At 39.0% G+C, this 144,179-nt stretch overlaps 3 protein-coding genes and 1 long non-coding RNA gene across 7 annotated transcripts; 3 read left to right on the forward strand and 1 right to left on the reverse strand.

Moving 5' to 3' along the window:
- Positions 1-14,649: 14,649 nt before the first annotated feature.
- On the reverse strand, positions 14,650-16,761 carry LOC134298461 (uncharacterized). The gene is made up of 2 exons (XR_010005558.1): positions 16,661-16,761; positions 14,650-15,010 (listed from the first exon to the last, which is right to left on the reverse strand). It is a non-coding gene; the product is annotated as an uncharacterized LOC134298461 (long non-coding RNA).
- Positions 16,762-16,869: 108 nt separating this feature from the next.
- On the forward strand, positions 16,870-79,553 carry itch (itchy E3 ubiquitin protein ligase). Of its 3 annotated transcripts, none has more exons than XM_008110004.3 (24): positions 16,870-16,980; positions 51,111-51,203; positions 51,599-51,740; positions 52,980-53,104; positions 56,665-56,802; positions 59,634-59,676; positions 63,237-63,406; positions 64,179-64,404; positions 65,229-65,324; positions 66,250-66,424; positions 67,418-67,478; positions 68,068-68,152; positions 69,087-69,215; positions 69,686-69,758; positions 70,354-70,425; positions 70,930-71,018; positions 71,596-71,755; positions 72,433-72,566; positions 73,601-73,741; positions 74,285-74,405; positions 75,919-76,023; positions 77,132-77,228; positions 78,011-78,083; positions 79,299-79,553. In XM_008110004.3, the coding sequence occupies exons 2-24, from the start codon at positions 51,134-51,136 to the stop codon at positions 79,396-79,398; spliced, it is 2,625 nt and encodes an 874-aa protein (XP_008108211.2). In that variant the 5' UTR covers positions 16,870-16,980; positions 51,111-51,133; the 3' UTR covers positions 79,399-79,553. The 3 variants fall into 3 exon arrangements, with proteins under 3 accessions (XP_008108211.2, XP_008108212.2, XP_008108213.1); XM_008110005.3 differs by having other exon boundaries at positions 64,206-64,404; XM_008110006.2 differs by lacking the exons at positions 16,870-16,980; positions 51,599-51,740 and having other exon boundaries at positions 51,112-51,203.
- Positions 79,554-90,396: 10,843 nt separating this feature from the next.
- dynlrb1 (dynein light chain roadblock-type 1) lies at positions 90,397-97,761 on the forward strand. 2 transcript variants are annotated; one of them, XM_003220492.4, is made up of 5 exons: positions 90,481-90,549; positions 93,096-93,164; positions 95,669-95,744; positions 96,079-96,246; positions 97,345-97,761. In XM_003220492.4, exons 1-5 carry the CDS (start codon positions 90,547-90,549, stop codon positions 97,386-97,388), a joined length of 360 nt encoding a protein of 119 aa, XP_003220540.1. In that variant the 5' UTR covers positions 90,481-90,546; the 3' UTR covers positions 97,389-97,761. The 2 variants fall into 2 exon arrangements, with proteins under 2 accessions (XP_016848904.1, XP_003220540.1); XM_016993415.2 differs by lacking the exon at positions 93,096-93,164 and having other exon boundaries at positions 90,397-90,549.
- A 4,494-nt stretch (positions 97,762-102,255) lies between these two features.
- On the forward strand, positions 102,256-139,996 carry map1lc3a (microtubule associated protein 1 light chain 3 alpha). The gene is made up of 4 exons (XM_008110007.3): positions 102,256-102,576; positions 125,363-125,418; positions 138,130-138,236; positions 138,776-139,996. The coding sequence occupies exons 1-4, from the start codon at positions 102,537-102,539 to the stop codon at positions 138,936-138,938; spliced, it is 366 nt and encodes a 121-aa protein (XP_008108214.1). The 5' UTR covers positions 102,256-102,536; the 3' UTR covers positions 138,939-139,996.
- The last annotated feature ends 4,183 nt before the right edge of the window (positions 139,997-144,179 follow it).

Consider the following 144,179-nt stretch of genomic DNA (forward strand, 5'->3'; position numbering starts at 1 on the left):
ACTTCAACTCCCACAATTCCCAACAGCCTCAGGCCCCTTTCTTTTCACCCTCAGCTGCTTAAGCAGCTGAGGGTGAAAAGAAAGGGGCCTGAGGCTGTTGGGAATTGTGGGAGTTGAAGTCCAAAACACCTGGAGGACCAAACTTTGCCCAAGCCTGGTATAGATGCAGTGGAGGTTCTGGGTTTTAGGCTGCCACTTTTGGACTCTCACTTGCTGAGGTGTTCCTGCCAGTATCTCTGTAGATCTTAGGAAGCTGCTTTTTGATTTAAGGCATTGATATGCTAGCTGATATCCGAACAGAGGATGGGCCGGAGATGTCACTGCCTTGGTCCTTTCATTGCTGGTTGCTACGCTACTTCCCAACGAATATAAGGTGGCACACTACTTGCTAAACAGTATAATTTCTCCAACAGTGTAGGGTGTAGACATCCTGTGATAATGTGGCATGTCTCATTATTATGTATTAAATCTACAGTGTAGATGCAGCTCTAGTGTACTCACCATTATAAATCTAAATGTCCATGTCACAAAGTATAATGTCATTGTCTTAGTGGTAGCATTCGTTTATCATTTTCGTGTATGAGCAATTCATTCTTTGCTACCGTTAGAAATAAATGGATTTCTATGAGGGGGAAATACCAACTTGCCTATTTTGGAAAGGCATGACCCTTTTACAGATCATCTGGAAAACCAGAATCTCCATAACCTTTTGGAGAAATATGGCACCCACAACCATTTGAAAATCATAACCTTTTGTATGAGTATGGCCTTCCAGGAAGGAGCCAAAAACTTGTTTGAGTAAAATCTTCTCTTCAGTGGTATATATCCACATGTACTTATGCAAGGCAATTTTGGCTTACAGTTGTTAGACTGATAACCTAGTTGTCTCTGATCTGTTAGGAACAGAGATTATGCCAATGCACAAAATATAGCGGAGTTTCAGAAGTGTTTCTTTATCAGTGCCCAAAACATCTACTCTCTCATAAAATACCTTGTTTCTATATCATGCTCTCAAGAGACAAAAAATAAAGTAGACTTTGTTAAAAGTAATGTATATGGTTTACTCACAACCTTCATGTATACAGCATACAGGTACATAACTTGTCAATCCAGTTTCAGGTGGATTTGAAGTAGTTTCTCTGTGTAGATAACACAGGGCATCTTTCTTATAATCAAGAGCAATATGAATTTACTCTTAACAGTCCAAAGTTTATAAGGTATCTGATGGAGTCTGAGCTCTAATGGAGTCCGAAGCATCTCATGGCTAAAGCATTTCTGTGTCTCAGCTCAGAGTAGTCCCAGATGTGATCATGTAGTCTGCTGCCCCTCCCACAACCTCAAGAAACATAAAGGGACATATAATCAAAAATGGCCTTGAAACTTAATGTTTAATTCAATGACCTGCATAAGGCACCAGATCCTGCCTGACCTTGAAGCTAAACAGGGGCATCCCTAGTTAGTACTTGGATGGGAGACAAACCCTTTGAAATTCTTGAGAACATCATAAGTCAACAGGCAACTTGAAGACTAGAACACGCACACAGTCTTCAATGATCAAGGTCTCCAGATAAAGTTAAAAGTTCCAGCCTCCAGCTAAAGTTAAACCCATGGTAGTAAAAAAAGATTTTTTTCCTTTTGAAGTTTTCATTTACTGATCCAGTACTTTGCCCTTGAAATGCAACAACCCATATCCTGTGGTAGTTATTTAACTTTGTGGAAAGAAAAATTCACAAGGTACTGCAATCGATATTCAGCAGAAGCAATTTTTGACTGGTATGGCAGAAATAGAAGGGTATTTTTGGATAAGCATTAACTCTTCTAGCAAGGCATTATGCAGACTTAGCTACACTTTACCTAAACCTGAACTACATGCTCTGATGCTACAGTATTACAATGCCCTAACATCTAGTTTGGACAGTAAATTGTACAATTATAAAATATACGTAGCTTTTTATGCTAAATGTTAGAAGTTGCCTTTATTATCTGATGCAAACCTAGTGCAGTTACCTCTTCCTGCAGTGAGTAAACAAAGCAGTACATCTAGCTTCAGCATTTGTCTGCACTGCATATGGGCAACAAATTTGGGGAGATTGTAGTGTCACACTTTGTATCATGCATGGGTATATTGCAAAGTTGGGAGGAGTGTCTGCTATTCATATTATCCCACATTGTTCCAGTTCTGCCTATTTTCTTAATACAGACAATCTATGATTAAAGAACAAATGGAACAGCGACATATAGTGCCTCCTGACTGCTTGTTGAAAGAGGCTTTTGTCTGAAAGTTCCAATAGTTCATTTGTAAACTTAAGCGCATGCTTGGCAATTCCCCTTCCTGTGCTGACTATACAGCAACTTCTCTCAGGCATTTTCAATGGAGAAGGATTGTGAAAAGTATAGTCCAAGATATCTGGAGGGCCAGAGATTCAACGTTTGCAAATTGTCTCATATCGCTGCATCTTTGGGCTTTTGTGGCCATCCACTGTTGTCATGTGGATATATTTGTGTGATGGGAACGCCGTGGATGTAGCGTATCTGGATTTCAGTAAGGCCTTTGACAAGGTCCCCCATGACCTTCTGGCAAACAAACAAGTCAAATGTGGCTAGGCAAAACTACGGTTAGGTGGATCTGTAATTGGTTATGTGAACGAACCCAAAGGGTGCTCACCAATGCTTCCTCTTCATCCTGGAAAGATGTAACAAGTGGAGTGCCACAGGGTTCCGGCTTGGACCCGGTTCTATTTAACATCTTTATTAATGACTTAGATGAAGGGTTAGAAGGCATGATCATCAAGTTTGCAGACGACACCAAATTGGGAGGAATAGCCAATATTCCAAAAGACAGGAGCAGAATTCAAAACATTTTTAACAGATTAGAGAGATGGGCTGAAACTAACAAAATGAAGTTCAACAGAGATAAATGCAAGATACTCCAGAAAAATGAAATGCAAACATGCAGATTGAGGGATGCCTGGCTTGAGAGCCATACGTGTGAAAAAAATCTTGGAGTCCTAATGGACAACACGTTAAACATGAGCCAGCAATGTCATGTGGCAGCTAACAAAGCCAATGGGAATGTGGCCTGCATAAATAGGAATATAGTGTCCAGGGAAGTCATGCTACCCCTCTACTCTGCCTTGGTCAGACCACACCTGGAATACTGTGTCCAATTCTGAACACCACAATTGAAGGAAGATGTTGACAAGCAGAAATGTGTCCAGAGAAGGGCAATTAAAATGATCAAGGATCTGGAGAACAAGCCCTATGAGGAGCAGCTTAAAGAACTGGGCATGTTTAGCCTGTAGAGGGAAGGCTGAGGGGAGACATGATAGCCATGTATAAATATGTGAGGAGGAAGTCATTTGTTTTCTGCTGCCCTGGAGACTAGGACACGGGACAACGGCTTCAAATTACAGGAAAGGAGATTCCACCTGGACATTAGGAAGAACTTCCTCACTGTGAGATCTGTTCACCACTGGAACTCTTTACCCTGGACTGTAGTGGAGGCTCATTCTTGGGAGGCTTTTAAGCAAAGGCTGAATGGCCATCTATTGGGGTTCTTTGAATGTGGTTTTCCTACCTTTTGGCAGGGGGTTAGACTGGATGGACCACGAGGTCTCTTCCAACTCTATGATTCTATGATTCTAAGTTTGCTAGACAGCCTTACAGCATCATTCTTGCTCCATATTCCACAATCAGCTACAAACAGTACTTATGGGCCTCAGGCAGCTTTACCTATTCATAATTCTCAATATTATAGCAGGCGGGCAGCAGAAGTTTTGACTTAAATCATTTATCCTCTGAAAATCCTTCTCTCATTATAACCTTCCTCTACCCAAAATAATTATGTGGTGGGATATGTAGCCCTCCGGTTGTTTTTGGAATGCAGTCCCCACTAGCTCAGCCCAGGCTAACCAGTGGCAAAGGAGCTTCAGTCACGATAATATCTGGAGGGCTACAAGCTGTTCTACCCTGTTCTGCACCTTTGAGGAATCTCACAGCTCCAGGTCTTGGTATGGCATCCACTTGGCATATGCTTCCATGTGCAACATGATGCTTTTGTCTGCTCAGCTAGAGCTTTTCTTTAATCTTGCACTTCTCAGTAATTCTGTAGCATCCCTCATGACCCTATATGCTTCTGCCATGCATTTTAAATATAAAGTTATATTCTACATATCTGTTATTATTCTCCTTTAGCCAGTGACTAGAGATTTTATGAAATGAAAACTCTAGGTAACCCCATGTCTACTGACAGATATGTGCAGAATTTCAGTCTAGATCACTAGTCCATTTAAACCATGTACTTATCTTCTAAAACAATCATTATCTAAAGCACTTAAGTATGGTAATGTATGGTGTGCTTATACTGGCTATCTCCTTTCTCCTTATATGAGCTTTCCTGGAGAATGATGAAAGGAGTTAAGTTGAAAGAACAAATTATCTTTTCTTACTCCCCAAATAACCCATGAGAAAGATTTTTCAGGGTTGTAGTATTCCCATTCAATATATCATTGCCATGCTATCCTGGTAATTTCATATATTCCTAAGGTGTTTTTATCATGCTGGTACCCTTCCACTACAATGGGCTACATCTGTCCCTGTCCCACCCAACATCTCTCATTGGAAATGGTGATGGTCATCAGGGGTCTTACACTATAATATAACTCTAGTGTATTATATTTGGAAAGGTTTCCTTAAAAAGAGATCCAAATATTTGTTTAAGCTAGTTGTCACTTAGTTGACAACATTCAGGCTATTCATGGCCGACCAAGGGCAAGATGGATGGATTATATCCTTCAAGTGTCTGGCGCGGGCTGGTCCATGAGGTCACGAAGAGTCGGAAGTGACTGAACGAATAAACAACAACAAAAATATGTATGGGTCTGTACATGCCATTCTGATCTGTATTCTATGGCTATGGACCAGACACAAATGTTCATCTTAAGCTTTTGGCGATGGAGACTTCACGTCTTTAGCATCAAGGAACCTATCCACTGCTGATACACTTTTTCAGTACTTCGCTAAATAAAGAAATCTGGAAATACTTTAAAAAATTACTTAAAATATTGTGCACTTTTGTTCACATCCAGTGAATGGTGGACATTTTCCCCATTTTCCTAAAAATTGACTGTCCAGCAGAGGGCAGAAATGCCCTACCTACTGTGATTTGCAGATACAGTAGAGTCTCACTTATCCAACACTCGCTTATCCAACGTTCTGGATTATCCAATGCATTTTTGTAGTCAATGTTTTCAATATATCGTGATATTTTGGTGCTAAATTCCTAAATACAGTAATTACTACATAGCATTACTGCGCATTGAACTACTTTTTCTGCCAAATTTGTTGTCTAACATGATGTTTTGGTGCTTCATTTGTAAAATCATAACCTAATTTGATGTTTAATAGGCTTTTCCTTAATGCCTCCTTATTATCCAACATATTTGCTTATCCAACATTCTGCTGGCCTGTTTATGTTGGATAAGTGAGAGACTACTGTATCTGGAAAGAGAATCTGTCTCCCAGCTGGATAAGTGTGACTATCTTGCTCACTTGAAAAAAAAGCTAATTAGCAGTCGTAACAGTTTTACTTTTCTGTAGGAATTTATCAAAGTATAGGTTTGATAGTTGTTCATAGTTTTTAAAAAATGTTTTAGAGCAAATTGCACTTTTGACATTCATAATTTTTGAATATGTGACATCAGCAACTTGGGATCCCCAATGAGGAAAAACAGGAAATGTTGCCAATACAATTAGATTTGTGCTGTTTGTACATCAGCAGAAGACTATCTTAATGTTTGATACAAACACTTGTGACCTGGCTCAGATCCCATACACTCTCAGATTATTATTTTATATTGGTTTGTAAACATCATTGTTATTATTATATAACCATTCTGAAGGACATTGATACAAAAATAGTTGTATCAGAGATGAGGAGGCTAACTTTTAAAAGTAATTATTTATGTAACTTGGTACAATATATGCATGAACACATGCACACAATTAGATACTTGTTACCATTAACTCTTTGTAACCAAAATTGTGCTATTTCTCATTAATTTCATTACTTTAAAAAAAGGAACGTGGCTCTTGCTTTGCACACCCTGGGATATTTTCCTTCAGCTTCAGTTTGGGGGTTTTATCCAGGAAATAATAATAATCATTCTGGTTGTTTCAATGCTGTGGCATGCTTTTCCTCACTTCCAACTAAGAATTCAACTGAAAGTTTTTATAATATGTTTGGATCAGGAACACGGAAAATGCTTTTATTCTCCCCAAAGCCTACATAGACAACATAAGAGAACTCTTCTCTCCCACATGAAAGAAAGAAAAATTATCTAAATGGAGTTGGACCTCCTTCTAGCAGAAGGAATCTATGAGGAATCGGTTCCAGCTGACTTTTTTTTTTCAAACTTCACTGCATCTACAGTTCCTGAATTGTCTCTAGATCTGTGACTCCAGATCAGTCACAGTTTGTAATCCAGAATGTGCACATTAAGGAGCAGCTATGGGAACAGATAAGAAAGTATATGTATGTATGTATATATGCATGCATGCATGCATGCATGCATGTATGTATATGCTGTCAGGGTGGATTTTAAAAACATCAGCTCCGCAGCACCCTGATTTATTGGTGATCCTTTGACTCTCACCAATTCATCCTTGGTCAGACTGCTTGCCCATCCGGAGAAGCAGTACCGACAAACGACACTTCAGTCGCAAATCAGCTGAATGCAGTGGTTCTAAGGCTTTATTCCAAATATGTACAAAGATATTTACAAGATACAAAGTCTATCGCTCTTTGCAGACATGCTTTCTCCTTGCTGTTCAGCAAAGCACACACACACTACTGATAAGAGTACATTCCACAGCAGAAAATTATGAACGTCCTGTCAGACCGGAAGTCGTGACCTATTGGCTGCAGCAGGCTCTCATTCAAACTGGCCTGCTGTTAATAGTTAAGATGCTGGAACACATGTCTGGTATACACAGTTGCAAACAGTAAAAACACTTGTTTCATCATTTCATCCTTACACCCAAATAAACCAACATATGCACCTCTTTCTGGTTCTATGGGACCAATTCTGTATCCACAGATTCAAGTATCCATAGCTTGAAAATATTCTTGAATATATTCCCCATAGCAAACCTTGGTTTTGCCAATTATATAAGGGAAACCATTTTACATCATCATTGCACGTAATGGGATTTTAGCATCCACGGATTTTGGTCTTCATGGAGATTGGGGGGGGGGGGGTGGTTTCCATGAAACAAATCCCAGTGAATATCAGGGGAGCACCATATTGTAAGCACAATCATGGTTCAAGTCTAAAAAGTGTTTTATATTAATGCAACAAGTTATATGTTTAATTTAATCCATGTAATTTGTTCCAAAAGTTTCATGTATCCCATGAGTTACTCCTGCAGGACTTGGTAACAGGGTTTTCTGGTACATAAACTGATCAGCAGTATTACAACTTTGGGTGTAAACTTTAGTAAAATGCATAATATGAATTCAGCTATAAGAGCCCAGGCCCTTCTCTTCTTCAGTTCTTTCTGAACTCAAACAATATGAACAACCACTTTCTTAGGGTCTCCCCACCCACTGGATCAGACCAAAAATTAATAGGAGTTACATGTGTATGACACTGCTTAAACACACTTAAGTCCATGGAGGAATGTTCAGACAATTTATATAGTTCCTAACATGTAGAAAACATGCATATTTGGAGAAAAAAACAAAGAAACCAAACATAGACCAGATGTGGAAATGGTGAGGGGAGGAAGTGAATTTTATAGATGTTCACATCCTTACCTGGCAAATGAAATTGTGATGGCCTATTAATAAATCATTTCAAAGTGATGTCATTTCCTTTTCTAGACACCTCAAAATACCTTGCCAGCTTTCCAATTATGCACTGAAGATCAGGTCGAGGTTGTCACGTGTACAACTATCAGACAGAACTAACTAGCCATGTTTTCGATTCATCATACTTGTTTTTCAGGAAATGCTAATAGCTGCCAGCCTTCACAAAAGACTTTTGTTTCTATTGTATATCGGAAAGTCTGTCCATTTATTTTTCCTCCATTGGCTCACTGAGAGTGAGTAGGAGTAGACAAAGTGGAATTTAAAACATGATTGTTAATTAACATCTGCCTCCTCTTTTGTGTGCCATGACATTTTCAGTGTCCAAAAGGAGGCAAGTATATTTCGGATTATGTTGTCAAAGACTTTCATGGCCGGGATCACCAGGTTATTGTGTGTTTTCGGGGCTGTATGGCCATGTTCCAGTATTTAAAAACTCCAAAATCAGAACAGTAAATAAGGAGCAACACTCTGAAAACAGGATTCCAGACATGAATCAATCAGGGGCAGCTAATGACTGAACAAAGGATTCCCCCAGGCCAGGAGGTAAAGCTGGGAAGGCCATTTAATGCTAATCAAGGTGATTAATTACAACATTCACACTGGCCTCCAACAGACAAGAGTTCTTTCCCCCACCCAGGATCTTCCACAGATATATAAACCTTCCTTGCTTAGTTTCTCCATATACCTCACAACCTCTGAGGATGCCTGCCATAGATGTGGGCGACATGTCAGGAGATAATACTTCTGGAACATGGTCATACTGCCCCAAAAACACACAACAACCATTTTTGGGATTAAGAAAAATAAGAAGCACAAGGAGGGCTTGATGTGTTGGAAGACTATGTTCTCCTACATGAATACCCCCATAATCGGAAGTCTTCTGAGGTTCCGTTCTGTTCCCAGGAACAGGACTAGTAAGTTCCCCTTACTATCTTTTCACACTTAAGTCAATTTTATTTTGACAGGCCTTTGAGAATTGTCATAGGACATACAGATAGTTTATACTGTTTTATGTCTCTTAAGAGAGCCAGCTTGGTGTAGTGGCATAAGTACTGGACTAGGACTGTGAGAGACCAGGGTTTAGATCCCCATTTGGTCATGGAAACCCACTGGTGAACCTGGGCAAATCACACTTTTTCAGCTTCAGAGGAAGGCAAGGTCCCTTCTGAAAAAAATTCTGCTATGAAAACCCAATGGTAAGTTTGCCATAAGCCATAAATGACTTGGAAAAATACAACAATACCAGACTCTGATTCTCTCAGGTTTAGAGGAAGGCAAAGGCAAACACTCTCTGAACAAATCTTGTCAAGAATAACCCCATGGTAAGTTCATCTTACGGTTGACAAGTCAGAAATAACTTGAAGGCACACAATAACAAAATGTGCTGGGTGTTATTTGATGTCTTTTCATTGCTTTTTTAAAAAACTTTTTTATAGTTTACTTGTAAATGTGTGTGCTGGTAGTTTCTAATTGTATTTGTTTCAATAGTTGGAAGGCACCTTGAATCTCAAACTGGAATATAAAGAACTCTAACAGTCGTCTTCATCAGCACTTCCATGTCTATTACTGCAGTTAATTTATCTGTCCGTCCGTCTCTCCCCCCCCCCCCCCCTCTCTATATATATTGTACACACACACACACACCTCTCCCGAAGGGGACTCAAAACAGTATTGAAACTGTTTTGTAATTTATTGTTGCAATAAATCTTAGAGTAAGATCATTTTTTTTAATAGTCAGTGAGATTGCCATGAGAAACAAATTTACCTGCATTATATCATTGTCTGTGTGAAGGTATTATTTGAGTCCCCAGGTTCAAAGCAGTTATTCAGCTAGCTCAAGCTCCTTGTAGCTGGTTCTTCACCAAGTGCCCAGGGAGCATTAAATTTGCAAGATCTTGCTATACAAAAAGGAAACAGGAAATCATTTTAAAAGGACAGGTTAAAATCTAAGTACAGTCACAAATACAATGACTACTCCTACTCCAGATCAATGCAGTGATATAATTATGTCTGAAATTATGGGAGGCCTACGTCTACCTGTTCCGTAACTCGTAAATAATCTGATATTATAAATCTTCACTGTTGTTGCTACAAAGGCATTCATAAGTACGAGTCCTGTCAAGGTGCAACATGAAACATTTTATTAGACTTGGGTGCTTCCAGATAAGGTTGTTATTAAAGAAAGAGGTTAAAGAACAATGTAAGTGAATGTAAGTGGTGTTGTGGTGTTTTAACTGAAAAGTTTTAATAGCATGTTATTGCATTTTATTGTTTTACTGAAGGAGTAAATAGTTTTAACAGTATAACAGAGTTGAATTTTATTTTAATATTCCTTTTTTGTATGTATTTCATTGTATCAATCTTTTTTAAATGATGGGAACTTTGAATCTAATTTTTGGGGGATGGTGGAGCAGGATAATAGTAAAATTATGATGGCGATGAAATCATTGTGCCCCATTCGTAAGATTTCACACCATGATGTCATCTGGAAATATTATATCAATTCATGTTTGAGGCAGGAAAATCACAGGATAAAACACTTCCAGAAGCAAAAATAATCTATTATGGGCAAGAGATCGTAGATTGCCTTTTGATTGGCAATAGGGGAAGCCGTCCATTGATGCATCTGCACTGTAGAATTAATGTAGTTAATGCACCACTTTAACTGCCATGGCTCAATGCTGTGGAATGGGGGACACGGAAAGAGCCTCCTCAAAGACTGAGTAAATAGAGTCGGGTGTCCCCTGGGCAACGTTTCTTGTAAACTGCTAATCTTTCCAACTCAAAAGTCTTGCTTTATATGCAATGCTTTTGACACAAAATAATGCTGTGAAATCACAGGAGCTATCATTTGGGGAGGCACCAGTACTCTTTGGAAGAGAAGACTAAATACTGTGTAAACTGGGATGTCAAACTCATTTTCACTGAGGGCCACTCAGCTTTATGGTTGCCTTCAAAGGGCAGTTGAATCCATGGATGGAGTATCCATGGATATAGAGGGCCAGCTATAATTTTTTTACATAGTGATCTTTAGTTTTTACCCAATTTTCATCTCCATATGGCAACTCTCATCACTACTATTGATTATCCACCATGCGGACTGGGGATAATAGGAATTGCAATCTAACAGCACTTGTGGTTCTGAGGTTGGAGAAAGGCTAAAGGAAATTTTAAAGTCTGGCACTATATCCACAAGCCTAGTACCCAACGTCAAACCCCACTATCCTGACTAAACAGAACTGCAGTCTTTCAGATGTTACTATATTACAACTCCCATCAGCGCTGTCATCATGTCTAATGATGAGGAATGCAGTAGGTGTAGTCCAGCATCTGGAGCGCCACTTAAAATGACATAGCGTGCCAGATTTGGCCCACAGGCCTTGAGTTTGACACATGTGCTGTAAACCTACAACTCCCAGGATTCCATTGCATTAAGCCATGGCAGTTAAAGTGGTATTGAACTGTATTTATTCTACGGTGTAGATGCACCCTGTGTTACACTCTAGTATAATGTGCTCATTTATCTTCATGTTAAATTAAAATGTCATAATAGGCAATCACTCATGGCTGAGTATGACTGTCATCCAAAAGTAGAATCTTAGTGGTGGGTCCGTACTGATTATATAAACTGGAAGCAATATCTATACATGTTAAGACTGCTTTCCCCAGAATATACCATGTACTTATGATAATTGAGACAACGTTATGTAATTCTTTGGAGCTTTGAATTAGTTAATTTAGTCTGTACCCATCATAATTTAGTGCCTTAAACCAATTAGTAAGCACGAACAACTGGGTGGGCTTTAATAAGTTTTATAGTCCTGTTTTTAAGGTAAAGGTAAAGGTTTTCCCCTGACGTTAAGTCCAGTCATGACCGACTCTGGGGGTTGGTGCTCATCTCCATTTCTAAGCCGAAGAGCCGGCGTTGTCCGTAGACACCTCCAAGGTCATGTGGCCGGCATGACTGCATGGAGCGCTGTTACCTTCCCGCCGGAGCGGTACCTATTGATCTACTCACATTGGCATGTTTTCCAACTGCTAGGTTGGCAGGAGCTGGAGCTAACAGCGGCCGCTCACACCGCTCCCGGGGTTTGAACCTGGGACCTTTCAGTCTGCAAGTTCAGCAGCTCAGCGCTTTAACACACTTTGCCACCGGGGCCACTCAAAATCTGCTATTTTAAACATATTTACCATTTAATCCTACTTGAAGCTTTGGGTTATTTTGGGTTCTTCAAAATAAACATCTGAACAAACATGGTTGGGTTTAAGTTTTTAGTTGCTTAATCACTTGAACATCATTATGGAGAATAGAAATATAAATGATTAAAACAAAATTTTAGTAATTTTAGTAATATTACACAAGTCTAAAGTCTGCTTGTAAGCATCTTACTAAATTAGAGAGAAAACACAGCGGGGAGCATGAGTTAAAAGTTACTTCTGGCAATCCTTGCAAGCATAGTAGAAGAACCAAAGCTATAGAACATTAATTCCACACCATATACGTGCCCTTGGAAGAACAACACTTGTAGGACTTTTTCAAAGGAGAAGTAAACAGTTGCTGAGAGCAGTGTGGTGTTATTTAGTACTGTTGCCAGTTATCAAAACTTGTCTGTATTTGACACATTAGTATTTTGGGACATGGTGACCTGTTGTTATCTTTCAGAGCCAGACTGTACTTCTATAATTACACAACACGGAGCACTGATCTTGCCCTCCTACCACATCACCTTTCCAGTAACTTCATTTAACTCTGCAAATATACTCTTCCCCATTTTCACAGATCTCACATATATTGTATTTACATTAATAGCAAGCTTTTAAACATGAACCACATCTTCCTCCTTTCTACTCTTCCAGTAAATATATATCTAAACAACAAGCTTAGACCATTTATTGCTCTGTCCTATTTAAATATCCATTTAGTACTGCTATAATGTAGATATCCTGCTCTAATCATGCAAATTGAAACGGTGCACCTGTCACCCGAATTTCTTAAAAGGTGTAGCTTTAGAAACACGGTCATCAAAATAACTAGACTTTTCCTGCACCCAGAGTGAAAAATGGAAAAGATAGAAAAATACAGAGAACTGGAGCTCCAGTGGTGCCACCAAAATGGAGGAACCCCGAGCAGTGACAGTACATTAGCTTTTATAGTTGCACAGTGCTATGCCACCTTTTTGAGGCTTCACTCAACCAAACAATTTCACATCATGATCCATGTCCCCATCCTGCGGCCTCTCATTGTCCAGTTATTATCAGTAGGAACCCTTCATCCAAACCCACCATGTACAAGACGAGTGCTGACGCCAATAGGCAGGGAAGTGTCCGGCAAGCCTTCGGCTTATCAAGGCTATCTGTATCCAGCAGGGTGAGTAGCGGGGTGCTCACACAACTATTCAAAAAACAGTGGGGCAATGTATTGTATAGAATATCTTTCATAAAAATGTATTCAAATATAAGTGTTGTTCATTTCTGTTGCGACACAAATGAGGTTAGGAATCTATTTATTATTATTATTATTATTATTATTATTATTATCTTTCTCTCACCCTGGACCTTCCACAGATATATAAACTTTTCTTGCTTAGTTTCCAATATACCTCACAACCTCTGAGGATGCCTGCCATAGAGGTGGGCAAAACGTCAGGAGAGAATGCTTCTGGAACATGGCCATACAGCCTGGAAAATTCACAGCAACCCAGTGATTCCGGCCATGAAAGACTTCAACAACACTATAATAACAAAACTTTATAACCCACAGTGTCTCCCCAAAGGGACTCATAGGTTGAAGCAATGATTTGATAGGTATTATTATTAGTATTCACTTTATGTATATCTCGCCTTTCTACCCATAGGGACTCATGGTGGATTGGTAATTTACTACACAAGTGAGAAAACCTAACTAACTTGTGACAGGCAGTTCCCAAGTTACAAACATCCAATTTACATATGACTCAATGGTTAAGAAAGGGGATGAGACAACAGGAAGTGAGAGAAATCTACCCCTAGGAAGGGAAATTCACTCCTGGAAGATTTATTATGGAGAAAAAGGGTCTCCACTGAAGCTTCATCACCAATCCGTATTTCCACAACATGCCAGATTTTTCAAAATCCATTATCACAGAGACAGAAAGTGAGGTGAAATCTTCTGAACAGGGGCAAAGAGAGCAAAATAAACACTACAGGAGTATTAATCCTTCCCTATGCTATCCATATATAGAGAGAGAGTTATAATTAAAATGTACATGTTCTGACTTACATACAAATTCAACCTAAGAATAAAACCTGGGGTCTGACTATATATGGTTTAGAGTAAAGTTAAATAGCTAAGAGTAGAGACATTACATGGCAATGAAGGTCTGAATAGTTAAAACAATGGTATTCCCCATAGTAACCTATGGATGTGAGAAGTAGACCATAAGGAAGGCTGAGCGAAGGAAGAGAGACGCCTTTGAACCGTGGTGTTGGAGGAAAATCCTGAGAGTGCCTTGGACCGCAAGAAGATCCAACCAGTCCATACTCCAGGAAATAATGCCCAGCTGCTCACTGGAGGGAAGGATATTACAGGCAAAGATGAAGTACTTTGGCCATGTAATGAGAAGACGGAAAAGCTTGGAGAAGATAATGACGGAAGGAAAATGAATCAGGAAGCTGAAAATGTTAAATAACCTCTGTGTTTCTGTCTGTATGTTGTATGTCTATGGCATTGAATGTTTGCCATGTATAGGTATAGGTAAAGGTTTCTATACAAACAAACGATAGTCTATGTACAAAGAAAATGTGTCCAAATGACATATATTGTTACAGTTCCCCGTACAAAGCTCAATTTGGCCGTACCCGACAAAATTAAAAGGAGCAACAGCTCTAACATAAAAGTTATTCAAGTCTGGTATTGGTTCCAATGTATATAGGCTTCAGGGATACAGTCAATGAAAATATCTTCCAAACAGATGATTGGTCGTGTTGCTGTATACTGGAATGAAGAAAATAATGATGGAGCACCGCTCTCAAAAAAGTCTTCGAAAGTAAAGTCCAAATAAAGTCCCAAGTCTACAGGGGTCCTGGGTATTTTTGACCCTGTTTCAGGGAGAAAATCCCCTTCTTCAGGAGTTGTTAAACTCAGCAACAATGAATTTCTATCTAAAACAAAACATAGAGTAACAAGTATTTTACCAGCAGTATTAACAGAAGTAAAGGTAACCCATATAACAGTATTATACTTACATAGTGCCTAATGCTTTCACTGAGTGACTCTGCTTGTGGTGATTTCAACTGCAAGTGATTCTGGAAGTTCATTCAAAGGTTTTTAAAGAGTACTTGAGGTTTAAAGGAAACAGCTAAAATTAAGTGATTCATTAAGTCCCTGAGGGGAAAAGGTTTTAAACTTAAAGATCCAGTACATTTCCCTTTGGGATCATAGTTTTTCCAAGTCCATGAAAGGTTTTTGAGAGATGCATTCCAGAGCACAAAATTTAAATGAGGTAGATCTTTAAGTTTAAAACCTTTTCCCCTCAGGGACATTTTCTTTGTACATAGACTATCGTTTGTTTGTATAGATACTTTACAAGTATTCTGGGACTTTGTATAGTAAAGGTAAAGGTTTCCCCTGACGTTAAATCCATGTCTGACTCTGGGGGTTGGTGCTCATCTCCGTTTCTAAGCCGAAGAGCCGACGTTGTCCTTAGACACCTCCAAGGTCATGTGGCCGGCATGACTGCATGGAGCGCCGTTACCTTCCCACCGGAGCGGTACCTATTGATCTACTCACATTGGCATGTTTTCGAACTGCTAGGTTGGCAGAAGCTGGAGCTAACATTGGCCGCTCCCGCCGCTCCCGGGGTTTGAACCTGGGACCTTTCGGTCTGCAAGATCAGTAGCTCAGCACTTTAACACACTTCGCCACCGGGGCTCCATGTATATGTGCATTGTAATCCACCCTATGTCCCCTTTGGGGTGAGAAGGGTGGAATATTAATACTGTAAATAAATAAATAAATAAAAAAGAAGAGGGGCCGACGAAGGGCAAGATGGGTGGATGGTATCCTTGAAGTGACTGGCTTGTCCTTGAAGGAACTGGGGGTGGCAACATCCGACAGGAAGCTCTGGAGTGGGCTGGTTCATGATGTCACGAAGAGTTGGAAGCGACTTAATGAATAAACAACAGCTAGTGCATAGCCACTTAGGGTCTTCCAAATGCTGCTAAACTCTCTTTCCTATCAACTTTTGCCAATTGACTTCTCTGCCAAAGCTTCAGGGAGGTTTCAAATTATTTTAAGATTCGTTTTATTATGAAGTCTCCAAAATTGAGTGTGTTTCTTGTAAAAGCAGTCATGCAGTATACCTAGAGGACATATTTTTGGTGCTTGGTGTAAACAACCTGAACGGAATTTTCACAAAATAAGTTCCTTAGGCCATTTTAGCGTGTATCTATCTACACCAGGCATGGGCAAAGCGGCTGAGGGGGAAAAGGAAGGGGCCTGAGGCTGTCAGGAATGGTGGGAGTTGAAATCCAAAACACCTGGAGACAAGGCCCAATTTTGCCCATGCCCAATCTACACTGTAAAATTAATACAGTTTGATCCCACTTTAAGTGTCCGGTTCAATAATATGGCATTTTGGGAGTTGTGATTTGCATGAGGCAGCAGTATTCTTTGGCAGAGGAAGCTAAAGGCTTTGTACCACAACTACTCCCATAGCACTGAGCCATGGCGATTCAATCGGTGTCAAAGTGCATTAAATCTACAGTGTAGAAATGATAGCAAGAACCAAAACTATTTATATGCTTGCGAACCTGAAAGCTGCGGCATAACAGCTGGGCAAAAGGTCAAAACTCTTCCTTCTGCGTCAACAGAAGCACAGGAAAACCCACAAGTCGAATCAGGCTCACCCAAATCAGCTGGTTTAGTTTTTCTCTCTCTCTTTCCGCAGTAGCCAATCAGAGAGAGCGTGAGCCTTCCCGAGGCCTGATGGGGCGTGTAGTCCTGTGCCCGCCCTCCTCCTTTCGCTTCTCCTGCGCATGCGCCCGCGCTGCCCGACTTTGGAGAGTCGCCGCCTCAGGTTGGACTTGGACTGGCTGCCATCTTAGGCGAGGAGCCGTCGCCTCTCGGGCTGGTAAGGAGGAAGTGCGCCTCGGGGCCGGAGGGGCAGCCGCGGAGGGGACGGTCTGGCGCGGTTGTGGGCCTGGTGGGAATGGGGCCTTTGGCGTGGACATCTTGATGGCTGTCCAAGAGAAGGAGGAGGAGGAAGCCCGAGGGAGTAGGCCTGGAGGCAGAGGGTCAGGGATGGGAAGAGCTAGGGCGCCTGTTGAAGAAGAAAGACCCGAAACCCTTGGCGCTCGTCGCTCTCCCCCAAAAGCACTGAGCCCCCTTCCACACAGCTGAACAATATCCCGCATTATCTGCTTTGAACTTGAATATATGGCAGTGTGGACTCAGATAACCCAGTTCAAATCAGATATTGTGGGATTTTCTGCCTTGATATTCTGGGTGCGTGAAAGGGCCCTAAGCCCCGCAGCTTTCTGGATTCTATTCTGAAGCATATCATTGCTTGGATGAGAGGCCCAATTTCTTTAATTGCTCCATTCTGCCTTCCCTCCATAATAGGCGATTGTTGTCCAGAGATATTATATATTATAATAGTAATGATGATGATTTTCATTTGTTTCCCGCCTCTCCTCACAGCTTATACTATAGTTAAAATACATAGCTGCTTTGAGTACCCTGTATTGAGAGAAAGGTAGGATGATAATGAAACGAATAATAATAACAGTAATGGTAATGATAAAATACATAGCTACTTTGAGTACCCTGTATTGAGAGATAGGTAGGATGATAATAATAATGAAGCTAATAATAATAATGACAACAGCAATGGTAATGATAAAATGCATAAAATACATAGCTGCTTTGAGTACCCTGTATTGAGAGAAAAGCAGGATAAGAATAAAGCCAATAATAACAACAGTAACGGTAATGATAAAATGCATAAAATACATAGCTGCTTTGAGTACCCTGTACTGAGAGAAAGGTAGAATAATAATAAAGCAAATAATAACAGTAATGGTAATAATAAAATGCATAAAATACATAGCTGCTTTGAGTACCCTGTGTTGAGAGAAAGGTAGGATAATAATAAAGCAAATAGTAACAACAGTAATGGCAATGATATCAATAGTAATAATAATCATAATAGTTGTATTTGTTACCTGCCTCTCCTCATGTCTCGAAGGCAGAGTACAGCATAGTTAAAATACATAACTACCCTCAGCCCCTGTATTTAGAGAAAGATGGGATAACAATAAAGCAAATAATAATTATGATAATTGTAGCAATGATAACACATTTTATTAGTTACCTGCCTCTCCTGAAGGCTCAAGGCAGAGTACAACATAGTTAAAACACATTAAATACACAGTTGCCTTGTATTGGGAGAAAGGTGGGATAAAAAATAAAACAAATAAATATACTGTAATAGTAGTAGCGATAGTAAGAATAATAGACTTCATTTGTTACCCGCCTCTCCTCATGGCTGAAGGCAAGATACTACATAGTTAAAATACATAGTAGCCCTAAGTCCCTGTATCATGAAAAAGGCAGGATTCTAGAAAATTGAATAAATATAATAATAGTAATAGTGGTGGTGGTGGTGATGATAATGATGATGATGATGATAATAATAATAATAATAATACACTATTTGTTACCTGGCTCTCCTCATAGCTCAAGCCAGGTACAATATAGTTAGGATATATAGGTGCCTTGAGTTCCTATATATGGAGGAAGGTGGGATAAAAATAAAGCAACTAAAGTAGATCAATTGTATATAGGCTATTAAAATGCATATGGTAAAAGATCTAGATATTAAAACACATTAAAATTATGCTTGGCAATAAGACATACATTGAAATTCATAGTCAAAATTGACTGGATCGATTTATTAGATCATTCATTGGTACACTTTAGAGACCCTAAGGTTCCCACATTCAGGACATTAAAGGGTGGGTACAGCATCTAATCCTTGTGTGGGTGGCTCTGTATAAAATACTAAATGTGGTTGTCGTTTGACAAAGGATGTGATTTTGGGGATCCCAGGCTTTTTATTTCACTTGCCAGTAGGTCTTTAGGTATCATTTTCTGTTCCTCTTCTGCTCTTTAATCTGCCACCTCTTCAGGATTTATTGGTATCAAAATATCTTCCTTATTCTTATTCCCTGTGGTTTGCGTGTGTCCCTGTCATCTAGTGGCCATATCAAAGCAGCACTAGCTACTACTTACTGGGAAATCCCGCCCATCTTTGGAAAGAAGCCAGTGGATAAATTGGTAGGTTTGTCTGAAGGGAAAACCCTGGATCAAATGCTCACCTAGCTGTGACACTTTGTGGGTGTTCTGTGAATATATGGAATGCCGTGGAGTTCTATTAAACTGTGACTCGGCTTGGCACATTGCCCTGTTTATTTACAAACAATCTCCCCTTGACATTGTTGTTATGTTTATCCTTTCAAGGAACCTACTATATCACTCTACTTTCTGCATGAACAGTGAACTGGTTTTTGCTGGGTGCACTCTTGTGTCCTTCCTGTCATCTCACAGGTTTATTGTGACGCTCTAGCGACTAAATAGCCTAAAGGCTATTTGTCTGATCTTGGAAGCTATGTGGGGTCAGCTCTGATGAATACTCAGATGGGAGACTGCCAATAAATACCAGGGGCTGTAGGCTATATTTCAGAGGAGGGAACTGGCAAAACCACCTCTTGAGTATTCCTTACCTAAGAAACCCCTATAGAATTCAGGGGGTTGCTATGAGTCAACAGGCAATTTGAGGGCACATATATACACACAAAATGCTGCTTTGAGCTCTTAAGAGTACAAGAGAGTGAAAAATATAGTCCAGTGCATTGTAATATTGTTACACTGACATTAAGGCTTCACTGCTGTTGTTTTGTTTGAAGGAAAAAGGTAGAATTTCCTTTTGGTTTAGGTACAGTTTGGATAGTTTGTACTCCTTCTTTTACAAGATTGGGAATTGTTTGGAGAGAATTCAAGCATTTTGTAAATGATTTCAATGTGAGGTTTTTCAGAGTTCTTATACTAATAGTAATAATCTCAAAGAACAAATGAGTCATAAAAGAAATAAATGTGAATGTGTTGTTTGAAATGAAAGCAGGGAAAAAGTCTTAATGGCAACCAAAGCAATTCCAACAATGCTTGTTCAGATGTTAGCTCGACTGATCTGGTGTTTTGTAGTTGGGAGAGCGAAGAGCTTGGTGGAAATCTGCCCTGCCATAACCCTTAAAGGGCATTGAGGAACAACGTTTCTGTGGGTTTGTGGTGGTTTACAGTGCCACAAGGCTAAATAACTTCCCACAGTTGTCCACCCCTGCTCTATCTGATTGGAATCAAATGTGCCAGTGTCTCAAGTCATTTCCAACTTATGATGCCTCTAAGGCAAACTTGTTATTAGATTTTCTTAGCTGGATTTATTCAGAGCAGGGCTGTCCTTGTCTTTCTGTGAGGCTGAGAGAGTGCGATTTGCCCAAAGTCACTCAGTTGGTTCCCATGGCCAAGCAGGGGTTTGAACCTTAGAGTTTTGGTCCAATGCTAAATCATTAAACTCTTATTTACCCTGTTTCCCCGAAAATAAGACATCCCCTGAAAATAAGACCCAGTAGAGGCTTTACTGAACTGCTAAATATAAGGCCTCCCCCAAAAGTAAGACGTAGCAAAGTTTTTATTTGGAAGCATACCTGCCAAACAGAACACCAGAGCATGCAGGATCGGTAAATGTATGTGCCATAGATTGTTGTACATTTAAATAATGGTAGTAACAAGAAATTCTTCATAGGATTCACAGTTTGTCTGGCTATGCTGGTTTGTGATGACAACTACTGTACAATATATAATACATGTTCATTTTTTTGGTTTAACAATAAATGTGAATTCTTCTTCATGGAAAAATATGACATCCCCCGAAAATAAGACGTAGCGCATCTTTGGGAGAAAAAATTAATATAAGACAATGTCTTATTTTCAGGGAAACATGGTAATTACTTTTTGTATTTGTGGAGTGATGGGTAGACCTCTTTTTGTTTTTTTAAAAATAGATTTGTTTGTGGAATTATAGGTCAGTAATATACCATACCAAATTATTTTGAAATGTTTTACATGGTGTTTTTTTTTTTTAAGTTTGGCTTGATTTATTTAGGAAAAATATTTCTGTGCTATTCTTCTTTAACAGCATTCCACAAAGTGCAAAATTTGTAGTGACCAATCATAAACTGGAAATTTGTGGGGGGGGGGGGGGAGGAGAAATGTTTTACATGTATGATGACAATTTGGATATTCTTCCCCTCCCTGATGATTTTGACAAACTAGCACTTTGGCCCAGGTTTTTCTAGATTTTTTTCAAGATTTTATCTTTTGTCCTTGAATGTGATTTTTATAATTTGTCTTTATTGTTATTTGATCTGTTTTTTTGCTTTGTTTTATTGTTGTGGACTGAGCTTGGCCCCATGTAAGCCGCCCCGAGTCCCTTCAGGGAGATGGATCAGGGTATAAAAATATTATTATTATTATTATTATTATTATTATTATTATTATGATGCTCGTAGTACAATATGTTTTAAAAATGTATTTTATGTCATTTGATTTTCAACCATGTCTTATGCAGCTAATATTTCCTTTATTTGCTGTGGATGTGGAATGCTGTGGATGTAGCCTACCTGGATTTCAGTAAGGCCTTCGACAAAGTCCCCCATGACCTTCTGGCAAACAAACTAGTAAAATGTGGGCTAGACAAAACTACGGTTAGGTGGATCTGTAATTGGCTAAGCGAACGACCCCAAAGGGTGCTCACCAATGCGTCGTCTTCAACATGGAAAGAAGTGACAAGTGGAGTGCCGCAGGGCTCCGTCCTGGGCCCGGTTCTGTTCAACATCTTTATTAACGACTTAGACGAAGGGTTAGAAGGCACGATCATCAAGTTTGCAGACGACACAAAACTGGGAGGGATAGCTAACACTCCAGAAGACAGGAGCAGAATTCAAAACGATCTTGACAGACTAGAGAGATGGGCCGAAACTAACAAAATGAAGTTCAACAGCAAGATGCAAGATACTTCACTTCGGCAGAAAAAATGGAAATCAAAGATACAGAATGGGGGACGCCTGGCTTGACAGCAGTGTGTGCGAAAAAGACCTTGGAGTCCTTGTGGACAACAAGTTAAACATGAGCCAACAATGTGATGCGGCTGCTAAAAAAGCCAATGGGATTTTGGCCTGCATCAATAGGGGAATAGCGTCTAGATCCAGGGAAGTTATGCTCCCCCTCTATTCTGCCTTGGTCAGACCACACCTGGAATACTGTGTCCAATTTTGGGCACCACAGTTGAAGGGAGATGTTGACAAGCTGGAAAGCGTCCAGAGGAGGGTGACTAAAATGATTAAGGGTCTGGAGAACAAGCCCTATGAGGAGCGGCTTAAAGAGCTGGGCATGTTTAGCCTGCAGAAGAGAAGGCTGAGAGGAGACATGATAGCCATGTACAAATACGTGAAGGGAAGTCATAGGGAGGAGGGAGCAAGCTTGTTTTCTGCTGCCCTGCAGACTAGGACATGGAACAATGGCTTCAAACTACAGGAAAGGAGATTCCACCTGAACATCAGGAAGAACTTCCTCACTGTGAGAGCTGTTCGACAGTGGAACTCTCTCCCCGGGGCCGTGGTAGAGGCTCCTTCTTTGGAGGCTTTTAAGCAGAGGCTGGATGGCCATCTGTCGGGGGTGCTTTGAATGCGATTTCCTGCTTCTTAGCAGGGGGTTGGACTGGATGGCCCATGTGGTCTCTTCCAACTCTATGATTCTATGATTCTATGATTTTTTGAAATCTGTTGCTTATGGAGATTGCTAAACTGTAAAGTTGCAGGTCCATGAATACCAGGCAATACGTCCTATTGACTACACAAAAGAAATATACAGAAGTGTTTAATTTCTAGCAGTTGTTCTGGAAAGGGTTTCTATTGTTTAGATATCTTGGGCTAATAGTTTATTGAGAGTTGTCAAAAATTAATGAGAAAAATATTGATATTACTTTCAATTGTATCCACTTAGAAAATGTATTCATAATTCATACTATGCCTTGTTCATTTATATGCAAGGATGTATGCAAATGCCCTTAAGCTACAAATTTAAACTTTGAGGTGCACAAAAGTTCACTTCTGGCTTTTAAAAATGGATATTTTTTTAAAAAATTAATCAGCGCTTGGGAGCTAGCTTGTTTAAAGGGGTAATTGAAGCTCTGGGAGGATTTTATTTCCTTTCTTTTGCCAGATAGTATAGTCTTGGAAGTGTGGAAGAAGTCAAGGGCTGCAATAAATAAAAAAAAAATGTGTGAGTTGACATGGCCCCAGGACCACTCCTGATCTGAAGGAAACATTTAAAGCTGTTGTAATTATTAGATCTCAAGCAAATGGACTTGTAGTTTGATGTTACAGTAGAGTCTCGTTTATCCAACATAAATGGGTCGGCAGAATGTTGGATAAGCAAAAATGTTGGATTATAAGGAGGGATTAAGGAAAAGCCTATTAAACATCAAATTACATTATGATTTTACAAGTTAAGCCCCATACAACATGTTTTACAACAAATTGACAGAAAAAGCAGTTCAGTACATGGTAACGTTATGTAGTAATTACTGTATTTACGAATTTAGCACCAAAACATCGCAATTTATTGGAAATATTGACTACAAAAATATTGACTACTAAAAGGCAGACTGTGTTGTAAAATACAGAATGTTGGATAAGTGAAGGTTGGATAAGTGAAACTCTACTATACTAAGAAGTCAATCCAATGAAGTCAGCCATGACTCGCTTATTATTTTGTGTATAAGATTTGAAACCTTATAGCAGTTCTTTTTGGAGTCTAATGTAGAGGACCAACATGTCACACACCCCGTGTGTCAGGGATGGTACATGTTTATGCCTGTTCACTACATTTGTTTCCTTTTTTCATGGAAACTGCAGTGATTGACAGCTGATGGGTCCTAGACCAGCACCAGTCCAAGGACCCCTCATTTGGAATAGTAGTGCTTTATCTACAATCCTATGTGTAGTTGCTAGACATTTCAGACAAGCCTACTCCTTGGTCAGTTGCACATGGGAAGGTAGAATCATAGAATCATAGAGTTGGGCCATCTAGTCCAACCCCCTATTATGAATGAAAAGCACAAAGTCTCCCTGACAGATGGCCATCCAGCCTCTGTTTAAGAGCTTCCAAGGAAATAGCTTCCACCTTGTCTTGATTTTTCAAGATTAGGAAGGAATTGAGAGTTACTGCCCATAGTATGATACCGTTAAGACAACTTGGAAATATACTGTCCTTCATAATTGTGTTGAGGATATTGTGAGTTAACTTGCCAGTATGTAAATAGGACTATAAGAAAGGTTTTGATGACTTTTTTTTAAAGCTTAGGGGCTTAAAAAGCCTTGTATTCTGAACAGTATGGACAAAGTCGTGGACTGATAGTTCAAGCTGCTAACTCAATTCTGAGAAACAACACTATGAGACATATGTTTTTTTGTTTTGTTTTTTTAGCTTTGCATGGTCATTATTTTTTATTTTGTAAAGAAACAACACATTGAAAGTGATGGAACAATATATTGATAGGAAAGTGAGGGAGGTGAAAGGGTTCTGAAAGCAGGTGAAGAGAGAAAAATGGAGGGGGGGGGGAAGAAAGAAAAGAAGAGTAAGAAGAAGAAAAAAGAATTTAAAAAATTCATATACCTCACAACCTCTGAGGATGCCTGCCATAGATGTGGGCGAAACGTCAGGAGAGAATGCTTCTGGAACATGGCCACACAGCCTGAAAGACATACAACAACCCTGTGATCCTGGCCATGAAAGCCTTCGACAACACATTTAAAAAATTGGTTGACTTCCCATCTTGACCTCGGAGTTTTCTCTTTCGTTGATTACATATTGGTACTTTCCCTTAGTCTCTTTTGCTTAAACCGTTTTATATTGTAGATAAGTCTATCGTGAAGTCCATTCTTCTTTTTATCAAGAATTTTATGAAGTTTGTCCAGTCTGTTTTATTTTTACCCTCTCTTATTTTTTGTGTTAGCTTATCCATTTGTATCATGTCCAAGATTCTGATTAACCATTCCTCGGGAATAGGAAGTTTTTTCCCTTTCCAGACTTTCGCTATGAATTAGTCTCCTGTATGCTGCATGTTGATTTTAATGATTGATTTTTATTGATGCTGATGTTTTTATTGGGATAATTGTGTTATTGCTCTGTTACTGCTATTTGATTGTTGTGTCGGGCAAGGCCCCATGTAAGCCGCCCCGAGTCCCTTCGGTGAGATGGGGCGGGGTATAAAAATAAAGTTATTATTATTATTATTATTATTATTATTATTATTGTTAGTCTGGCCGCTGTGCTTATGTAGATAAATATTCTGTCCTCATTTTTTTAAAATTTTGAATTTGTAAAACTTAGTAAATACATTTCAGGTTCTAATTTAAATTTGATTCCTATGATTTCATGTGTTATTTGTTGTACTGTCTTCCAAAATTCTTTTAATTTCTCGCAGGTCCACCATTGATGATAAAATGTCCCAATTTTTTCCCACATTTCCAACATATATTATATTTTTTTTATTAAATTTTGATAATTTTTCTGGGGTGTAATACTATCTGTATTGCATCTTGTACCAGTTTTCTTTAATATCTGTTGCAGCTGTATATATTAGTTTCTCTTTCCAAATTTTTTCCCATTGTTCCAAATTCAAACTATGGCCTATGTCTTTTGCCCATTTTATCATACATTCTTTTATGTACTCCTCTTCTGTTGCCCATTCTAGTAGTTGCTGGTATAATATTTTTATTAACTTTTGGTCTTTTTTCATTATAATTTCCCATGTTCCCCATTCTTGATTGAATCCCTTTTTAGCATTTTCTTTAAAGCTTATTTGTAATTGATAATATTGGTACCATGAAATTTGTTTATTTGTTTGTGTAATTTCTGTATGAGTTTTTATTTTGTACTCATCAATCTTTTTAAATATTTGTTGGTATGTTAACCAATTCTCTCTACTAAAATCTCTGTTATGTTTAGCTTCTATGGGGGAAATCCAGAGGGGGGTTTTTACTATAAAATCTATCTTTGTATTTTTCCCATACTTTAATTAGAGAAACTCTTATGAAGTGATTACTAATGTTTTTTTCTGTTTTTCTTTTATCATACCAGATATAATTGTGCCATCCAGATCTAAGATCATGGCCTTCTAAATTTAATAATCTACTGTTTTTCAAAGTTGTCCAATCTTTTAACCAGATTAAGCTGCATGCTTCATAGTAGCATTTTAAGTCTGGTAAACCCATTCCTCCTCGTGTTGTGTCGTCTCTTAATAAATTTGAATTGATTCTGGCTTTTTTTATTTTTCCATAAAAATTTATATCTTTGGTCCATATTTTAAATACATGATTAGTTCTGATGATTGGTAGGGCTTGAAATAAGTATAATAATTTTGGTAGGACCATCATTTTTATAATTGCGATTCTACCCCTTAAGGAAATATTTGGGAATTTCCATTTTTCTAGATCTGTTTGTATTTTTTCCATGTTGTTTTGTAGTTATTTTTTAGTAATTTTGAATTATTTGCCGTGAATTGTATTCCTAAATATTTAATACTTTTAACTATTGTAAGTCCCGATATCTTTTGTAATTTCTCATTTTTCTTTTTGTCCATGTTTTTGGTTATTATCTTAGTTTTCTCTTTATTTAATTTAAAACCAGCCAAGTTTCCAAAACTTTCAATTTTTTCGATCCAGCAATTTAGGTTTTTAAGTGGATTTTCAATTATACAGACCACGTCATCTGCATACGCTCTAATTTTATGACAATTGGTTTTTATTTTTAACCCCTCCAGAGTTTTGTCCTCTTTTATTTCTTTTATTAGGGTTTCCATTATGATTATAAATAGTAGAGGAAACAGGGGGCAGCCTTGTCTTGTGCCTCTTTTTATATTAATTGTTGATTTGCTTTCTTTACCATTTAATATAATTGTTGCCTCTTGGTTGGAATAAATTGCTTTTATTGCATTTTGAAAGTTTTGTCCTATGTCCAATTCTTGAAGTAATATGAATAAGTGTTCCCAATTTATTTTATCGAACGCTTTTTCAGCGTCAGTAAATAATAGGGCCAGAGACATATGTTTTGAAGTGTTTTTAATTTTTATACTTCTGTGTTTGAGAATTTTACCACGTGATTATCTTATAAATGGGTGTAAGATCCAAAGACAGAAAAAATTCCTTTGTCCAAAATCAAGCCAGGCTTATTCTGGCATGGGGATAGGGAAGAGGGAGTAGTTGCTTTTCTATAACCTTGGACCTTTTTTCCCCTTGTTTTATTTTTTAATGTAACATAGAATCATAGAATCATAGAATAGTAGAGTTGGAAGAGACCTCATGGGCCATCTAGTCCAACCCCCTGCCAAGAAGTAGGAAAACAATTTTTCCTCTATTGGTTGTGATGGGAGAGAAATTACGTACACCAATTCTGTGTCTGACCATATGTTTCCTCAACTCTGAGAGAGCATCAGAAGAATGGGAAGGGTGTGGATCCTCTGAATCCATACTCATGAACCTGACATACCCATGGAATACTCCTTTTTTCCTCTACTGATGCTGGAGTAGCAAATGCCATTGTTTCTGAAGCAGCTGGCAGGATGTGCCACAGAAGGAGGGGAACATCCCTCTATGGCACCAAAATGCCTTCCGGTAGTCATAGGCTTGCAGCCAAAGACACTTGACAGGTATTCAGAGACCTTGTTGATTAGGCAGCATGCTGTTTCTTGAGATGTTTGATTTCAGTATGTTTTAATTGGCTGGAATCCTGCTGAGGCTTTACATTCATGTAGCTGACCTGTGCAGTTGGGTTGAACATTTTAACATTTTACATGAGGATATCTTTGACACCTTCCTGTACAAGTCTCTAACCAAGTTGTGAAATAGCTCGCCATGCTCCTGGAATTATGTGAAGGTACAGTCCCCCAAATCAAGCTTTCCTGTTTCTCTTCAGCATCTAGAGAAGTTATACTGGTGCACATTGATAGGGTATCAAGCATTTTGCATGTTTTAGCGAAAGCATAATTTCATTGAAGATTATACCTGTTAGAATGTAGAGAAGAACATACATTAACTTGCTAAGCATGCAAAGTGGCATTTTTGTTTCTTGTTTCTCGTAATGTATATTTACTATATATTACATATAGTTTTAATCTACAGTAGAGTCTCGCTTATCCAAGCCCCACTTATCCAAGGTTCTGGATTATCCAAGCCATTTTTGTAGTCAATGTTTTCAATATATTATGATATTTTGGTGCTAAATTCGTAAATACAGTAATTGCGACATAACATTACTGCGTATTGAATTATTTTTTCTGTCAAATTTGTTGTATAACATGATGTTTTGGTGCTTAATTTGTAAAATCATAACCTAATTTGATGTTTAATAGGCTTTTCCTTAATCCCTCCTTATTATCCAAGATATTCGCTTATCCAAGCTTCTGCCGGCCCGTTTAGCTTGGATAAGTGAGACTCTACTGTATATATACGTGTGTGTGTATTTTTCAAGACAGATTTTAAAATGAGGATTGTCTTCCCCCTATCTGTGTGGCAGCTAATGGCTTGTCAAAAGACCTGATTAGTTTTGATGTGTTATTGTATATGGTTATTTAAGGCTTCCTCACCACATCCTTCTGTGCCAGGGCTCAGCCGCACATCCTGGGAAGCCCTTGGAGTCTATCACTCCCACCCACCCCAGGCTCACTCCTTCGTCAGGCTGAGGCTGGTGAACTCACCATTCTTGCGCCTTTCCCAGGTGGCCTCATTCACGAGGGGGAGATTTTGAAGGCCTCATGAAAAAGGCCAATAGGGAACATTGCAAGACTGGTGAGAGCCTCAGCCTCACAGAGAGGAAGCGAGCTTCGGCCAGATGGAGGGCTGTGTCTTCCCAAATGGCCTGATTCACGCTGCCTACCCCTCCCCCCCCTCGACACGCTATTCCTGTTCCATCGGGCACATTCAATGTCAAATCCGTCTTTTGTCATGTGCACCTTCAACATAGAGGCGCTCTTATATGATAGTGCATTATACTCAAATATGGTACTTTATTGAAATACATACAAATCGTAATGTTTTCTTCAAAGGTAGAAGAACATTAACTCAACCTTCCAAAGATTCCAGGAAGGCCATATCATTGAAATAATTGTCTGGTTGGGAAAGAAATCTTTCTCTAGTTTGTAAGATCACTTGAGTATCCTCTGCAATGGCAGAGTTATTAACATGTAATAGGAACGTTAGTAGAACTCTAGTCCAAAGGTCTATTCTAGCCTTTGTCTATCAAATCTTTTAGTAGGGCATAAAAGCAATGGCATTGTCCACCAACTGATTCGAGGCATAGTGTTTCTGAAACTTGATGTTTTATTCACCCATCACAGCTAGTGTATTTGTTTAGATATAACACCTGTGAATTTGTCAGTGTCTTTTTAAAACCTTATAACTTACCGCCCATTATTTGACTTTTTGCTAACAAATTCTTCTTTAAGTTCATGTCTTTCATGAAGAAGTACAGTACTTCGTTTTAACTGTCTTTGGTCAACTGCCAGTCAATTTCATAGTAATAGAGTTTGTGTTATTCCCCTATAGATATGACCTGCCAAATTCACCAGATAAAGTTTAGTGGGAAACGGAAACATTTTATGGATCCAAGACTCGGTATTTATAGCATTTCTATGCTATAGTAAAGGTAAAGGTTTCCCCCTGACATTAAGTCTAATCATGTCCAACTCTGGAGGTTGGTCTGTAGACACCTCCAAGGTCATGTGGCCAGCACGACTGCATGGAGCTCTGTTACCTTTCTGCCAGAGATCTACTGATCTACACACATTTGCATGTTTTTGAACTGCAGAAGCTGGGGCTAACAGCAGGAGTTCACCCACTCCCCACATTCAAACCGCTGACCTTTTGATCAGCAAGTTCAGCAACTCAGCAGTTTAACCTGTTGTGCTACCAGGAGCTCCATTCTATGCTAAAAGCACTACAAAATCTATCATAAATCTTGTGTTTTGCATTAAATTCCAAAGCATTAACATTCCATACATAATTCACTACAGTGGTTCATTGTGCAGAGGGGAAGAAACAATTTGATAGAGTACATACTTCATAATATATAAATCACCATATAAGTTCCTAGAATCACCAATTACCGTATATACTTGAATATAGGCCGAGTTTTTCAGCCCATTTTTTGGGCTGAAAAATCCTCCCTCGGCTTATATTTGAATCAAGCCTAGTAGGGGAGCCTGGAGGTGAGGCTCCGAAGCTGGCTGGCCATGGAGGAAAGAGGACAAGTGGTGGAGAAGGCAAAGGCTCCTATGGTGCCCCAGCCGCTGCTCCTCCTCTCCCTCCAGTTGAAAATGGCAGGAATTGGGGAAAAGGAGAGAAACGATGCAGGCAGCACTGCTGCTGTTCTACCCAATCCTCCCCCTGTCCCTCCAGCTGAGAATGGGGAAAGAATTGGGGGAAAGAAGGAGAGAAACACTAAGGAGCAAGGCAGGGAGGGACAAAGCAACTCAGAAAACTTTTTACTTTGTGCCCTGCATGCTGCTCCTTCCTGTTGCCTTAAAGGGATAGGCACTCCAAACAGGAGGAGAATAACTGCCCCCCCCCCCCGCACCACCTCAATCAACAGAGGCTTAGTGCTTCCTTGCCAAAGAGGGTCTGTACTATACTGTACTACAACTCCCAGTATTGAAGAAAAACACCAAAGCCTCAGTTCTATTTAAAGTAAATAATTTCTAGCCCTTGAAAAGGCTCTATCAAATATCATCTGGTGGATGGAACAGCATAGGATTTTATTAAAAAAATAATTGCTGAGTCCAAACCCTCATCACCAGATACGTATGTCTAGAAAAACATAAGTTTTACAAAGGCTTTAACTTTAACTGCCAAAGACACATGGTACATCACTTCAATTACCATGGCTCTATGCTATGGAATCCCAGGATTTGTAGTTTTACAAGGTCTTTAGCTTTCACTGCCAAAGACAAATGGTACATCAGTACAACTGCCATGGCTCTATGCTATGGAATCCCAGGATTTATAGTTTTACAGGGTCTTTAGCTTTCACTGCCAAAGAATGATGGTACTATATCAAACTGAGCTAAGGTTTTTACACTTTTACATTGAAAGGGAACTGATATGACATTACCTCTGTTGGGTTTTTTGATAATTGTTTAATGCAACTGTTTATTTTAACTTATTATACAATGTTTAGTGTTGCCTCTTGTTTACATTTTTATGGTTTTTTGTTTATACAAGCATTGAATGTCTGTTACTATGTTGGAAGCTGGCCTGAGTCCCCATGGGAAGATAGGGCAGGGTACAAATGAAGTTTTATTGCTATTATTATTATTATTATTATTATTATTATTATTATTATTATTAAAGAGTTATTGTTGATACCATATTGTTTTTGTTTTCCCTACTTTTCCACTTACAGAGCTAGTTTACTGTTTGTTTGTTTTTTTGAAATACAATAAATATTTAAAAACATTTAATCTACTGATGCATCAGTTAATGTAATTTTATTGGAATCTATTTTTATTTTGAAATTTACCAGTAGCTGCTGCATTTCCCATCCTCGGCTTATACTCGAGTCCATAAGTTTTCCCAGTTTTTGTGGTAAAATTAGGTGCCTCGGCTTATATTCGAGTATATACGGTAGATGTTTTTAATTCAAAAGAAATTGAAAGATTTCTACCTATAACCTGAGTAACCTGGTTAGATAAATTACTTAGAATTGCAGTTCCTGTTGTTGGTATCATTTATTCATATAGTAACATCAAATGTACATGGCATTTTACAGTAAAACAAAGAAACAATGTGTCCTACCAGAGACATACAGTGTAAAACATATGTGTGCACACATGCCCACGCAGAGAAAAGGAACAATAGCAAATCCTAAAACTATACAATATACATACAAACAAATCGACCAGATAAAATCCAAATATAAAACACAAACTATACAAGACTACAAAACTGCATCAAACGAAAATTGATGGGCCCTTACACACTGCCCTTTATTCCAGAATCTGATCCCAGATTAACTGCTTTAAATTGGAATATATAAATCCCTATTGCCAGATAACCTGAGATTAACAGATAATCTGGGATCAGATTCTGGGATGAATGGGCAGTATGGAAGGGCCCCACGAATCAAACAGAGTTTATTACATCTCATAATGCAGACTTTTGTAGGTATGTATTAAAATTAAGAGCATTGATTGGACCATGTATTTCATTGCCCTTTGAGGAATCGAGATTTGCAGCCAATTACAGGAATTTTAGTGATTACTCTGTGAACCCTAACCCAGGAGCCCCGGTGGCGAAGTGTGTTAAAGCACTGAGCTGCTGAACTTGCAGACCGAAAGGTTGCAGGTTCAAATCCTGGGAGCGGATTGAGCGCCCGCTGTTAGCTCCAGTTCTGCCAACCTAGCAGTTTGAAATCATGCAAATGTGAGTAGATCAATAGGCACCACTCCGGCGGGAAAGTGACGGCGCTCCATGCAGACATGCTGGCCACATGAACTTGGAGGTGTCTACGGACAACACCGGCTCTTCGGCTTAGAAATGGAGATGAGCACCGACCCCCAGAGTCAGACATGACTGGACTTAACGTCAGGGGAAAACCTTTATTACCTACCCTGTGAATGTAGTGGTTTGTGTAACACTGATCTGCACCACTGTAGTTCTGACAACGTCAGGTTGTAGTTTGGGAAAAATACATAAAACATCTATACAGACCTGCATTTCAATTGTATAACTCTGTATTTGCAAGAGATCATTGTTGGTTAAGCATGATGTACTGTTATTATCCTGTAAGTGATTTATATCTAGAATATGCTCAGCTGTTGAAACCCACTGGATGACCTTGGGCAAGCTATACTTTCTCAGCCCCAGGTGAGGGCAAAATTCCCTTTGAATAAATTTTACCAAGAAACCCCCATGATAGATTTGCCTTAGGATTGCCATTAGTCATGAACAAATTGAAGGCACATAATTGCAACAATACAATGTCTGACAATTCTCAGCATGTAAGTTTAAAAATACATACATGGAAGATTACAGAACTAGAAAAAATAAGGCATGTGAAAATATTGATGGAACATAGGAGTAATCTCTATTTTTGTTATTGCTCTCTTTTTCTTTCTGTTATTTCTTAGGCTCTCCATCATGACAAATGTTGTTGTTATTTTATTTCTTACTTGCCTTTCCTCACTGCCCAAAAATGTTTGCCATGGCCTGGAGGGGGCAAATCTGAGCTTTGTCACCTCAAAGATACAAATGCTTTATTTTTAGTTTGGGTTTTGGAGAGCCCTTCATCTTTTTAGCAGCAAAATGAGGTGCAAAATAAATTGTTGTGTGTCTTCAGGTCATTTCTGACTTATGGCAGCCCTTAGGCTAAGCAATCACCAGGATTTTCTTGGCAAATTTGTTCAGAGGGAGTTTGCCTTTGCCTTCCTCTGAGGTTGAAGAGGTGTGATTTGCTCTATATATAGAGTAGCAAGCATTTATGAATGGAGGTCAGTTAGCTTTCTTCCATATAGTGTTATCCCACGTTGAAAATGTTAAGAGGAGTGCAGGAATGAGCTTGAATAAACTTTGCCAAAGAATGTACTGTACTTTGTTGGAGGCCAACATACTGGCCAGTATTGGTTTGTTAGCAGAGTGAAGCAGATCTGTCCTTGCCTTATTCCTTGTCTCTGAAGTTAATTTGCCATGGCAGGGAAGGAGGGCAAATTGGCTCAGAGTACTGTTATGAAACATGAACCTTCAGGATAATACCTACTGGTTGAAATTTATTTAACTTATTTTGTAATAAAAATTATTATTCTGCTCTAATACATAAAACCCAGCTCTTGTAAAGATTTTAGAATCAAACTTTTCTTTGTGTTTGTTTCATTGAAGTTTGCAAGTTTTCAATATGGTTGTTAAAAGAAAGAAAATCTCAACATTTTGTTAAAGTTGTTATTATCAAATCTGAAAGATGATAATTGTATAATTGTAGCTGTATATGCATGCAGTGTTTTACTTGAGGTAATTAACATATATTATCAGTTGATCATTGAGGCATACATAGCACAGGAGGGGAGTAGAATAGGTTGCCACCCTCCCCTAATGGAAACTCATAGACAAAATGGTGTTTTGATAGAAGTCTTAAATCTAGTTTTTTGAATGTGGCATTAGACTATGGTTCTCAAGCATGAGTTCCCAGATGATGTTGGATTTCAGTTCCCTGAACCATTCACCAGTCATTCTAATGATGGGTGTTCTAGTTCATAAGTATTGAAAATTGAAAATTACTGTGGTAAAACAAGGAATACATTTTCAGAACTTCAAAACAGTGGCTCCATAATAATGGAACTTTGAGACAGAAATTCACTGTTCCATGTTAGGACAATCCCTGTAGGGACTTAACCCGTGAAACAAGTGAAGTATTACAGATTGCAGCCTCCTCCTACTAGATGATTATCTCTACATTTTACAATAACTGAATAATAGAGTGGAAATTTGAAATCTACATTTATGGGCTAGAGGAATTATAGTATTTGATTTTTTAAAGCATGAAATAATTCGTTGTTCAGGTTAATTATAGTTAGAACATTTTTTAGGTAAATTTGCAGTTAGATAGAAAGCAAACTAGTAACCTAGCATGCTGGCGGTGTATCCAGTCTATTGATTACAGCTCTATATTACTAGATACAGGGTTTACATTCTGATGGTAGCAGGACAGTTGAGAACAGCTGCTGTTTGTACACCAGCAATAGTGGTTATCTGTCCTAATTCTTTCCTGGTGTTCATGGATAGATGACAGCACATTTGTTGGCTGCAGAGTATGTGTGTAGGCAGATAATTGCTAAAAGCGCTTATAAGAAAAAAAAATCTTGCAGTGAAAAGCACTTACAAGAAAAAAACCTAACTTGTTAATGTTGCTACAAGTACAACTTTTTTGTTTTTAAGATAATATCAGAAATCAGAAGCATTCAGAAAAGTTATATATTTTGAAGCGGGTGAAATTTCTAAAGCAAAAGCTTTGAAGACATGCTATGATTATGTCTATATTTTTATTTATTTAGTTTATTTTTTCACACCCCTCTCCTGGTATAGGGGCTCTGTCTTCATAAATACCCTGTTTCCCCTAAAATAAGACAGTGTCTTATATTAATTTTTGCTCCCAAAGATGTACTAGGTCTTATTTTCAAGGGATGTCTTATTTTTTCATGAAGAATTCACATTTATTGTTGGACAAAAAAAGAAAACATTTATTATATACTGTACAAAGTTATCATCACAAAACAGCATAACCATATATCTGTTTTGAAGTGGATGATATGAGTCTAAACTGTCATAGAAAACAGGTTTCTGAATCCAGATTATCTGTTTTGAAGTGGGTGATAAACTGTCACAAAATCCAGGTTTTTGAATCCAGATTATCTGATTTGAAGCAGAGGATGATATTTGCTTTGAAGTGGATGATATGAGTCTAAACCAAGGATCCCCTAACTTTTTTAACCGGGGGCCAGTTCAGTGTCCCTCAGACCATTGGAGGGCTGGACTATAGTTTAAAAAAAAAAAACTATGAACAAATTCCTAGGCACACTGCACATATCTTATGAGCCTGCTTTTGGCTAATGAGATGCTCAATGTCTGGTTCCATATTTGTTCCCCCAGGCAGGAAGCAGTCAGGCCTTGAAGCTGCAAGGCTATTCAATGCTAATCAAGGTGGCTAACAAACATTCACACTTGCCCCCAACAGGCAAGAGTTCTTTCTCCTACACTGGACATTATTCCACAGATATATAAACCCCACTTGCCTAGTTTCCAACAGACCTCACAGCCTCTGAGGATGCCTGCCATAGATGTGGATGAAATGTCAGGAGAGAATGCTTCTGGAACATAGCCATACAGCCCGGAAAACTTACAGCAACCCAGTGATTCCAGGCATGAAAGCCTTCAAAAACAATACTTGTCTGTTACTGAAGCAGCGGGCCAGGGAGGGACTTTAGGACCCAGCTCGCCCTTTCCCTCTCCTTCCATCTTCTACCAAAGCAGTGGGCAGGGGAGGGACTTTAGGAGCCCGGCTTACTCCTGTTTTTCTTCTCTTTTCTTCTCTTCCAAATTGGCAACAGAGGCAGCAATGCTTTGGAAGAAAAGAAGGAAGGAGAGGAAAGAAGCAGCAGCAGAAGCAATAGCAGCAGCCACTCAGCAGGGAGCACGTCTCTGTTGCCGCTGCCATTTTCCCTGTCTGGTGCTGGAAGCGCCCGGATGGAAGAGCGGCAGGCAAGCAAGCAAGCAAGAAGGAGCCCACCCCGCCTTCCTCGATGACGGCGCCTCCGCCAAGGAAGGCGCGATGGGCCCCTTCTTGCTTGCTTGCCTGCCTGCCATTCGTACATCCGGGCGCTTCCAACGCCAGATGGGGCAGATGGCAGCGGCAATGGGGACGCGCTCCCTGCCGAGTGGATGAAAACTTGGGAGAAATCCAGCAAGGGCGAGTTGAGTGTGCGGGGCTGGGCCTCCCAGGGAGCTGGGGAGGGAGGGAGGGAAGGGGCCGGATGGTCGGTCTGTCTCCACCTTTGAGCCCCTCGGTGGCCGGCCTTAGCTAGAGGGTGCAAGCGAGAGGAAAGGGAAGGGGGGAGGGCTCCTTCCTCAGCGGCGGCTCCCTCCTGCTAGGTCTTACTTTAGGAAGAGGTCTTATATCTGGCCAGTCATCAAAATCTCTACTAGATCTTATTTTATGGGGATGTCCTATTTTCGGGGAAACACGGTGGCTCACATCATTCAATGAAGGATTTGACCCTCCTGAAAATGGCATGAAATGCCAGTAATGATTGTAGTCATTATCACTCAGAATTTGTCGAGAGAAGTCGACATGTTTCCAGGCTTGTAAGCTTATGGTCATTATGGACCTACATACCATGAAACGGACTTACAATTGAAAGCTATGTTAACTACAGCATTTGTTTATACAACCCAAAGAGCTTCAGCCAAAGTGCTAACTGGAGCTAGCCACAGAGAGCTTGCGACTTTTTTCTTGCAGCAACTCCATTTGTTGCCTGTCCCATTTCCAGGTACAAATCAAAGTTTTGGTTTTGACCTACAAAGTGATATAAAGTTCGGGTTCAGGTTATTTGAAGGGCTATCTCTCCCTTTATAGAGAGGCACCTTGGGCCTGCTTCATGGGAAAAAGGAGAGGGGCCTCCTGGTGGTTGCTCCCAAACTTTGGCCATGAAGTCCCCATCATTGTTCTGCTTCCACTAACAGATAAAAACCAGACTTTTGCAAACTTACGAAGGTAAATCTGTTAATGGTATGTGGTGCTGGTTTGAAGATTTTAGAATGGCTTGAGTGCATTTAAAAATTTTTCATGTTTAACTTAATTACAAACTGATTATTCTTTTTAATGTTATAGTCATGCTTTTATTCTGATTCCCCCTGGCTCATATTGTTTTTAATATGTTGTTAGCTTCCAACAATTAGCCACCCAGCATTTGTAACAGCAGCAACAACAACAACAAGCGCAACCTCAGGGGCTGTCCAGTCCTACCCCATTCTGCCATGCAGTGGGGTTTGTAAGGCCTTGCAGGTGAGCTTCATATCGGGGGGGGGGGGGGGAGGCACAATTATTTACAATATTACTGTACCACGGAGCACAATTTGAGAACCGCTGGCTTAGAAAACAGACTAATAGAGTTGGAAGGGACTCAAGAGCCATCTAGTTTATTGTTCATCAAATAGGAATACACAACTAAAGCATTTCCAAGAGATGGCCAGCCAATTTCTGTTTATAGACCTTAAGTGAAAGAGAGTTTCTGAGGCCATTCTGAGGCCTCTGAGGCCATTCATTCCACTGTTAAACAGGTAATGTTGCTTGGAAGGTATTCCTGAAGTTTACATAGAATCTCTTTTCTTGTAATTTGAGACCCTTTGTGAATGCCCTGGTTTCTGGAGCAACAGGTAACAGGTTTGCTCTATGCTCTACATGACATCTCCATAGATATTTAAATATTACTATCATATTTATCTTCTTCCCCCCAATGTGCCCAACTCACTTACCCTGTTTCCCCTAAAATAAGACATCCCCAGAAAATAAGACCTAGTAGAGGTTTTGCTGAATTGCTAAATATAAGGCCTCCCCCGAAAGTAAGACCTAGCAAAGGTTTTGTTTGGAAGCATGCCTGCCGAACAGAACACCAGAGCATGCAGGATCGGTAAATGTACATACCATAAAGTATTGTACATGGAAATATTGGTAGTAACAAGAAATTATTGATAGGATTCACAGTTTGTCTGGTTATGCTGGTTTATGATGACAACTACTGTACAATATATAATAAACATTCATTTTTTTGTTCAACAAAAAATGTGAATTCTTCTTGGAAAAATAAGACATCCCCTGAATATAAGACCTAGAGCATCTTTGGGAGCAAAAATTAATATAAGACACTGTCTTATTTTCGGGGAAACACGGTAACTGTTCCACATAGGTGTCAGACCTCTGTCAGCTGGGCACCAAGAACCATACACGGAGGCCAGTCTCTATCTAATATCTTTATTAAGGAAATATATAAAAGCAATAAAAACAAGTGAAGAATATAGTTCAGAAGCAGACCTTTCAAATGAGGTCAAATTTAGTCCAAAAATGATTGTCCAATAAATGATATTAGAGTTCAAAGTTTTTAATCCACTTGACCGAAACACACACTTTTGCCAAGCAATAGTGTGGGGAAATGTCAGAGTCTTAGAAGTCCAATGAAGCTTGACAACAAGGCTGGAAATAAACTTGGTTCTTGACTAGGTCCGTGACTAGAAACAAGGTAATCCGTGGATCCTGGAACAAGGTCCGTGGTCGAAAGCAAGGCGATGCATAAACTTGAATACGTGATCCGGGAGGCAAGGAACTGGGGTTACGAAGTCCACACACGATCTCACTCCTGAAGCTGATCTGTTGACTCCGCAAAGAATCTCCCGCGCCAAACACCTATATTGGGTCTCGTTTTCCCACCAACAATCTCTTTCCCTAGAGAACGAGAAGCGAAACCCAACTCTGTCCAGATGCATGACTCCTTAGAATTTCCCAAGGGAAGCAGGCCTAATCAGCCTGTTGTTTGGCAGCGATCCGTAAACTCCTCCGATTTGCTTCTCTAACTCCTCTGTCTCTAGAGTAAGATTCCTTCCTGGGAAACGGAGGGGAGTAATGCCCAAGGCCTGTTTTACTGAATTCTTGAGGGCAAACATCAACATCCGGCAGGTGAAGGGACTCCGGCTCTTGTTGAACCGGCAAAAACCCCATGTTTTCGTCTTCATCTGCCACGATAGTACTAGGAACAGGACTACAAGGCCCATGAGGCATCACAATAGGTCTTGGTTTCCAAACTTTTACCACCTTAGTCGCCCTTCTTGTGATATGCTCCAGATTGTCAGTATACTTATGTTTTCCCCATGAGTTGTGATTCCCAGAATAGTACACATTATTCCAGGCATGGTTGGATCAAAGCAAACTATAATGGAACTGTTACGTAGAGTGGGTTATTCTTTTGGGTTACTTCCTTGCTGGTATTTCTTCTGCCCATGTGTGATGCCTCATGGGTTTTGTAGTCCTGTGCCTAGTGTCACCGTGACAGATGAGGATGAAAACATGGGGTTTTCACAGCCAGAGGCAGAGTCTTTCCAGATGCCTGAGGTTCTTGTCCAAGAACCAATTAAAACTGACCTTGATCAACGCTCACCTCCCTTCGCTAGAAAGCAATCCTTCTCGGCAGATAGGGGAGTGAGAGAGAAAATTCGGAGGAGTGCCCGAATTGCTGCCAAGCAAGAGACTGATTAGCCATGTTTCCCCTGGGAAAATCCAGTGAGTCTCACACCTGCAGGTTGGGTTTCGTTCCCTGTTCTCTAGGGAAAGAGAACGCTGGACGGCCGTTTGGCGGGAAATGAGACCCAGATAAAAGTATCGGGCTCTGTTGATTCTTTGCGGAGACAACAGCTCAGCTTCGGGAGTGAATTCCATGTTTCCAGCCTAGTGTGGACTTCGCTAAGTCCGCAATCCAGTTTCCTTGCCTCGCCTGTTCAAGTCTCCAAGAATTGCCTTGCTTTGTCCTTAGCCACGGATTTTGTTCTTAGAATCAAGTTTTTAGACTACCGTGCCTCGTTTTGAACCACGGACCTTGTTTCCTAGATTCAAGCCTTGTTCCCAGCTTCCTTGTGGATTTAACCTTGTGCCTTGAAAGACTTTGGACAATTCCCCTCACTATTGCCTGGCAATAGTGCGTGTTTCGGTATTGGATTTTATCTTTGAACTCTAATATCATTTATTGGACAAACTATTCCTGGACTATTTTAGACCTCATTTGAAAGGTCTGTTTCTGGACTATATTCTCTACTTGCTTTTATCCTTCTTATATATTTCCTTAATAAAGATATTAGATAGTTTTATTGGCCTCCGTGTCTGGTTCTTGGTGCTCCGCTGCCTTGGTGTGTGACACCATGATGGGTTCTCAAATTCCACTGCAGAACTCCTGTTGTCTTTGGCTTGTTGACAAAGCTTTTATTTGTATGTAACAACTCTTTTTTGTTTCACAGGAAGCCCTACCCACTTAGACCATGTGCTTAAGAAAAGTACCCCAGAAGTACAGTAATATTGTAAATAATATTGTGTACAAAATTAAAGCCAATTGTGTGGTTTGCACTGGTTACACAGAGATACTAATTAGCTTTAATTTTATTAAACAGAGCAATCTTAATAGATTTCAAGGGGCCTCTCCTGACTTGCTTCTGATGTACCATGGAGTACCTCCATTTGGCCCTTATCAGAATCAGGTTCCCTGACATCTGGAAGGATATTTGTGAGGTTGGAGATCCCCTCTGAATTGGGACTCTGCCTTTCTGCCATTTAAATAGGGAGATAGCTTGCAGATACCTGTCCAGTATTGTAGCCCAGCCTCTATCTGAGCTGTTAGGTGAGCCTGAGGTTGGGCCTGTTCAGCCTGTGATTGTCCCTGCACCTGACTTGTCAGAGGACTTTGAGTTTGGGCCTGAGATTCCTGTTCCTATGCAGCCAAAGTTTGTCCCAGCGACATAATGGTTTCAAGCAGACAGCTTGAACAGCATTCCTCAAAGGAGTCAAGGTTGGACCATATTGTGCCAGATGGACATTCTAGTTTGGATTCTGGAAGTGATGACTAATGAGCTTGACAGAAGAAAAGTGATAACTCAGCAGAGGAGAGAAAGGGAGTGTTTCAGACGCAGTAAACCATTGCTATTGAAACAGAATAATGAGCAGGCTTCTCACAGGAAGAGACCTTGAGTTTCCCTCAAGGAGGGCTGCTTTCTCTGAGAAATTCAGAGGTTCAGACTCCTTTGAGGAATGCGATAACTTTGCTCATCAAGAGAGAGAGATCTCTGCTTCGTGCTCCATATTCCCTCAAATTTCATGTTGATTCCTGCAGCTTTGTACCTTGATTCTTGTTCCGGTCTTGTCCTTGCTTCTGAGGATTTTGGTGTATCCAGTTGATGTTCCAGTAATTGTGCAGTTTGGATCTCTGCTCCAGCCAAGACCCTTGCCTTGTGTTCCAGCATTGACCTTGTACCTTGGACTAACCTTGGAGTGTTGACTCCTGTGTTCCAGTTTGATCTCCTATGTTCCAGTTTGGCTCTGTACCTTCGATTAATCCTTGATATCTTGCTTGGAATAATCTTGATACTTTTATGGGGACTAACTTTGATATCCTGTTTGGGCTGTGTTCTTTGCATGACTTTTATAGACTCTTGCTTCAAGATTTTCCAGTACTTTGTTCTTATGGATTTAAACCCATTTTATTGACTTTGAACTTTGATTTGCTATTGCCTGCATATAGTCTTCAATAAACAGCTTGCTTGCTTATATTCTGAGGCTCCAGTGTGGTTTTGAGGTGCCTTCGCAGCCTAGAGATACAACATCCAGAAACTACCAATTTGTGTACTGTATAGCAGCCCTGAGAACTTGATAATAATACATACTTTAGCTCTCTGCCTAAATTGTGAGAGCCAATGTAGTACAGGATAGTAGTTTGAGCATTGGACTATGACTTTAGAGATCAAGGTTCAGACCTCTGCTCAGCCATACAAACCCACTGGATGATCTTAGGCAAATCACACTCGCTCATCCTTAGAGGAGACCAAAGGCAAACCCACTTTGAATAAATCTTTTCAAGAAAACCTCATGATAGATTCATCTTAAGATTTCCATAAGTCAGGAGCAACTAGAATACAACAATATACAATATACAACAATAATACAACAATATACAACAATAACAATTAAAATACATTATCAGCTTTCCACTTTAGAAAAAACAGTAACTCGTCCATATTACATGCATATTATGTTTAGGCTACCAAAATAACAATGGCTTTAAATTAGCAAAAGTTGTTTCTTGACTTCTTGTTATGTAATAAGAACACTGGTGTTAGTGTACTGTAGTTGTGAGTGTTGGATTTGAACTCTAATATACCAGTCAGGGACCAGAAAAATAACAAAGTAGAAATTGTTGTATCCACGTGAAGCCCTTTTGAACAATATTGCACAGGGCTCCATCTGTAGGTAAGAAATTGCAGAATTTGATCCTACTTAAGCTGGTGTATAACTGATTATGGCAAGATGGGAATGTAAATAAACATTTAAGATTCCTGAATCCTCCCACTTTTGAAATGCAAATAATATCATAACTTCAGTGTATAATTGAGGATAGTGGAAATTTGTTTTCCTTCATTACAACTAGAAAGTGAACTTTTAAAACAAGATTATGTTGTTCAAGTTATGATGATGGGGGAAAATGTAGTTATACTTGCACCCTTGGATTTTCCAGTAATATTCAGTTTACTCAAAAAATGTCACATCTCTGAAAATACCTGCTTTAAAAATGAAAGAAAAAGTCAACAAGAGTATTGCAGCAACCCAGGTAATGCAACACCTTAATTGTTAACTTGGGCCCATTCTTGCTGCTAGGAGATTAGCACAGTTTACAGATTTCCAAAATTATTTACTTTTATAGAACTTTTCAGGAAGGGCCTCACTTTCCTAATCAGTTAGTGCTTTATTGGGTTTAATTATTTCATTTGGTGTCAATCCTATGCATGATTTTTAAAGTAAATACAGTCATTCTCAGTTTAAAACAGACAGGATTACATAGTTAATGTCTTGCTGATACAGTTATGCTTCATTCCTATCCAGTCAAGTACAAATATTTTTTGTAACAGAACTGTTTGCTCTTATAATGTTATCATTGGCATACTCGTACGAGAAATTTTACTTTCAGGTTGTGAGCATAGGTTTCTCCAATACATATTTAACCATTGGAAAGTGAAGCACATCATTTTAGATTCCTCAAAAAAAAAAACCCTATGTATTTCAGGATAGTACATTTCACACCCTTTCTATCTCTCTCGCTGTTTTTTTAAATGTCTCCAAATTCCGTGACCCCGGAATACGTTCAGTCTTCATTGGGCTTTTGAGGGTTTCCCAAAGGCTTTTTGTTTGTTTGTTTTTTTTTTTGTTTTTTGGGGGTTTTTTTTGCTTTCTGTAAAACATGAGGTCTGTCAACAATTCTCATGCCTCTTGTTTTTAGAGCCAATTTTTGGTTACATAACATTGAGAACTCAGGACATGAAATTGTGATTTAATAAACAGAAACCCATAAAACTGCAGTTTGAAAAGTTAGAATTCTACAATTCTACAAGAGTTGAGAGTGAGATCAGAAAACAAGATTACACGATTTTGTTAGAAATTGGACACTTGTCACTGAATATGTGATACAACAAGTAGTATTTGAATTCCATTTTTGTGGTAAATCTAATTTTGGAAGAAAGATGACATATTAAATAAACAAATAAATAAAAATGAGAAAGTACTAGGAATAAATGTCCGTAACAGCAAAATTTTATTTGGTTATTCTGTTGGAATTATGAAAAGTAGAGTTTTGTTCTATGCTTTGGGTCAGTAGCAGGTACGTGCTGTAGGATTGGTGTTAACAGCTTTCTCTACTAAGTCCAGCATCAAGCCTAGCTGACATAAACTGCTGAACTAACCATAACCTATGTTAGTGTCACGACCCAGGCTACAGAGCACCAATAACCATACGCAGAGACCAGATTCTATCTAATATCTTTATTAAGGAAATATATAAAGTTAATAAAAGCAAATGTAAAAGTTAGTCCAGAAGCAGACCTTTCAGGAAAGGTCAAAATTAGTCCAAGGAAACAATGTCCAATATGAAATATTAAGGTCCAAAGTTGTAATCCAATAACCGAAACACTCACTTTGCCAGGCAAAGTGAGGGGAGATGACAAGGTCCTTTAGTCCATGAACTTGAGCAAGGCTAGGAAATAACTTGATACTTGAAACAAGGCTTGAATCGTGGAACAAGGTAACGAGGAACAAGAACAAGGTCCGTGGAATAACTTGGTAAAATCCGTGAAACAAGGCAAGGTTTAGTCCTGGGAAACAAGGCAAGGTCCGTAGGTAAACAAAGGCTGGGAAACAGGAGCGAAGGCTGGAAACAAGGACAAGGCTTGAGCAGGAACGAGGCTTGAAACGGAGCGCGCTGTCCAGACACAACTCGCTCCGGAGGCTGACGAATTGACTCCGCAAAGTTACTCCGCGGGTAAAACACCTATATAGAGTCTAACTTTCCCGCCGAGAGCAGTTCTCTGGGAACCAGAAACGAAAGCTAATCTCTGAGACCAGATGTTTGACTCCTTAAAGATTCTCATGGAAAGCAGGCTTAATTGGCTGAATTCTTAGCAATTATTCTAGCACTCCTGCGCGAGGCCGCTTCCAAACCTCTCTGTTGTTTACAAAACTCATGGCGAGAAAACACAGGAGAAGTAGCCTCAGTGTTTGTTTGACATACTTCTGGAACATAACCCTCTTGCAGGTGCAAGGTTCCCAGATCTGGCTGGGAAGAATCTGTCTGGGAAGAATCCAGTTCTGACTGGGAAGGTAAAAAACCCAAGTTTTCTTCTTCATCAGGCATCACAATGTCATGAGCAGGACTACAAGGCCCATGGGTCATCACAGTTAGTAATGAATAACAGACCCCCATTAATTTAATTCCTCTAGTTGTGACAAATGTTTGATTTACGTTTCTTACCAAATAGTACCTCAAACACACATGCATATATAACCTAAGCAAAGGACATTGAGGCAATGAACTACCTCTTCAGACCCCTTTCCCCATGAGTTTAAAGCCGCCACCCCCAGGCTGTTTGTGCTAATTGTTTACCTCTTCATTATTTGGAATGTTAATGAACACTGCATTACAGCACAGTAATCCAGGCAAGATTTCTTTTTAGGGAAGACATTTCTGTGAATGTACAGTCCAAGCTAGTAGCTAGCAAAAGTTTGTAAGATGTAGAGTCAGCTCTCAATTTTTGCAGGAGTTAAGGGCAGGATGCTGCTGAAAGTAAGAAAACCATGAATATAGGCCCACTAGGGTTTTTTTTTTTTTTTTTTTAAAAAACAAACCCAGAGAAAATGCTATTTTAGACATATTTAGGTCCTTCCATGTGATTCTGGAGCGTGAATCATACTGGAGGATCTTAAAATGCCTAAATAATTTTTGGCCACATAATAGGGCAGCAGTGTTGATATTAATTGTAGTTTAATGTCATCTATATTATTTATATATTAACTATATTTATACCTTGCCTTTTCCCCATGGGGACTTGAGGTAGCTAACAGTCCCACACTTTAGTCAAAGTTTAAAAAGTACAAAGTTTAAAAAGTTAAACAATTAAATAGTACAGTGTTGGATCCTAAACTGTGATTAATTGCAACAACGGCCAGTTAAAACTAGTTAAATTGATTTTTAAAAGTCTTGAAGTTGATATATTTCAACACACCATAGGTAACATTGAGCACAGTTTGTCCAGTTTTGCATATTATGGCAAGTTGTGAATATTAAAAGCAGGGAAACTTTTCTACTCCCCACAGATTTACCAAAATAATGTCTGAGAGGGTGCCCAAAGTTTATTGGGACTTGTTCCTGTAACACTAAATCATACTTTAGCATCAAATATGTGCTAGGCCTTTGTGCACTTCTGTAGCTACAAACTTGCTATCTTATTTTTTTACCAGAAAATATGAATAATATGTATATTAATCTGACATCTGCTAGTTTAACTGTAATAGGTAAAAACAATGGTTGTAAAAAAAAGTTATCTGCTTTGAGTAACAGAATATCTTTAAAAAAAAACCTACAAGATACCAAAATAAATATACACACACAAACAAATTAAGTATAAACAAGAGGGAAATTGGGTAATAATAAAGAGAGGCAAATTAAAAATCTAACAAAGAAAACGGTGAAGATTAGACCCAAGGATTCAGGAACACAGGAAGAAGACAGGAGCAGAAAAGTTAAGAGACAGATGAAGGAAAGGGATTAGAACCTCACAGAAGAGTCCCGGGAAGTCAACAACAAATAAAATCAGACTTTCTCACTACTTTTACTTCTACTCTATTTTCTATTTTCATCAGCTTGGTGCACACCCTACTTTCTCGCTTTTGTCCTCCCTTCTTCCCTCCCCTACTACCCGTCCCCCCCTCAATTATCCCCTCTCTTTTTTGCTCCTCTCCTATAATCTTTCATGATTTTAAATTCTTATTGTTTATTTTATCTACTGTAAAACTTCAATAAATATTTTTTTAAAGTTATCTGCTTTAAAATGTTGCACTAGATATATTCTTACCTACCAGTAAGACAGAATTGCTGAAAGACCAGGTATATAAATGACAAGTAAACATTTTAGTGTATGCTACCTGAACTTTTTGCAAGTAGAGGCAACTATAGAAAGGAGGCATGTATCAGTCGTAGAAAGGTTTGTATAATATACAATCCTGAATTCTTGGTTTGCGTTAATTTCAAACTATAATTTGTTGGAATAAAGTTTTTTAATTGACCTCCAGATCCTGATTGGCTAGGGGACCAATAAGCTACAGGTTGACAAGGTGTAGCACTGCCAGGAAGTTTCTAGATACCATAGGTATTATCATTTGTAGGAGGAGCTGGCAGCATACACAAATGCACTTAGAACCAATATATTTGAATTTTCTCCAACTGGAACTTGTTGTCTGGCCACTTTCTTTTTCAATTCCTCCCTATCCTTTGGACTTCAGTATAAAATGAAACCTATATATTAAACATCAAAGGAAGTTTGGAAAGTGCCAGACAGTCTCCAGATGAGATCACATTTGTGTTAACGAATAGAGGCTTTCATCTCCCTATGACCCAGTTTGCTGCTGCAGAATTCTGGGAAATGTAGTTTAGGGCAGGGCCTTAGGAATTTTCAACAAGAGAAGCCCATGGTTTCCCAAAATTACATTTCTCAGAATTATGCAGGAGCAAACTAGGCGGTGGAGACATGAAAGCCTCCGTTCTGTATCGCTAATGTGATTGTCGTCCTCCATCTCTATCTTTAAAGAGAATACCCGATGTGTATTCTAATTTACATAGCACAGTACATTTAAAAATAGTTTAACATCCTTTAATCTGTTGTGCTTACCTATTTGGCTAGAAAACTATTGTTTAACTTCAACTTAATCTCTCAATTTAAGACTGATAATTTGTTTTCCATGGCTATTGCATTCAAGGAAGATGAAACCACAAGATTTGAATGCCATTTTTCATTTTTGAAAAGTAATTTCTGTTTTTTACAAGTTTTATTTCTTTCTGCTGAAAATTATATAAGACTAGTGTTCTCAGATTATAAACAGATATTGACATTTGATTTGACTAATGCAACCACCCAACCATTGCATTAATCTCCCATGCAAGCAAAATGATTATCAAGATTTTACAACGAAGATTTTTACTATATACGTAGCAATTCCTGTTATACATCCAGGCTGGGTTCAGGAAAGAAGAGGTACTGGAGATCATATTTCAAATATGTTTTGTCTAATGGAGTACTGTACACCAAATAATTTTTTGAAGAAAATCAACATGAACTTTATATAAAGCTTATCATAAAATCTTTGATTGTATTGATTCTAGATTATGATAAACAATGCATTACTGTAAAAGTAAATGGGTGTATTACAACATTTGATTCTGATTCTATGATTGTCCTAATGCTTAACTTAAATACTGGATGAAATGCCACTTTTAGAATAAACAGGGAGGTTTCAGATACCCTGTCCATTTTATGTGTATGCAGAACTCTTTCTGTTTTCAAGGAAAAAAGTATGTGTGATCCCTATTTTAAGTGCCTTGGCATAGATACATAAGAAGAAAAGAATCTTGAATTGCACATAGTTGCTATGACTGTGCTTCACTCGTTTTCTATTTGTAAATTACATAATTTCTGCCACTTCCAGAGGGGAAAGTAGCGCATCACGAATGATAGGAGCTTCTTAGTTGTAAAACAAGTTAAAATGCATAGTTAAATGTTTTCAGGAAAAAGACATCACTGACAAATGGTTTCAATAATTAATACTTCTGTTTGTCTTGAAAATGCTGAATCATTTTTGATTACAGTTTTATAGTTTTTGAAATATCATAGTCCGGTATGAGGTTTGTTTATTAAATTGTAATTTATTCTTTTAAACTTGAAAATGGGGAATAATGATTACTTCTATATTTGGTGGGATACAGTAAATGTTTTATATGAAACCCCGAGTCTCCAATTTATGATTGTAGAGTTTGAACATCAGTTTCCAAGACACATTGAGGCTTTTCAAATCTTATGGAAAGCACAGAATTAACTTAAAATGAAGTGTGGTGGCCTGGGCAGATTGTGTAAAAGGTGACTTGTCAGCACAGTGTTCCAAAAATTTGCCATTGAACAATCTGTGTGAAGTGTGGATATGAACTTGTGGCGAATCTAAATTTATTTGTGCTTTATTAAATAATTCTATCATATCTTCAATTCTATTTAGGTTTATATATGTGAGTTATCTAGCTTCTTGTCTGTAGACTATGCAGATTGCTTTATGACCAGTTCAATAAATTGATGCAATCCCAGAAAATTAAGGGCTGTTTTTTGCATATTTAAAAAAGGCACTTAATCAGATAACTAGCTAATGGGAGGTTGATGGGATGCAGCAAGTCAAAAGAGAGATTGGTGTGAAGTACTTACTTTACTTAGATGATCCCTCGTAGCTCGAGGATGATGGTCCTCCAGGTGTAGTGTCTTGGCAGTGGATGTTGTGGGGCTAGGGTGCTCAAGGGCCAGGGCTTCCCAGTTCTCGGTGTCTATGCCACAGGTTTTAAGGTTGGCTTTGAGCCCATCTTTAAATCTCTTTTCCTGTCCACCAACTTTACATTTCCTGTTCTTGAGTTGGGAGTATAGTAACTGCTTTGGGAGACGGTGATCAAGCATTCAGACAACATGGCCAGTCCAGCAGAGTTGATGGCGTAGGAGCATCACTTCAATGCTGGTGGTTTTTGCTTCTTCCAGCACACGAACATTTGTCCGCCTGTGTTCCCAAGAGATTTGCAGAATTTTTCAGACACAATGCTGATGGAATCTTTTGAGTATGACATCTCTAGACACTCCACGTTTTACAAGCATATAACAGGGTTGGGAGGACAATTACTTTATAAACAAGCAACTTGGTATCCCTACAGATGTCCCGATCCTCAAACACTCTCTGCTTCATTTGGAGAAATTCTGCACTCGTAAAACTCAGGCGGTGTTGTATTTCAGCGTCAATGTTAACTTTTGTGGAGAGGTGGCTGCCAAGATAGTGGAAATGGTCAACATTTTCTAATGGTACACTATTAAGCTGTACTCCTGGCATTGCAGAGGGATTGGCTGATGATTGCTGGAAGAGTACTTTGGTTTTCTTGATGTTCAGTGACAGGTCGAGCTTCTCGTATGCTTCTGCAAAGGTGTTTAGAGTGGCGTGTAGATCTTCTTCTGAGTGCGCACAGACTACGTTGTTATTGGCATATTGGAGTTCTATAACAGATGTTGTTGTGACCTTGGTTTTGGCCTTCCATCTGCTGAGTTTAAATTGCCATCTGTTCGGTAGATGATTTCCATTCCGGTGGGAAGTTTCCCATCAACAAGATGAAGTATCATAGTGATGAAGATGGAAAATAAGGTTGGGGCAATAACACATCCCTGTTTTGGCACCTGATTCCATCTTGAATGGAATCAGCCACTTTGGGAGCCATTGCTGTCCAAGACTGTTAACATCATGCCATTGTGGAGGAGCCGCAGGATGTTCACAAATTTGTCAGGGCACCTGATTTTTTGGAGGATGGTCCAGAGAGCACTGGAATTCACTGTGTCGAATGCCTTTTGCAAGGTCAATGAATGCCATGTACAGAGGTTGATTTTGTTCTCTGCATTTTTCTTGGAGCTGTTGTGCAGTGAAGATCATATCCACTGTTCTTCTGGAGGAATGGAAGCCATGCTAGGATTCTTGGAGGGTGTCTTCTAAGACATGTAGAATGTGGTTTGCAAGGATTCCTGCAAGGATTTTCCCAGTGGATGTTAGAAGGGAGATACCCTGATAGTTTCCACAGTCTGTTCTATCTCCTTTTTTGAAAAGGGTGATTATGGTGACATCCTTGAAGTCTTTTCTCAGTCACCCACAGTTGTTCAGTGCACCTGATGTCAAGCCATAGAAACCTAACATTCCAATCTGCTGTATGTTAACAGTAATTTTGCTGGGTATTTTGTAAATGCATTGTTGACTTTCCCCCTTAGGTTTGTTTCTCTGTTGGCTACTTTATAATTTTCTTATTTTTCTTCACCCTGGTCAAATTACTGTCTATGATTGCTTTCTATTAGTGAAAAATGAATAGGCATATCCCTGTGCAAGTTTGAAAGCAAAACTGTCATCCTCTCCCATTTGCTGCTTAGACTTCTGCAGGCAGGACCTCCTTTTGGTGTGGTGATGGAGACATCTACCTTTGACATATATTTTGATTTAGCTGTTGTAATTTTCTTTATCAAGATGTACATGGCCAGTTATCTTTTCATGATCCACATTTCTCCAGTTCCATAGGTTTTCCCATTTAATTTGTGTTCCTGGGTGGCCTAATGTGCACAGTTATGTCTCATGGAGGCATGTACCATCTGGTCTTAATGGTCTGGTCCTTTACTAAGAAAATTACATTTTTGTTATTTTATTTAGGTTCATGTACTCCTTTCTGTGGTATGGCTGGTAATGGATCAAGATCAGAATCTTTCAGTGGATTAACTATGAAATCACAGCTTCAAATCACTGGTAGGTATCTAGGACATTTATTTGTTAATTGCCTTGAGTCACTATATCAGGAGAAAGGAGGAATAAAAATAAAGCAAATAAATTAATAGGGCAAGTCTGTGGGTGCCCTCTTTTTTTACTGCAGAGGAAATTGCAAATACCCACTGTTTATTTATACTTTCATGCATTTGTAAGTACATTGAAGATCCACCAAACACTATCAGAAATGAAGCTGCCCATTTTCATGGAAGGGAAACGTCCAGTGTAGTCGCCAACATCTGAATAAAAGGACTCTTACCTCTTTCTACCTGTGTGCAAGAATTAAATTCAGTCATGCTTCTGCATTCCTATATTTTATATAATTTCAGATTTCGAAAGGAAAATAAAACATTTGTTCCTTCTCTTATTTTTAATAGTTATTTCTGCAAAATTGAAAGAAAACAAAAACAAATGGTTTGGACCCAGCCCTTATGTAGAAGTCACTGTTGATGGACAGTCTAAGAAGACAGAAAAATGCAACAATACTAATAGTCCAAAATGGAAGCAACATCTTACAGTGTAGGTTTGGAAAACTTCTTCACTTTGTTTTTACATTTCAAATAACTATAGTAATGACATAAGTCAGTGCCATAAGATAGAGATTGGAAGAAAGTAGTGTTCATAATTTGTGCATTTTCGTGCACTCATTTTCTCTTAGTGAAGTTTTGCTTTGAACTGTTGCCAAGATCTACCATTAGAAAAATCAGTTTCTTAAAGTGGTGACACCTGTTTAAACAGATTTTCCCCAATTGTATAACTCTGATCAAAATGTTTTAGAAGTTGTTTCAGGAGTTATTATGATGCAAGTGTGAAATAGCTGTATAAGCTAGGGCACATGGATAGATATTTTTGTTAGCAGTGGCAGTGCCTAACACTACACCAGTTGTGATACTAAAGTCCCTTGGTCCTTGTGAATGATTTTTGGAGGGGAAATATCAGAAGCCATTGTGTGAAGGGAAAGACCACAAGGGTGTACTGTATCTTCAGAATCAACTTTTTCATATCTCAGGGAGTGAAAAAAACTAATCATATAGATAACAGAGTTTTGGGGGGTGTATGGCAAAGGGATCTTCGGTGGGGAAGGAAGATTGAATGTAGGCCTGCGAAAATACCAGATTTCAGAAGTAGAGTCTCACTTATCCAACATAAACAGGCCATAAACGGCAGAGCGTTGGATAAGCAAAAATGTTGGATAATAAGGAGGGATTAAGGAAAAGCCTATTGAACATCAAATTACATACGTTATGATATTACAAATTGAACACCAAAACATCATGTTTTACAACAAGTCTTCCACTTGTTTCGGAGCGTGGCTGTACTTGTGTTGTTGTTGGACATATTAGCCTGCTGCACGTTGCTGCCTAGAGAAACATCTGTGGATCCAGGCAGGAGGCAAGCTCTGTTGGATAATACAGAACGTTGGATAAGCGAAGGTTGGATAAGCGAGACTCTACTGTAATAAATAATAATGTGTAGTTTGGAGAATACATGTGTTTAGGAACCATATTCCTTTTTTTTCTTTTTTTTCTAAACATTCTCAAAACTGAACACATGCCCGGCCTTCAGAGCTTCAAAGTGTCAGTCAAATGTTTTGAAATAGAGTTGTTACAGGCTATCTGGAATATTTCCAGGGTACAAAATAATAAAAATATATAGTCCAAGGTGGGATACATGTCAGCTTTGTAACCTTGAAAATGAAATATCACTCAGTATTGAAAAAAATATTTCTGAAGTGTTCTTTACTCTTTGTTTGTTTAGAATTGTCTCTCCTATCAGCAAACTAATTTTTCGTGTATGGAGTCACCAGACATTGAAATCTGATGTCTTATTGGGGAGTGCCACACTAGATATTAATGAGACACTGAAAGCAAACAATATGAAACGTGAGTATTTGCAAACAGACATCTGAAATGAAACATGATGTGGACAATTGCTTGCATGTATCCCTATTTAAAATAATCTGCTTTAAAGATCACTATACTAAGAGTTTGACATTTGACTCTTTTCTCTACATACAGATATTAAATCACTACAGAAATAGTTGTAGTATGTGCAATGTTTTCTTTGTAATTTAGCATATAAATAGTTTAGCATGTTCATTTTTAAAAAAAACTTTAATTTCATTCAAGCAAAATTATGATTATGCCCTAAAAAGAGAAGAGTTGAATTCTATCATCTACAAATGAAAACCATGTTGTACTAAACAAATTATTTACAAGATTGTTATAATGACGACAGAAATAGAAAGACCAGAAAATGTAACCAAAAATGTTACAGTGTCAATATAACAAAAAAAGAAGGACTGTAAAGTTTTTTCTTAATTTTTCTCAGTAAGGTTTTTGTTAAAGCTTTGATTATGCAACTTTTCACATAAAATACTTTATATATACACTTAGAGGCAAATTACACAAGATTGTAATATATCATTTGTTGTACAGTAATTTTTTTTAAATGCACACATTTTGTACAACAGTAGGGTGGCTTAACTCTATTCCTCAGTTTCACAATCTCATTGAAAATGTCTGTCTCCAAAAACTGCTTGTATTGGAAACTCAACTTCTGTAAGTGATATTGGGATCTTTTGTCCTGATGGAAAGAACCACCTTGGCTTTAGAGACTTTTATTGGGACCATGATAGAGAGTGGTAAGATTAAAGATACACAGTCCTATTCTGCTTTACTCATTTGAGATAGTTGTGGAAATGCTGGCAGTCCCATGCACCTTGAGGTTTTAGATAAAGAACAAGGTGACACAGGTACAATGCATTTAAGTAAAGGAGACAAATTGCTGCAATATTGCTAACTTTACTGAAGCTGGAAAAAAGGCGGAGAAACAGGAGAGCATTAAGCCATTGTACCAAGATTTCTGATATTTAAAACGGGCAGGGAAATGGGAGAGGATTCTGTGAGATATTGCTGGTTAAAATGCTATGGTTAAAATGGGAGATTCAGAAAACGAAGTTCACAAGGACTCCTTTTTTAATATTAGAATTACCAATAGCACCATAAGTAGAACACAGAACAAAAATTAATTTTTATTTTTTACTTCTTCCCTTCGCTGTGGTTGGGAAATACAGACATTTATGTGAGCAAACAAAAAATACAGTTTATATTTACTTCTGAAGATTGAAATTTGCTGATAAGCCTCATATAGCACTAAATTTCCACTGTTAATGGTTTCTCAAATAGCAACTCATCACTTTCTGTAGTGTCTGTCTAATTAATTTTAACGCCTTTGAGAAGCACAGTAATGCTTAGGGGCATGTCTTATGTATATGATCCCTACCTTTCTGTTAATATAGCGAGAAGAAAAGGGGGAAGAGATGTGGTTTAGATGGAAACCTTATTGTAAATTTGGGACAGGGGAAGAATGGTTTACTATTAGCTGTCAAATTGCATCCTAAACCAGAATAACTTGCAAGAGATTTAGACTTAGAATTGGTCCTCTTGAGACAATAGTGGGCAACAATGGAGAATATGCATCAGTATCCAATTTGGTGTATTATTAGTATTGTTTTACTTGATTAAGGTATTTAAAGCATGCTTTTTCTTACTGACTACAGTGTTCCCTCACTTATCGCTGGGGTTAGGTTCCAGGACCAGCCACAATAAGTGAAAATCCGTGAAGTAGGGACGCTATATTTATTTTAATATTTATACATTATTTTAGTTGTTATACACTATTTTAAGTCTTTATCAACCAATCGTGTGTTGATAAATCTCCCCCTCTTCCTCCTGTTGCTGCTTGGGCTCCTTTTCTCTCCCTTTGGCTTCTCCTTCCTCCCTTCCTTAGGCTGTAAATTGTAAGTTTTTTATGATTTATAATAGTCTTTTAAAGTTTATTGAAAAACCGCGAAACAGTGAATCCACGAAAAGTGAACCGCAAAGTAGTGAGGGAACACTGTATTAAGAAAAGAGTTACGCCATTTGAGGATGATATGAACAAGCATAACATACTTTTTGCTGTATTGTCAACTCTGCTGCTCTCTTGATATCATGCCCATCATACACATGTGGTACTGTCAGTGTCAAGAAGAAAGGACATTGCGATCTGAAATACATGGGAGGCATTAAAGGCTTCTGGACAATGCAGGGGAACTATATTTATTGCAAATGTAGTGATTGTTCCAGAGCTAAGGCTTAGTTGTGGGGTTGTGTTGTGATTCTCTGGAGAGTAGCTATTAACTATTTTGATGCATAGCCAAACATTTTAAAATAATATAATAACACCCATTTTGTAGGGAAAAAATTATGTATCGGCATTGAATGGGTTAAATGTATACTAGGCTGATGATACCCAGCTCTATCTATCTTGATGCCAAGGGGGCTATGGTAGTTCTGGATCACTGCCTGTGTACAATAAATGACTTAATGTAAGTGAATATACTGAGACTTAATCTAGACCAGCTGGAAGTATTGCTGGCATGTAGGAAAACCAGTTTGGGACTGGGATTGCAGCCCATTCTGGATGGAGCTGCTCTCCCTCTAAAAGATCAGGTTCACAGCTTGGAGGTGTTCTTGAACCTAGCATTGCTCCTGGAAAGCTAAGTTTCTGCAGTGGCCAGGAGCACCTTTGCCCAGGCTCAGCTGATGGGCTAGCTACACTCTTTCTTAGGGAAGGCAGATCTGGCCACAGTGATTCATTCCTTAGTTACCTCTCAAATTAGGCTACTGTTACATGCTTTATATGGGGCTTCCCTTGAAAAGTGTTTGGAAGCTGCAGCTAGTGCAAACAGGCAATAGTCTGTTGAACTAATGTCAAGCAAGCATTTTGTGGATCATATAACACCCACCTTGCAAGAATGGCACTGGCTTCCAATTTTCTTCCGACCTCAATTCAAGGTGCAGAAGTTGACTTATAAAGTCCAAATGCCTTTGGAGCCAAATATCTGAAATGCTGCCTCCCATATTTATTTATTTATTTATTTAATTAATTTATATACCGCTCTTTCCCCCAGAAATTTGAGGTCTTCAGGGAAGGTCCTATTGTACATCCCAAGACCTTGTGAAGTTAGGTTGGTGTGTACACATAACAGAGTTTTCTTTGAAGAAGCACCTCAACAATGGAACTCCCTACCCAAGCAAGTTAAGCTGGTACCATTTCTTTCAAGCTTCTGGTAGATAGTCAAAATCAGTGCTATTGCACTTGGCAGCCAGTGTTTGAAATTGCTGATTTAATTGTTTCAAAACTATATTCTATGATTGTTTTTAGACCATGTGTTGCTAAAGATTAGCCCAATGTGTTTTTTCAATGTTTTTATTTTTCAATTATTTTACTTGTTCATCACTTCAGATGCCCTTGTGGGTTCGAAAACAATACAAAAATATGTTGAATAACATTTTTAAATAAGACACACATAGGAATGAACTGTTATCTTAAAATCTTTTGTAAAATCTTTTTCCATTTTTTGCAACTGATTGGATTCCCTTTATGTTCTCGATAGTTGAAGATGTGGTTATGAACATGGTGCTTGTTGGAGACAAAGAACATAGTGATGGGATTGGAGAGCTGTCTGTTTGTTTAGATGGTATGCAAGTAGATCCTGAGCTTCTAATTAATGGAGATTCCTCAAGTATAAAAAGTAAGTAATTTTTCCCTACTACATGTTCATACTATGACTGCATTATATAAGGAGTTTCTTTACTATGAGTAAGGAAAAAATAGGTATTTTATATTCCTTGTTTTCTTTTTCTTGGTGTGTGTGTGTGTATTATAAACCATTCTTTCCCCATGACAGTTCATGATTCTCTAGTGAATAAGTAGAGGGCTTTTCCAAAATTAGTTCCTTTTAAAAAACTAGTGAATGCAACATTTTGCTCTTGAGATGTTTGAGAATATAGATTTTATAATTCTTAACCATTGAACATATTAGCTAGGGCTTGCAGAAATTGTGACCCAAAACCTCTATGCGTGACATGACATTGCCCATTATATTTTTAGGCTGTTAACGTATAACATATGGCTAATTTTAATCAGTGGAAGCAAATTTAGAATGTTCTGAGGGCCTATAATTTGTTGTGAACTTGCTCACAAGATTATTTTCCTTTGAAAAATAGAACTGGAGGGATTCTTTGAATCAACAAATATATCAGTTCCTGAAATAGTTGATAAAGGTAGTTTAAAGTTGGTTGACTTTTGTCCTTGGACATTTCATTTGAGGTACCTTCAAAGGATCTTGCTATCAAGTTCCGATTCAAGACTTGGATATATCTAAGGCTGGGGTGAGCAGAGTACACTGTCCTCCCCTGGAGCTTCTTCCTAAAATGGAGATACATTAGATGCATGAAACCATGAGTAGCACTTGCCATGGCAAACAAGATGTTTTGCAGACGTTCTCATCCTGCCTGTCACACACACATCCTTGCTTGTGTCTTCATTTTTGCCTTTCAACCTCCAACAAAAATCTTGTCTCCTTTCTATTGGATTCACATTTTTATTCAGACTTACATTTTCCACTCTATGTCTCTGAAAAGGAGAGTGAATTTAATATTGTTTGGCTAGCTAGAACAATGGACTATCTATCCATGAAGCAACTAGTTGTGGAGGGACAAATCTCCCCAGAGATGCTAGCAAATTTACATCCAGTCTAATGAAATAATTATATTTTGTCTGTCTTTTTCTCTCACAAAGATTTTGTCTGATAGCATCACTGTACTTACTAAATAATTATTTTGGAGTAGTAAATCACAATTAATTAATTTCTCTATAAATAGTAGGATTACATTTTTAATAAATAAAAAATTAAAAGATGCAGGCCCAAATAGTTTCAGGTGCCAGAATGTTTCCAAACAGATCTATTCCAAAGCTTTGTAATTTGCTGCAGAGACCTTCCTTTTACCAATAGAAAGCTATTTTAAATACCCAATTTATATCTTTGTTTGAGACCATTGTTTAAAGTTCTATCCTTAGGGAAATTATCCCCCTTGTGGATAAGAGCTTTCATCTCTAAACCATTTTTGGGTGTTTTTAGCTTCTCTGATTCCATAGGTGAGGGAGAAAGGGCGGGATATAAAACAAAGGTAAATAAGTAAATAAATAATAGCACCACTGAGACTTTTTTCACACGTTGTGGGCCTTCAAGATGCCTGTTGACTTATCATGACTTTTAATTTTATACAATTGTTTTGGGCAAGAAATATCCAGGGGTGGTGTTGCCATTTCCTTCCTCTTAGACACAGCCTACAGCACCTGGTATTTGTCTCAACTAAGTACTAACCAGGGATAAGTCTGCCACCTCCTGAAATCAATGAATTCTGCCATTTCATTAGCAGAAATTTATCCCTGGAGTCTGCCCTGAAACTCTGGGCCTCTTCTCTCTCCCCCCCCCCCCCCCAAATTCCCTAATAGTGTGACTTCATTTGCTGTTTTTCCAGTAAAGAACCTTAACAAGCTTTATTTTTGTCAACTTTTTCTTTGGACCTAAGACCCTCAAAAATTACATTCTAGAATAAATAGTAATGTTTCTGAAAAGGAGGCAATTCTCCTTGATTCATTGTATCTTTTTAAATTTATATTTACCATTGAACTTTCTGTAATAGTTTCCTGAGTTTGTTTTCTTTTGTCTTTCTTAGAATCACAGAATCATTTATTTTGCCTATTCTACATTTTATTTCAACATTCACTTAATATTTATATAATTGAAGGATTTATGTATCACTTTTCAGGTATTCCACCTTCCATAGTATAGTCAATCCTCCACATTTGCTGTGGTTAGAGTTGTAGGATCCCCATAGAATCATAGAATCGTAGAGTTGGAAGAGACCTCACGGGCCATCCAGTCCAACCCCCATAAAAATGATAAAACAATAAGAAGCATATTTTTTAACCTGAGAGAATACTTCTCTGAAAATGATGTCATAATAAGTGGTAGAATAGTTTTATTTTGACTGAAAAACTAAGAAAATATGTGCTAGGTGAGCTTCTTCTATAGATTGATTCCACCATTGAAAAGGCTCACTCTCTTGTTGTCACTAGTACATATTAACCATGTATGAATACAAGAGTTCTGTAGGTATGAGAGATGTCCTTTTGGATTAGTGATCATTACATGAAGTTCTAGCAAATCACCACCATCCTGCCCCGTTTGCCTATTGACACTTTCTTTCTTAGAAACTCTCCAGGTTTGTAGACCAGCGCTGGTCCAAAGGCCACTACTTTAAGTAGCACTGTTTTAAAACCAGGCCCCAAGTTTTTCAGGATATTAAGATGTTAAATTAACTTAAAGGATAGATTATAAAGACTTTGCATTCTGTGGGGAAAGGTTGGAGGCAGAGTTGATATAGAATGCCTGAATTTTCCATGTCTCGCAGTAGTTAAAAGATGTGATTATTAACAAATATTTAAGAATATCTTCATTGGCTGTGGTTCTTTAGAAGACTACATGTGTAAAATAACACCTTATTTTTATTGAAGGTCCTACACAGAACGACGGCTCCAGAGTAAAAAATGAAGCAAGGTAAGAATATTTTACTGTAGCTGTATGTGAATTATAGATGATAGTTAGAGCAATAATCAGTGAATGCCATAGAGGTTTGTGTTTTGTATTGGTGTCTGCCTAGAAGTGGCCTAAGTTCTAAATGTTTTAGTACAAGAAAAGATGTCTAGCTTTTTGAAATATTGAATGGGTTCTCCTTTTTTAAGAAAGTGAATGAAATACTCAATTTGTTTTGAGTTCCCTTAAAAATAAGTACAGTAGTGTCTCACTTATCCAACACTTGCTTATCCAATGTTCTGGATTATCCAACGCATTTTTGTAGTCAATGTTTTCAATATATCATGATATTTTGGTGCTAAATTCGTAGATACAGTAATTACTACATACAGCATTACTGTGTATTGAACTACTTTTTTCTGTCAAATTTGTTGTATAACATAATGTTTTGGTGCTTAATTTGTAAAATCATAACTTAATTTAATGTTTAATAGGCTTTTCCTTAATCTCTCCTTATTATCCAATATATTCACTTATCCAACGTTCTGCTGGCCCGTTTACGTTGGATAAGCGAGACTCTACTGTAATGTTGAACAAGTGCAAGTGCATGATATATAGAGTCTTTAATAATACTCCTGTTTTATTCTACATTTTTGCTGTTTTGCTGAGGGCACAGATGAATCCTTCCTGCTTCTATTCAAATTTAATTGAACCTACTCCCTCATGTGGCATTGTTGTAGCAATCCTCCAGAATGGCTTCTGCTCTTAATATCCGGCAGAAGCCACATGCTGTAACTGAGTTCCTGATTTGTGAGGATGAGACAGTGGGGAACATCCACAAGAAATCAAAGAAGGTGTATGGAGATGACACTGTTGATCGCAGGAGTGTTAGTCGCTTGGGCATGCCAAGTTATCTGGTGAAAAAGGGCATGCCAGTATTTAGAATGCTCTCCTAAGCCGCAGATCACACACAGCACAAACAACTGACAATGTTGAGCGCGTGATAGGCTGATAGACACATAAACATTAAAGAACTGTCACTCCAAGTGGACATTGGAGAAGCAAGTATGTGCAGAATACTGAAACGGTTTTAGTTGAAGAAAGTCTGTGCAAGGTGGGTTCCAAGAAAGTGAACAGAGGCACACAAGGAAACCCGAAGATCCATATGCAGCAAACTCTTGACCCAATATAAGAATGGTGGAAACAAATTTCTTTTAAGAATCATGATGGTAGGTGAAACATGGTTACACCATTTTGAACCAGGGATGAAGAGACAATCAGTGGAGTGACATCATGTAAATTCTGCCATGAAAAGGAAATTCAGAGAAACTCAAAGCTGCACCTTCAGCAGAAAACTGTCTTCTGGGATTCGAAAGGAGTTCTACTAGTGGACATCATAGCTAAAGGCTCCACTATTAATTTGGAAACTCTTAAGAAACTTAAAGCTCACCGTAAAGTTCATTTTCTTTACTTGCCATGTCATGGCTCTTGACTTTAGGGAGTGGTTACTTTCAGAAAAAAGGCTTCAGAAAATAATAGTGAACTTTTCTTCTGCAATATACTACTTTGAACAGAGTGTGAGGGCTGATCACAGTTCGTCCGACTGTTGTTCTGCAACACAAAAGAGTTAGTTTATTACCATTACATTAATCATTATTTACAGCATGTGCGTGAATGTTGAAATATAACACACACAAGTAAAATTTTATACGTCGTGTTTGTCCACACCAGCAGAAACAAAATGTTTTGCTTTTGCACGACAAAGTCTGGCAGCATGTCAGTTTGATTGAAAAACTTGGATTGGCACAGTTGCCACACCCACTTTACAGCCTTGGTCTGGAACCATCAGACTACCACCTATTTGGCAAAGTGAAGCAAGTTTTGAAGATGATGATTTCTTTGTGACAGTTGCTAAATAGTGGTTCAGATGAGCCAATCCAGACTTTTACTGTGCAGGCATACAGGCCCTAGTTCCAAAGTGGCATAAGGTTGTTGAAAGGGATGGGATTATGTAGAAAAGTAAAGCATGTCTCAATGTACTATATAAATAGCAAAGATGTAGAATAAAATCTGAATTTGTTAAAAAATTGTGTGCATTACTTTTAAAGCAACACTCGTATATAATGTCCTAAAACTGCAGAACTTTTGGCATCAGTTAATCCCCCCTCTGTTTTAAACATTACATATTTAAAATTCCGCTTTTCTTCCAAAAAGGGACACATAGTATTTTTATTCGCTCATGGTTATTGGTTATTATCAGTCACTATCCTGCCAGAATTATTAACATCTCTTATTGTTCTTTAAATCTCCACACTGGATTCCTGTATACTCCAGACACCTGCATAACCCTCTTGTGTAGGGTTCACCTCCTCAATGTTTCCTTTATTGTATCACAATACATTTATTCCTGTAATTGTTTTTCATCCAGCTCTACCACCTGCATCTGTCCAAAAGACTTCTGCTACTGAAAACAACTCTTCAAATGCTCCCATGCTTTCCTTTAAACTTTGAACTACCTCTCAGAACATCTGAGTAGAACTCTCTCTTACTTTCTTGATATCCCTCTATTTCTATTAAGTCTTGGGAGCACCTATAGCCTCCAAAGCTTAATGTCACTAAACTAAGACACGAATAACTAAAATAATTGCATGTTCTTGCCTCTTTCGTCCACCTAAAACTCCTCAATAAGCCAACGCCTTTATTCTAATTTCTGTTGAGACATACGCAAAACCACTGCACTTTTTTGTTTATATTTATACTTATATCAGTCGTGACACATTATATGATAGGATTCAGCATGTGGAAAGAAATAATGAGAGTAGCTTTACAGTACCTATCTTTTCCTTTGGAACCACAATTGTTCATACAGTACTTGTGATATCCTCCAGGGTATTACGTGAAATCTAGTGTCTTTTTAGGAAGAGTATTTCCTGAATATAACTCAGAAGTAGAACCTTAATAAATGTCATTGTGGAGAAAAGAATAAAGTACATTAACTTCCCATTATGCTCAAGAAAAATATCTCAGGGTGCTGAGGAGCAGAACGGATTATTTTCTATATAGTAATATGGAATAGGTTGCCCAGCCATTACATTTGCCACTGTTTGTTTGTGCAAACCAAATTACTGTTGTAAATTTTAGTAGCAATGCAGAAAACCAGTTTCACAGGTCTGTCTGTGTTTTGTCCACCTCTCCTTTTTCACTAAATAAGTGGATGGGGACAAAGTTTAGAGAGATAGACGAGTGAAGGGTAGGAATGGGATGTTGAGAAGGAGGAAAGAGGTGCCCTATTTTCCAGTTTAGACTAAAATCTGAACTGAGGATGAATTGTGTGATTGTGTTCCCTGATCAAGAGCTTCTTAGAGCATTCTTAAGAGCTATAGGGAACACACATTTTTGTAATTTCCTTGTTCATAGTCATAAAGATAGTTCTGAATCTATAGAAGTCTGGAAAAAATGCAGAATTTGTTGATAAACTTGTTATTTAGATAATTTGTCACTTAAAAATAGGATTTAGAAAAAGTTTTAATGTTGAGTTGTATCTTTCAAATCTCCATAGTAATTTTCTCTGCTTTCCCATAAAGGAATAACATAAATGTTCCTGAGAATAGTGAAGCTTCTGAGTCCAATGAAAGCAGGGTGCCGAATGGCAGTGATTCTCCACTAATTGCCAATGGAGGATTTAGGCCTCCTAGACCTCCCAGACCCTCTCGACCTCCTCCACCCACTCCACGCAGACCCTCTGCCCCATCTGGTAGGTACACCAGCGTGAATGGTTGGCTTTAAGGTTCTATTTACTATTATTAAAAATAAAGCTTGCCTACTGTACTGTTCTGTTAAAATTATTATATTTAAAATCTTGCTCAGTTTTCAAGCATTACTTTTGATAACATCCGTTTTTCTTTTTAAAAAATTACTATGGCTGAAATTGTAATAAACACATTTTAGGATTAATGAAGTAAAATATCTCTGTTTAACATTCCAACAAAATAATTCTCAAATTGCTGGAAGACAAAACGTATATAATAAAACTATATGAGATTAATAGAGTTTTTTTATAGAATGCATCTTGTCCCGCACTTAAATTTTGGACATTTTCCTATACAGTACATAAAATATTTATGTTTCAAACACTGAAGTTACAGTCTCTAAAGTGTTCTCTTCAGAGGCCTCTGACTTTCTGTGCTCAAGAGAATGAAGGGATGCCAGCAGAAGGAATTCCATTTATAATTTCTTGATCATCGGAAGATTCCTGAGTTGTAATTGGGAATATTGAATATTGAGAACGTCTAACTTAAAAACTTGAAAATCAGCAATTGATTTTCATTTTTCCAATTAGCATTTAAAATTAATTTGGGCAGTACTATATAAATGTTGCCCAAAGAGCTATTTTTCATTAACTACTTTTGCTTATTGGTTTGGTAGTGTAATTGTGTACCGAACAGATAATTTGACTGTTCATGTCTTCAGAGTTTACAGTTTTGAAATTAGAACTGAATTTAACATTGATTATTTATTCCCTGCAGCATGTGTCAACAGTGCTTCTTCCACAGAATCCGAAGGAACTGGTGCAGAACAAGTTCCAGCTGCAAAAAATTCAACATCAGAACCAAGCACTGATGGAGCAACAGCAGGAACAGTTGTCCCTGCAACAGCACCTTTGACAACACCCCCAGTTTCAAGACAAGTTCAGCCAGTCACTCCAGTTTCACAGCCACATCATGCAGTGAGTCAAGGTCCTCTTCCACCTGGGTAAGAGTTTGAAATTTTTCTATTTCATATTCTCTGTACAGTTATAAGCCATCTGTTTTCTCTAAAGCACCATTCTTTCTTGCACAATTTCCAAACATCCTGAGATATCCAAGGTGTTATAAAAGGAGTAAAAATAAACTTGCTCTGGCTATGTGGGAATTGTTAAGCTTCTAGAAAGTTAAATTTAAGCATAATGATTAATTAATGAATAAAGGAGGACTTGGAGAAGACATCAAGAGTGAAATGTGAGAATGATATGGGTTTTTAATAATATCTTAAAGGAGAGCTAAGAGGTAAATATTGAAAGGGGAAGATTTCTCATCATAAGTGGTGATGAGAGAAAAGCCACTTTTCTCAGAGAGAAAAGCAACAAATGTTGCTCTGTGTGGAGTTCTCCTTTTGAGAATTTCAATCAAGTCGTACTCTGTTCCATGCCATATTCTTGTGCAATACTCTTATATTATTTCTTCCTTCACACAGAAAGTTAGCATTCTGTGGCTGTTAACATGCTTATTTCTTATTGGGTTGTTAGATGTGGGGTGGAGAGAGAGAGAGAGAGAGGCAGAGAGAAAGACACAGAGATAAATATGAAGCAAGTTCAAAAAATCTCTAAAGAACAGCAGAACAAGCTTAAACGTAATGCTTGAGTGAAGAGGAGTAAAGAGAAGCATACAGAATGTTAATGTGATTAAAGTGCCAAGGGAGAAAAACCTAGCAGACCACTTGGAACTAAAAGTACCAAGATGAATGTATTTGAGCAGGTACTGTACACAAAGGTGAATTAATTTGAGCAATGATATGAATTACTTGTGTTTTTTCCCCAGTTGGGAACAGAGAGTGGATCAGCATGGTCGAGTATATTATGTAGATCATGTAGAGAAAAGAACAACATGGGATAGGCCAGAGCCTCTTCCTCCAGGGTGAGTCAACAATTTCTCTTGCTTTGCGACAAATCTCTAGGATGTCAATCCACATTCAGCATCTTTACATATGGATTAGAGCTATAAATAATGCACACCCTGTTAGATAAATAATAGCTTGGTTATTGGAAAGTGACATCTGATTTGATATCTTAATGTATGCATAGTGCACCTTGACTAACAGTAGTTCGAGTTGACTGTCATATTATAGCTGACCAGCTGTTGCACAAATTGCAGTGATCACACATTCTCAGACGTGAATAGAAGGAACTGTAAGCATAAATGTGGCATATTTCTACTGTACTGCTGTTACTGCATGTCCTGAAGCAGTACAGTACAAAGACATTGGGTAGATACCATATTGGTATATTAAACTGACATTTTTTCATAGAATCATAGAGTTGGAAGAGTCCAACACCATGCAGGACCACACAATCAGAGCACCCCCTTATATTTTCCCCTCACCTCCTCTCCAGAAAAGACTGGCCATTATTGTATTGTGCTTGAAAAAAATTCCAAAAGAAATAGTTGACTTTAAGGTTTGCTACCTTAGACTAGAATACCCTAGTGCAAAACTGTTACTTCTGGGTCTGACAAACTGGCATTCCAGATGTTGCTAACTACAACTCCCACTATCTTATTGTCTGTGCTGGTGTTGGATTAGTGGAAGCTGTAGTCTGTCAACTTCTATAGGACTGCATGTTTTCCATTCCTGCTTTAATCAGTGGATAAAAACCTTGGAAACTAAATAGTAGAATGATGTAGAGATGCCTTTTCCTCACTCCTCCAGAAAAATAGGAATTATTGTGCTTGGCAGAATTATCCTTTGTGCTAAACACTCTTTCCTGTTCTTCCCCTCCTTATCTGATCGTGAGATATTTTGAGTTCAGTGCATATATTTGAGTTTTTTGTCTGTGTTGTTTAGTTGGGAGCGCCGAGTTGACAACATGGGGCGGATTTATTATGTTGACCATTTCACCCGAACAACAACCTGGCAGCGGCCAACTTTGGAATCTGTCCGAAACTATGAACAATGGCAACTTCAGCGCAGCCAACTTCAAGGAGCTATGCAACAGTTCAACCAGAGATTCATATATGGGGTGAGAAAAATGACAGCTGGGTTGAAATTATAATGCAACAGCTATAACTGCAAACTACCAGTTACTACAAATTAATTTCACAGAATTGTCTCTATATTTGCCCTATAATTCATTAAAAGAACATATTAATATTCAAAAAATGATACAAATAGATAAAATCTAAATAAACCAATGTACTTATTGGTTCATTTATATTTTTTGATATTTTCCATATGTTTCAATTAAAATAATTTTTAATTTATAAAGTAAAGTGACCAGTATCTTAAAATAACTTTAGTTAGATACAACCCTATATGTTTTCAGAAATCTCTTCTAGAGTAATATGTGTCAAACATTTCAGTCTGTACCATTTTATTCTGCAGCTTACAAGTAGACCGTTCTCCTTATTGAATTAATACAAGCCAAATTCAGCTACTCTGATCATTATCAAGATTTATTCAAGAATTAAAGGAAAAGGCTCACTTAAACTAAGTTTGATTGGTGTTTTTTAGTTTTGCAGTACTTGAACCTTATTCTTATGTTTTAGGCTTGGTTCTACAGTATAAACTCTTTTTAATCTGTCATGTGATGTTGCATCTAACCCAAAGGAAGAACAGTTTATCTTCCCACATTGAAATGTTTTCAACAGTTTGAAATTTTGTCTGCTAAGTTATCTTGAATTTTATTAATAGATGGTGATTAAATTACTGAGGGGAGAATAAAATGGATACAATTGTTTTCTTTTCCTCTAGCAAAAATCAGTTCACCGGAAGTACAGTAGGACGGATAAACCCTCCTACACTTTCAAGATTTTCTCTTTTCCATGTTGCTTTATAGTTCTGATGTTGTTTAGTAGTGAATATTTTTAAACAACATAACCCTGTTAACTTAGTATTTTCTATGATTTAATTTTCTAAAAAAGAACATTTGTTAAGAAGGATTGCAACTATAACATGCATGATTTTTGTACATGTATCATATAGTGTAATGCAGTGTGTCTTCTTGTGATTACAGAATCAAGACTTCACACAGAGCAAAGAGTTTGATCCCCTTGGTCCCCTGCCACATGGATGGGGTAAGAGCTGGTCTATTACCTTGGGCTAAATTATTTTTATTACCGTAATTAAATTATGGTCCAGTAAAACCTTAGGCTAAATTATTTACCATACATTTAATAAAAAATCTGGTTTCATTCACTTTAGAAATTTGATAAAATGAGTAGAATTTAGATGAGATTCGGGAGAATTTGATTTAGCATGTAGCTGTCTAGCCACACAGAGAATCTTAAATCTCTTATGTATAGAAAGGATCAGTATAGCATGTCTTAGAAAAATCAAGAAGGCATAAGGAAAGATGTGTATATGACCAGGCCATGTGGCTGTTTGCAAATAAGTGTTTGCAGAAGGAATATTTTCTGCCGCTGCTGTCCATTTGTATGTTCCTAGAAGCTCACACATATTACCTCTGTGTGAGGGTCTTCCAACACTTGTAAATCCCTTATAAGGGCTGCAGGGGTGCAACAGGGAGGAATGGGCACAATATGCCCGTTATGTGAGGCTTCTTGAATAAACATTTCTTTGAAAACGGTGAAGTGACATTATTTTAGTATCTAAATTATATGACTGCTAAAACTGTTCTAATACTGTATTATTTTTTCCTCTCAGAAAAGAGAACTGACAACAATGGCAGAGTATATTTTGTCAATCATAATACACGCATCACACAATGGGAAGATCCTAGGAGTCAAGAGTAAGATTTCTTCCTTATTATTCAAAACCTCATATTCAAGTTTTTTTCAAGTACTCAGGGAGGAAACAAAGGCCAGTTTAGATTACTAAAACATTTTGCTTATGAAAAGTTTATTGTTGTAGATTGATTGTCTCTTATCTGGAATGTTTGGGGCTAGGGGTGTTTTGGATTTTTTTTCAGATTTTGGAATTCCTGTGTTTTTATGTTTGTGAGGTATCTTGAGATCAAACCCAAGTCTAGCCATGAAACTAATTTATGCTTCATATACCTTATACACATAGCCTGAATGTAATTTTATAGAAATTATTTTAATAATGTTGTTCATGAAACAAAGTTTTTGTACACAGGACCATCCAAAAGCAAAGATATAGCTGTCTCAGGAATACTGAAACAATGGGGGGAATGACTTGAGATTGTAAGACATAGTGACAATTCTGAAATGTTTAAAGGTCTGCTCCAAAATTATGCTTCCGTAATCCTGTGAGTTTTTCCTTTAAAACATCATCTGGGATGGAGAAATAACAGTTAAACTAGGGATTATGGCAACTGATTGGAGACCAGGCACAAGGATCTTGAGTTCACCTATTGAACAATAATCAAATAACTCTCAGTTAAAGTCAAAAATATGCGAGACAAGGTCATGTGTGTATTTGTGAAATATTTGCTGCACCAGGGACTTCATCTGTGCAGTTTCTGAGAAAGGACAGCCACTTCTGCAAATATTAGTATACTAGCATAGTGTTCTTAGAGGATGGTATTCTCCAGTTTGTGATTTGTGATTTTGGGCTTCTCTTCCCTAGAACTCAATATATAAATAGAGTTAAATATATACTATTTTATTATTGGTTTTAATGCACTGGTAAAACCAAATGGTGTATGGACCATAATAGTATGTATAAATTCATTTCTTTTAAATATTTGGGTTTTTTTTCAGTCAGTTAAATGAGAAACCTTTACCAGAAGGCTGGGAGATGAGATTCACAGTGGATGGAATTCCATATTTTGTGGATCATAACAGAAGAACAACAACATATATAGATCCGCGCACTGGAAAGTCTGCTCTGTAAGTCATCCCATTGCAATCTGAGTTATCTTTAAAGTAGTGTAGTAACTTTAACAAGTGTGTTCTTAATTTGCCAGATCTGCCATATCAGTTGACTTTATGTCTAATCAGTGCTCAAGAATAGCACCAAGTGAAACATTTCTATAATCTTTGTTCTCAGGGCATAGCTCTGGCATTGTACTAAGGGAGATCCACTTACATATCATCTATAAATTAAAATGAGATGCTCATTCATCATTACTTAAAAACTCTAAAAAGGTTGCATATGCCTTCTCATTCTAAACATCTGTCCAAAGAGAAATTCATTGTTGAGTTCGGTGACTTCAGAGATACTGCTCCTGAGAAATGTAATCCAATTGCACATGCTTCTCAAAAATAAACCTTAAGTATTTAGTCTATTAACTAGACTTTAAGTTGATGTCAATTGCACGCTTGTGTTTCAACATTGTAACTGTATTATCTGTTTACAGAGACAATGGACCTCAGATAGCTTATGTACGTGATTTCAAAGCAAAGGTCCAGTACTTCCGGTTTTGGTGTCAGGTAAATTACTTTACGTTTTGGGAATACATTTGTGGAGACCACTAAAGCATTTAATTGTACCTTCAAAGTAAGAGTTTCCTGGTGTATTCTCTGTTAGTTTTCTGCCTACAATCAAGTTCATGTCTAACCTACATGTTTGGAAGATAAATCCTGGAGGCCTTAATTCGTATCTAAGCTCACCTGTCGAAACCCAAGTACGCAAGTCAGTCTGTTAAACTATAAAAAAAGAAAACAGCAAATGTGCTTGAAAGAAATCTTCTCTAAGGGAACAAGATAGGGCTAACATAATTCAGGATTAATTTGAAGGCACATAGCAAACCATTTCCAATGTATCTGTTGTAATTCTGTCTATATTTGAGAGGTTATCAATTTCCAGTTTTCCTAAATAATAATAATGGCAATGATAATGCATCCCATATGGTTTCTTGGATATTGTCACTGGCATGTAAGACTTTTGACAAACACATTGTAGTCCCACTAATTTTTAAACCTTAATATTAAAGAACAGATTTTTTTTTTTAAAAAATGGCAGTGATCCAGAGGGTTCATTATATGCTTGAATGTTTGTTTATCAAATCTATTTCTTCTGTTTCAGCAATTGGCTATGCCCCAACACATAAAAATCACAGTGAGCAGAAAAACATTGTTCGAAGATTCATTTCAGCAAGTAAGTATTTTGAGTACTTAATGCAAGGTAAAATTCTGTTTTCTCCTTTTTAAAAACTCAGTTCACTTCACTACATTCAACATGTGTCTCTAAATAGCTTTATAAAATGGTTGAAGGGTCAATTTTAGGGTATACTTCAAAATATTCCAGAAGGATGGAATAAAAAACAATAAATACATGGAAACCATTTGTTAGCTTCACGTATAAAAGTAACAGCAAATGACAACCACCAAGCAATCAAGAAAGACTGGATGAACAATTAAAATATAATAGTTATATGTAATGGATGAAATTAGAGTAAGTAGAAATAATAGAACTGACAAAACTATATGTGAATAATGGGGTAGGGGTGGGAGGAGTATAGATCTGGGAATATATGGGGTATTGCGTTAAATGTTTTGAAATAAGAATCTAAAAAAAAAATATGAGAGACAGTATTTCAATCTGAATAGTTATGTGAATAGCTATTAGAAGGGTAATCACCTAATTTTTCCCCCCACTAAGATAATGAGCCTCAGTCCCCTGGACCTCCGAAGACGCCTATGGGTCATTTTTCCTGGAGAAGAAGGATTAGATTATGGAGGTGTTGCACGGTAGGGCTGACATATGTCATAGAAACTATCAAGCCACTTGAAATGATTGGGTTGAAAAGATTCAGAAGTGAGGGAGTTTTGCAACAACTATTTCAAAAGAATTAACTCCTTTTGTTAGAATTCTTTTTACAAGCAATTCTATAAACTTGTTTCTGACTTGTCAGTGCCTAGGAAATGAACGTCTTGAAATTAGAATCATTTGTCCTTTACATACAGAACTTGGACATACTTAGCATCACTTACTCATGGTGTTGAAATGTACATAGTTTCCCTATGCAAGAAAGGAAAAATAATAAACTTTAGAGAAAAGTTTAAAGTTAATTCAAAATGTATAGTAATTAGCATTTACGTATGGCTGTAGTTTGTGTTTTATGAGCTTTAATAGAGCAACTCCAGTATATTTATTTGAGAGAGAAAATGTGTTGCACTATCCAAGTTGTTGGCATATTCATTCCAGTTAGCTATATGTAAATTTAGTACTTTTGTTAGAGATTACTGTAGGTAATTTATACACAGAAATGTTTAATTCAAATTGGTTTTCTGTGGTGTTGACTGTGAGTTCTTTATGTGGTTTCAGGGAATGGTTCTTTCTGTTGTCGCATGAAGTGCTGAACCCAATGTATTGCCTGTTTGAATATGCAGGGAAGGATAACTACTGCCTACAGATAAACCCAGCGTCTTACATCAATCCAGATCACCTCAAATACTTCCGCTTTATTGGCAGATTTATTGCCATGGTGAGTTCAGAGTATGAAACAAAAATAGAATGGGATGCTTTGGATAGTGGGAAACAATAAGAAACAGCTGAGGCTTACTGGTTGAAGATCTCTTGAGCTGAAGCTATTTGTAAAAAAAAGTTCACTTGTTTTTAGAGCTATGATAAGCTAATCCTTCCCAATATTACTCCTCTTTTCTGTGTTCTACATTTGCATTTCTTTGCACAGTATGCTTGAAAAGCTTGTCAAGCTTAGTGTTGTTGTTTCCAGTGCTATCTTTAATACAGTACTGCTTATATGCATCATTTGTAGAGGGTGGAAATTTGGCATATTTAGAGTTACATTTATAGTTTGTTCTTTTACCTGAAATCTCTGTAAATTGGCATTAGCTTTTGAGATACTATTTATAAATGTTCTACATTTTTAAAGTAGCATGTAGTTGGCTGTATGCATTATGTGCTCTTTATCTAAAAAATTATTACGTTGAATTTCAAAGATGTTTTGTGGAAGGAGATTTAGAACCCAACTCAACCAACATCTTTGTTGGGTTTTTTGCTTTATTTTTTATTTTCTTTCTCCCTATAGGAAATTATAACTTATCCTGTTGGCTACAGAAATTAAATAGATTTTTTTTATAAAAGTGCTAAGGTCACTGCAATTGTCATAATAGAAATTGCATTAGTTTCCCTCTTTTGCAGGCTTTGTTCCATGGGAAATTTATAGACACGGGTTTTTCTCAACCATTCTACAAACGTATCCTCAACAAGCCTGTTGGCTTGAAAGATTTGGAATCTGTAGATCCAGAGTTCTATAACTCTCTCATCTGGGTAAAGTGAGTTTCATAGTTCAGCTACTTGAAGTTATCCTTATAATTGTGATTTATTTTATTATATTATTATTACTATTGTTATTTTTTCAGCCACAAAGGCACTCAGAGCGGCTTATAACATCCTAATTTGTCATAAGGCTTACAATCTATATAAGAGAAATAACATATAATACATAAAGTACAATGTAGCTGTGTCTTGCTGGCTGCCTCCCTCCCACCCAGGGGCTCTATATGCATATATACAACAAAATTAATACAGTAGAGTCTCACTTATCCAACATTCGCTTATCCAACGTTCTGTATTATCCAATGCAGTCTGCCTCCCGCCCGGATCCACAGCTGTTTCTCTAGGTAGCAAGGACTGAACCTTTTATGGATTTAAATGCAATTCTATCTTTATTTGTAGTCAATGTTTTCAATACATTGCAATGTTTTGGTGTTAAATTCGTAAATATAGTAATTACTATATAATGTTACCATGTATTGAACTGCTTTTTCTGTTGTAAAACATGTTGTAACACATGATGTTTTGGTGCTTAATTTGTAAAATCATAATGTAATTTGACGTTTAATAGGCTTTTCCTTAATCCCTCCTTATTATCCAACATTTTTGCTTATCCAACGTTCTGCTAGCCCGTTTATGTTGGATAAGTGAGACTCTACTGTATATCTAGTTTAGATTTTAAATGTATATTCACTGAAACTGAAAAGAATATTGAATTTTACTGTTAAAAGAATTGATTCAGAATAATGTGCTTTATGTAGGCACATTACCATGCCTAATTTTGTATGTTATTATTTTAACATGTTTAATGTGTGTTAATGGCTTTAAGCATTTTTTAAATTCAAAAGATGATATAAATTATTGTAGACTTCAAATATAAATGCCAAATACGTTGGTATTTAGAACAAAATTATCATCCTTTGGCTGTAATACAAAGTGTAAAATTAGCAAGTAAACATGTTTAAGGTGAGGCTATGCATGACACAATGAGGTATTTGTGTGGTAAATTGCATATGACATTCATTTTTTTAAGGGAAAACAATATTGAGGAATGTGGCTTGGAAATGTATTTCTCGGTCGATAAAGAAATTCTAGGTGAAATAAAGAGCCATGACTTGAAACCTAATGGCAGCAATGTCCTGGTAACTGAAGAAAACAAGGAAGAATACATTAGGTAAGTTCAAATTAAGTTTTCAAATAAAGTTTTTGGTTTTTGTTCAGAGTTGCCATTCTGCGTGCTTTAATACATTTTCAAAACCATTATTAGTAATGCATGAAAATGAACTTGGGATTTAACAATGTCTTCTTACTTCAGTCAGATACAGCTTGATTCTCTTCATTCTTGCTTATGGAGAGCAGAATTTCTGCTTCAAAGCACACTTTTTATGATGCTTAGATGAGCAATTTCTCAAGTGGATGTAATAAAATAGTTTAACCTACTTTAGTTTTTACACTAAAACTTGATACATGGTTGATAGGTTTATTGAAGATGTTTACAGCCAGAATACAATGAGCTGTTATGAATGTATATCACTTACACTCTGAGCTTTTCTCAGATATATATTTAACAAGTTTCACTTTTGAAAGCGGCATGCCTCAATGAAGGGAGTATTTGGTATTCTGTCCTTGATGGTATTGTGCAGCCTTATTTAATATAAATTATGATCCATTGCAGACCTAAGAGATAAATGTGAAACAATTGTATTTTTAACTCCAGACTGGTAGCTGAATGGAGGCTTTCCCGGGGTGTTGAAGAACAGACACAAGCTTTCTTTGAAGGTTTCAATGAGATCTTACCACAGCAGTACTTGCAGTATTTTGATGCCAAGGAACTTGAGGTAAATCTAATCTTTAAAGCGTAGGATTTAGTTAAGTAGCTGCTAGAATATTTTCAAGAGCTTATGCATGCCAATAACTGATTATACTAAAATAGAGAGAGTAAAAGGCAGCCATTGGGATTGTGTTTGTCTTACCACAAACAGTCAAGGTATATACTAATTTATATTACAAAACAGATGTATGAATCTGAAGTATAAATCTGAACAGGGAAGCTATGCTCACTATAGGTGTCAAGAGTCAGACGCCAATTAGCGAACAAAAATAGAGTGTATTCAGCAGATAAGCCAAAAAGTAATGTTAACACAGAAAAAACCTTGAAACACTTCACTATCAGTGCTTCAAGAGCAGTTCAAACAAAAATGTAATTCAGTAACACAAGCAGGTAAAAACAAAGCTAAACAAACTTAGTGCAAACTGCACTTTCTGAGTCCAAGCCCTGCCAGCCGGCTCTGTAGTTTTCAAAGGAACAGTTCCCAAAAGAAAACACCAAATTGGTCAGGAAACAAACAAACAAACTAAGAATGCAGTAGACTGCTTCCACAATGTGGATAAAGCCGAAGGCTCCAAAAGGATGATGAAAAGACGTCCGGGATTCCAAGGTCAGGTCAGGAGATAACAGCGGTGTCCAAAGAGCAAGCCAGGAGTCAAAAGCCAATAGTAGTCATCAATCACAGGGCGAAGGCAGTAGCAAGGTCAAATTCCGATCCAAGGTCTGAAGAGGGTGCAGTCATCCAAAACAGGTCCACGATAAGACACAGCGAGAGCCAAGCTAGGTGATAACAGCAGATTCAAATCATAGTCCAAGTCCAGTCTTCCTGGAAACACAGAGATCCCAATGGCGCCTCAGCAACACCTTGCCACACGCAAGGTGCAGTGGCCAAACATTCCCATTTTATTCCCCTTCCTCCTGGGTGACCAAACACTCACACCCAAACACCAGGTGTCCCAAATCTACTCAGAGTCTGAGCTCCACACAGCTAGAGCTCGTGGATCTGGAGTACCTAGCAATTCGTCGGAGTCCCAATCATCCTGCCCACACTTAGCCCCATGAACACTTAAAGAACCATCCTCCCTTCTCCAAGCATCCCAATTGGGATCAGCTCCTGCAGAAACCCCAGGTTCAGAAGTATCCATAGACCCCAAATCCCCATACATCTCCGGTGGCTGTGCCCATTCAGTGCCCGCTTCCCCAGCCACCACCTGTTCCTCAGCATCCATCTCCCCATCTGAATCTTCGTCAGAAGATCCCCCATATAGCTCTCTAAGTCGCTTCCTGCGCAACTCCTCCAGTGAACCCTCATCACGAGGGTTTTTTCTTCCTCTTCGAATTCCATCCCCATCAACCATAATCCCCGAAGGCGCAGTCACAACAATAGGGACACCTGGTCAGCAAGCTTTACCCAAATAAAAATAAAAAGAGCATTTAGAAAGCCTTAGAGATACTTTTTAACTTTCTAACATATGTTTATGATAAATTTCTGGATTTTAACTGCTATCTGACTCTTCCAAAAGGTGCTTTTGTGTGGAATGCAGGAGATTGACTTGAATGACTGGCAAAGGCATACCATCTACCGGCATTATACAAGGACAAGCAAGCAAATTGTGTGGTTTTGGCAGGTTTGTATTACTCTGTAATGTATACAAAAATATTGTACCAAATCTCCAAAGGCTTCAGTAATTTCTTTCTTCGGAAAGAAAACGATGGCTTCCTCAGTTCTTGTGCAAATAGTTTTTTGAGTATTCTCCATTGAGTATTGGAGGTTAACCTCAGTTTTCAAAGATATAAACCGTACTATCATTTTGCTGTAAAACAGGAAAATCTTATATTATTGTAAAAATGAATAAATGCATTTTGGCATAAGCTTCACACTTTTTGGTGCCCCAAACATTAGCCCTATTTTTGGGTATCTGGCCTGCTGATTCCAAAAATGGCACCAGCTTTCCTCTATCCGCTCTTAATTTTTGAGATGCAGGACATATGGCATCTACCAGTTGCCATATCTAAGAAACTAGAGCTTATGTGGTCTATCCAATCCAGCTTTCTGATTCAGCATGCTGAATAACACCAGGAACAGGCTTAAAAACCAAGACACCAAGAAAACCTTTTTTCTTTTCTTTTTTGGTTGGGCTGTGTAATATTTACTGGTATTAAATGTTCAAACAAGGATATAGTGGTTATGTTACTTTAAGTGCTACCATAATGCTACCATATTGTTATACATATTTGCACAACCGGAAATGCATTGCATCTATTGGCATGATCACAAATATACAAAAGTATCTGGAATTTCATCCTAGAATTTGGAATGTCATTGTCATACCTGGTTTCTTTATTTTTATAGTTACCCTCTTCCTGGTTTAAAAAGACATCAATTATCCAGTGAAATATGGCTAATGGTAGTAGTACTGTAGTAATCCTTCACAACTCTATCCAGGCAGTCCTTCCAGCATCCTAATGATGCCAATTTGCTACTATTTCTTTTGCCATCCTTTCTCTTTCTACAGTCCAGTGGCAAAAGCACTGTTGTGAAAATAGGTTATGTAACTTCTGTTAATACAGGAACTGCTTAAAATAACCTTGCTTAGTTTGACTTGTACAATGCTTTAATTCAAAATAGTAAATAAATGTTGCTTCTTGCTTTAAAATGTTCACAGTCTCATAGTAAGGATACAGGAATTGCATGCTCATTCTTTAAAATTATTTTAAATGCATTTTCTTTTGCAGTTTGTGAAGGACATTGATAATGAGAAGAGAATGAGATTATTACAGTTTGTCACAGGAACATGCCGATTACCAGTCGGAGGATTTTCTGACCTCATGGGTATGCAAAATTATTCTTAAGTGTATGAGAAACAGTGTGACAAAATGTCCAGTGTGTATTTCCAATGGTAAATTGTGAATGATATGAGATGCACTAGCATTTTGTAGGCAGCATTCCTTTTCTTTATAATAAAGTGGTTTAAATAATTATCTTTGCGAAGAAATAAGCAAAAAAAATTTTTTTGCAGAAAATATGTTTCATGTGTTGTCTAGAAGGTAGTTTCAACATATTGATGGCAATATGCTAAAGTTAAATGCAGTAGAATGTTTAAACTTCTTGATCTTTCTTCAAAATGGTGTATTGGATCCTGTGTGATGCAGAGCAGAACTGGATGATCCCATGGGCAATTTTAGCTTATTCCTTCTTCCTGTGTGTTCTGCTCATCAGCCCAGAAAATTTACCCTTTTTCGCTACCATCAATAATTTTTTCCACTATCACCTGTTAAATTTTGAAAGTGGCTACATATTTTGACCATTTTTGAAACATTTCAGGTGGTTGGGGGATGAGGCTGTTTTTATGGTACCACATATACTAGTCATATACATAGAGCTATTCTGTAGCACCACCCTTTGGTGGGAATGAATGTTTCTTATGAAGAGAATGTATATAATGTCTCAAAACTTTGATTGAGCTTTCAGTTACATCTTCTCAGACGCAAATATCTTAACCTGTGCTGCTCCTTTTTCCAGTGTGCTGAAAAATTTAGAGTAGTTTGGTCCTCTCATTTCTTCTAACATTTTCAATAGTTCTGATATACTTTCAATTATTATTATTATTTTAGCAAGCAATGGACCCCAAAAGTTCTGTATTGAAAAAGTTGGTAAAGAAAATTGGTTACCTAGAAGCCATACTTGGTGAGTATTCTGTATTAAATTACAATTGAAGTGTGGCTCATTTTGGCTGCCCTGGGTCCTGCGTTGAGTGAGAAATAGAATAAAGAAAACATAAATAAAATGTATAAAGACCTATTTCTGATCTTACTCTACTTTCTAACAAGAGACAGAGGGCAGGGGAGAGAGAAAGTATACACCAGTTATGTTTTCTGTTTCATATTGCACCTAAAGATGTGATACATTTATGTATGCTTGTTTGCTACCATGTTTCTGTCATTCAGGGAGCCAGAATTTTCTGAAGCTTCATAAGTGTACATTCAGTGGTATATACCGGCCTGATTTTTCTTAATATATGAAAGGAATGAGCATTGATGTGGGGATTTAATATAATTGGACAGCTGTTAACCATTGTCTTTGTCTTCTCATGCTCATCAAATGCTGTGCTCTGACAGAATGAAAAATACACATAATTTTTAGATCATACTTTTAAGTAAGCAGAACAATTATCTGATTTAAATATATATGGGAGCATTAGAGACACATATCCATAACAATGGCTACATAGGACCCTGCATTTCCTTGAACAAACCATGTTCCAGGCATCATAGTGTTCTCTTTCAAATTCATTATACCACTACATAATGCTTCATATTGCCAGAAGCAGACCTAGCTCTTTCAAGCACCTGGATTCTATTACATACTGAAATGGTTGCCTTCTTTAGAGAAAAATGTGTGCTATAATGTTTGCATAGAATACACTTAGTTTTTAAAATTAATCATTTGTCAGTGCAAGTGAGACCCTAAACTGGAAGTGGTGGGGATTCATCTGAAGTTACCCAATTCACCTGAAGTTATCCAATTCTGCCAATTCCAAGATACAAAATTTAAGAATTTATTAGAAAACAACAGTATTCCATAATCAGGAACAGAATATCTGTACTTTCCAACATAATTAAGGTTTACCCAAATCTGTTATTCTTGTTTTGTCATATTCAGTTGTGTAGTAGGAAAAAAACACCAGTAATTATCGAAGTAACTTCTGTTTTTTGAGAGAGATATGTTTAAATTAAGACTAAATGAACAGATCAGTCTGCAGGATAAAAATCTGAAAGTTCACAATATTTTTAAAAGAGTAATGTTTCTCCCAGCCTTTAAACTATTCATGATAAACTCAGTAGACTTTTTGTGGTTTTTAAAAGTATCAAAATGGAATTTAAGCTTACTCCTTCTTTTCAGTTTCAACCGCTTGGACTTGCCACCATACAAGAGTTACGAACAACTGAAGGAAAAGCTTTTGTTTGCAATAGAAGAAACAGAAGGATTTGGACAAGAGTAACACTTGATGGGAATTTGCACCTGAAGAACGTAAATTCCTATATGGGGTGCATTCTTCACTGCCTCTGCTAGTTGCACTTCTTACTGTAAACAGGACTTGATTTTGATTCATTTGAACAATTGCTAGTGTGTAAGTAAATGGATGTTACTCTGCCATTTGATTTCTACTAATTTTTCATTTCTTCAGAGTAATTTTTGAAAAATTGAAAATGATGAAGCTATAATCTTCCCCAATTAGAGGTTAACTGTACTTCTAGAGCTCTGTATTGACCTATGTTCATTAAGTGGGATATGCCGTTGTTTGTTTTCTTTCTTTCTTTTCTAAAAGTACTCATTTTCTTTCCATTTTAGTAGCAACCTTTTGTTGCTGATGAACTGGAAAGTCCATTGGTAGCTGCAGTGCTGCAGCATCCTATTTCAAGAAGGGCTTGCTTGCTTGCAGTCCGACTCGGGGTGCTGTAAATCAGATCCCTTTACCTGTTCCTTATCTTGGTAAGGTTTGCCGGTTTCTGCCCTTCCAAGATTTATTCTGAAGTCATCTCAGTTCAAGGAGGAAGAAAAGGAGAAGCAACCATGTGGAGATAATGTACACATCTAGAACATAGCACTTTTTTAAAAAACCATGATTATCATGTTCCTCAGGTTACCCTTATGTTTAGACGCACCTCTTTGGACTCAGAGGAATTTTAATTGATTTTCACTGGATGTGTACATTGAAGTTTTTGCTTTTGTGGTACTGTAGTAGTAAATCTGAAAGAGAATGATCAGTCTCTTCAGTTGGCTCCAGCTGGAATTCATTTCCTGTCCTGTTTGTAGGCTTGAATTATACCAATGGCCATTGGACTTAAATGGTAACTCTGATATAGCTTCCTGCTTCCTAATAACATTGTTACCCAACTGGCACTTCGGTTTCCATGCACTTACCTAGGAGTAAACCTCACTGAACACATCAAAACTGATTTATCTGCCTGACTTGAGGAGACCTTCAGTAATGAGTTCATTCTTCATATTGCCTCAGCAAGGGACTTCTGTGTTTGAGGGTCTCCATATTCGTTCCACTCCTGGTTCTAAAACTGATTCGAGCTTCAGTTTTTTATTACAAATTCATAACATCCCTTGGAAACTTACACCAGTACTTTAACCACACTCCTGTTTCTGGAATGAAAGCACTTTGTTCTTGCGCCCAGCTTTGCTGCCTTGTTATCCTTTCCCTCCAGATTGTTATAATTCTGTGGTATGCATGCTGCTCTGTACCTTAACAGGAGAGATGGTGACATTTGAAACAGAAGTTGTGCAGATATCATGTACCCATCCAGGAAGCAAGTAGCAGCAGAAGGAGACTTTATTCAGGGCTATTGAAAGTGGGTGTAATCAACCATTTTAATAACTTAAGGCCTTTAGGACTCCTCTGTAAGTTAATGTAAACAGCCCATGTTCCTTCAGTGAATGTGTTGAGGAGTGACTGAGCACTCTTTCCTTTTCCTTCCCTTCAATGTTCATTCAATGAATACATACAAAAGTATTTCTCTTATACAAGTTCCTACTACTACTTTGGTAGAGGGCATATGTGTGTATCCTGGAGATGAGTTTCCCCGCATCATCTAACAGAATACTTGATGTGCGTATTACAAATAATAGCATATGGAGGGGGGGAAAGCCTTAGAAATATTTTACTGGTTTTACTAAGAAATAGTTATCTAACACAATATGGAAATGAAATGAAATCGAGGTAACAAATATAAGCTATGGGAAATAGTTATGTTCTTCATAATGGTTTGTGATTCATATAGGGACTTAGGAATATTGTTTATGTATAAATATTCAAAAGGCTTTCTGCCCTATATTTTTAAAATAAAGGATAGTTCTAATTAAAATAGCCAAACCCTAGTTCTATAGGGCTTGGCTGTTTAATATTTTTATGGCTCAAATGTTTAGTTCAGAAAAAAAGTAAATGCTTGTATATATTTTTGAAGTCTGGGAGTCTAGCTTATTTCTTAATTTAAATGGTTTGTTTATTTGTCTTTACTGCTGTGTAAGAGAGGAAATGGGGGCTGGATATCCCAAGCACAAGAAGGTATTTTAAACATTTGAATTGAAGATATTTAACAAATGGAATCATAACCACGAGGTATTGTTAAAACAGATTTATGGTATGCATTATGTTAGCAATACCTCTAAAATAAGAATGAAGGCTTGCTTTTAAAGTCCTATGCATTGTAAATTCCAAATTCTGTTTTTCTTTATGCCGTGTTATGTTGCAGTAATAAAAAGAAATTTGAGCAGTTGGCTCTCTCTTCTCATTGTGGGGATTTAGGAGGCCTATGGAGGAATAAATTGGTTTTCTGAGTGGCAAACAGATTATTTGATTTGTAACAATGTTTTTCTGCAAAGATTAGGATAGCTTCAACAGCATGAATATTGCATTCTGTTGTATGCATCTGAGAGTATCACAATCTGAACTGATACATTGGTATTAGAAATTTTGCCTTATGAAGAACACATTTTGGTCTACTGATCTTAATGTTCTCAAAGCCTTATCTTTCTGGAGGGCTCAGGATCAGTAGTCTGAAATCTGCATATTTGATTTTTAAATGCGTGAAATTTCATGATCCATCATTTTCATTGTGGTGAAGTTCTGATTTGGATTCATCCTGCATAAACATTCCAACAAAGTTTAATAGTAAAACCCCATTGAATGCTTTGGTATTTCCAGCCCTTTCGGTGGTGGTATGTTGCATATTTTCCTCAGAATTATTATTGATGTTTATGTGCCCTAGCAAACTAGTACAAGAACTGGAATCAGAGGCACTGGATTGTAAAATACTGTACTAGTATCCCATTGTTAAATTTTCCATGAACTGTAATTATGAATACTCAGGTAACTGTAAGAGTCTCTCACCAAGTCAAACTTTTATAAAAGTACTAAAAAGCCAGTATTTGTTGTCATTTCTTGCATGTTGTGAAAAAAAAATTCTCTGCAGACTTGAAACAGCAAAGCAGTCATCCTTATCAAAGCTCATCTGTTCTAATTGCCATGCAAGCACACATCTGATGAAGAAGAACTCTTTTTTGCAGTGTTTTTATGCAGCATCAGAATTGGGAGGAGGATGAAGGAGAGCTGGAGAAACAGACTTGTAGTGTCAGGTTGCAGCATATGTCTGTATTAAACAGTGCAATAAAGCTTGAGCTAAGAAAGAATAGGGTTCTACTACTCTTACTAATCCTGCTGTAGTGTGTCTATAGTAGGCAAAGTAAACAGCAGCTGTCTCCAGAGACATGCAGATGACTTAGTAGAGAGATTAGGGCAGCAGATAAACCCACCTCACCAGCTCCCCTCAGCACACTTTAAAAGTATAGATCTATAAATCTAGTCATCAAAATGAAATGACGAGAAAAGTAGAGACTGGTGAAAGAAAAAGGCACCCCAAGATGTGCTTTGGAAGAAACCTGCTTGTTTCGTTTCATGTGTCGTTACATTTTTTTTTTTGGAGGGGAGACGGTTGAAACATGTTGAACTGCTCATCTCTTCCATGGAGTGTGCGTCGGGAGCAACTTCAGAAACTGCAAGTTGCTTCTGGTGTGCAGGAACCTGTCCTTATTATTTCTGCATTATTTTGTCTTGAGTATCAAATTTTCTGTTTAAAGAAATGAAGCCCAAGAACCCATATTCTTCATTAGCTTTGGTACATCTATATCTGTCTTCTGTATGTTTGCTTGTCTTTTCCTTACTGCTTTTTCAATCTGATTAGTGATGAGACAAAGGTAGTGGAGTCATGCAAGCAGAAGGAAGTACTTAGCCTTTTATCAAAGGATGTAAAGAATTCTGGGTATGAAAAAATATTCCAAAGTTCATGTGTAGAATCTATAGCCCTCTAAGATGTCATTTGATACTACTTCCCATTAGCCCCAACTATTAAGAGTAATCAGGCGGTGAGTATTACACTTGAACAAAAGATGGAAAACCACATTTTTCCCACCCCGCTTCCAATGAGTTTTTACCAGAAGTATTTTTCTAAGTAGGCATTAAGTGCCTCTCTGAATCAGTATTCTTACATTACCAAATACGTGTTTCATGGTTTTTAACAAGAGGTAGGCAAAGTGTGGTAACACCTGGGACTTCAACCCAAGTTAACAGGCACAATTGCAAGGGGTGCTAGAAACTGCAATTCAACAACACCTGGAAGGTGCACTTTGCCCATCACTGGATTAAACCCTAACAGATGCCATATTGAAAGTATTTGAGACCTGCATTGTAAAGTAAAACAAACATACTGTAAAAGGCTATAGTAAAAACAAATATCGCAGCAACTATAAGTTAGCATCAGTTGAAAGACTATCATTGTAAGCTTTTTATTTCTATCCCATCATTCGCACACCAAGGGCTGGATCTCCAGGCAACAAAAATTAAAATAGATTGTGTTAAAGATATAGGTACAATATTTGTCAATATAATTGAAACTATAAAAATAAAAACAATTTAAAATGTATCCATTAAAGCAGAAAGAATAGCCATATGGAGAGGTTGTGTCACCATAGCAACAGAAAAAAACCCTCAAATTATCAACAGAACACTATCTGAATTCACCAACCTCCAAACTAAATTACTTAGAGTAACAAGCAGATAACCATTTTGTCTGTTCCAATGTAACGATAGAAAGTTCCTCCACTCCAAGTTTGCCGTCATCCTATCTAGTATGGAAAATGGAGTTCAGCATGCCTTTGAGTTGAAAAAAAAAACCCATTTGGTTGTAATGCTAAACAGAAAGTCTGGAGCCATTTCTTGGACAGCAACCTTGAAAATAGATGTCGACATCCCATAGCCCAGAAAGCTAGAGGGGAATCCAACACCACTTCTGACACCACGCTGTCCAAGAAGACAGATTGTGGAACAGTGAAAGGATCCCTATTCTGTTGCAACCACCAGTCTTCATAAACACAAACACATAACATAGTCAAAGTGGAAGAATAAACCACAATAAGCAGTTGCAGCTGTGTCACCCTGCTTAGGTCTCTCCCTACACAGAGAAATCTAGGCAAAGTGTTTACTGAAAATCCCAGCTCTGCCATAGATTCATTGGAGACCTGCACAGGTCAAGTGGGAATCTCTACTCTGTTTAACTAAAATAGAAATACATGGGAAGAAAACCATTTGCAAACAGTTGGAAAGGTAAGTCAGAAGGGGCCAACACTGATCACAGAATGGCCACAATTACTGCAGTATATGAATGTTGTCTATGCGGGTATGGATCAATGGAATCGGGCGAGACTGAAAGTGTAGGGGTTGTGTACTTTCAAGCAAATAAAGTAGTCATACTATTCTCTACCTGAAAAATGCCATATGCATGCCGTGCCACTGGGGGTGCATCTACACTGTAGAATTAATGCAATTTAATACCACTAATTGCCATGGCTCAGTGCTATAGTATTATGGGAATTGCAGTTTGATGAAGCGCCAGCAATCTTTCATGGAGAAGGCTAAAGACTTTATAAATGTTATAATGGATAAGTCCAGTTTTGGTCTTTATTGAAAGGCTGGCAGATGACATATGTTTGGTATCTCAAAAACTAGAGCTGAGTGGAAAACTGGTGTCGTTTTTTGGAACCAGCAGGTCAAATGCACCCAGAAACAGGTTAAGATTTGAGGCACCAAAATATGCCTTGGACACATTCTTTGCTGGAAGTTTTCTGTGTGTAACACCATAGCCAGGAGGAGGCAATTTCTTGTTCAATCAGTAGATGGCAGAATGGTGCTGTCATAACACAACAACCAGCAGCAGAAGATTTCTACACAGTGTGGGGTGGGAAGAAGAGAACAAAAACTAGCTATATTTAGATTTACAATGTATTTATTTATTTCCATCATTTCTATCCCGCCCTTCTCACCCGAAGGGACTCAGGGCGGCTCACAGTCTGGCAAAATTCAATGCCAATATACAATAAAGTAAAGGTAAAGATTTCCTCTGACATTAAGTCCAGTCGTGTCCGACTCTGGGGGTTGGTGCTCATCTCCATTTCTAAGCCAAAGAGCCGGCGTTGTTCGTAGACACCTCCAAGTTAATGTGGCCAGCATGACTGCATGGAACACCGTTACCTTCCCACTGGAGCGGTACCTATTGATCTACTCACATTTGCATGTTTTCGAACTGCTAGGTTGGCAGAAGCTGGAGCTAACAGCGGGCGCTCACTCCGCTCCCCGGGTTTGAACCTGGGACCTTTCGGTCTGCAAGTTCAGCAGCTCAGCGCTTTAATACACTGAGTCACTGGATAAAACATAAGCAATTAAAACAATTAGATAATTTAACAAAGTACAATAAATAGATTTAAAACAATGCAATATAAAATACTTGAGCCAACAGCTCTTACCTAGAAATACATTCAGTGGGAGAGAAGATAGTGTGCACATGGCTATCCTATCTTAGCCTTGTATTTAATCCATTGCCTTTCTTTAACACACTGAGCCACCGGATAAAACATAAGCAATCAAAACAATTAGATAATTTAACGAAGTACAATAAATAGATTTAAAACAATGCAATATAAAATACTTGAGCCAACAGCTCTTACCTAGAAATACATTCAGTGGGAGAGAAGATTGTGTGTGCATGGCTATCCTATCTTAGCCTTGTATTTAATCCATTGCCTTCCTCCTATGGTCCTATTTGATAGAAGGAATAATGAAATTGGCAGATTTGGAAGACATTTCTCACCCTTCTCTCTTCAATAGCTTTACGGCTTTGTTTATTCCCTGGCTCAGTTCATGGTGCTGGAATTGTGATCCTCACTTTTAAAGTCCTAAATGGTATCCAAGACAAAATTTGTTATTTTTACTGCTTTGATCTTGTTTTTATTCCAGGATTTTGATACGGGAGCAATTGGGGGTGCATCTACATAGTAAAATTAATGGAGTTCACGTATCAAAACTATGGGACCCTGATATTTGTAGCTTTACAAGGTCTTTAGCCTTCTCTGCCAAAGAGTGCTGTTGCTTCATCGGACTACAAGCACACGGGATTCCATATGTTGAGCCCTTAAAATGGTGCCAATCTGCATTATTCCAACAGTGTAGATCAGATATGGGCAAACTTTGGCCCTCTGGGTGTTTTGGACTTCAACTCCCACAATTCCTAACATCCGGTAGGCTGTTAGGAATTGTGAGAGTTGAAGTCCAAAACACCCGGAGGGCCAAAGTTTGCCCGTGCCTGGTATAGATACATCTGGGGTGAACACCATGAAAGCTGGCTGGTTACACTGAAAATGTGCCAAACATCCCAAGAGATGACAGCTATTTCCATCTCAAAATAAGACTGTCAGTACCAAATCGGTTGTTTTCGTGTTTATCTGCATTATGTAAATCCCAGTTTGTCTCTAAGCTCCAGCTTTATGACTCAAGGAATGGATTTTGATTAGTTTTGTAACTCTTGTTTTTTTAACCCTATTTTAATATTGTGTAATCTGTTATCATTATCTTCATGTGATTTGTTTTATTACTGAATGTTCTGTTTTATTTATTTGGAATTCTTTAGTCTATTGTTTTATTTTATGGCATTGAATGTTGACCTTTTATGCTGTGAACCGCCCTGAGTCCCCATGGGGAGATTGGGCTGGATAGAAATAAAGTTTTACTTACTGACTAAGGACATACAGTCCTCTGAATACAATAATAAATTTATTAAGAATGAGTATTTAAAGGATATGGAGGGCCTGCTGTGTACTCATACACTTTTCTTTTTGTATCAAACTAGCTGTGCCCGGCCACGCGTTGCTGTGGCGAAGTATGGTGATATGGGAAATAAAGTATTGAGGAATTTGTGGTAGTTAAGGTAAAGGGTAAAGGTTTTCCCCTGACATTAAGTCCATTATAAATGGGTTATATAGCTGTTTGGAAGGGCCTTGAGTCTACACTGCCATATAATCCAGTTAAAATCAGATAATCTATATTTTATAGGCAGTGTGGAAGAGGCCTGAAGCCTAACTCTGCCTGTCCCCTGGGCTGAGTGGGTTGCTAGGAGACCAAGTGGGTGGAGCTTAGCGTTCTAACTGGCAGCAATTGGATAAAACACAATTATTCCTCTCCCTCTAATTAGGACTTTATTTTTCTTTTCTTTTTGTTGTATGAACGTAGAGGCATGGATGAGGGGTTGTGCTGCCAAGTTTAGGGTTTCTGGGATGTGTAGTTTTGTTGTTTTGTCCTAGGCCGAAATTTCATTACCCTTTTATATATATAGACTAGCTGTGCCCGGCCACGCGTTGCTGTGGCGAAGAATGGTGGTCTGGGAAATAAAGTATTGAGGAATTGGTGGTAGTTAAGGTCAAGGGTAAAGCTTTTCCCCTGACGTTAAGTCCAGTCATGTCTGATTCTGGGGGTTGGTGCTCATCTCCATTTCTAAGCCGAAGAGCCGGCGTTGTCCGTAGACTCCTCCAAGGTCATGTGGGATGACTGCATGGGGCGGCGTTACCTTCCCACCGGAGCAGTACCTATTGATGTACTCACATTTACATGTTTTTGAACTTCTGGGTTGGCAGAAGCTGGGGCTAACAGTGGGGGCTCTGTCAGTTCCCCCAATTCAAACCTGCGGCCTTTCGGTCCAGAAGTTCAGCAGCTCAGCGCTTTAACATGCTGTGCCATCAGGGGACATTATTTCCTAAAGGTTGTGAATATACAATATTTCTGATTGTTTTGTTTTTTTTTGTCTGTTGGAGGCAAGTATGAATGCTGCAATTAGGAAAAATGATTAGGATGTAATGGCCTTGCAGATTTAAAGCCTAGCTGTTTCCTCCCTGAGTGATTTTTTTGTTGGGAGGTGTTAGCTGGCCCTGATTGTTTCCTGTCTGGAATTACCTTGTTTTCAGAGTGGTGTTGTTTGCGATATTTTATATGCTTCTACTGTCTGTGGCCCTGAGAAAACAGAGGATTGGCCAGACTTTGATGATGGGAATCCTTTGTTGGGAGGTGTTAGCTGGCCCTGATTGTTTTCTGTGTGGAATTCCCCTATTTTCAGAGTGTTGTTCTTTATTTAGTGTTCTGATTTTAGAGATTGTATTGTTCTGTTTTATTATACCACATTAATTTTTATATATTCTGATTTTAGTGTTTTTGAATACTTGGAGCCAGATTGTATTCATTTTCACGGTTGACCGCAACATAATAATAATAATAATAATAATAATAATAATAATAATAATAATAGTAAGGATAGTAATGATAGTAATAATAATGACTTTGGTAATACATAGTGCTTCACTGCCTTCTCAGCTTCCTTTCTGGAAGAATCCTTTCTTGGGAGGTGTTAGCTGGCCCTGATTGTTTCCTTTGTGGAATTTCCAATTTCCTTGCTTTATTTACTTTCTTTATTTCTTTATTTCTTTATTACTGTCCTGGTTTTAGAGATTATATTGTTCTGCATTATTCTATCCTAGAAATTATTTCATATCAAAGTAGAATCTCACTTATCCAACATTCGCTTATACAATGTTCTGGATTATCCAACACAGTCTGCCTTTTCATAATCAATGTTTTTGTAGTCAGTGTTTCAAATTCATTGTGATATTTTACTGGTAAATTTGTAAATACAGTATAGTAGAGTCTCACTTATCCAACATAAGTGGGCTGGCAAAATGTTGGATAACCGAATATGTTGGATAATAAGGAGGCGTTAAGGAAAAGCCTATTAAATATCAAATTAGGTTATGATTTTACAAATGAAGCACCAAAACATCATGTTAGACAACAAATTTGGCAGAAAAAGTAGTTCAATACGCAGTAATGCTATGTAGTAATTACTGTATTTATGAATTCAGCACCAAAATATCACGATGTATTGAAAACATTGACTACAAAAATGCGTTGGATAATCCAGAACGTTGGATAAGCGAGTGTTGGATAAGTGAGACTCTACTGTAATTACTACATAGCATTACTGCGCGTGGAACTACCTTTTCTGTCAAATTTGTTGTATAATATGATGTTTTGGTGCTTAATTTGTATAACGATTACGTAATTTGATGTTTAATCAGCTTTTCCTGAATCCCTTCTTATTATCCAATATATTTACTTATCCTGCCGGCCTGTTTATGTTGGATAAGTGAGAGTCTACTGTATATTTCTAATCTTATATTATCTGCTCAGAACTGGATTATATGAGGCCCTTTCTTCACAGTTGTATAAAATGCACACTGAAGTGGATTATATGGCAGTGTGAGGTCAAGATAATCCAGTGCAAAGCAGATAATATAAGATTATAAATGGGTTATATAGCTGTGTGGAAGGGCCTTGAGTCTACACTGCCATATAATCCAGTGCAAATTAGATAATCTGTGGAAGAAGCCTAAGTGAGGCCTAAATCTGCCTGTCCCCTAACTGAAACCTGGCTGTCCCTTGGCTGGTTGCTAGGCAACCAAGTGGGCAGAGATTAGCCCTCTAAACTGGCAGCAATTGGATAAAAACATTTATTCCTCTCCCTCTAATTAGGACTTTATTTTTCTTTTCTTTTTGTTGTATCAACCTAGAGGCGTGGATGATGGGTTGTGTTGTCAAATTTCGAGGTTGGGGAGCCTGTACTTTTGTTGTTTTGTCCACTGCCCTGATGCCATCACTCTTTTATATATATAGATATACAAGCAAACAATCCTTTCTGCTGTGTTGTCCAATGCTTTCATGGCCGGAATCACTGGGTTGCTGCGGGTTTTCCGAGCTGTATGGCCATGTTCCAGAAGCATTCTCTCCTGACGGTTTGCCCACATCTATGGTAGGCATCCTCAGAGGTTGTGAAGTTGGTTGGAAACTGGGCAAGTGGGATTTATACATCTGTGGGAGAAATAACTATCGTCTGCTTGAGGCAAGTGTGAATGTTGCAATTAGCCAGCTTGATTAGCATTGGACGGCCTGCAATTCTTTCTGCGTTTGCGAAGTGGTTGTGCTCCTCCCGACGCTCCCTAGCCTTTGCTCCCTTCTTACGGAGAGCGTTTCCAAACAGGATGGGTAATTAGGAGACGGTCCCTTCAGTATGAGAAGCCGCCTCCCTCGGTTTGCGATTGGCTAGTTTCACGGCCGGCTCGGCAAAGCCGGGCGTGGCGCGCATGCGTACATGTGACACCAGGACTCCTCTGTGAGGCGCGGGTTTTGGGCGTCGACGGTGTACCTTCCCTCAAAATGGTGAGTTGAAGGAAGCAGGCGGGAGGCCTTTTCTCAAGTCTAGGCTTCTTACTTTTCCTCTTCAGGGAAGGAGGGCGGTGGCGCCGGTTCGAGGCCCAGGGGGGCTGGGAAAAGGGTGACGAAGGGCCCTGCCGCACTGTGGGTGCATCCACAGCAGGCCTGGGCAAACTTGGGCCCTCCAGGTGTTTTGGACTTCAACTCCCACAATGCCTAGCAACCTCAGGCCCTTTCCCTTTCCCCCTCAGCCGCTTAAGTAGCTGAGGGGGAAAAGGAAAGGGCCTGAGGTTGCTAGGCATTGTGGGAGTTGAAGTCCAAAACACCTACAGGCCCTAAGTTTGCCCAGGCCTGGTACATAATGAGACTCAGGCACGGAGCAATGGATTCAAACTGCAGGAAAAGAGATTCCATCTACACATTAGGAAGAACTTCCTGACAGTAAGAGCTGCTAAACAGTGGAATACATTGCTTCTTAGTGTGATGGAGGCTCCCTTGTCTGGGATTTTTTAAGCAGAGGCTGGATAGCTATCTGTCAGGAGTGTTTTGATTGTATTTTTTTTCTGTTTGGCGGAGAGCTGGATTCCATGGATGCTGTCCACTTTGGAGGACAGAGCGGTATAATATTTTATTTATTTATTTATTTATTTACAGTATTTATATTGTGCCCTTCTCACCCCGAAGGGGACTCAGGGCGGATCACATTATATGCATAAAGGGCAAACATTCAGTGCCCATAAACACATCAAACCGAGACAGACAGACAGACACAGGGGGGAGCAGCTGCTTCATCATCCACTCTGATGGCACTTCCTCACTTACTCATTCCAACCTTGTAAATTAGTTAAACCTGCCTCCCCACTTTTATAAGTGGTACCTTATTTCCTACTTGATAGATGCAACTATCTTTCGGGTTGCTAGGTCAGCAACGAGCAGGGGCTATATTTTATTTTTAATTGACGGGTGCTCACCCCGCCACGGGCTGGCCTCGAACTCATGACCTCATGGTCAGAGTGATTTATTGCAGTAGCTGCTCACCAGCCTGCACCACAGCCCGGCCCCGTATAATAAATGATTTGATAAATAATAAGCAAATGAACAAAAGATTCCTCCAGGCAAGAAAAAGCCAGGACATGAATCTGGCAAGGCCATTCATGCTAATCGAGGTGATTAATTAAAATAGTCACACTGGCCTCCAACAGACAAGAGTTTCTTCTCTCACCCCACACCTTCCATGGATATATAAACATTCCTTTCTTAGTTTTTTTTCCAATCTACCTCACAACCTCTGAGACTGCCTGCCATAGATGTGAGCGAAACATCAGGAGAGAATGCTTCTGGAACATGGCCATACAGCCCGGGAAACACACAACAATCCTGTGATTGCAACCTTGAAAGCCTTTGACTGCTGGCTGCCGATATGCTACCGAGCCCAATTCAAAGTGCTGGTTTTGACCTATAAAGCCCTAAATGGTTCTGGCCCAATCTACTTGTCCGAACGTATCTCCTCCTATGAGCCAGCAAGATCCCTGAGATCATCTGGAGAGGCCCTGCTCTCGGTCCCGCCTGCCTCGGAGGCGCGGCTCGTGGGAACAAGGGACAGGGCCTTCTCGGTGGTGGCTCCCCAGCTGTGGAACACCCTCCTAAGAGATATGCGACAAATTCCAACCTTGTTGGGCTTTAGAAAAGCCCTAAAAACATGGCTGTGTGCCCAGGCTTTTAATTAATAAATGGCAAAGATGACACGGACTGAACTACGGACAAAGCATGAGGTTTCTCTAGGATGAACAGATCTGATTTTATTTTTGAAATTTATATGTTGTAATTTATATTTTATTTTAATAGTTTTAACTGTTTTACGCATTGTTTGATACTGATTTTGTATGGGCATCAAATTGCTGCCATTACTGTAAACCGCCCTGAGTCCCTTTGGGTGAGAAGAGCGGGATATAAATGTGAGAAATAAATAAATAAATTCAACAACACAATAAGCACGTGCTTTCGTCCCTGTTCCCATTGCTAATAAGGGGAGGCAAAGAAGAAATGACTTCCCTTTCCTTACAGCAGCTGCAATGACATCCAAGGAGAACCAGGACTTCTCATGTCATGATGCCACTTTTGGTGGGAATTCACCACTTCACTTTGGTGGTCCCTTGTCCGAGTATGATGGCCTTCCAAGTGTAGTGTTTTGACAGTAGATACGTAGGTGGCATGTTCAGGTGGAATCTCCTTTCCTGTAGTTTGAAGCTGTTGTTCCGCATCCTAGTCTCCAAGGCAACAGAAAAAAAAGCCTTCCTCCTCCTCCCTATGATTTCCCCTCTCATATTTATATATGGCTATCATGTCTCCTCTCAGCTGTCTCTTCTGTAGGCTAGTATCTTGCATTTGTCCCTATTGAACTTCATTTTGTTAGTTTCAGCCCATCTCTACAATCTGTTAAGATCATTTTGAATTCTGCTCCTGTCTTCTGGAGTATTAGCTATCCCTCACAATTTGGTGTCATCTGCAAACTTCATGATCATGCATCCTAACCATCTAAATCATTAATAAAGATGTTAAACAGAACTGGGCCCATGACGGAACCCTCTGCCACTTCACTCCTGGATGAAGACGACGCATTGGTGAGCACCCTTTGGGTTTGTTCACTTAACCCAATTATGGATCCACCTAACCATAGTTTTGCCTAGCACACATTTGAGTAGTTTGTTTGCCAGAAGGTCATGGGGAACCTTGTCAAAGGCCTTACTGAAATCCAAGTACGCTACATCCACAGGGTTCCTTGCATCTACCTAGCTTGTAACTCTTATTGAAAAAAGAGATCAGATTAGTCTGGCGTGACTTACTTTTGATAAATCTGTGTTTGCTATTAGTGATGATTGCATTCATTTCTAAGTGTTTACAGGCTTGACGTGCCTTCCTCTTGGCATGTTTTTTCCTTTTGCACTCCGTTTGTGCCTCTTCAAATTCCACAGCACTGTTGGTCACAGTCGACCTCCAGCTAGAGCGCTCAAGGGCCAGGGCTTCCCAGTTCTCTGTGTCTATGCACTGCTTTTAAGGTTAGCTTTAAGCCCATCTTTAAATCTCTTTTCCTGTCCAGAAACATTCCATTTTCCAGTCTTGAACTCTGCGAGTGCAGCATTTTTCCGAATGAAGCAGGGTGTTTGTGGATCGGGACATCCGTAGGGATACCAAGGTGCTTGTTTATAAAGCTATAGTCCTCCCAACCGTGCTATATGCATGCGAAACGTGGACTGTCTACAGATGTCACACTGAACTCCTGGAAGGATTCCCTCAGTGTTTCTTTTGAAAAATCCTGCAAATCTCTTGGGAAGACAGGTGGACACATGTCATCATGCTGGAAGAAGCAAAGACCACTAGCATTGAAGGGATGCTGCTGTGCCATCAGCTCCACTGGACTGTCCATGTCCGAATGCCCGATCACTTTCTCCCAGAGCAGTTACTATACTCCCAACTCAAGAATGGAAAACGGGGAGTCACCATACAGCTCTGGTCAATCACTGCAAACTTGACAAGATTGAGAGATCAAAACCTGTTCCACAAATTTCTCAGACAACAAAACCCTTTTTTTCTGCAGCCCCTCATTTTGTAGTGGTCTGTCTCCTTTGTAGCCACCACTACAGTCTTGCTTTTACTTGTTAGGGAAAATTCCTACTGTGATATTTGGTCTGGGATAAAAGTATAAAATTTCTAGCAGAATATCATTAAGGTCAGGGTGGTGTAGTAGACCAAATGTTGGACCTCTGGAGACCAAGGATCAGAATCCTCAGTGCAGATATGGAAACCCACTGGGTCTCCTTGGACAAGTCACGCTGTTTCAGACTCAGGAAACAATCCTTGGAATAAATCTTGCCAAGAAAACCCTATGATGGAGATGTATAGAGTCATAGTAGTCCTGAAGGAACATAGCAACAATCACAAAAGCATAATAACCCTCAGAAATCGCTATTGATGCAAGTATTACTATTCATTCCAAAAGGAAAGAGAAATGCTTTGAGAGAAAGCTTTGGGTTTTTTTTTTGTATGACAACATGCAAGGTAGCTTGAGAGAGAGAAAAATATTTTATTTTTAGAACAGTTTGGCAAAGCAGATAATAATTTTGCCAAAACAAAGTCTGTATTTTCTGTCATTTTTGGCTGCATTATGTCTTTTGAAGAAGTAAAAAATATCCATAACGGGCATACTGCAAGAAGGCAGATGAACTGGACCACCAGTAATTATGGCTACCTGTATGCATTCAAATTAAAGTGGGGACAGGAAAGAGAATACACACACACATATATATATTGTACCAAGACTTGCAACAACCTATAGACAAACAGTGGCATGGAGAAATAAACTAGGTCCTGTCTCCACATGTTTCAACTTCACATGAAACTAATAATTTTTATTAGTCATAATGCCTTACTTGTTCACATAATTATAATAGCCATGTAACCATAGCCCTAAATTTCCCAGTGATAAAGGGGAAAATAAACTGTTTTAATATATTGTTCTAACAATTGAAATCTTTGCATTGTATTCCCAAACTTCATTGTGCAAGTATTTTCTTGAATATGGAGGAAAGAATGATTTTCCCATATAGATCATGATGCTGTCTATAGAGAAAATTATATATGATGAAGCCCTGGTTGTAACATGTTCAGAGCCTGTTAGAGAGTTATTTTAGTTGTGTGTGTGTGTGTGTATGTGTGTGTGTGTGGACTATATCCATCATGTCCAAAGGGAAATTCTTGGAGTTTTAGTTAAAAAAAAGTAATTTTCCAGGTTCTGGTTTTAGGAAGAGATGTTTGAGCCAGTGCTGCACTATCGTAACTGCACTGTCTTTTGAGAGGCTTTTGTGTGGTAAGAGTAAAAGCTTCTAGATAGGATTACGGATTTTTTGCTTCTAAAGGTTTATGTCCAGGTAATGGGAAGAAAATTGTGGCCAAAATAAAGGTTTCAGGAGACTTTGATAATGCAGTTTTGGAAATGGCTGTGCTTTTGTGCTTAGGATTTTAGAAATATCTGTTTGAATCCTTTTCAATTTCAAGGTATTTTATTACTAAGCAATGTCTGGATAGAAATTGCATTTTTCAAAAAGGATTGTACATCTTTTTCTTACAGGCCGAGGTGGAGGAGACCTTGAAGAGAATTCAGAGTCAAAAGGGAGTTCAAGGGATCATTGTTGTCAATTCAGAAGGTGTTGTACAATTAAGATTTTGGAGGTTGTTGTTATTAATAAATGTAATAATAATAATATTGGTATTCTGCACTGTCATCTGCCATTTGGGGGCAAGTCTATGTCACTATACCATATTTCTTTGTAGGAAGTGTTAAAATATTGTTTAGCCTGTTGGGTACCATTGGTTTACACTGGGCAGATGGGATAAAATGAAAATCACTGTTGCATAGATTACCATTCTTTGTGTATAAAGAGATTTGAATCAGTGAATGCTGATGTTCTAGATTAGGTTTTACTTTATCAAATAATGTCTCAGCCTAACTTATCCACAGAATGTTTTTGTGTGTTGCAGGTATTCCCATCAAAAGCACTGTTGATAATTCCACAACAATGCAGTACGCAGGCTTAATGCACAACTTAATCATGAAGGCAAGGGGCACTGTGCGAGACATTGATCCGCAAAATGACCTCACGTTTTTGCGGATTCGCTCCAAAAAGAATGAAATCATGGTTGCTCCAGGTAAAGGAATAAAGAGCCCTAAATGAATGGGATTGGGATTTATTGCTAAGTTTATCTTCAGATGTAAAAAAACAAACACCATGATTTTAAGAGGGGTCTAAATACCCTTAAGGTTCCAGCTCTCACATTAGAAGCTAAGCAGAATCCGTTGTAGTTAGAAAACTGCCAATGAATACCTACATTTAAGAGGAAGGAAATAGCAAAACTACCTCTTGTCTAAGAAAATGCTACGAAATTCATGGGGTTGCCTAAGTCAACAGGTGATTTGGAGGCACACAGACACACACGCAACCTAATACACAATGTATGATTGTATCTGTCCTTTTATTTGGGTTGGGGATTAACTGTGTTCGTGCAGCAAAAGCAAGAGTCTTGTGTTCCCCCCAAAGCAAACAAACTGCATTTGGCATATGTTTCTATTATAAAGTGGTGATTCTCAACCTTTGATGTTCAATACTTTTTAGACTTTTGCTCCCAGAATTCTTAACCACTGGCTATTCTACCTGGGGCTTCTGGGGAATGAAGTCCAAAGCATCAGGGCGAATGGTGTTTGAGAACCACTTATCTAAATGGTCCTTCAATCCTTGAGTTGTTTTAGGGGACTGTAGTATTGGTGGAAACCAGAAAACCTCTGTAACATGCATTTGTCTCACAGCCTGGAAAATGTTTTTTATTCTGAAGCCCATATATGTGAAAAATTATGACATCAGCACTGAGGTCTCCTAGGATCCTCCAGAGAGCTCAGTGCTGCTGGAATCACTTTGTGAAGAACTTTAATCATGTTGAAGTTTTACTGCTCGGTTTAATGTTTTATCTGATTTGTGCTGTCGTGTCTGGGCATGGCCCCATGTAAGCCGCCCCGAGTCCCTCCGGGGAGATGGGGCAGGATATAAGAATAAAATTATTATTATTATTATTATTATTATTATAAGAACTTCAGACGTTCAGTAAGAAAAATTAATCTAATATGCTACACTGAGGCCTACAGGATTGCAGTTATGGAGGATCACATCATTCCCACCCCTGGCCTAGAATCTTTATGTATGAACTAATAGTACCTAGAGAAGATTTGTTAATAATTGCTTTGTTTTCTTACAGATAAAGACTACTTCCTGATTGTCATTCAGAATCCAACAGAGTGAACGTTCTACAATTCCATATCCATAAATGCCATTTCTTAATTTAATATCTCCCAAAGCTGGTAGTGATTGCTTGTGCCACATTAATAATGTTTAAAAAAAACCCTTTTAAAATATTGAGCAATATGTTTAACAAGTCTCCTTAAATGACAGCATTCCATGAAGAAGATGAAGTGAAATAAGTATGACTTAAGTGTCAAAGACAGATTGGTTTCTTCATAGTATAAAGTAATTAAGTAATCATGGTTTAAATTATTATTCTAATAACTGTAAATGAGTTTTATCTTTTTTGTTTCCTTTTTATTTTGTCACTTATTTAAATTTGAAGAAGGCTGTTTCTTCTGAAATGCATTAAAAGCAAAGAATCCTTCATCTATTCCTTCGTTTGTTTTTGTTTTTCAACGAAGCATTTGGTTAGTGTTAGTATATTGGCTAATGAAAAACAACATACCCAAAGTACATGTATAGACTTTCAGGGAATACCATAATGCATTGCTATTTCCTCAAGGCTTATGGTTTGTTTTACAAAAAGGATTAATTATGGCTGCTTGCTCTCATTCCAGTTGGTTTGTGTATGTTCTCCATTATTATCAGAACTGTGAGAAGAAATCCTTCCTATGCATGTTGTCATCTAGGCTAGGGAAGGAGCCCCGGGTGGCACAATGGGTTAAACCCTTGTGCCAGCAGGACTGCTGACTTGAAGGTTGCCAGTTCGAATCTGAAGAGAGAGAGAAAAATCTAGGATAGGGGTTAGACTCATGTCACCCTTCAGATGTTGCTAAGGGTCCCAGCTGCCTTTGTTAGCACCACTATTTTCACCCCAACCCTGCCCCAGGGCAAAATCTTGTTGTTAATCCCAAGTAGCCATTGAATCAGTAGCATGCGCATGCTTCTCAAATCCCCATTGGTTCAATGGGTCTGTTCTTTCTAAGACAAACCATTAGGCTTAGGCCTTTAAAATGCTCTTGTATGCAACATAATGGTGCATTCTAATACAAGAAGGAATAACAGTGTGTTGGACTTTGCACTTTGGAATGTTACTCTTCCTTTGTTTGTCCCTGGTTCTTGATGTGTTCAGGAAGCCTGACTAACTGCAATTGTTCTTTCAGTGCTGAAATTAGTAAGTCCTTTTAGACATTAAAATATAGTACATGTTAAATTTTTGCAGTTTGATGCATTCTTAATAGACCCAGTAGCATATTTAAATTCAATCAGGTTAATTGCCTTTTCAGTGAGGTTAATTGCCTTTTCATTCATTCATTGCTTCTCCGGTAGCGCAATAGATTAAACCCTTGTGCCGGCAAGACAGCTGAGTGCTGACCTGAAGGTTGGGTTGCTGACTTTGAAGGTTGGGTTGCTGACTTTGAAGGTTGCCGGTTCAAATCCAGGGAGAGCGGATGAGCTCCCTCTGTCAGCTTCAGCTTCCCATGTTGGGAAATGAGAGAAGCTTCCCACATCAAACATATGGGTGTCCCCTTGGCAACGTCTTTGCAGATGGCCAGTTCTCTTACAGCGGAAGCGACTTGCAGTTTCTAAAGTCATGTCTGACATGGAAAAAAAATCTATAAAACAATATTGTAAGCTCTCTTGGTGACAGAACAGAGTAAGAAATCTCAATAGAGGTATGGCAGGTACATTTTTAGTATAAAATAATTTCACATATACTGTGATTAATTTGAAATTAGTTTGTATGTCCTTTTGGGAATATTTACAGTGTTGTGTTTCTGACTGAAAATGTTTAGGATTTTATTGTGAATCCCATATTATTGGGAATATGATGTGAGCAGACACATCTCTGAGCATTACTTTAATGAAAGATGGCTCATCCTTTCATCCTACTAAGCCAAAAAGGATAGAGACAGTTTTGGAATGAAGCTTAAAAGGAGTTAGATAGTTATGAACTCATGTTTTATGCTTAGCCTACATAATAAAGCCTATTTCACAGAACAGGAGATAAATACAGTACTGGGTGAGTGCTTAGAATTCAGATTTCAAAGTGGCTACGTTTTGCAATCCAGAGTCTGTGGAAATGGAAGCCAACCCATCCCTCTTATCTATCTGTACACACACACACACACACACAATGGCATAAAAGAACCTCAAAAATATTCTCATTGCTTTAACTCAGGTCTAAATCTGATCCAGAAATTGGTTGGATAGAGAAAGAGAAAAAGCTAAGATCAGTGATTAGTATTAATTGAGTTTTTAAGGAAGGGTTAGGGGGAGGAATGTGGCTCTTTGTGAAATAGAGAAAGTTTCCATGAGGGGCCTGCAAATTTTGAAGGAAGCTGATGATAAGAATTTAGCAAATGATTGATTTCTCAGCCAGGAATCTCAGTTGGAGACTTTGAGAGACTGATAATCTCAGGCCAACTTCACAGGGTTTTTAAAGATAAAAAGAGAAGAGAAAGCAGTGTCTATTCCTCTTTGCTTGTTACTGTTACTGTAAATATAACGAGGAACCCTCAAACCTGCCTGCGATGACTGTAAATGAAAGTTCTTTCCTGATCCCACATTTCCTGATAGACCTTTTGTTATTTTGTCAAACTGTTCAATGGTGAGGAAGACCAATTTGTATGTGCTCTGTGGCCCCCTTTCTTCGCATGTTCTGCTTCTGATTATACGTTGTCATTAAAAAAACTAGCACAATGGGCATTAATATATGGTTATATGCACTAGTGGTAGCAGTAGAAGAGGACAAACCTTTTAGGTTCTTTTAGGGGTGGTTTAGGGATGGGTTGTCCTCTGATTTCTTATTGCTTTGTCTTTCAAAGCCTGGGTAAAGTGCTGGTTTCAAAGCAAGACATTTTGAGGGCAAGCTGAACTTCTTGCAATCGAATATACCTTATCCAAAAATGCTCTAAAATCCAAAAATGTCTACATGGGCAGTTGAGATACTGACACCTTTACTTTCTGATGGTTCAATATACACAACTTTGTTTCATGCATGCAGTTATTTTCAAATATTGTTTCTAAAAAGTACCTTCAGGCAAGATGTGTAAGGTATACATGAAACATAAATGATTTTCATGTTTAGGCTTGGGTCTCATCTTCAGTATGATGCAGTGTATTAAGACTGGAGACCAGGGTTTGATTCCCCATTCAGTCATGGAGACCCACAAAGTAGCCTTGGGCGAGTCACATTCTCTCAGCCCTGGACAATCCCGTAATAGGGTCGCCAAAAGTAAGAAATGTCTTGAAGACATACAACAACCTATGTCCAAGATATGGTCTGTCCAAAATCCAAAACATGAGTTCCAAGCATTTTGGATAAGGAATAGTCAACCTGAACCTGCACTTGTAATTTCAAAGTAAAAAGAGGGACAGCTCAGGCCCTCTCTCTTTCTCTAACATACATATCCCTTCAATGATTCTAATTTATTAGGAGCAGGAGCCAGCAGATCAGGATCTGCACTTTGCACATGATCTTTGGCATTCTCCACTCAATCATGGAAAGTCACTGGGTAATCTTGGATTAGTCACACTCTTTCAGTCCCAGAAAATCCTGCTGTAGGGTTGCCAAAAGTTAGAAATGATATGAAGGAATGCAACAATCAATTTCTAAATATCTCATGATGTCTCCAAAATCCCCTAATGCTTCTGGGTCCTAAGTATTTCAGATTAGGAATATTCTATCTGTACCTGTTAGTTTATAATGCCAGGTGCTGTAGGGTATATTTTGGAACATGGAACTGGAAAAACCAGTATACCTTACCTAAGGAAACCCGAAGCAAATTCGTGGGATTGCCATACATAAGTCACTAGGCGTCTTGAAGTCAGAGATAAGATCTTGCCTTGACCCTTCCCCCCAAATGCTGTCTGCTAGAACTTTTAGGAGCCTTTGGGGACTTTCATTCAGCCAGGAGATTCTGGGAGTGATAGTCCCAAAAGAAGACCCTTCCCTCAAGTGCTGTAGGGTCTAGATCAGCTGCAATAAATCACTATGACCAAGAAGTCATGAGTTCGAAGCCAGCCTATGTCAAGTGAGCGCCCGATCATTAAAATTAGACCAGCTCGTTGACCTAAGCAACCTGAAAGATAGTTGCATCTATCAAGTAGGAAATGTAGGTACCACTTATGTGGGGAGGCTAATTTAATTAATTTACGACACCATAAAAATTGTCCAGCATTTGGAATGAGGAAGTCGACGTCATAGTAGATGATGAAGCAGCTGCTCCCCCTGTGGTCCGAATCTAGCATACCCTCAGGAAGCTGGAAGCTGGAGAAGGTTAAATTGCCTCTGTGTCTCTCTCTATATTCATATGGCATTGAATGTTTGCCATGTATGTGTACATTGTGATCAGCCCTGAGTCCCCTTCGGGGTGAGAAAGGCGGAATATAAATACTGTAAATAAATAAATAAATAAATAAAAGTAAAAATGAGGGACAGAGTTCTGGCTTTCCCTCTTAACACTCACACACCTTCAATAACCCAAACAGTTCAGATAAGATTTTGTTCATTTTCATGGTTCCCTCCTTTCTGTTGAAATTGTCCACATGCTTGTGGACTTCCATGGCTTCTCTGTGTGGTCTGACATGGTGGTTAAGAATGGTCAAGGACTTCTCTTAATTTTTTATCAATTCATCAATCAAAATATATAAGTATACATTCTTCAAGCATTTTCTGTGTTCTCAAACAATACGCTGTGTCCAGGTTGGTCCATCAATTGCTCTGCTATGGCTGACTTCTCTGGTTGGGTTAGTCTGCCGTGCCTTTCATGTTCCCTGATTCGTGTATCTGCACTCTGCCCATGACCTGTGGCACTCTCTGCGACTGCACGCTTCCCTCCTGCGACGCTGGACCTTCTCTCCATCCGCCTCCTCTTCGCCAAGGGCCGCCCAGAGGCCGCACTGCAGAAGGGGCGGGGCCGGGCGCCTCCCCCTGGAAGGAGGCTGCCGATGAAGTCACTGTTGCCGCTGCTGCTGCTTCGGGAGTGAGTCGCTGGAGCTCGTTTGACCCGGAGCAGACTGAGGGACGAGGAGCAGAGGAGGAAAGGCAGGCCTCGGCGGAGAGGGAGGGAGCGCTGCTGGGCACCTGCTATTGTTGCTGCCACCTCCGCCACCGCTTCCCCATCGGTTGCGCTCTTCGAAGGCGCCGTGAGCCTTCCTTAAACCCCTGCCATTTCTCTCTCGGCAGTCCCCGGGACCGAGATGCCGTCGGACCGGCCTTTCAAGCAGCGGCGGAGCTTCTGTAAGTGCCTAAGAGCGCGGAAAAAGAGAAAGCGAGAGCCTTTCTGTGCCTTTCCCCGCCCAGGCCCTGGGGAAGGCAGCGCGGCGCCATGGAGGGGAGGGAGGGGAGGGTGGAGAAGCGGCCGTGTCCTTCGGAGGGGAGGGAGCCCTTCGCCCTTCTTGCCCCCGTGCCCTTCCCCAATCCCCTCGGGGAAGCCAAGGGTACCAAAACGGGGCTCCTCTGTTTGGGGAAAGGGGGTGAACCAAGGGGGGCGCAAAGGGATCCCGAGGCGCTGCGCAGAGGGGCACCTGGTGTCCTCCTCTTTCTTCTTCTCAGGATGGGAAGCCGCCAAGGAACGTCAGGTGCTGTAGCGTATATTTTGGGGCATGGAACTAGAAAAACCAGTATTCCTTACCTAACGAAACCCGATGCAAATTCGTGGGATCGCCATACATAAGTCACTAGGCGTCTTGAAGGCAGAGATAAGATCTTGCCTTGACCCTTCTGCCCCAAAATGCTGCTTGCTAGAACTTTTAGGAGCCTTTGGGGACTTTCACTCAGCCAGGAGATTCTGGGAGTAGCAGTCCCAAAGGAAGACCCTTCCCTCAAGTGCTGTAGGGTCTAGATCAGGCATGGGCAAACTTGGGCCTTCCCTCCAGGTGTTTTGGACTTCAGCTCCCACCATTGCTAACAGCCTCAGGCCCTTTCCTTTTTCCCCTCAGCCGCTTAAGCAGTGGTGGGAGTTGAAGTCCAAAACACCTGGCGAGAAGGCCCAAGTTTGCCCATGCCTGATCTAAACAGGAAGGAACTGGCAAAACCACTTCAAAGTACCCCTTTCCTACGCAAATTCATGACTTGCCATAAGTGGACAAGCGACTTGAAGTCTCGCAGACACACAAGATGCCTTTCTTTCTGCCCCACCTTTCTGGAAGCCCCCCTGAGATTTAGTTTTGCCATGGAAGGGAATGCCTAGTGCAAGAAGAAACACAAGAGGCGTGTTCACCTGTTCAAGGTGCCCCCTTCCAAATGGTGTGCTTTGCCATGTGTATGTTTTCGCCCTAGTCACATCACCATATGTTTTGCAATACTCCAGAAAAGTAAATATTTGGCTGGATGCACATCCTTTTGCCTATTGGTTAGAGGAGAGAATGGACGACCCAAATAGAGTTTGTTCTAGTGTGGCAAGGGAGAGGAAGCTTTGCTCTGGTTCTCCTAGTATTGATCTGTGGCAAAGAGAACTGAGTGAGCACTACTTCCTCACAATACTAGGGAAATGGTGTCCTTTGCTGCTACTGACTCCCTTTCCCATCTTCCCTAGTAATCTGAAACTCCCTATTCAAATAGCTGTGCATGTCCCACCCCTTGGAAAACTACTGAGCTCCCCAGACCAGAGGGGGAGGAGCAACTGGCCAGGTTGACTCTTTGTTTTGCTTCAGTGTTCAGGTTTCCTGCTGCTGAGCCAGGCAGGGCAAGGAGGGAGGAAGCCAAAGGTAATTAGCTGCCGCTGCAGCAGCCGCCCGGCTGGTGATGTCATTGCCTGCAAGTGGAAGGAAGGAAGGAACCCTGCTCCTGTGGTCCAAGCCGCTGCAGTGATGAGCTTGGCGAGCGGAGCTGGAAAGCTGCTTCAGAGCCAAAGAAACCCCCTAGACTTAGCAGGAGCCAAGTGCTTTGTGGGAGCACAGGCATTTCGGACATTTCACCAGCAGCACCACAGCATAGAAATCTTCCCTGTAGGCAGTTGGAGAGAGTAGGTGTGGCCTGGCTTTTTCCCAGATCAAAACCTCTTAATAATAATAATAATAATAATAATAATAATAATAATAATAATAATAATATCTTTATTTATATCCCACCCCATCTTCCTAGAGCAGTGGTTCTCATCCTTCCTAATACCGTGACCCCTTAATACAGTTTCTCATGTTGTGGTGACCCCCAACCATAAAATTATTTTCGTTGCTACTTTATAACTGTAATTTTTCTACTGTTATGAATCATAATGTAAATATCTGATATGCAGGATGTATTTTCATTCACTGGACCAAATTTGGCACAAATACCCAATACGCCCAAATTTGAATACTGGTGGAGTTGGGGGGGATTGGTTTTGTCATTTGGGAGTTGTCGTTGCTGGGATTTATAGTTAACTTACAATCAAAGAGCACTCTGAACCCACAATGGATCTGCACCAAACTTGTCACACTACCTACATGGTCAACATTGAATACTGGTGGTTTTGGGGGGGGGGGGGCTGTTTTGAATTCTGGGAATTGTAGTTCACCAACATTCAGAGGGCACCCTGTACCATAGTGGTGATGGAACTAGTAAACTTTCTACACATACCCAGCATGCCAAGCTTTGAATACTGGTGGGGGTTTCGAGGGAACTGACCTCCCAACTGACAGGTTGGGAGTTATAATAGTCAGAGCAATATGCACCCAACTGATGGATCTGGACCAAACTTGGCACAAATACCCAATATGACCAACTTTGAATACTGGTGGAGTTTGGGGTGGGGACTGACCAAACATGATGGTAGCTGTAGTTCTCCCTGCATGCGGTTACAGCAGGAGGAGGGCTTTTGGTGCGAAGATTCACCATCTGTTTCCAAAAAGGAATAGAAGGACAGGAGGAGCGATCTTCAGACTTCTTTGCCAAAGGGGTTCCTAAAACCCATCAGAAATATGTGTTTTCTGATGATCTTTGGTGCCCCCTCTGACACCCGCCTTGCGGACCCCCCCTGGGGGGGGGGTTAGTGCAGCTTACAAAACAGCAACAATGCAAACAGGACAACATAAAATATAAAAATAAAACAATAACCTAATCAATATGAAGGTTCACCAAAAAATAAGTTAAAACATAACAATGGAATTTAACATAAACCACGTCAAATCAATTCACAACACAGTAATTTAGTTTTGCAAGCAAACTGAAAGTGAAACAAATGAGAAGCACAGACACATCCATAAATTGTAATAATGAAATGCATGGGGACACAACATATCTCATGAAAGTCTTTCATTTATATTTTTAATATTTTTTGCATATTTCTTACAGACTTGGAGGTTTCTTGTTACATTTGTATGATGCACACAGCAACCAACATACTAATGTGTCTGACACAGTTTGGAAAGCTCAGACTTGTAATGTAGATGGACCCCCAGAGCCCTAGTCATCAACAGCCTCGCTCAAACTCAGAGCTCTAGCATCCTTTAGTAAATCAATCCATCTGTATTGCAGCCTTACTTTTTCCACTTTCTTTTACTTTACAAAGTTAAATGCTATGGGCTTTCAAATGGTAACTTGAAGAACCAGTTGAGTGGTTTTAAAGTGTTCAGCTGTAAAACTGTTGTGTTTGTGTATGTGATGCTTCAGAAGATTGTTTCTCAGCTTTGCATTTCCTCTTAGTTTGTTGAAATACCATTCATTTTTACTTCCTTATACTTTTGTTAAAAACAGTGTTGCCGTTAGAAGACCTGCATTATGTCAGATGCAATTTTAGGGGGATCTTTTTGCAAGTCAAAACATCATTTGTTTGTTTTCATATGTAGATTGTTATAGTTGCTGCATCATAATATTGTTATATTTATAATAGTTTCTAAGGACAGCTTTTAGTAGCACATGCTGTACTCTCTGCCTTGGGTCCTGCACTGGGAATTAAAGTGAGAAATAAATGAAACGCTAGTACAGATTATTGAACATGAGCATTATGGGCATCATTATTGTCCCTTTTTTGCAATGGAAAAAGCTGTGCAGCAGCCTTTTCCATATAACACCATAAACACTTCTGGGTCACATAGGAAATAAACATAGCAAAACCCCTTGTAGATCAGACAAAAGTTTCATCAATTATCTAGTTTTGAACAGTAGCTAGCTATTTAGCTTATTATTAAAAGTATTAATTGATTTTTGACTTATCAAGGCTCTCAAAAAGAGTACTATAATGTATTGCATACATTTCTTTCAAAGTAGGTTAAAACAAATATAAAGTTCATTTTTGTAAAAACAAATGACCAAACAGAATACAGTGGGTCCTTGGTATCAATTCCAGGACTTTCTATGGATACCAAAATCTGTAGATGCACAAGTTCCATTATACATAATTGTGTAGTCAAATTGTGACTCTTATATAAAATAGCAAAATCAAATTTTGCTTTTTGGATTCCCCCTCCCCCATATTTAATGTCATGGCTGGCTTAAATCCCTTGACACAGAATCTCTGGATATGGAGGGCCAACTGTAACATGTGTTTGACTACCTGCCAGAACTTCAAAAACGATAAAGCCAGCTTGGTTGTGATTGGGAAGAAGATTCATCACTGAGATGGCATTTCAGAGATATCCCTATATTTCTTATTCTTGAACCTAAGCCTGAAATTACTCTTTGGAAATGCTAAAATGACTCTTTTGAGGATCTCATTTCCCAGGTGGGCTCCTATGGGAGGAGGAGTCTTTCACATAACCTTTTTGGATACCACTAAAACTGATGACCAGAGATAAATGGTCTCCAAACATGGAATATTTATTTAATTGTTGTGATTAACAGCCCTGCATTTCTACTACAAGCATTTCTTCTTTTTTGAACATAATTAAATATTAATTAAATGTTTGACAATAAAACACACACACAAAGAATATATAAACATAGACATACTTAGACAACAATTGCTTAACTGACACACATCTCTATAACTCCAAAACTATCAACATATCCATACATTAGTTTTAAGAATTGATTTCCAGCTTCTATTTTGTTGGTTTTTCTATAAATATTTTTCTTTCACTTTATAGCCAGCATTTAACATTTAGAAGTGAATATCCCAACATTTTATGTCTCCAGAACTGTACCATGAACATTTCTAATCCTCCTTAAGAGCCATTCAGGAATGCATTCAAGAAGACTGCTTTATCTTGTGGCAGAGAATGATGTGTTAATTATAAGAAAACATTTCCTTTGTCCTGCATCCCTACTACCTATCAATGTCAACTGGGTGAATTATAGTGTTGTATGAGAATAAGACAGTGTTGTCTCTCTTTTTTGATACATCCCATAACGTTCATAATCTTGTAAATCTTTATCATAGCCAGAACAATCTGGCTTTTTGTGTATTTGTGGTACATAAGAGTTTTCCCCACATTATAAAAGCTGCCTTGACCCATTGCCTTGGAGGCAGTTTCACCCATTCGTAATAACTGGACAAGTGACTGCTTTGATAATTTTTCAGCTTTACATCTTTCCGATGGAGAGATTGTTTTTTTCTAATTTTATAGATGCTGAATTAAAGACTGAAAAGAAATAACTCGTGTCAGATGTTGGATTAGCATCCTAATCATGTCATTGAATGTAATCAGAAATTAAAGAGAGAGAAAGCACTCCCAGATGCAAGGACTCTAATGTTCTCTTACTTGAGGCTTTGTAATCTGAAGGTTAAAGTAAATGTGAGATGGCAAATCTGCGATCAGAGCTTCTGACATGCTTTGTTGCTGTGTTTTATTTTAAAGCAGCATAGGAGCATGCTTCAGTTTTGTGTGCAGCTACTATTCTTGAAAAGGCTATAAAAAGTTATCCCTGATTCAAATAGTATCATTTTGCTGTTATCTATATTTTTCTCCAGTGAGATTAATAAGCACGTTGAGGGTCATTCTAGATAATAAAATATAGTGGAAAGACATAACCCCTTCTGTAATGTTTGGAGAAAAATTGGGCTTTGAGAAATTAAGAAACAGAATCCTGTACAGATAAGGCTAGGTTCACCAATTTATACTGGATGTATTATTGAAAAGATATGTTTTCTTGTTAAAGATTGGGAGATCTTACCATAGATCTCTACTTCCATCTGCTTTCATCCCTGAAGGTCTTGCTAGGATATTTAGCGAGGGTTCCTTCCTTCTTCTGTCAAAACAGTCTTGTTGAATTAGCATTTTTAAGTGTTTGGGATGCTGTGCAAAATGCAGGGGTGTACGATATGTTCTGGAACAGCCCCAGCATAAGAGAGAGTGAGGCATCTGGTTCCTGCAGCAGGTTCCAGATTTCATGAGAAGAAAGCAGATTGGTGGCTATTTCCTTTGTTATTACAGTAGAGTCTCACTTATCCAACATAAACGGGCCGGCAGAACATTGGATAAGCGAAAATGTTGGATAATAAGGAGGGATTAAGGAAAGGTCTATTAAACATCAAATTATGTTATGATTTTACAAATTAAGCACCAAAACACTATGCTTTACAACAAATGGATAGAAAAAGCAGTTCAGTACACGATAACATTATGTAATAATTACTGTATGAATTTAGCACCAAAATTTTGCAATTTATTGAAAAATTGACTACAAAAACATTGACTACTAAAAGGCAAACTGCGTTGGATAATACAGAAACTTGGATAAGCGGAGCTTGGATAAGCGAGACTCTACTGTATTTCATGTTTATGCCTAGTTATGAGGTTATTAAGAGATTCTTCTGAACCTTGTGCCAAAATAAATGTTGAGTTCCATGCTATTCCAGAAAGCTAAATGTCTTAGGGCGGCCCTGGATATTCTTCACCAGAGTCAGACACTACCCATAAGAATAATTTTCTTTTCGTGCTTGAAATAAATTCTATTTATAATTATATTGAGGCATTGCTTGACCCTACAACTTCTGAGGATGCCTGCCATAAATGTGGGCGAAACGTCAGGAGAGAATATTTCTGGAACATGGCCATACAGCCCGGAAAACATACAACAACCCTGTGATCCCGACCATGAAAGCCTTCGACAACACATTGCTTGATTGTTAATAGATTGCAAATCCAAGCCCATTGACACATATTTGCATCAAATAGATGACGCAGTGGGTTAAACCAGCTGAGCTGCTGAACTTGCAGACCGAAAGTTCAGCGGTTCAATTCCAGGGAGCGGGGTGAGCTCCCACTGTTAGCCCCAGCTTTTGCCAACCTAGCAGTTTGAAAACATGCAAATGTGAGTAGATCAATAGGTACTGTTCAGGAAGGTAACAGCACTCCATGCAGTCATGCCAGCCGCATGACCTTGGAAGCATTGATGGACTACGGCAACTCTTCGACTTAGAAACGGAGATGAGACCATCACCCAGAGTCGGACATGACTAGACTTAATATAAAGGGGAAACCTTTACCTTTACTAGATTTCTTTTATTATCCCAATAAATTTTCTATCTAGTAACTCAGATCACCCAGCGCCAAGAGCATACTTGTGCTCTTGCTTGGCAACATATCCTACTAAATATACCGGCTGGCTTGGACTGTCCAGAAAAGATGAGATTACATTGCTGAGCTGCTCTCATGCTTGGTTTCTGTCACTCTGACAGCTGTTCCCGAGACCTTAGCAATCCCTTAGTGATGTCTTGGTGAAGAAGTTGGAGACAGTCTGAATTCCTCTCCAAGATGTTTTTCAATAGGCAGTTTCTGAGTAAGCTTGTGATATGGCTTTAAATTAATATAGCTGCTATTTCAGTGTTTTATGACACTGTTACCTTGGTTGTTGTGTGCTTGTCTCGTGCACTAAGTATTGTGCAAACATGTTTGAGGACACAGACGTGCTTTGAATTTCTATGGTCTAAGGACCTGGCATGGTTTAAAATCTTAGCTTACTTATAAACTCAAAAAGCTTTAAGTAGATATCTGAAACAGACTAGTTATGAGAATGCCATCCTTCCTCCTCATCCCTTATATTTCTCTTATTTCTTAACAAATATATGACAGACATAAATTCTACAGTTGTAACACAGTGGCCTTGAAAAGATCATCTGCTTAGTTTCTGCCTGTCTTAAAAGTAGATAAACTATCAGGAAAATCTGGGTAAGGGTGCCTTTCCAGCAACAACTGGGAAGAGATGAATCCTGCATGACCTACCAGATATACGTATAAATTGAGGGCTGGTTTGAGGACCAAAATTTTGGATCTTGATATACCCTGTGAATATGTCGAAAGTTGATCTATGTAGAGGGGAAAGCACCAATGCTACCTCAGGGGATGAGCCACCTCTGTCACTGTTGCCATTTTCCCACCTGGGCATTCAGAAAAAGTAAAGAACAGTGTTACAGTGGAGAAATTATAGGAGTTTGGTGCTTCTTTTAGATCTTTTCCAGGATGAAAGTTAAGGCGCCACATTGACATGTGGATAAGTTAACACAGAAAGAGAGGGGTTGGTCAGTTTTTGATTAAAATCTGTAGACTTATACATGAGTATCTAGGATATTTCACAGGCTTATCGTGGGGAACAAACAAGGCAGATTGTAAGGAACATTGTCCTCCTTAACCACCATAGAAATGGTACTGTTATGCAATCACGTGTTGCTTTGTTGCTGCCTGTTTCCTAACTCTGTAGCTCACTTGACTCTCGATGAGCCAGTCTTGAATGTTGTTGTTGTTACAGAACACCGACTCACCCACCCTTTTGCCAGGAACTCAATCAGGAATGATTAACAGACATAAAAACACTGCTGGGTTTTTGTGACCCTGAGGTGTGTGGCTGCTTTTGTGTCTGCTTGCACCACCTCTCTTGAATAATAATAATAATAATAAAACTTTATTTATACCCCGCCACCATCTCCCCAACAGGGACTCGGGGCGGCTTACATGGGGCCATGCCCAAGACAATACAATAAACCATAACATAATACAATTAAATAATACATTACATAAAATAAACAGTACAACATAAGATCAAAACAGCAATATAACACGAGCGGGCCGCATGAATACTACATTTAAAAACTAGATTAAAAATTAAAACTCTGGGTGAGAAAGGGATCAGAATAAAACCTCGAGGGACGGGACATCAGATAGTGAACCAGTCTAGAGGATAAATATCGGGGGGGAGTAGCATAGAACATTTACTCTCCGAAAGCACACCGGAAGAGCCATGTTTTTAAATCTTTCCTGAAGGCTAAAAGGGTGGGGGCTTGCCTGATTTCAATGGGCAGCGAGTTCCACAAGCGAGGGGCCACCGCAGAGAAGGCCCTCTCCCTTGTTCCTACAAGGCGAGCCTGAGATATAGGTAGTGGCGACAGGAGGGCCTCCCCCGATGATCGGAGAGGTCGGGCAGGTTTATGGTAGGAGATACGGTCACGAAGGTAGGCGGGTCCCAAACCGTTTAGGGCTTTATAAATGATGGTCTGCACCTTGAATTGGGACCGGAAGATGAACGGCAGCCAGTGGAGCTCCTTAAACAGGGGAGTAGATCTCTCCCTGTAACTCGCCCCCGTTATTAGTCTGGCGGCCGAACGTTGGACCAGCTGTAACTTCCGGGCCGTCTTCAAGGGAAGCCCCACGTAGAGCGCATTACAGTAGTCCAGTCTAGAGGTAACTAATGCATGCACCACCGTGGTCAAGTCAGACTTCACGAGGTATGGTCGCAGTTGGCGCACAAGTTTGAGTTGTGCAAAAGCCCTCCCGGCCACCGCCGACACCTGCGCTTCAAGCGTCAGCGCTGAATCCAGGAGGACCCCCAAACTGCGGACCTGTGATTTCAGGGGGAGTGCAACCCCGTCCAGCACAGGTTGCCACCCAACCTGACTTCCTCCAGAAACTGAACTGACTTCCTCCAGAAAAACAGAACACAAAGGGGTTGGATGTTTGGCTTCTCCAACCCTCTCCAAAGTTTCTGCTGTGATTTTGTCCGGGATAGCTGCTTTAGAGGCCAAGGGGCGGGACAAATAGGAGAAGGGTGGTGCACTTGGCCCGGCTTCAGACGCCCTCCCCTACCATCCCCAGCTGACCAGTTTAAAAGCAAACAGGATTAAAATAGCCTCCAAAGAGCAGGGGGTTGGGATGGCGAGGTCAGGCAAGGCAGCTGTGCCGCTTACGTGTTCCTTTCAGCTTATTTTCCATATGCCCTTTTTGCTCCCTCAGCTGACTGGTTTGTTAAATTCTTTCTGGGAAGGAGAGGGAGGTAGTAGCTGCCCTCCCATCTGTGTTGCTAACTTCGCTCTAGAGAAAGTAAAGCAGGGCCTGCTTTCTTCTTCTCCTTTAAAAGGCAGAGCGGAGGAAGATAGCTGGAGTTCAAGAGCTCTCCTGGCTTTTGTACAAAGTTTGCAGCAATGTGGGATAGGCCTAGAAGGGAAGCAGGAGCAACGCCAACAGTCACGAGAATCAGTGTTTACAAAACACTCGCCTATCACTTCATGAAACAAAGTTTAGAGCTTGTTGACAGTTGGAGGGAAAGTTCCTAGAGGGAATCTCTAGAAATTTTGCAAGATGTCTTTGATAGAAATGCTGCTGCTTTCACAATCCGTTTAGTTTAAACTGCTGGTGTTCTCACAGTTGAGATTTGTTTGTTTTTCCCCACAATCATATTTTCCTGGAAAGAAGCGTTTATAGCAGGATTTTGGATGCAGTCCATAATTCTTTTGGTTAGGTTTTCTTTTGTTTTTGTTGTGTGCCTTCCAAGTTGTTTCTGACTAATGAGAATTCTATCATGGGATTTTTGGGGACTGAAAATGTTTGACTCTCAGCTGTGTCTTCTCATAGCAGGGAAAAGAACTTGGGGTGCATCTACATGGTAGAATTAATTCAGTTTGATATCACTTTAACTGGCTCAATGCTATGGGATTAAGGAGTTGCAGTTTTACAGTCTTTAGCCTGCTATGACAAAAAGATGGGTGTCTCATCAAACGACAAATCCCAGGATTCCATAGCATTGACCCATGGTGGTTAAAATGATGTCAGTGTTACAGTATAGATGCAGCCTTTGTCCTATGGTACGCAACAGCATTGGCCAAGGAGTTGGAAAGGAACAAAACTGAATCAAAACAGTTCCTTAACAGCAACTTAAAAATGCTCTGAAGGTTACAAACAGAAGAGGGGATAAAGTTGGGGCAGAAGTGAGCAGCAGAAAAATTATTTTAAGATACTACAACATACAAGATCAAAACGGACTATAGTGCTCATCGCATTTCTTTTAGAAAACATTAGATTTCAGTAGTAAAATACATTACATATCCCTGAGAATCCATTTTTGTAAATGCCGTTTCTTCTTAGTTCTCCAAGAAAATTGTCATCTTCGGCACTAAAGAATTAGAACAGGTTTAACATTGCATGTCAAAGGCCTCATCTACACTGCCATGTAATACAGTTTAAACTGCATTATAATGGTCAATGTAGACCAGTGGTTCTCAACCTGTGAGTCCCCAGATGTTTTGGCCTACAACTCCCAAAAATCCCAGCCAGTTTACCAGCTGTTAAGATTTCTGGGAGTTGAAGGCCAAAACATCTGGAGACCCACAGGTTGAGAATCACTGGTGTAGATTCATATAATGCAGATTGAATTTGAACCGGATTATGTGACTCTGCACTGCCCTATAATCCAGTAAATGCAGTTAATCTGCATTCTGAAACTGGATTATAGGGCAGTGTAGATGGGGTCTTTAAGCAGCATAATGAAATGCCATTTCAGCTTTTCCCCATAATGTCCTCACAGAAGTTTGAACGTGTATTTTTTTTTATCTTGAGTTCCTTCCTCCTGTCTTCAACTATCAGTTTGCAATCTGGCCCAGAAATACTGCTATGCAATCTGTTTTGCCACATGACTTCTGCACACACAGCTGTCTCCAGAACGATAGGCCAAATAAATATTTTTGTGTGAGAAAGCATACAGCAATATTTGTGGAACCCTGAATCGCTTTTGAAACCAAGTTCTTAGCAGATTTGCTGAATAATGATATTTTTTGTCCAGAAACTTTTCCAAGGCTGTTGATCCTAATATGTAAGAACAGTTCCAGAATCAGTCACAGTAATAACATTTCAAGAGCCGAGGGTCCAAGTAGTCCAACATCATGTTTCTAGCAAGAAGAAAGACATTCTAATGGCTTGGCAAACCTGTTTTTGGACAACAGTTCTCAGATTCCCTAGCCATAGTCAACATTAAGTCTGCATTAAGATGGATTTTGAGAACTGTAGTACAAAAAATAACCTTTCTATAGTCTGACTTTTAATTATGCCTCTCCCCCTTTTAATCTTGTGCTTTCAAAAAACCTCAAATTTTTGCATGTTTGTTCTTCTTGATCACTTCATTTTTCTATTCCTGAATCTTTGTTTTTTTACATTTAGTGTTCCTTATGTGGTAACCTCATACATTGTGTAAAGGCATTATGATATTAGCTATTCTTAGTTTCTTTTCTAATAAACTCTGACACCATTCTCTCCCACCGCTGTGCGATAATTAACAGCCATTTATTAAAGCTCTCTCTCTCTTTTTTTTAAATCAGGAACCTTCCTGGTTGGTCACTTTCTTGTTATTTAATTGGTATTAATATAACAGTTAGCCTGACTTTCTAAATACCATTAAAATTTCAGTACCATTTTGTTATTCATTTTTCTAGAGAGTTCTTTTTGCTGCTGTTCCTGCCTGTTCGGATTTCCACAATTTTGAATTGCTTGATGGCACCTGTTTCCTCCTAAACCTTGCTTCCTCTTATTTAATCAGTCACTAATCCATAGAATTACCTGGCCTCTTAGTCTGTAACTGCTAAAGTTACTTAAGAGCCCTTGATGCTGAACTTTAGGACTTCTGTTTTAAGTCATTCAACTGTGTAGTCAAATTAGTGCCATTTATCTGAACATGGTGATTATAGCTCTGTGCTGACATAAAGTGGACTGTACAGGTGAGCATGTAGAGAGAGGATTTATTGCTGCCTGAAATAATTTCATGTACAAAAGCTAACCAGACTGAGGGGGTCTTCTTTCTTCAATACTGATGATAGCATAGTGTCCCCTGCCCCCCCCCCCCCCCCAAATCCATTTCAGTCTCACTTTGCCTAATTGTTGGGCCTGGTCGTCTTTTCAATCAGTGATAAAAAGCTATGTCCTCTAATAGAAGGAAGCAGTTGCAGGAGTGTAACCTGGGTGCATCTACATGACAGATTTAATGCAGTTTGACACCACTTTAATTGTCATGGCTCAATGCTGTGGAATCACAGGAGTTGCACTTTTACAAGGTCTTTGTCCTTCCCTGCCAAATGGTGTTGATGCCTCACCAAACTACAACTCCAGGATTCCATAGCACTGATCTGTGGCAATTAAAGTGGTGTCAAACTTCATTAATTTTTACTGAGTAGATGCACCCTTCAAAATACCTGAGTTGGTTGCTTCACTATGTCTAATTATAGTAGCAGCTCTGTATTAGAGCAGACCCATGACTGTGCTCTGGCAGTCTTTGCATTCAGTGGTTTATTTGATTGTTATGCGTTCAGGTTGTTTCAGGCTAGTGGCAACTCTAAGGCAATCATGTCACAGGATTTTCTTGGCAAGAGTTTTCAGAGGGCGTTTACCTTTGCCTTCCTATGAGGCTGAGATTTGTTTTATCATGTCAGAAATGACTTGAGAACATACTGCAAGTCGCTTCTGGTGTGAGAGAATTGGCCATCTACAAAAGCATTGCCCAGGGGACACCCTGATGTGTTACCATCCTGCTGAGCTAGAGCTGACAGATGGGAGCTCACCCTATCTCATAGATTCAGAACAGCAGCCTTCAGGTGAGCAACCAAACCTTCAGGTCGACAGTTCAGCCGGCACGAGGGTTTAACCCATTGCGCCACTGCGGCTGAGATAATATAGCATGTCCCAAGATCACCTAATGAGAATATATCAGGTATGAACACATAATCCCAAACCTTCAGGTATTCTGTATTGTTCCTCCTGTAGAATGTCATGTATTTTTGGCTTTATACATTTTGGCTACTGTATACATAGGGTACAAAAATATGAAGATTAGGCCTCGGGCATTGAGTGAATCCTCCTCTTTCCACATGTCCATCTGTGTACACAAATGGATTTATTTCTTATGAAATTCTGTTGTACACACTTGTTTCCCTCTTTTCTTGACCTCTTGACTGTAGTCAGATATTTGGAAAGATTAGCAAGAAAAAAAGATTTCCCAAGATGTCCCAGCCCCACTGATTTGTCATCACAGGTTACTAACAGGTCACAGTGTTCTCCACAGAACTGTGAACATCAGATAAAATAGCCACCTGCTGTTTTCATGCTCACCTGTTCAGTGATGAAAGAAAGCATTGAGTTTTCCAGTGATTATTAACATTTTAGATTGCACCCTCCTCCTGAACATGTGAAGAGGTTGGGAGCTGAATTTGCTTATCCCATGATATGTAATCTGGCAATCAACCCATTAAACTTATTTTTGCTCAAGAACCATTCCTAGAAGGCATAAATATCCCAAAGGCACCAGATCCTGACATATCTTGGGAGTTAAACAGGACCCAACCTAGTTAGTAACTATTGGCCTTCCAACTCTATTGTATGCCTATGAAACATGGGCTGTCTACAAATGTCACTTTCAACTTCTGGAATGATTCCATCAGCATTGACTTTGAAATATCTTGAAAATCTCTTCAGAAGACAGGCGAACAAATATCAGCATTCTGTAAGAAGCAAAGACCACTAAGCATTGAAGCAATGATCCTCTGCCATCAACTTTGCTGGACTGACCACGTTGTCTGAATGCTCAATCACCGTCTCCCAAGGCAGTTATTCCACTCTCAACTCAAGAATGGAAAATGGATTGTTGGTTGACAGTGAAAGAGATTTAAAGATGGACTTAAAGCCAACCTTAAACAATGTGGCATAAACACTAAGAAGTGGGAAGCTTTAGCCCCCGAGCATTCTAACTAGAGATCAGCAGTTACCAAGAGTGCTGTGGATTTTGAAGAGGCATGAATAGAAGGCCAAAGGGAGAAACATGCCAAGAGGAAGGCGCATTAGCAAACCCTTGTCAGGACCACCTTCCATCTGGAAACCAACATCCTCACTATGAAAGAACATGTGGACCCAGAATAAGTCTCTACAGTCATTTGTGGACCTATCATCAAGAAGACTCTACACTTGGAAGACTAGGCTATGATGGTGATAATGAGTAAGTGAATGAGAGACCACCTATGAATCCCAGGTACTACTATAAGCTATATTTTAGAGGAAGAAACTGGCAAAACCACCTGAGTATTCCTTGCCTAAGAAAACGCTATCAAATTCATGCAGTCACCATAAATCGACAGACAACTTAAAGGCACATATACACATTATTCCTGGAAACATGTTACTTACAAGTACTTAATAAGGTACACCTGGCTGCTTTTGAAGGTAGCATGTGGTGTGACTTACAATGCATGATCCTATAATATAACTTGCTTGTGACAAGAGTTTAAAACCCACCTATAAATGAAAGGGAAGGAGTTTGCTCCTTGTTGCTTCATAATAACTTTATTTTTGTATCCCGCCTCTGTCTCCCCGAAGGGACTTGGGGCGGCTTGCATATGGCATAAGGTGCCTAAAACAACTCATACAAGAAACACACAGTATAATACAGTGCACACTCCTTTGCTTCTCCAGCAGGTCTCCTGAAAACTGTTAAGAGTCTGCTACCTTTTCATGAATATGTAGTTCTAATAGAAACCACCAGACAACCTTAGTATCACCTCCATGGGCTGAAGGAATATAAACTGGGCTGCAAAGGAGGGATATGTTGCCCATTTGGGGAGCCAGTTCAGAGAAGCATGAGGGCAAGAAATGGGACTTGGACCTGGGACTGCTCCCACTCACTTATCTGTCAGATGCCAGGAGAAATTCCTGCAATTCGGGGCTGGATAAAACATTAAGCAGAATAAGCATGTGCTCCCCCTCACTTGACCACTCCCCCTTTACCCCCTCAAGGAGGGCCGGCCCTAGGTAATTTTCAAGTGTAAGCAAACAGTGTTTTGGTGCCCCCCCCCCAAGCCAATCACTGAAAAATAAAAGGTAGAACCTACAGAATTCCAGTGACTCCAGCCATGAAAGATTTCGACAACACAGTGTATTTTTTCCAGATGATCAAGAAATAATAATAATGATGCCCTTGGCTGTCCGTCATTCAGGCAGCTCCACCCCCTTCCCTTCCCGGCTGAGCGCTCTGAGCCCAGTGCCGATAGCCATGCCTCGGTGCTGAACCCGGATGACTGTCCCTGCCTGGGCCAGCTGTGCATCCCCCCAGATCAGCGCCGAGGCCTGGCCGTCGCCACTTGGCTCAGAGCGCTCAGCTGGGAAGGGAAGGGGGCGGAGCCACCTGAATGATGGGCAGCCTCTCCCCATTCCCTTTCAGGCTGAGGCTGAGCGCTCTGAGTGAGCATTGAGGGCCAGGCTGAGGTGCTGAACCGGGATGCGGGGAAGCACCCTCGCAACATGCCCTGGGCGCTCCAGGCCCCAGCGCCTCAACAGCGCTCCTAGCGGATTTTGCACCAACCGCAGGTGCTTACCCGGCTTATAGCTTCAGCCGCCCCTGCCCTCAAGGTACCTGGTGGCCTCCCAGCTTCAAGTATCATGGAAGAGATGGATGATCTAAATCCTCAATTAAAATTATGTCTTTAATTGCTCCCTGACTTGGCCATGGTGACACACGCCTTAGCTGCATCCTCTTTGGATTAATATAATGTACTGTATGAAAGGATGTCTGTGAAGAGTATTTGGAATCTTCAACTGGACCAAAAACCTGCTACAGATTGCTAACTAGGGCAAGTTATAGTTACATACCTCATTACTTCAGGGAGAGTGACTGTCAAAGTATTACTTTATTTGTTTATTGTATTTATACCACACATTTCTCCCAAGCCATCTGCACCCTATGTCCAGATTGCCTGAAGGCCTGTATTTTCCCATGTGAGCCCATCAAAGCTTTAAGATCATTAGAGGAGTTACTTCTCTTGATCCCACCATCTTCACAGGCATTTTTTAAATGGGAATGTCGAAAAGGCCTTTTTCCTGACCACATATCCTAGCAAGGCTATAAGGGGTCTTCTTTACTGTCCTTTTGCTGGCAGATGGAGACTTTTCTATTCCAGCAGGCTTCTGAGAACATATTGTTTTACATGTTAAGGGCCTTTCATTTAGTGTATCTCTTTAATGTTTTGTCGTTTACTTTTTAAAGTGGTTTTAATTCTATAAATAGTTCAATGCTATATTAGTCTTGAAAAAAAATGTTTTAGCTGCATCTGATTTTTCTGGCATTTGTGTTTAATTTTGTATGTCCTACACTTGAGAGAAATGTGAAGTATAAAGAAAGGCGTCTATTAGTGGCATAAGCCAGTTTTCAAAAGGATATGAGTAACTTAACAGTTTCTTCAGAAAAACAGAATGTCAAATGCATATTCTTCCATTTGCCTCTTTTGAATCCCTTAATCATTCCTGTTGGCAGCTAAATGAGCTTCTATAATGGTCTATTCTTTGATATACTAGCTACCACTGGTGAAATATTCATCCTTTCTTGAATACAGTGCAGTGTCTATAAAGTTTTGGCACATGGAGGGTGGAAATGCATTTAGCTGACTTGATATCATAGTCCTAGAGGCAATTTGGCACCTACTTTGCAGACTAACTGGCATTATGTCTGTCTAATAATGCACCTCTGGGCAAGCCGAATTATACTGATGAGCAGAGGATCTTTAACCATGTTGCAGACAATGAGTCAGAAATGTCCATCCCAGGTCTAGACACCTAGCAAATGAATCAGTATTTTCAATTATAGTTTGAGAAAGTTACTTTTGGACTGCAGTCCCTTGAATCCAATTGGACTGACTAAGGGATTCTGCATACTATAATCTAAAAAAGATTGGGAAGATCCCTGCTCAGCTTTGAAATCCACTGGATGACATTGGACAAGTCACACTGTCTCAGCCTTTGACGAAGATACAGCAGTTGCAATGCTCAACTGAATGAATTTTGCAAAGAAAACCCTGTAATATGTTACCATGATTAAGAAACAACATGAAGGCACACAACAACAACAAATATAGTCTGGCTTGTATTTAAGGTACAAGTTGGAAGCTTTTAAGCCATGCTGTTGATCTGGTTGCAAGGGAAGGTGCTTAGTTCTAATTTAAGATATTGGGAGATTATTTTAATATTTTGTGCTTTACAGGTAGTAGAACTTTTTGCTTTGACTCCACATATTTAAAGTTTGTAAATAAAATAGTCAGAAGTAATTTGAAGCTTCGGCCATAAAGCACACATTTACAAGCCCTGGTCTGTAGAATATTTTTGCCTTGTTGATTGCAAGTTGATGTAACCTTCTTCTTTGTTTTCTGGGAACTGGTTGTTCTTGCATGAGAGTAAGGGAATGATAACAGATACTGAGCAAAGTTAATATGTTATTGGCGCTGCTGTTAATAAACGAATTCCCAGTGCAAACACTGTTCTGATCTTCTGCTTCCTGTCACCTTTACTGGGGCAGGCAATAATAAATGAGAAACATTGAAGATACGACTGTGTTATTTTGTTTGGGGATGCTTTTGTGTCTATTTGAATTTATCTTAGAGTACTTATCAAGGGAGACCCAGTATGGTGTAGTGGTTTGAGTGTTGGACTATGACTCTGGAGAACAGGGTTCAAACCGGTTTGGGCATCGAAACCTTCTGATGACCTGGGGTGAGTTATATCCCCAGCTTCAGAGGAAGGCAAAGGTAAAGCCATCCAACAAATCTTGACGGGAAAACCCCATTATGGGTTGGCCTTAGGGTTATAGCTTGCAAATTAGCTGAAGGTCACAATAACAACACTTTACAGCATCTGATTTCTAGCTGGCAACCAAAGGCTATACTAGTGATAAGCTTGCATATGTTGTCATGAGAAGTAAAATTAAAAGCAGATGGAATTGGTTTAGACAATTAGAATAAATGTAGATTTTTAGCTCAGTGGATATAATTTGTAGCCTTTATTTTGTCACATTCTTATTCCAAGTGTGGAGGTTTTTGCAGTACAAGACCGTTTTGATTTGAGAGAAACATTCTTGATTATTGATTCTGGATTTTTCATCATTACAGTGTGGTGTTATTTTCATGTTACTGAGCAACAAACCAAAAGTGTGTCATCTATTTCAATAGCTGTTCTTTCATGTAGTGGTATTTTAGCCTTATGGCAATCAAGATATGTTAGATGGTGATTGCATTATTTAACTCTTGCTTTGGTGAAAGTATAGGTCCGAAATGCCACCCCATGTTCTGGCAAGAATTATTCCTTCTCTGACAGTCTCACCCAGGATAGCCATATATCCTTTATTACAAGAGAAATGCAGTCAAAGGGTAGTCCTTTGTTAGAAGATATCCTATCTTTTAGTTGTGTGAAATGTCAGGTTGAATTGGGTAGAATCTGCCCCTCCCAGATGCTTGGTCTGGCCATTTAGGGCTCTCGAAGTGGTCATGCCCTCTTCTCTACCTCACCTTTCTCACAGTCATGTGGTGGTTTTGCTCAGTCCCTACCACCACCATCATTCTGAAACGTCAGAATGGCTCCTCTAAGACTTCATTACTAGGAATAAGAACTTTTAAGCAAAAGTATGATGTATTTTTCACAAACACGCCTTTTGTCTTCCACGTTCCCTGAAATGTGACACATGAGAACTTCTCTGAAATTGAATTCAGCCCTTAGGCGGGAACAGGTTGCCACATCTGCTCTATTTAAAGCCATCCTGCTTTGTCACGAAATATTCCTCTTTTACCGGAGGTGTTGTTTGTTGCAAGTGTTTACACATTTTGGGCCCAGTCTGGATGGGCCCTTGAAGGCACACACACTTCTTTGCCCTCCCTGTCTTCTTCCTCCCTTGCTTTCCTGCATATCTCCACATCCATATATTGAGATACATCTCCTTACTTATATATTGCTTAGCTTCTATCTCAGTCCCACCTTCCTGGCTGTCAGTTTATTTTAGTAAGGATATTTGAAGCTCATGGCTTCCAACACATCAGTAAAGAAGTAGCATCCAGATTCTCAAAAGGGGTAGATTTGACTTAATCTCCTCCTGCCCCATAATCCAATGGATATTTCTCTTTCCACTTTAACCTTTGCCAGCTTTTCCATTTTGTCTTAAAATAGTTCCTTCCTATGTAAAAGGTAAACCCTGAGAACGCAATTGATTGCCTGTTGGTTTCAAATTCTTCCTATTTAGTCCTCATTCAGTTTTAAAGATTCTGATTTGTGGACTTGTCATGTGCCAAAAAAACATTTAATTATTCTCTCTTTGATTGGACTTTTTGTAGTTTTAACTTGGTAGAGCTTTTCAGCGTGATTCTGCTGCCATTTGCACTCGCTTCATATGGCGGCTAGATGTTACCTAGGATGGGACCATGGCTCTAATGGAGGAATCTTTCAGGATTATGCTGAGACCAAGAAATTTCCATATTTGTATAGTGTCTGCAACCAAAAGTGCTTTTGTGGTTTTCTCATATATATATATAGTATACTTTTATCTTTCACATCAGTTGGGGTGATTTGTGACTCATTGGTTCAAAACAGCTGACAAAGAATCCACCAAATGGTATGCAGACTACCATTTTTGTTTGATTCCAGAGGTTTAGTGTCATCAGATGAATGAAAGTGTAGCTAGCTACATATATAGTGAAGGGTAGATTTAGCAACTCTTCTTTTCCCCACTTGTTTCCAAGGAGTACCCCACTGCTTCCAGTCTATTTGCTTTGTGTACAAGTAATGAGCAGAATATATATCTTAACTTTCACATCAGAAAGCAAAATGTCTTGAACTAACCCAGTATCTTTCTGGGATAAAACAGCAGTTGGCCTTTGCCGTGGGGATAAATGTATCATATATTGTCTTTTCTCACTCCATTTGCAGTTTATTTAAAACAAGTTTGGCATCAAGGACTATTGGCAAATTAAATTTTTAATGAACACAGTGCAGTATAAGTATCTTAATTTCACCTTGAAATGATGAGAAATTCAAAGCGGAAAGGACTGTTAATTCTTGCCTAAAAATAAGCAGTTGTGATGTTTCGCTTAACAGGTCCAGTTGGTGATATATTTGAAGGATATATCACACAGTATATGGAGTGAAACTGGGTTTACCATATAAAGTGGACATTCAAAACAACCATTTGCAGCTATATAAGCCATGTGTTTTCAAATGTGCACCATGTTGACATATATTAGAGGTTTTTTTGCTTAAAATTGAACATACGACTACAAGGTTAAATACGTTTAATGTAGTGCTGGTTGTTCTTCTGCAGAGTAGGTCCTTGTTTTCTGCTTGGATTTGATTCCAGGACCCCCCTTGCTCTAGTTTCATAGTAAAATAGTATACACTAGCTGTGCCCGGCCACGCGTTGCTGTGGCGTTGTCTGGTGGTGTTGGTGAGAAATTGTTGAGGTAGTGGTGGTATTGAATGTCTGTTGTATGGCTGTCTTTATGTTTAGTATGCACACTGAAGTGGATTATATGGCAGTGTGGAGTCAAGATAATCCAGTTCAAAGCAGATAATATAAGATTCTAAATGGGTTATATAGCTGTGTGGAAGGGCCTTGAGTCTACACTGCCATATAATCCAGTTAAAATCTGATAATCTGTGGAAGAGGCCAAAGTGAGGCCTAACTGTGCCTGTCCCCTGGATTGAGTAGGTTGCTAGGAGACCAAGTGGGCGGAGCTTAGCCTTTAAACTGGCAGCAATTGGATAAAAACTATTATTTCTCTCCCTGTAATTAGGACTTTATTTTTCTTTTCTTTTTGTTGTATCAACCTAGAGCCGTGAATGATGGGTTGTGTTGTCAAATTTCCAGGTTGGGGGGCCTGTAGTTTTGTTGTTTTGTCCGCTGCCCTGATGCCATCACTCTTTTATATATATAGATTATATACAATGATAAAATCAAGATTTGCTTTTTGAAATTAAAAAAAAAATCAAGTTGTGGGTGGATACAGAATCTGTGGATATGGAGGGTTGGCTGTAACTGATTCTAATTTAGTACTGCCTTTTGTCCTGAATGTTTTGCTTCTGTGCTGTTATAAGAATAAATAGTACTTATGACATTGACAATGTAAATAATGTGTGGTTTTAGCTATATGGAGGTCAGTAATAAATGTCTAGTGTCATCATTCTGACACATCTTCACCAAACCTATTTCCTTGCAGTTTTATTGGACTACACTTCCTAAAATTCCATAGGAACATGGTTGTGGGACTATGGGCTTTCAGTCCAATCTGTCAAGGGCCGGCTTTTGTAGCACCTCTGTACTTTGTCATCTGTCTAGCTTATTGGGAATTGACATATTGATGCTTCTTATCTTTGGGGCAAGGTGGTTTTACAAGTCCACATGTTCTCACATTCATGACTTACAAACCTGATGACTTGTGTAAATAGTCAGGGAGCCATAGCATGGAACAATCAGAATGGCTCAAGGTCTTTGGAAATAGGAAAATGTAGACGTGAGAAGCTATAGGCAGAGTAGTTGATGGAAACCAGCTCTTATGCAGATCTCACTTTTGGAAATGAGAAGAGTTATATGATCCCTAGGTAATCCTGAAAGGGTACGACTACTGCTGCAGTAAATATGTAGACAGAACAGAACAACTGGTTCATGTTTCTTTGCAAGGTGTTAAATGTTTCAAAAGCATCTAGGTGTCACTCCAGGACATTTAAATTGACTGTACAATTTCTGCATCAATTGGGCCAAGTTGGGCATGAGAACGATAGTGTCAGTAAAATTATTGAGCGGGGCTGACATGTTTTTCTTTGCACATTCTTAATGAAAGTCTGAACAGGACTTCTAGCTAAAGAGATCTGAGCATTTGGAGGAAATGCTGCTATATGAATATTAAGCATATCTATTAGCATAGTCTGTATATATTTACCAGTTGATTGTGGTTTGTGTAACCTTGCTCACAAACATTTAGATGTATCTACTTGCAGTGCCCCCCACCCTTGTTTTAGTCGAAAAATTAGCTCAGCCTCCCCAGAAGATGCCTTCTTTAAGGCTTACAGAGGTCTGAATGACAAGTATTTTAGATTCCTAAACATTCTGTTTTTCATTTCCACAGCGGATCGTTGTAAAGAGGTGCAGCAGATCCGAGAACAACATCCGAACAAAATTCCTGTGAGTATAAAACTTTATATACACCTTTAAACAAACATCTATGACTTCTTCTTCTTATGTTTATTTATACTCCACTTTTTTCTCTCCACAAGGAGAGAAACATTTATGGCCTGTGTGCCATACTTCTTGAACCTGAAGACCAACCTACTAATATTGCAGTATGACACCACTTTCTTCTTACACTGACACTTTGTCCATCTGACTCGCTATTTTTAGGGATTAGAGATACCACTTTGTTGCTTGTTATATTATTTTACAACAGAACCGGTTAGTCTCCAGATTCAGAGGGACAACTTTTTTTTCTTGTTTCTTAAATAAAATTGTAAGAGTACATTAAGACTTTAGAATTATTGTAGTATGACGCACTTTAACTGTCATGGCTCAATGCTATGGAATCCTGTGGGTTGTAGTTTTGCAAGGTCTTTAACGTCATTGTCTGACAAAGAGTGCTGATGCCTCACCAAACTACAAATCCCATAATTCTATAGCATTGCTGCATGGCAGTTAAAATGGCATCAAACTCCATTAATTATACCATTTAGAATGATGCATCCTTCGTTTCCCAGAGTACAAAGCAGTCTCCTCTTTTTCTTCTCACTTCACTGGAACAAAAGAACAAAGATAGAATGCAATAATCCCCTTTGCTCGTGCAAATAACAAAATATGGGGCAGAAAAATCATTTTACTGATTTTCTTTTGCCTGTATAGAAAGTAACCTTAGGTTTCTTTAAATGGCCAAAATAATTGGGGCTATTGAAAATGTAGGCACAGTACTGTGCTTTTCCTTCATCCAAATTATACATTAGTTTGTTTGACACAGCAATTGTAGAGTTGCAAATTCACATGAGAAATTCTGATTGAGAGTTCATGTTGACTAGCTTGGTGATTTTCAAATTGGCTTTTAAAAACTGATTTAGACTGCAGCAGAGAAATGGTTCAGAAAGCAAAAAGGTAACTTTGTAAGTATGTAGTTTGATTATTCTCAGAATACAGTAGCTTGCTGGTATTTTAGTTGAAATCTGAATTGTGTGTTTTCACATTGTCTTTATTCTCCCTTGTCCTTTCCCTTCCTTTTTAAACTTCCAAATCTTTCCCTTTAATGAGCATTTGGAGTATCACCTGGGCTACCCTATAATCTAGACAGCTCTAGCAATGTTAGACACCTTCTGTTCTGGCTAACAGAAATGAACCAGTTATTAAATTATCAGCAAATTTTTCCATTGGATTAGGCCTAACTGAATGCTTGGAATATATCGCTGTTGGTTTTATTTTGCTTTGTTCTCTCATGTTGTATTCAAATACTGTGGAATTGATTTCATTATAATGAGATAGTTGTTGTTAATAGATAACAAATGTTCTTCAGAGTCATTCTGGATATTCTAAAGAAATTGAATGGATTGACTTAAACCATCCACAGGATGGCCAACAAGATAGGCTTTTGGTCAGAACCAGGAGGCATGTTCATGTCTCTTAACATGTTTCAGAGTTTTGAAAAGTTTATTTCAGCACATTTTCTAAGCTTACATATTATGTGAAATGTATGGTACAGTAGAGTCTCACTTATCCAAGCTAAACGGGCCGGCAGAAGCTTGGATAAGCGAATATCTTGGATAATAAGGAGGGATTAAGGAAAAGCCTATTAAACATCAAATTAGGTTATGATTTTACAAATTAAGCACCAAAAACATCATGTTTTACAACAAATTTGACAGAAAAAGCAGTTCAATATGCAGTAATGTTATGTTGTAATTCCTGTATTTACAAATTTAGTACCAAAATATCACGATATATTGAAAACATTGACAACAAAAATGGCTTGGATAATCCAGAAACTTGGATAAGCGAGGCTTGGATAAGTGAGACTCTACTGTATTAATTTCTTAACCGTTGATAAATTCTTTCCATGGTTGAGCATCATAGTTTTCCTTGTCACTACTGTGTTTTACTTTTTCTTGTCTTTTCACCTTCTCTACTCACGCATTAACATATCCAACCTGTTCAGCTTTTGGTCTTTATGCACTAGATTTATGCACTCAGTGCATTATTGTGGATGCGCTACATTTTTCTTATATACCATCTGGGCTGTCAGTTGCTTGATGTGAAATGAAGCAGAGACATTCACTGCTTAGAATGGGACAAGCATTTGGTTTTGAGGTGACTTTAGTAAGCGGGTGAAAAAAGGTGGATCTCAACTGTTTCTCTTTCAATCAGCTTTTCTAGCAGAAAAACACATAATTCCCAGATTCCTCTAGCCAGCATGGCCACTTGGAGATTCTAATCCAAACCAAAAACAGCCTTACTTACTTAGAAGTTGAACAGTTAGCCCTCCACATTTGCCAGTTTTGAGTGTTACAGATTTGAGTGAAATGTTCTTTATGTAATTCAATGTAATCTTATGATCTGCTTCTAGTAAAAGTTGACTATAGTCATGTTGGAGGATCTTGAAATTCCTAGAGGGGTGTTCTCTCAGGTATGTTCAGCCTGCAGAAGAGAAGATTGAGAGGGGACATGATAGCATGTATAAATATTTGTGAGGCTGTCATAAGGCTGTCAAGTTGAACATGAGCCAACAGTGTGGTGCAGCAGTTTAAAAACCCAATAGGATTTTGGGCTGCATCAAAAGGAGTATAGTGTCTAAATCGAGGGAAGTCATGGTGCCTTTGTATTCTACTTTGATGAGACCTCACCTGGAATATTGTGTCTAATTCTGGGCACCATAATTCAAGAAAGATATTGACAAGCTGAAAGGTGTCCAGAGGAGGGTGACGAAAATGATCAAAGGTCTGGAGACCATGCCCCATGAGGAGCATCTTAAAGAATTGGGTATATTTTGCTTGCAGAAGAGAAGGTTGAGATGAGACATGATATCCATTTATAAATATGTGAAAGGATGCTACAAGGAAGAGGGAACAAGAGGCTTGTTTTCTGCTGCCTTGGAAACTAGGACTCGGAGCAATGAGTTCAAATTTGCGCCTTGAATCCCCTTGGGTGAGAAAGGCAGGGTAGAAATATTGTAAATAATAAATTACAGGAAAGGAAATTCACCCTGAACATTGGGAACAACTTCCTGGCTGTAAGAGGCATTCAGCAGTGGAACTCTGTCTCGGAGTGTGGTGGAAGCTGCTTCCTTGGAAACTTTTAAACAGGTTGGATGGCCATCAGATGGGGGTGCTTTGATCGTGCTTTTCATGCATGGCACGGGGTGGACTGGAAGGGGCTCATGCAGTCTTTTCCAACTCCATGATTCTATGAAAAGTTAGAAGTGTCTTTTATTCACTTTCATGGAAGTCCTGTGTCCTTGACCCCAGCAAATGTGGAGGGCTGACTGTAATTGAAAAAAACCCTTCCAAACTATGAAATTTCTGCAGCTACTTTACTTCACTAGAGCTTATTTAGCACCCTGAAATGCTTAGTACTTCTACTCCCATTCCCAATCCTTCAGCCAGTATAACTAATGGCTAGGAATTCTGGGAATTGTACTCCCAAGCACGTGGCTACTGTAGGGTTGACAACTCAAAGCTGAAAGTTTTCAATTAGTAGCTAGATTGTGCATGCCATGTTCTTAAAAGAAAACCACCAAGTTTTTGAAATAAGAGAAGCAATGGAAATCTTCTACCTTTGCAAATTAAACAAACTTCAAGCAAACTTCAAAACAAGGAAACCCCCAACTAGGAAATAACAGAAGAGAGCAAAACATCTATTTTATATTTACTTTTTGTTATACTTCCTTTACTATGACTAATTTCTACAACATTCAGCATTTTTGGAGTCCAGATATTCTATCTATGACTATTGAATAATTATGGAAAATGCTATTATCTCACTACTGATGAAGATTCATTGAAACAGCAACACATTTCCAGGAGTGATCGCTTAGTGAAGTTCTTCATTGCAGCCTTCATAATATTTTGCCAATGATACGTGGCTTGTAGGTTGTATACAGTTGTCCTTTATACAGAACTAGAATGGATTATAATGTGTTTGTGTCTCCATTGTTCATTATGAACTTCCATGTTTAGATTTAAATTATAGTTACTATGCAGATGCCCTTGCTATACATTCTGCCCTCCACATTTGCAGTTTTGACTTTTATGAATTTGATTATTTATGGATTTTATTAAAACGTTCTCTCCAGGAATCTCTAGGTTATTGGTTCTGAACCTATGTGTCCCAGGTGTTTTGGCCTATAACTCCCAGAAATCCCAGCCAATTTACCAGTTGTAAGGATTTCTGGGAGCTGAACTCCAAAAACATCTGGAGACACCAGGTTGAGAATCACTGCTCTAGGTCTTCCAGTTGAAGTTGACCACAGAGTTATTTTTTAATTTAGTTTCACCCTTAAAATCAATGAATGTGAAAGACTGATTGTATTTCATTGCCTGAAGACTTTAGCTGATCTGTGCTCTTTGTATTAGATTGTCCTTCTCATATATACATTTGTAGTGTTTAGTTACAGTGTTTGGTATTATTCTGCTTTGTATCATTTTGAAGTTTATTAGTGTTTGTGTTATTACACATTATATTGTTTTCAGTGGCTGGTTATTGGTCATATTTAATTGCCTTGAGGCTTTGGTTATTCTGTGTTCTGTATATTTTCCACCCTATTTATTCCTTTTTTGTTTCATTGTTTGGAATTCCCCTCGTCTGCTACTGTTTCCTAGTTGGCATTTTGCAGTTTAAGCAAAACTTTTATTCTTGTCCTTAGTTTTCTATAATTCCACTTCTGCATATCATAGAGAAGCTGCAGTTATTCATCACTTTTAAAATACCAACATGAGGGATCAAGTAACGGATCTTTTGAAACCAGCTGCGGTTATCTTCTTGTCCTCATTTCTTTGTTACAGTAGTGGAAAATGTGGATTACTTAGTCTCATAAATTTGGTGGTGACCTGCTAACAGTTGCATTTCTCAAAAGTGATTGAATAATCACTTGAGCAGCATTCATGCTTAGAATTGTACCAAGTGTTTCTTCTGCCTTCTCTTGTGAACTAAATTGAGATTTAATGAGATTAAAAGACACCCACCACCACCGCCCACAAATGCACAAGAAGCTGCCCAAATTGGAGACAGATATGATGTGAAACATCTAGAAGTCTAGCCCTGCCTTCTTGAGATCATGTAGACTTGAGTAGGAGAAGGAAAAGTCCCTTACATTCATAAGGATTATGCAAAGTTTGCAAACTTTTTGGGGAAGGAGATTCTTGATGTCTTTAATAGCTGTGTGGCAAGGAGAGACTTGGGGGAAATGGTTGTGTTGTACTCAAACTGCAGTCCTTGGCTGACTACAGTTTGAAAGGGTAAATAGAACTGAGTGGACCTTGATGTGATTTAATAAGGTCAGTTCTTAAATTACAGGTAGGATGTGTACCAACAGAGATTAGAACATGGATCACTGGAGTAAAATCGCAACAAAATAAATTCCACATAATAAAAAAAGAACTTTTTGATGATAAGACTTTCCTGGGGGGATTGTGAACTTGCCTTCTTTGGAGGTCTTGAAATAGAAGCCAGATGGGCCTCTCTTAGCAACCCTTAGTTTTGTATTCCTTCATGGCAGGGGATAGGACTAGATGGCCTTGTGGTCCCTTTCAACTATGACCATTGTACAGTCAATCTTCCAGTGGGAAAAGCTCAAGCTCAGCCATTCTCCACCTGGGTTCCTGACATGATATGTTTTGGTGATGCTGGCCAGGGATGATAGATACGATACTACACTATTGCAGGGCCATTTGTTATTGCTGGCAAAACAGTAATTGTCACTTCTCCCCAATTCATGTTGCCATCCCTAATGAGATCACAGTGTGCATGGAGCTTAAATGAGCAGTAGCACTGGTGTGAATGGTGACAGGGGCATAAATCAATGCCCTCAATCTCCCGTTCATGTTTTGTGACCTTCTTTCTTTGCCCATTATTGTTGTCATTCAGGTTGCATGCCATACACCTTCACCACAAAGAATGTTGGGGTGCAAGGAAACAGTACTGAGATCAAGGCTTAAACTAGATCTGGATTCATGTGAGGTATGTTCTGCCTGGCAAAGATCATATTAAATGTGTTGTCAAAGGCTTTCATAGCCAGAATCACTGGGTTGCTGTGAGTTTTCGGGCTGTGTGGCTATATTCCAGAAGCATTATCTCCTGACGTTTCGCCCACATCTATGGCAGGTATTCTCAGAGGTTGGTAGTTTCCAGCAGACCTCACAACCTCACAAAAGATCCGTTACTTGATGTGGGCGAAACGTCAGGAGAGAACATGGCCATACAGCCCTGAAAACTCAAAGCAACCCAGGTATTATTAAATCTCATCCCTTTTTGGAATAGCAAACACAAGGGTACTTTGGCACCTTTTCTCAAACGATTTCCTTTCAAGTTGCTAGACAAGTCTCAACATTAATTCAAAATGAATGAGAATATATATGATGCCAAGTGTTACAATCTCCTCGAATGGAGACTATTGGGTGTGTGTGATTTCATATAGACAGATACATATCTATATCTATATATTAGTACAGCCTCCCTTTCTATGGGGCACACATTCCTGAGAAAATCACAAACTATTGAAATGAAGGACCTCTGGGAAAGAATACGTAAAGACATGCTGGAGGGCCTACAAATGCCTAGAAAGGACATTTATCATCGGTCTTGAATAAATGAATCCATGGATACTGATGCCATGGATATGGTGGTTGTAGTATGTACAAATATTTCCCACATAGAGATTGTAATGGCTGGGGGGGAGGGGTTGGGGGTTGGGGGTTGTTTTTTCTATTACTGCCTTTGAGCACCTCCTACATAAGTGTCCTCAGGGTGGTTTCTAACAATAACACAAAATACAAGAAAGAAAAACGAGACCATAGAAACAAACAAAAGATAGCACTATTAACAGACAAATAAAATCAGTTGAGATATATATTAGTTTTATGATAACAGAATTTATCCCAATCCAATCCTTTCAATGAGTTCTGAGCCTGTCATCTAACAACTTACTTGAGGTTTAGTCTTAAACAGATTTTTGGAAGATGCATTATTCTTATTTATTTACAGTGCACGGGAAGGACATGCTGTTTGCAATGAAAACACTGACTCAGAAGCAGCATAAGATTTATGCTGAACATTCTTTGTTCTGGTATACAAAAAGGGAGGGTTTTGTAGCATTCTCCTACGTTGCTTCTGTCTTCCAATAGATTTCTAGTTTCAAATAAATGTTGCAACCCCAGTTCTGAGGCTTCCACTTTACTGTTGGCCGCTTTTCCCAGCTATGTTTGCTGAATATGAGCGAGGTGCTTCAACAAAATCTAATGAAAGATTATTTTGTAAGAGATGAAATGTGATGTGAAAGGATTGGATTCAAGTACTTTTTTATCGTGTCAGAAGTGACTTGAGAATATGCCACAGGTCGCTTCTGGTGTGAAAGAATTGGCCGTCTACAGAGACGTTGCCCAGGGAATGCCCAGATGAGTTATTCTGCTGGGAGGCTTCCCTCATGTCCTTGCAAGCTAGAGCTGACAGACGGGAGCTCACCCCATTTCGTTGATTCGAACCGGCAACTTTCAGGTCAGCAGTTCAGCCGGCACAAGGGGTTTAGCCCCTTCCGCCACTGCGGCTCCTGTATTCAAGTGCTGAATACAGGCTACAGCATGGAAATAATAAATGGAAGTATCATCCTAATATATTTAAATGTTCACCAATAATTCTTGAATTTGATTATGCGTTGCTTAAATGCCAACAATATTAAAGAAAAAGGTGTGGTATAATTAAACAGAATAATAATAGTTATTTTCATGGTATGTTAACTCTTTAACCATAACGGTTTACTTTTCTTTAACAGTTAAATGCTACAGGATTACACAAAAACTGGCCTTGTTTTGCTTTGATTCAGACTTAGATCAACAAAGGTTTAATTCTATTAAAACCAATGGCATAAATTTTTCAGGGGAGCATAAAGCATGGGTAGCTTAGTGTGGTTCCAAATGTAGATGTTTAAAAGAATAGTTCAAAGGAGGGAATTATTTCCGTGTCTTTGCTCCTGGGAAGTCACCTGTCAATGGAATGTTGTTTTTGTTGCTTCTAGATATAGTGTTGCAAATGTAGAGATCTGTAAAACCAAGAACTATGTGAAGACACGGGGAAGTTGTTTGACATTGGCTTCAGATTTGACAAAATAAGGTAGTACAGTATGACACAGAACATTTCCTTAACACAGTGAATTTACTACCATGGGAGAAGATGGTGGTCTCTCACTTCATGGATTTTTAAAAGTTGTGTAGTCAATCCAAAATTGGCTCATGACTCACTTCTGCCTTTGAAGGGTCTATAAGGAGTGTCACAGTACCTGCTGTACTTCTCTTTTCCCACCTCTACTGTAAGAGAACATAGTGTTAAGTAAAATTTGTTTATTGTATACTGGCATCTTTTTACAAAACTGGAAGCAGCAACTATTTCACACTTTGCCCCTGGGGCAAAGGTCTAGCAAAACAAAAACACCCAGTTCCAAAACAGCTTATGCTTAGCCCAATTTGGAAGTACTTTAATAAGGGTTAACACTTTAAAAATTGAAGATTACCACATTGTGAAGTAGGACCTGTGAAAAGAATAAGATTAGCAAATAATTATGCTTACCACATATGTTTGCTGCACTTTTGTATATGTGTGCATATAATCTATATGTATGCATATATTCCATCTATACAGTGCCCTGATTTCTATTGGTTGTACTCTTAATTAAAATAGACACATTAAATCGGATGTTGGATGGTGAAGCAACAGTTAGGTCATACTTGTTGGTTCAGTTAATCTAGCCTAGTTGATGTGTTTTTATATAGATAGATATATAATGCAAGAATGCAGGAAACAAAAGGTAATACTTGTATGTTTAAGGACTGTGACCTGAATCAGATTGCAGTGCCAGCTGGAGTAAACACAGTGGATAAATTGCTGGTTGATAAAATCAGCACATACATACAATGCATTTAATGGAAAGGATCCACTTTAGTTGGGATTAAACTTAGTGTTGTTGTTGTTGTTGTTGTTGTTGTTGTTGTATGACACAGCAAACAAGACAGATATGCTGGATTTCGTATCACAAAATCACAAGTCGAACACTTCCCAAGTGTCTAGGACTGTGTGATGTATTTTCGGATGATGCACGCAGATCCCAGTAGGGTGGCCTTTTGCAGTTGGCTGATCGTGATTTTGTCAATGTCTATTGTTTCCAAATGTCGGCTGAGATCTTTTGGCACAGCACCCAATGTGCCGATCACCACCGGGACCACCTGCACTGGTTTCTGCCAGAGTCTTTGAAGTTCAGTCTTGAGGTCCTGATAGCGGCTGAGATTTCCTGTTGTTTTTCGTCAATGCGACTGTCACCTGGGATGGCAACATCAATGATCCGAACCTTTTTCTTTTCCACAACTGTGATGTCTGGTGTGTTGTGTTCCAGAACTTTGTCAGTTTGGATTCGGAAGTCCCACAGTATCTTTGCGTGCTCATTTTCCAATACTTTTGCAGATTTGTGATCCCACCAGTTCTTTACTGCTGGCAGGTGGTACTTGAGGCATATGTTCCAATGAATCATTTGGGCCACATGGTTGTGCCTCTGTTTGTAGTCTGTCTGTGCGATTTTCTTACAGCAGCTGAAGGTATGATCAATGGTTTCGTTGGTTTCCTTGCACAGTCTGCATTTTGGGTCATCAGCTGATTTTTCGATCTTGGCCTTAATTGCATCATCATCATCATCATCATTATTTCATATTTGGGGTGAACCACTAGCATAGCCCTTTTCCTACACACAAGAGCATTCCATATAAGTAACACTTTGGAAGAAAGTCACATTTACTGTACTTTTCCAATCATTTCTGAAATTTCTTAGGGGAAAGTACACAAAGGGAGAAAGAGAGAGGGGGGATTTTCCTCTTCTGTTGCAAATCTCCAGCACAGAAACATGTGTAGATGATCAATTGACCCCATAACCTGAAGTGCCTGAATTTAAGAAAGCTGCTTTATACTGAATGTGAACATTTTCCCAATCTAGATTGCTAGTATTGACTTCAGCATGTAACAGCGTCCCAGCATTTTACCCAGGAGATTTTCCCAGTCCATCTGCAAGCAAAACATGCACTCTATTTCTTCATTAAGGCATCTCCTTGTCTAACTGAAAAGGCAAAATAATTTAGCAGTAGCCTTTAAGTCATGATTGTTGGAGGTTCCCATTTGTTGCAGCTGCCAGTTTGTGTTGAATGTACGGGTGGTGTGTAACACATGTTGTCCACTTGCCTCAATGCTTGGTCTATTCACTGTCTGTTTCTTGCATACAATTGCATACTGCTCTTGAAAAATTCATAAACTGAGATGGAGAGCAGATGTAAAAGCACAATGTTTCTCAGATTGCCTGCCTGCCAGTTGCAGCCCCTTCTGTCCCATAATTTCATTTGAGACAAAGAAAAAATAATAATATCACTCAAGCACTTGGTCTAGGACATCATCCAACAAAATGGATTGGCAGAAGGTTTGTGGCAGACAGAGGAAAGCATTTCTGCATGTAGCTCATTATCAACATGGGTTTATTGTGATGAGATGTTGCAGCGGCTGTGGCTACAGATTGATGTTGTTGTTTATTAAACCAATTAGAATCATAGGGAAAAGTCTATGTGCGGCTACTAGCCATCATAGTCTTAAGAGCCAGTATAGCCCAGAAAACAAAAGGACATCCTGTCATATATAATTAGATTATAATCATGTTAGGGACTTAGACAAGCTACATGTTGCTTTTAGTACACAGCTGTTCTTTTTCTTACTCAAAACTAAGCATAGGGATTCAGTCTAGATTGGCATTCTAAAGTGGGTAAGAGAGTTTCCCCCTTCCACACCACTGTGATCCCAGTCCAAATCACTCATGCACCTTCACTTTGGACGGAGGAAGGAGTGGAGTTCTCACTGAGCAAACTGGGAGTTTTTTTCCCTACAAAGGTTGTAAGCATGCCTTCCATGTGAATAAGAACTAGTGTTTTTACAATGTGTGCAATCTTAAATAGACCTACATACCCTACAGGCACCAGCCTGAATTTGGATGCTAATAGGATCAGCCCTGCTTAGTTCTGGGATGGGAGCCCACTGAGGAAAATCTGTTACCATGGGCTATATTTCAGAGGGTAGCAATGGCAAACTGTCTTAAGTATTCATGAAATTCCTCTGAAAATCAGGGATCATCATTAAGTCAACAGGCAGTCTGGAGGCACATCCACACATGGAGTGCCAGTGGAAAATTTGGTGGATTAGTCAGTTGCTTTGACAGGCATTTTCAAGTAAAAGTGTGTGTCCTTTTGGACACTTGATGGAGAGAAATGGACACATGCCTTTTAATCAGTGCATCTTAAATGTGGATTCAGAGTGGAAACTACTAAATAATGGTAAATGTATTTGCAATTTTGCCCTTAATCTCCAGTCCACGATAGTTTGATTCAGTCCAAATATCTGGATGTGGGCTTCCACTCATGAACCTTTGGAATGGGAGAATGGACACCCAGGAAGATATGAGCAGCAGAGAGAAATGGTGGAGATGACTGATGTTGGGAGTCAGAGTCAAATTTGCTAGCATCTCATTAGTCACTTTTTATTGATTCAAAAGATTTGTAAGAAATGTCATGTGATTTGTGTAATACACAGTAGGAAAGGAAACTTCTGAATTTATATATGTATAAAATATGAGGCATATCAGCCAAAGAACACATTTGCTCAATTGAAGCTGAACTTGGAAAACTTGCAGTTTGGATTAAATTCCCCAAATGCTCCAGGCAGATGTTGACTGGAGGATTCTAGGAGTTGTAGTCCAAAAAACATGGTTGCTGTTACTTTTAATTCATGTAACCATGGTGACTGAAGGATTCCAGTTTCCAACTTCTGTCTCAACCCCTTCCGAAACAGTAATTTTTAAATTTGAAAAAGTTGAGAGATGGGGGTTTCTTTCTGTTTGGTTTTTTTTACAAATACAGTAGAGTCTCACTTATCCAACATAAACGGGCCGGCAGAACATTGGTTAAGTGAATATGTTGGATAATAAGGAGGGATTAAGGAAAAGTCTATTAAACATCAAATTAGGTTATGATTTTACAAATTAAGCACCAAAACATCGTGTTATACAACAAATTTGACAGAAAAAGTAGTTCAACATGCAGTAATGCTATGTAGTAATTACTGTATTTACGAATTTAGCACCAAAATATCACTATGTTTTGAAATCATTGGCTACAAAAATGCGTTGGATAATCCAGAACATTGAATAAGTAAGTGTTGGATAAGTGAGACTCTAACTGTAGGTCATGGAAACAAGCCTTGGAATGGCTCAAGGTTATTGCTGCTATTTCAAAACATTAAAAAGTAGCATTGAAGATGGCAAAGAAGGAGATACACAGCTGGAAAAAATGGCGAGACAGAACATTCCATTACCTTTTTGGTTCCTTAATTACTATTTCAAACTAGTGTTTGCAAAATCAGTTTTGGATTTCAAGCTACGTCTGTAAAAAGCCCTTATAAAGTTTGGTTCTTGTTTTTTATTCCTGTTATTTCTGGTGTAATATTGGGAGTAAAGCTATTTGGGAAGTGGCCTAATAATTTGTGTCTTTCCAAAAGTTTTAAACTTTTAATACTTGTGTGGAATAGATGGTTTTGATTAAGGTGGATCAAAAAATAATGTGGCTTTGCCTATTTCTAATTTACCAGGTCATTATTGAAAGATACAAGGGGGAGAAACAGCTTCCTGTGCTGGACAAGACCAAATTCTTAGTTCCTGACCATGTCAACATGAGTGAATTGGTAAAAATAATCAGGTAAGTGACATGTCTCAAAGCAGTTGGCTGTGATCGGTTCTAATAATGCAGCCAAGTAACATGGGCTGGTTCTGTGGAATATCACTTATGCCCAGAGTCTAGTTCCATGTGATATGGGAACAGCTTTTCCTTCTTTGGCAGCTGGGCATTACAAATATTAAAATACATACTATATACAGACCCTTAAAATCTTAAAAACATTACCACACAGCATTACAAGCGCAACACTAGTCAATTTGTAAAAGCTGATTGGAATAAATTGTGCAGGTATACTAGTTGTGTGTCTTCAAATCATTTCTGACTTGTGGTGATTGTAAGGCAAAACTGCCAAGGGGTTATCTTCTCAAGATTTTGCTCAAGGGAGGTTGGGGCTTAGAGTGAGACTTCCCACATAGTGGGTTTCCATGGCCGAGCAAGGATTTGAGCCCTGGTCTCCAGACTCAGTCCAATGCTGAAATCATGACACCAAGCTAACTCTCAGATATTCTAGTCCTGTATTTCAATTTTGCTGGAATCATTGCCTTCTGCCCTTCTCTCAGGCGCCGGCTGCAGCTGAATCCAACCCAGGCCTTCTTCCTTTTGGTGAACCAGCACAGCATGGTGAGTGTTTCCACCCCCATCTCGGAGATCTATGAACAAGAGAAGGATGAAGATGGCTTCCTCTACATGGTCTACGCCTCGCAAGAAACCTTTGGCTACTGATAATACAGCAACGTCGTCAGAGGACTGACTCCAAACTGTTGCATTAACATCCCTGCCTCCCCATCACTCCTCACTTTGGCAAATCAGTGGAAAGAGAGGCGTGTGATCCAGGAGTGGCCCAAAAGCCCATCCTGACTTCGCAGTGCAACAGACCAAGATAGTTTGGAGGTGGTGGGGTGGTATATGTTTGCCTGTATATGTGTGTGGGGCACCCAGCGGTCTCTACTCTCTCCATACCTTCTGCCCCTTGTGTGCATCATTCCTTGTTCCTCCTCCTCATCTTCCCAGCAGCACCTCCTCTCTCTCTCTCTCTCTCTCTCTCTCTCTCTCTTTCATGAGCTTTATGTCTTTCTCTTTCTCGTTTCTTCATCCAATGCCAAATTGAAGCTTTTAGACGCTGCAGACAAAAAGAAACATCTTCCTCACCTGTTGGGACAAGGGGATGGGCTTGTCCTCTGGACTTTTGTAAAAAGGCAAAAAAGTTTGAAGACAAAAAAGCAAACTGAAAAGTAAATTAAAACTACCATTGCTTTTTGCATTTTTAATTGATTTTAATTACTTGCATATCAATTCTTGGTGCTACAGTGTAGGTGTAGGCCTCTTCTACAGGACTGTGTATAATGTATATCTTTTAGATTGTTTTTTAAGCACGACAGGGGGATATAATTTGCTTGTATTAGATAGATTCAACCAACCAACCCCAAGCTTCTTTGCACTTTAAAAATGTAGTAGCGGTGAGAGTGGAGTTAGCTTAATTTTCACTGATCAGTTGTACTCTGTGCTTCTCTGTCGATATTTATTTTGGTTTTCTTTTTTTTAAAAGAAAAATCAACCCTTTTTCTTTTCTCTCACATGCATGGATTTCTCATTTTGCTGTTCTTAGTCCCACTGTGGCAAACAGAACATTCAATGAAAGGATGTACTGATTTATATCGCTACTTTTTTTCTTTTTCTTTTTTTTTTAAAAAAAATATACCAAAAAAAGTTTGTCTGAAAGGAAAAGCAAGTGCACCATCAAATCTATAAATATCTATATAAATAAAGGTAAATGAAAATTGTGTTCTTGTGTTAGAATGGTAGACTCATTCCCCACCTCTTGATCACCTCTCTCTTTGTATTTCTTTGATGCCTGAGTCTCATGTTTGGAAGATGGGATTTCCTACCGTGTTTCCCCGAAAATAAGTGTCTTATATTAAATTTTGCTCCCAAAGATGCTCTAGGTCTTATTTTCAGGGGATGTCTTATTTTTCCATGGAGAAAAATTCACATTTTTTGTTGAACAAAAAAATGAACATTTATTATATACTGTACAGTAGCTGTCATCACAAACCAGTATAACCAGACAAACTAAATCCTATCAAGAATTTCTTGTTACTATCATTATTTCCATGTACAACAGTCTATGGTACGTACATTTACCGATCCTGCATGCTCTTGTGTTCTGTTCGGCGGGCATGCTTCCAAACAAAAACTTTGCTAGGTCTTACTTTCAGGGGAGGCCTTATATTTAGCAATTCAGCAAAACTTCTACTAGGTCTTATTTTCTGGGGATGTCTTATTTTAGGGGAAACAGGGTATGCCAGAATTCGCTGCCACTGTATTTATGAATGTTTACAGAAGGGATAGGAAAACATTTTCATTCATTTACTGGTACTAAATATATATAGATGTAAAGAGGAGTTGGTGTTGTGTCCCCCACCACCACCACTCTATCTGTACTTTATGTGGGCTGTTCTGTACTTTGATGGATGGTGATGTGTTTCTGCTGATGTCTACCCATCCAGAATAATAGGTTGGGTTGACAAGGAATGCTGTTTTGCAATCCAGAGATGGCTTCTTGCATTCATGGGGTCATTTGAAAAATTTCAGAGTCATTTTTTATTACAGCACCCAGCATAGCTCCGGCTTAAATATTCCATATTGTGGCCATACATTAAACTCCTAGAAATAACAACCCAGGATCATTTATTTATTACCTCCCTCTCCACTGTAAGAAAGAAGCAAAAAGGGCTGTGAGGTATTTATTTAAATATAGGGTATGAAATCCTGTGGTAACTTACGTCTTCATAAAGCTGAGCTTTAGTTCTCTTTAACATAAATAAACTTGCATATACAGGAATTAGAGCTGCAACGTTTAATGACATCCACATTCAATACAGGGCGGTTATTATGTTACTGCACTGTGGAGTCAGCAAAGTACCTGATGTACATTGGTGTCCAAAGCGCATCTCATTGGTCTTGATGCATATTGGGCACCGAGACAGATCAGGCCCTCTTCCTAGTGTCCATTACACATCTTCGCAATTCCTCTACTACATAGTTAGGTATACATAAAGTTATATAACGTAACAGGTCATATAGGATTACAGCAAGGACGCTATTGGTCATTTCACTGGACATCAGAGTAAGTGGGTGCTTTGATTCAAGGATAAAATTACATTTGTCCTCACCATATCCTGTTTTACTTGTGTTGCTTTCTCTCCAGAAGAGGGGGAAGGTTAAGTATAACCATGGTTGAGCATTCATTGCAGAAATAGCCTGTGGAGGTCAAAAGTGACAATTGAAATCAGAGATGGGTCTTATATGACCATCCGGTGGGGTACTGCAGCTCTCATCATGCCTTAACCCCTTGTCTTGTGCGTTCCTTCTGCAACTCCACGTTTTGAAACTATATTTAAGGGTGAAAGCTTCCAACTTGGTACTCTCAAAATATTTTGGACTTCTAACTCCCAGGTGGTACAGTCAAAGATAACATATCTTAATCCAAAGCATTTGGAGGGAGCCAGGGTAGGGAAGGCTACCCACAAAACAATATCATTGCCAACTCCTCTCCATTTTTGGAGTTGTGTCAAGGAGCCCTACTTTCAAGCTATGCCAAACTGTTTAACCCACATTTCCCATAGCTTGTCCTTTCACTCCCTTTTTCTTCCCTGAACTGAAATTTGTGAAGCCCAGCTGTGCCAAATCATAAAGCTGACTGGAGGAAAAACCAAGAACGAACATCCGGGTGTATGTGTGTGTAACTCATCTCTCCCACACTCGAGCATTGACAGTACAGGTTGATTCAAAATATAGTGAACATAACCTTGGCTTTCCGCCCTTTAATTATCTACATACTGCCTATGAGAAACAAGCATATGACATCTGCCTGCCTACCTCCTCCAGTCCTTTACTCTCAAAGATCATTTTCTTCATTGAAGGAACTGTAACAGAAACACATGGCCACTGGCTAGTCGAGAGGAGAGAATAGCTTTATTGTACTGGATAGAGCTGGTTCTTCAGCAGCTGCAGGAGCAGAAATCCACATTAATGTTTTAATTTGATCTTTCAGCTAGGACTTTATTACCAATTATTACAACAAAGACTTTTTTTAAAGCCCAGTTTAATCATTTAGATAAAATGAGGGGTTTTTTTAAGCCTGAAAGGCATGTAGCAGTGCAGAACTTAATTTCCTTTAATATGGTTCACCATAGCTGCCCTTCTCATATTTGGATTAGGAGCTATTTTTGAAGCAATCAATGGCACCGTCCGTCTGTCCTTTTTACCAGCTGCTCTGCTGCAGTGGGGGAAGAGATGCACCATTGGAACACACTCATCTCCTTTGACAATCCCCAGGAATGGAGGTACACAAAATGCAAGGAGCCATTTGCACCTTTAGATAGCGTTTTGCTCCCCAACCAAAGGGATGAGCTCTGCTACGAGACAGAACAATAGTGTTTGCTATTCTGTGCAGGTGCCAGCAAAAGCACACAGGACAGCAATGGGAAAAGCTGACCTTGAATTCAGGAGAGAAATCACAGCAACAGATCAGGCAATAAGTCCCATGACAGGCACTGCTCCTGTGAGGAAAGAAAGCTGCCAGAAGTAATCTATTCATGCAAGAAATGTAATATTTGGCATACACTCTCATGGGCTTCACATGAAATTCCTGTATCTTTGAAACTTACCTTCAAGATCACAGTAGTTGCCGCTATTCGAAGTTGGGAGATCTCAAATTACAGCTCTGTGTTTTGTTCTGGTCAACAACAGAACAGTTACACAGTTGGCATAAATTATAGTGTACAGTGAATTCCATGCTAAAAAATACATCTGAATAGCAAAGTAGAAATACAAATCTTTTGCTTACGTTCATGGCTCACTTGCATATTTGCTGTTTGAATTATTGATTTTGTTTCTCATACGAATGGCCAAAAAGCTACACACAGCCCTGACTCCTTTGCCAATCCAATTCACCCATTAGACCATTCCCAGTACTGCCCACATATTTTAAATCCAATATGTAAAATTAGAACTAGAAGCTTCTTTTAAACACAAAAATGCTAATAACTCGCACCACCCCAAGTTAAGATTAAACTCTGTAACAGATGTAGGATCTTTCTTTCCTCAAGCAATCTTATAGAACATACAGTAATTTACCATAGAGAAAGCAAATTGCTGAGGGCAACATTGCAGCCAGCTTTAAGCAATGAGATGATTACCATTCAAAGTGCGGAGAACAAATGAGGCAATTCCAGCCAGACAGGGAAGCAATATAGGCATTAGGAGATGGTCTCTGAACACACCAATTCCCTTCTTCTTTTGCACTCTTGTGTCTCCGTTTCTATCAGAAATCCTCTTAGATCCTGCTTTTTCGAGAGGCAAAAAGAAACCTCCCTCTTGCAGCTGCAGTTGGCACCAATTTGTTCATGCCCTATAGCTTTACTTTGCTAGCTTGACAACCTGCTGTGCAGATCTTGTCATTTGAAGGAAAATAATCTCATATCCAAGCAAACAATTTCCTCTTAAAACTCATTCCAATAAATTGCTACTCAAATCTCACTCAAGTGGGAAAAAACCCCACAAGCAAGAAAATGATTCAGACGGTGTTCTACCTGACCTGACTGTACAGGGCAACCAAACTGATGAAAACCCTATGAAGAATGACTGATGAAGCTGGGTAGGTTTACCTTGGAGAAAAGAAGACTGAAAGAGGACATAATAGACATGTTTAAATATTTGAAAAAAGGGGCCAAGCCTGTTTTCTGCTGCTCTGGAGACTAGGACACAGAGCAAAGGATTCAAATGGCAAGAACTGACATTCCACCTAAACATCAGGAAGAACTTTCTGATGGCAAGAGCTGTTTGGCAGTGGAGTTTGCTGCCTTGTAGAGTGATGGAGTCTCCTTCTCTGGAGATTTGAAAACAGAAATAAACAGAAAGGGGCTAGACTGCATGACCCTTGTGTTCTCGTCCAACTCTATA

This window comes from Anolis carolinensis, chromosome 4 (genome assembly GCF_035594765.1).
Source record: "Anolis carolinensis isolate JA03-04 chromosome 4, rAnoCar3.1.pri, whole genome shotgun sequence".
NCBI lineage: Eukaryota > Metazoa > Chordata > Lepidosauria > Squamata > Dactyloidae > Anolis > Anolis carolinensis.

What these genes read in the sequence shown, in the direction of transcription:
- itch (XM_008110004.3), top strand. Translation starts at nt 51,134, where the DNA reads ATGGCTGGTAATGGATCAAGATCAGAATCTTTCAGTGGATTAACTATG. An exon ending in AGATTCCTCAAGTATAAAAA is followed by an intron (nt 56,803 to 59,633) that starts GTAAGTAATTTT and finishes TTTTTATTGAAG; the next exon opens with GTCCTACACAGAACGACGGC. An exon ending in AGAGTAAAAAATGAAGCAAG is followed by an intron (nt 59,677 to 63,236) that starts GTAAGAATATTT and finishes TTTCCCATAAAG; the next exon opens with GAATAACATAAATGTTCCTG.
- map1lc3a (XM_008110007.3), top strand. Translation starts at nt 102,537, where the DNA reads ATGCCGTCGGACCGGCCTTTCAAGCAGCGGCGGAGCTTCT. An exon ending in CAAGCAGCGGCGGAGCTTCT is followed by an intron (nt 102,577 to 125,362) that starts GTAAGTGCCTAA and finishes TCATTTCCACAG; the next exon opens with CGGATCGTTGTAAAGAGGTG. An exon ending in GAATTGGTAAAAATAATCAG is followed by an intron (nt 138,237 to 138,775) that starts GTAAGTGACATG and finishes CCCTTCTCTCAG; the next exon opens with GCGCCGGCTGCAGCTGAATC.
- dynlrb1 (XM_003220492.4), top strand. An exon ending in TGGATGAAGACGACGCATTG is followed by an intron (nt 93,165 to 95,668) that starts GTGAGCACCCTT and finishes TTTTTCTTACAG; the next exon opens with GCCGAGGTGGAGGAGACCTT. An exon ending in TGAAATCATGGTTGCTCCAG is followed by an intron (nt 96,247 to 97,344) that starts GTAAAGGAATAA and finishes GTTTTCTTACAG; the next exon opens with ATAAAGACTACTTCCTGATT.